Here is a 128,909-nt window from a genome sequence, read left to right as displayed (position 1 = left end):
CCCACCTAGTTCCATAAATTCCCCACCTTATTTCCCTCCTATAGCTGGAGGTAGTTTCAGAGACAACCATACTTCGTTTTGACCAAGGGTTTCTCGAGAAGTCAAGTGTCCTCCCAAAACTTAATTTGACTACCATCTCCCATCACCCATCTAACCCCTTCCCTATGTAAACTTCTATTTTTTACTATATTAACCCAAATCCTAGATCCCATAGAAATGTCATTTCTCCAAATACATTGTATAAAATTCAATTTTCCTAGATACTTTGCTTGCAAGATCTTACACCAATTAGCCTCATCCTTCAACAGTTTCCATCCAACCTTAGTAAGGAGAGCATTGTTCAAGCCAGTGATCTTTTTTATAATTAACCCCCCCTCTATCTTTTTTGGTTTTACCTTTCCACCTAATCAAGTTTTTTTGCATTTCTCTCCAGAATGTTATTCCAAAAGTGATTGCTAACTTCTTTGTCAGTCAAAGGAAGCCCTAGATACGTGTTTGGGAGAACAACAGTATTGCACCCTAGGATATTTAACACCCTCTTATGGATATCAGGCTCAATGTTGAAGAAGAAAACCATACTTTTATCCAAGTTAATTTTCTATCCCACATCAACAAATATATCTCCAATACATGTTTCCAAGATTTAGCTTCCACCACTGAAGGGACCCCACTTAGTAATGTATCATCCACAAACTGTTGTATAACCTCTGTCAAAAGCAAGGTAGCAGGTTTAATGCCTTTGATCTCCCCTTCCTCTAACTTCCTCAAGAAAGCTCTTCCCAACACTTTTGCCACCATGATGAATAGGTAGTGAGAGATAAGGTCCCCCTGTCTTAGAGCTCTCTCCCTGTTGAAGTTTCCCTAGGATGACCCATTCACCAGCACCGAGTGATTAACAATCTCAATCAACGATCTTACTAATTTTTTGACCTCTTGACTAAAACCATTTTTTGCCATGACCTCATACAGAAAAGTCCAATTAATCCTATCATAAGCTTTGGAAACATCTAACTTTAAAGCCATACTTGGATTACCGCTTTTCTCCATAGAGCGCAACACCTCATGTGTTGTTATAGTAACATTAAGAATCTAGTGGCTCGGGAAAAACCCGTTCTAAGTTTTCCCAATAAATTTATGCAATAGCGACTTTAAGAGGTTCACCATAAACTTAGAGATCTTATAAGTGGTATTGCATAGGCTAATATGTTTGAAATCTGAGAGGGACCCCAAGTCCATAATTTTTGGAACTAGAACAATAAGTGTTTTATTCAATCTCTTGAGTAACTTCCAAATTTTGAAGAAATCACACACAACTCTTATCAGGTCAACCTTTATAAGCTCCCACAAGTGTTGAAAGAAGGTCAGGAGGAAGCCATTAGGGCCTAGAGACTTATAGGCTTTCATAGAGAAAACAACTCTTCTAACTTCCTCCTCAGAGACTTGCTATGTAAGCACCTCATTTTCCTCTACCAAGATCACATTGGGCATGGAGTCAATCAACCATTGCCTATCCTCTCTGTTGTAGGCCGTATACTCCTCCTTATAAGAATGTTTAGAATAATTGCTAGCCTAGGTTCCAATCTCCTCAGTTTTTGTTAGTTTGGTATTATTGTCATATGTCACCTCATCAATTGTGTTCATCCTTTTATGGATAGAGGTCAATTTATGGAAAAATGTTGTGTTCTTATCTCCTAAATTTAGCCATAAAACTCTCAATCTTTTCTTCTAGAAGGTCTCTTCTCTGATCATTGTGTCCTTCCATATCCTCTTGCAATTTTCCTCTTCTAGAATCATATCCTCTAAGGAAAAACCCTCCCCCATCACCTTTTGGAGCACCTCCAAATTTCCTTCTACCTCCTTCTTTGTCTTAAAAATATCTCCAAAGTGAGTCTTTTGCCATGGTTGAACATTCCTTCTCACATTATCAAGTTTGGCAGATAGCCTGAACATAGTAGTTCCTTCGACTCTTATAACCCACCACTCCTCCACTCGAGAATGAAAGTCAGGATGAGATTGCCACATAATCTCATATTTGAATGGTCTTGGCCCCCCCTTGTAACACCTCCTTCCAATAAAAAATGATAGGGGCGTAATCCAAGACCATTCTGGGTAAACCTGTGAAATTAGAAGAAGTCAGCCCATCCCAGCCTGTTAGGACAAGGAGTCTATCCAGTTTGACTTGGATAAGGTCAACCCCCTTCCTATTATTCAACCAAGTAAACTTGACACCACACATCTCCATATCCATCAGGTCATTCTTATTTATGAACTCGGCCAAATCCTTCATACTATCAGTACAATCCATCGTTCCTCCAACCTTCTCAAAGGGATACAATGGGGAATTAAAATCTCCCATGTAGAAAGTGTTCTTATAATGGGACATGAAATTAGACAATTCCTCCCATAGCCAATCTCTTCCTTGTTTTGAGTTTGGTGCATAAACATTAATTACATTCCAGATCTTGTCATCTTTCCTATGCTCTGTAATAAGGTAATTTTTAGAACAATGTATGAACTTCCCTTTACCAATACTAGGGTTTCAAAAGGTAGCAACACCCCCTGACGCTCCCTCCACCTCACTATAACAAAAATTGGCCCTTGGCCAAATAAAACCCGCAATAATTTCAAGGTTAGCCATAGTCGTTTTAACTTCTTGAATCAGTAGAATATCTAGCCTTATATTATATAGATGTTGCTTAAGTGCAAACTACTTCTGGAGGTTGTTCAATCCCCTCATATTCCATGATAGAATAATCATTTTCTACCTTTAGTCATAGATTCCTGGGTAGGTTGTCGACCACTAGCCACCTCCCTTTCCATCTGTTTTGTTGTCCTATTTTGTTTCCCTAATTTCCCCACATCTAACTTCAATTCCTTTTCCTCTTATGGTTTCTTTGAGACTTTGGTCTTCCTCCTCTGGGTTTTCCATTTCCCCTCCTCTTCAACTGAGGGTGTAGGAGTGGTGGGTTTAACTATCAGCTAGGTAATAGGGGGAGCATCCTCGCACCAGCTAAGGACACAAGCCACCTCTTTTTCTTTCAAGTCCTTCCCCTTGTCCAACAAAATTTCTTTGTTCTCCAAGCCCCCACACACCTCCTCAAACACCATATTTCTCATAGGGGTTCTAAAGAGATCCTCAATTTATTGTACAAAAGGGAAAGGATCATCGCCATCAATATCAACAATCTCACCTTCCTCCATCATACTTGAAGACCTGCCTGGTTCTAGAATCCTCTCAGAGGCCACGACTAAACAATAATTATGCCTCCCCCATTAGAAGCCACCACCTCCACCTCCTTAAACCCTTCCAGGGGAATCTCTTCTTGAATCCTTCCTCTTTCCCCCTCCTTTTTTCCAACTCCCTTTGAGTCCTTATCCCTCACTTCCTCAACTTCCTTCCCAAAAGGCATATTATTCCTGAAATGTCCAAACATTGAACAACTTTGGCAAAACAACCCCACATTCTCATAAACAATGGGTTGCACCTTCTTCACCCACTTAGAGCTCAGAACAATGGACTTAGGTAAAGTAACACCAATCGCAACGTTCACACTAAACCTTGCAAAAACTAGTCTGGATTTCTCGAGGGTAACCATGTCCATCACAACAAAGCGTCCAAAGGAGTTCCCTATAGACCTAAGGACCCTTTCATCCCAAAACTTAGGGGTTAGATCTGGGAGTCTAACCTAGACAGGAGCCAACCAATTCAATTCTTTTGTTGGGTCCAGAGAAGGGTGCCATTTAGCCACTGTCAGACTATGTCTACCATAGTACCAAGACCCAACCAAAATCATTGTCATGTCTTCCACCAACACTCTAGATGTTAACACACAAGTGGAAAATTAATTCAAAATATTTAGTAAGATATCAAGCAACAAGGCCAACAAGATGAAAGAATTCGATATAAAGGAAGAACTTTTTGTTTGTAACAAGTGTAAGATTGTATTATAATCATATAATGAAGAATTTTTTGTTTGTAACAAGTGTGAAATTGTATCATAATCATATAATGTTTGAATGTACACTTTCTATAATCAGTGTTGATGCAATCTTGATGATAGTACAATTTAGTATGGATGTGTGATTAGTTTTAAAGAAAGCACTAAAAGGAACCAATCAAATATTGAAGATATCAACATTGTCAAAAAGGTTTTTGTATCTAGGCCTCTTGTATTGAGATTATACTATTGTATACATATGTTTGGGCAGTGGGCTCAGCTTGTTATTTGTATTTTAATACCAACTCCTAATAGGGCTAAGGCTTCTAACAAGGCCTAGTCCTCTGGCAAGGACATATACACTATACAAATGTAATAGACTCCTAATAGGGTCAATATCTTTCACAAAATAGTTTTAATTAGTGGATCATTTTGTGGGTACCATCCCCATCGGGGTTTTTCCTTGGCAAGGGTTTTCTTAGTTAACAAATAATGGTGTTATGAGTTGCATTGTGTTATGGTTATGCTTACTTTTCACTTTGATCATATATGCAAGTTTAAAGATTGTTAATAATATCCATAGTTGGACAAACGTTTGTGGAACACTGATTCACCGCCCTCTCGGGTACCATCCCCATCGGGGTTTTTCCTTGGCAAGAGTTTTCTTAGTTAACAAATAATGGTGTTATGAGTTGCATTGTGTTATGGTTATGTTTACTTTTCAGTTTGATCATATATGCAAGTTTAAAGATTGTTAATTAGTGGATCATTTTGTGGGTACCATCCCCATCGGGGTTTTTCCTTGGCAAGGGTTTTCTTAGTTAACAAATAATGGTGTTATGAGTTGCATTGTGTTATGGTTATGTTTACTTTTCAGTTTGATCATATATGCAAGTTTAAAGATTGTTAATAATATCCATAGTTGGACAAATGTTTGTGAAACACTGATTCACCACCCTCTTAGTATTCTCTATTTCTAACAATCACAACTCTTGATTCCTACAACAATCCCAGACACTCTACCAAAATATGCTCTAACTGATTCATCTTCCATCATCTCAGCACTATCAAAATATTCTTCCAATTCCAAAGTATAGATTTCTTTGCAAATGTATCACGTTCAAATAAATTTTGTAACTTAATCTAAATTTCATGTGTAAGACATAAGCCTTTTATCTCATCATATTATGATTTTGGAAGAGCTGACAACAATGCTTCTTTGGCATACATGTTGTACATGAATAGATCTTTATTAGCTTAAGAACATGATTCTAGATTATTTTCTTATATCATTGCCTTACTTTCTCTTGTAACCAACTAGTAATCTGCTCCCATGCATAGCAAGCGAGTCTTCCTCCTATCCTTCCAATTGTCATAGATCACTCTATCAAATTTTGGACTTTCCTTCTTGAATGTAGCCACGGATCTCCTTAAGTTGTTTAACCTTATCTTTTAAGGACTTGATGCTCTAATACCGATTGTTAGAAGCTAAAGTTCACAAATATAATTAGGGGGGAGGTGAATTAGTTATAAACTCTAAAAATCTTAAATCAACTTTACCAAATCTAAAACATTTGACCAAAAGATATAACAACCACAAGATGATAACCATTCAAAGTGACACAAGATATGTTAACTAGGGAAACCCTTGATTAGAGGGAAAACCCTGGTGGGAATGATGCCCACAAGATGATGTACCAATGTAAAAAATTCTCATGAAAGGATGTGACCATGTTAGGATTCAATTTAATACAATTAGTACATATGAATCCCTATTAGGAGACTTTGAATCTTTGTCAGAAGATTCTAACCATGTTAGGAGCTGATAAGAAGTCAACTGAACCCACTGTCCAAATTGCTTCAGAACTATTTTCACAAAACAATTTAGGGTAACATATCCAAGAAATGAACTGACTAAAACGATAATTTATCTTGCTAATGCACTTCCTTTGAACTCCTCAATATATCCTCAACATCACCCTCTACTTTGACCTTACGAAATTCACATCCAAAGCTCACATACAATAATTATCATACATTAAAACACATATGATACCTTACAACCAAGGAACACATCTTTCCTTTATATACCAAGCCCTAAAACAATTAATTGAGTCAGCCTTGAGGCTTCCCTAATGTACAAAAAATAATATAGGACCATCATAAGATATTACAATTAAGTTTCACATACTACAAAACTTATTACATAAATTACATATCATAGTTGGCCTCTAAGGAATAACCCACACGTTATCTTTCACAAGTCTTCACAAAATGAAAACCATATTCTGTCATCTCGAACATAGCATCTTGAACATGTCTTTGGCCAAAATTCAAGCCCGTTGAACAAGCTTTAACTTTACCAAAAAGATACAACATGAACAACAACATACAATTTCATGTACATTGACTTGCAAGTAGTCCTATGAAAAACTTCTGTAACTCACACAAAATATCATAATTCTTTTTGTGAATATAGATATATCATAAATAAATATCCAAAAACATATTGCTAACCTCGTTGAACATAACTAAAATTCCTTTAACTTCGTTGAACAAAATTGTCTCTACAACTCTACATATACCAACTAGAAAGTTGATATGTTGACATCAATGACAAACAAAGTCATAAATGCAACACATAAGCACTGAGTCATCTTCCAAAGCATACTAGCAACCTCCCTAAGACATTCACACCAACAATTTTTGCATTAACTATTTAAATAACATTGTAGGATTCATGATTTTCCTATTCTTTTAGCTCTCCAACATCCTAAAGATGAATTTTAGAGTGTGATCCAAAAGATTGATGTAAAAGAACACACACAATCTTATCTATAATAAGTTGAAAGTAAAACCTTAACCAAATCTTTCATATCAACTATTCAAATCACACTCTCTAACTTATCAAATTTAAAAAGTTCTATTCTTTTAGATCTCTAACACTATAAATATGGATCAAAGAGTGTGATAATGAGCATTGATGCAAAAAAAAAACACACACAATCTTTTCTAGAGAGACATGAATATTGTATTTTAAGTTTTTAAATTGCATATAATCTTACATCATGTCTTTGAATTAAAAAACAACCAAACAAGGGGCCCAACCCTTACAAACAAACTGGTAACAACCAACATTACCACCACACGAAACTACCCACTATTGTTGTCAATCCAAAAACAACATACGAAGTAACATAATAAAAGTCGTATCAGACATCAAACTAATATTGCCTGCAACGATTCTACTAAAACTAAAAAAATTTATCAACAAAGACAAAGGCGCCTTAAACTAAACTAAGTTCCATAACCAACAAAATATAAAACAAATGATACCAAAGAGTGACAGACCCTAATTGGACTGCTTGTTGTCCAACTATCTTACATCATCTTACTGAAGCTAAATAAGTATATCACCATGCCAATTCATTTTATATACGAACAAGAACAACAATGACCTCATACAACTATCGACCATGCCCTTGCACCTATCCACGATGCAAGCACTACTTAATCTAAGTGAGAATTGGTCATTCTCTTTTTCACACATTTACAAACTAAACCCACCATCATAGAAACACTAAATTAAATGACAAGGCATTAACTCTCAATGTTTAAAGCTCACATTATTCCCACTACAATAAATGGGTAGCAAGCGTCCATAAGAAATCCATGTCATACCCATTAAAACAGTTTTAGTGAAAAACAAGCAAAAGCAACAGCGAGGCCCACACAAAAATAACAATAAAGAGCTCTTGCGCGAAACGAATAATCAAGCGAGATATTTCTTCGTCGCCACGCGAAAGCTGCCTTTCCCTCCAAAATTTACGGCCTGTTTTATGTCAAGTACGAAAAGCAATAGGTACTTAGAAATGCGCAAAATGAATAATAATAATAACAACAATTGCGTTAAAATAAATACCCAAAAGAAAAAAAACCAAGCATGGCTTGTGAAGTCATTCCGTGACAAGGGAAAATAGGACGCTCTGGCCGATTAAAAAAACGTAGAAGACAAAGACAATAGAGCCAGGAACAGCTGGTAAAGTGGCCAGGTTTTACGCATGGAGTCGGTACTACTCCTACTAATGCGCAAAAGCCATTTTCTTCAACTCATATTTAATTTAATTTAAACATTATAACTTTACCCTTTACCATTAGCCAACGCAATTGTATGAACTGGTGAATATACTAATGCAACAATAAGATAATAGAATAGAATGGTTGGATCTGGGACCATTTAAAGGAGATATTTTTATTTAAACGACGACATTTTTTGGATTTGACTTAATTTTGCAATTTATATTTTCGTGGAGTAGTTTGGGAAAAAGGCAAACATAAAGTATGTTAAATTAAAAGGAATAGGAATAAATCAAGATTCCGTTTTTTTGTTGTTATTCTTTGTTAGATGTATCTTATTCTTAATTTTAAAAAACAAAATTAATATGCATTTTATTATTATTGAAGTTTATATAATTACAGAATTTTTAAAATTATAATAATATATTTTTTTTTTTCCAAACAGCATTATATCCAGATGAGAAACTCACAATTTATTATTGTATTATAGGTTCTTAAAAATTTGTTAATGTTATTGATTGATTTTAATATTTTATGATAATAATTTTTTTAAAGAGATAATATAAAAATATAATACTATTTAATTTTACATTTGCATTTTCTTTATATTATTATTAAATTTATATATTTTTTAAACATTCATTGTCTAACAATTATTTGGAATAGAATTCTTTTTGGTCAAGTTCATATTTATGATTTATTTGTATTGTTGTTTTTGGCGATAAATTATTAAAATGTATTATATAATTAGTTTTTTATTTATCTATATATTATATATGTTACACATATTAAAAGTATAATCTTTCATTCTTTTTGTCATTATCATTTTATCTATAGGACAATTGCACATATGAATTAAAAATATCTTATTGAAAAGAAAAATCAACTAATAAATCACCAAAATATATAATATAAAAATATCAAATCTAACAAATTGAATATGGATACCAACATAAAAAGGTATCTATTGAAAACATCTTGCTCTCATACATTATTTAATAAATAATTTTTGTAAATTAACCGTGGACACCATTTATTAAAGTCTTGATATTTTTGAAGTCTATAAGAATATACTAAATTCTTCTTCTTGACTAATGAAAGGTTCAAGTCACAATTTCAAAGATTCTAGTATATATATGTGTATGAGAATATGAAAAATCTAACATCTCAAATCTTGATGTAGACATAAAATAATATCTATTTAAAAAATATTTTATTTTTATAAGTTAATTAAGAACTAATTTTCTTTTATATTAAAATAAATTATCCTAAACATCATTTAAAAAAAGTTTTAAATCATAAGAATATATTAAATTGTAATACGTTGTGTGAATATAAAAAAACAATAATAACAAGATAACTACAAAACAAACCCAACAAATATATCAACAATTTACCAATAGTAATAAATTAACTACATAATCATAAACTATACAATTTAAAAAAAAAAAACAACACAAGTCTTATAAAAAAAATTAAATCTAAAAATAAATATCTGATTTCCAATATATTATTATAATTGGTTCATCCTCTTTATAAATCATATAATTTCATCCTAAAATATGGGAAAGCTTAAAGATAATCTAGTTTAATTTAAAAATGGAAGGATCTAAAGAATCTAAAGAAGTTTAGAAATTACATAGAATTCTAATCACTTAATAAACTCCACCTTTTTAATTAAAATATCAAACAAATTCACATTAAGCATAAAAAATAAAATAAATGCAAAATTAACTAGAAATTATAAAACAATATATTTCCCATCTAAAAATATTAATTGAACTATCTAAACAGTCATTTATTTTGTGATATCGCTATCAAGAACAATTAGCACTCAGTGGATCTAGGTGATGCTCACAGGGGTGAAGCACTGGGACTTCCTGAGAGGTCACCCATCCCAGTACATCCCAGCACTACTCCAACCTGAGCGCGCTTAACTACAAAGTTTTCTCCATGGTTAAACCCAAAGCTTGCAACCCCATTTGCAAAACCTTCACCAACTGTTGTGCCTTATGAACCATTCATCAAAAAGCCCCTTAAGCTCATCAATTGATAAGTAGGGGATAATTTCCACAGCAAGTCAAATTGTGATATTGCTATAAGAATTTAACTGTGTGATTCAACATGAATCCATCTCTCATGAGAATAAATGGAACACTTAGCACTCATTGGATCTAGGTGATGCTCACAGGGGTGAAACACCGAGACTTCTCAAGAAGTCACCCATCCGTACTACTGAGTCATTTATTCTTCCATCTAAAAAGTTTAGAAAAAGATGTTACTAATTGTCACGTAGAACTTGAAGGTGTTAAAAAAAAACGCTAGCGATATTCCAAATTAGGAAAAGAAACAACGAAATAAAAAACAATGACAAACGTTAGACACTTGTAAAGAAACCCTAGTAAACTGCCACATACAATTGGACAGTCCCTTGTCGAACTCTCTGTACTGTTCGCCGCAGTTTTGGACGTTGCTTGCTATTACAAAGCTTCCAAAAATGCCGCTATATTTAGCGGGCTTCTTTTTCTAAAACCGCAGACAAGTTTAGCAACGTTTTCTTTTGCAAATCGCTCGTCTTTGCTGTAAAAATGATGTAACGGAAGTTGATAAGACGTCTAAGGTTCGAATCGCGAGGCGCCTCAGCTCTGTCTTTTTTAAATTATTTAAATTTTTATGTTTCAACGTATCCGATGAACACCATGTTTCTAGAGTATGTATAATGATTTGTATCGAAGTCGGAACAGTAGATCTTTGTTTTCCTGTTGAAGATTTTCGTGATTATGTTTGTGTTTGAATAACGTGCTCTTTTCGAATCGCTCTTTTTGGGTATGTTTTTAGGCCCCTTTCTTCAATGGAGGTCAGCGGCTGTACTGTGGAGTAAAGAGTGCGCAGAAATGGCGGCAGGTGAACTGAACTGGACTTTATTGAGCGCTCTGACAGGAAACAGTGGGGGGATTCATTATCAATATCATGATTGTGTTAAAGTGCTTTAACTTGTGCTCGTATGCACATAGCTTTTCTGGTTTGAGCCGAGAACTGTTCTGTCCGGCCGGGCCTTGGTTCGATTCGCGGGAATCGCAGTTGTTTGAAGCAATTTTAGTCACATATTCTAGTGGATTGTGGATCGGGCTCGGCATTAAGCACTGGCCGGAACTGCGGCGTTTAATTTGCATATTTGTCATATTTTATCTCTATTTGGTGTATTATTTTCGCGAGCTGAACATTTAAGCGGAGGTACGTATATAAACGTTTTACTTTGCCATTTTGGTTGTATCTGATTGTGAATATATTAAACTGGTATATCGACCTGAAATTTTGTTGTTCATTAGGATTTCAATCCTTTAAAATAGGTAGTATTTTAGTAGAGGCGTTTTCTTGGCTGCGAGTCCGGAATTTTAAGATTGTAAAGCCTAATATGCGTGGTTTCCTGGTACATTTTAGGTTTTTATGTTGGAGAGACAAATAAAATTTACTACTACAGCTGATGTCAGTCAAGGTGAGCACCTTTCATTCGAAAATTCAGGCCTTGTTGGCTGAATATTGATCATTTAATATTTTTTACTGAAGTATTATCTTGCTTGCCTCGAAGTACTTGATTTCCGAAGTCGTACGAAGCCCAAATAGTGGAACTTTTATATTATAAGTCTTTTCAGGCTCGATTAGATAGTTTAGAATCATTACTTATCATTGCAGAACTTTGGGAGCATTTCGAAGACATTCATTGGCGTCAGAGCTGGTCTTCCATGTAGTTGCAGTTTCCCAAGAGCAGGAGCATTGAAGTGGATGAAATTTCTATGGCCAATTAATGACTTCAAGCAGCAACGGAAAGGAGATTTGAGGGATATGAAGATTATTGTTGCCGATTGAAATTTCTGTGGGTAAAAGAGAACTTTTTTGAGCTGCATAAGTAATGGAGCCAAGATTTCAAGGATTGTAGCAGTTGTTCAACAATGTGTTTACACGCGAAGTTTTGTATTATATCTCTTGAAATTTTCAGTCCTAAGCAGCTAAAGCTTAAATCATTTTCGGCAATTCATCCCTTGCACAATAATTTCCAGGTTTTCATCTACAATGTTAAGGGGATTCGTACTTTCTTCCACCGCTAATGTCGTTTCCCAGCCAACGATTATCATCTTTAATCGTTCAAAATGAGCTGTGCTTCGCTGCTATTGCGACTCTAACATGGTTTTTGGAAAATCGTGCAGAAAATAACTTCGTAAGGTTAAAGATGCCATCATCAGGCAGTATTTTGCTGAACATTAGTTCCAAATTTATCCGCAGAAATCCTCCAAAATGAGCTGCGCATTGCTCTTCTATGGATTCGAACAGGGATAGATCTGAGAAGGAAAAATAACTAATTAGGGTTTCAGTTAACATTTTGGTCTGCTGTACTCAATTGGGGTAGGAAATTTGGTCCATCTTGGCCTATTTTGACTAATATTCAGGGTTATGAAGTAATAACAATATGGAAGGTTATCCATTTAAACGATTGTCACACAATGGCGATTCAAATGGCTTGAGCTGCTTCGCCAACGGCAACGGTAAAAAATCACAATATGCTTTCAAAGGCCGCACAAATTCAAGCAAAACTGGCGGGTCCATCATATTTGAATCTTGGCGGTGGAAAGGCGCGATCTGCATAGTTATAGCATGTTTTCTGGCAGCGGATTTCATGCTTCAGGGCAAAATAACTACGTTGCTGAGACATTATGATACTACAGATTCGGCTAAAAAGCCGGATCCGCCGGTTCTAGAACCAAAAGCACTCACGTTTGTGCCTAATTTGACGGAGATTTTAGATTCTAGGGACAGAGTTAAATTTGTGCCTCATAAACTCCTTGAGAAATTCAGAGAAAAGAATGGAGGGACAAATTCTTCTTCAGACATGGAGCAAAGAAAGCGGATTCCTATCAAAGCACCTCGACTTGCTCTGGTATGTTCTTTAGTTTGGTAATATTCAGCGATTTTAGCTATAATTATAAAAATCATCTGGTAAATGTTTTACCCTTGATACTTTTCTAGTTCTGAAACATAAGCTATAATTAACCAGTGGTCTGAAAAACTAGATCGATCTTCTGTACTGAAAAGATCCATGCTAGATTGAATATGTAGACCGACGGATAAAAATATCATTTTTGTCAAATGTGCATTCAGCATGCTCGATATAGACATTGCCGAATGCTACAGTCGTTTTTGAGCTCTGCCCGGACAGGTACAGTAATGGAGAAAGTGATATTTTGATTTTTTTAATAGGAAGAAGAATCATCAAAAAAGATGACTAACACAGCTGAAAGGACACCTGACAACCCAGTCAAAAATATTTTAACATCAGTGTGCATCAATCTATCGAAAACTTTATGATAAAATCCTTTTGCACAACATTTTTCTCAGAAAATCAATTCGTCATTATTATTAGGTTGCGGAAACATTGCACTGCAGGAAAATTAGCACGGAAATTTACTTAATTTTTGAGGTCTTAATTTAGATTTTGTATAACTACCTGCATGAGTTAACCTTTTTTAATGAGTTAACGTCTCTTACAAACCCTGTTACATAGAACCATTAACTCATATTTTGACGAGTGAGAAGAACCCATCTCTATAACAGATATTTCTTGAAAACGCCGCGTCTCATTTTAACTGTATGAGATTTTTTAGCATCAAGGTTTCGAATCATATTCTCTCATCCAAGGTTTCGAATCATATTCTCTCATCCATCATCAGGATGAACAAGAGAGCATAAGAAAAAGAATATTTGTTACCTGGACCGTCTTAAATATCCAGTCATTCTTTGCAACTGATATTTCATTTCGTTGCTGTCAGGAACACCTCCTATGAGCTGTGTTACTGTTCACATTGACATTTAAGTGTGGTGGAATAAGCGGTTTTCATATGAAGTCTTTAGTTCATCGATTTCTTGTATGGCTATTTGTGTCCAAACAATTGTTGGGTCGGTGTTAAACAATCTTCAGGTCGTCGGATGTATAGATTACTTCTTCAATAGACTACGACAATATAACTACTCGTGTATTGTCCATCCAATATCTGTTAGAGAATCCATCGCTATGAGCCCCGCTGCTTGTTCCACTGCGTAGATTCTGATACAATGTATTGCAATCTCTATATCAAAAGAATATGTAAATGTAAATCTCAATGGTTGATTGCCAAAATCTGAACTGCTTACAATGCCAGCGCATCTTGCTCTGCTTTCTTCTGCTTGTGGCATTTGACTGCCAAACTCCCACTCGTCCAAGCTCTATATAAATAGAGCTCAGTTCCCTTGGAGTATAAGTGTCTCCTGCATTTGGTGAAAGGATTAATCAAATCATTTGCAGATTTGCAAGAATATTGCAGTCTTCATTTTTCTTCTTTATGAAGCTGATTTCTGAATTTGTTTTATCGATTTGTATGCGCAAGTTCCATCGAGGAATTTTTTCCTGTTTTCTCTTAATAAATAGATTTATCCATAATTATTCACTAGAAAGACAATATTGAAAGGGGGTTTACTGTTAATAAAGGCAGGTTACGAGCATATGCTTCTTGAAAGAATTCTAACAATGCAGCCTTGTAAAACAGGTAAAAGAAAGAGTTATAAACTAGTACTTGCAAGGTATATTAATAGAGATGCTCACCATATGTATGTTGGATAGATTCGAAAATCTTGTGAATTTCGTTATAGCTTTATATACTGTTAATATGTTTGATACCGAATCAAATAGTTGGAAATTGTGTCTTTTAAATAGAAGACTCGTATGCATCATTTGATCTATCTTTTTCCAAAGAGTATCTTTAGTAAAGTTTCCCACTGCAGCTCATATAACTGGTAAGGGACGATGTGCATGCACTCAAAGTTAGTCAATGGGCCTTTAGTTTGTTGGTAAACGTCTTTATAGGATTTGTCTATTAAAATGAAGTTTGCATTTTAATTATTTGGTTACCAAATTGATCAGTTTAAGAGATCCAGGAATCACAGTTTTAAATTGGCTTCATATTCCTTTCAATGTCTGATTTTTTCTTATCAATCTTGAATTGAAAGCTAGGAGTTTGGTTATCTTCCTATTTCATACCTATCTATGCAAATCTGTTCTCAATTATACAACTAACAATTTTCTTTGAAAGCTCATATTTATGTTAGAAAGCAATCAATTTCAAGTTCAATTTTACTTAGAAAAAAGGGTACAAGAAAATATTATTTATGTATTCCTTTCTTTATTATAAAAAATAAATAAATTATTTACTGAATATCTTAATCTATTTGGAAATAATTTTATAAATACTTTAATTCAACCGGATAATATGTGCAAGTTGCTTCAGTGTTTAGACCATGTGAGTGCAATAATTTCAGTGGCCGTTTCTCTCGTCTTTCTGTAGCAGCAGTCGACACAAAAAATCTCTGGATTTCGATTTTGTCTAAGCTACCTAACGGGTACCTTGTTCCGGTTCTCTTGCAGATAACTTCTTTTTAATTTTATGCTCAATAATTTTCTTTATATAAGTGCATGTATTTGCAATTCTGCAAAAGTAGCCTTCAGTGTAATTTCACCCATATTGAACAAAGTTTTTAAGAAGAAAATTATATATTTTTTAAAAATAAACATTTATATTATACAATATAATTTTAAAATAATGGTTATTATTCATTTAATATTTTTTATTTCAAGAAAAATGATATTTAGACTCAAATCTTTAAGTTAACTTAATATTTTATTAGATAGCTGATATCTGTCAAATTTCTCCTCATTGCTATTATTGTGCTGATAATGGCCATTCTGCTTGTTATGTTCTTTGTTTCTTTTATGATTGAGAATTATGAAACAACACCTTATGAAAAACTTAATATTTTTTTATATATTATAATTTCATCAATGTACCGATATTATAATGTCACCACTATTATAATTTTACGGAACACGCAATCTCTATTTTAATGCTGTTAAAGACTCACCTTTAATAATAAGGAGAGTTATTGTAAGTTTTGTAAAATAACTCTCCAATGAGCTCTGTTTATATTGAATCAAGCCAGTCTCTTAGACCCGTCTTAACATGGAGTTGGTCTTCATAATCTATGTTACTGTAGTAGTGGTAAGAACCCAGTTTTTTTGTGAGCTTTGAGTTTAATACATATAAATAAAATTCATGGCAGTGAACCAATTTTCCAGTTCAACTTCGCTATGGTAGCCCAAATAGTTCTGCAGCTGCTGTCTAAACGAAGAAGCTTTCCGTTTAAAGCTCTAAATTCTTCTGCACGTTTACAGCTTAGTAGTATCATCTGTGATGTAGCTAGATAAGCTTGGTTGCTAAGGTTCTAAAGGTAAGGAATGTTCAAAAACAAAAGGTGAAGGGTTGGGGCATAGACGATGGGAATCATCGGCTTAAAATCAAAATCTGACACAGTTTTTCTGGACTAGTCTGCAATCGAAAGTGGTTGTAGCAAATTTTTTGACATCCCTCCACTATTCAAGAAATTCGTTAGGAAAATTCCTAAATCGGGGAGTTGCTAGAAACATCCAACTCTCGATCGTCGGTGCCGACTCAAAGTTGCTTCTGCAGAAGTTAGGAATACTTTTGCATGAATCAAAACAGAAAACCAATTTTATTCCGTAATGCATGTTTTTGAAACTGTTAGGAAATCACTGTACAGACAAAATCTGACTTGCGGCTTTTTTCATGAGATCCGGCGCAACCCGTTCAAGATGAAATTTCAAACGTTGTTTCTTGTAATCCTCTTTAGCTTGTGTTACTGTTTGAGTGTTTTCCTCCTGTACTTTGACTTTAGCATCATCACCTGTAATTGAATTTCCCCGTAATTATCTTGTTTTTCTAAAACCTCTTTTGTTTAGAATTTAATTACCTCTGAGCCCTGTGATAGTTTATCTATGAGTCGCGCCTCGGTTTACAAGCAAATTTACGCAGTAACATATGTTCTAGTGATAAAATTTCTTGCCAAATTACGTTGCTTAGCTGTCCGTCTATGCGATTTTTTAACTAGACCGCGTGTCCATATCATGGAATTGTTTTCGTTATATTTTGAGTTGGGTCTTATGTTCTAGTGATAAAATTTCTTGCCAAATTACGTTTTCTATGCGATTTTTTAACTAGACCGCGTGCCCTTCATATCATGGAATTGTTTTCGTTATATTTTGAGTTGGGTTTCATCATGTTTTGAATTTGCCTTTAATGTTAATGGAACAGGTCACTCGGGACCTTTTTAAGACTCCGGACATTCTTTTGCTGCTCACCGTTGCAAAGGCATTGCAGGCATTGGGATATGTTTTGGAGGTATGTTATACAATGTTCTAATTTTTTCTCTCATTAGCGGGAAATTACAAGTGCGGCAATATAGGTTAGCACATCCGTTGAAAAAACAAAGAACAGTATGAAATCAGATTTTATAATTTATGTTGGATTTGATTTGTTTTCTATTTTTATCATTCTATTTTTTCATTAATTTGATCCGATTTTAAAATAGGAGGTATTTTTTAATTTTAAATCACCAGCTACATCACTTATTTTTTCTAGATCAATTTTGTAATATGTATATATGTTAGTAATAGTAGTTTTATTTAAAAATGATTCCCTCTTATTATCTTTAATAAAATGATTAATTAAAAGTTAATCTTTCCTTTACTCGTAGAAATTATATGATTTAAGATTGGGTAAGGATAATTCTTTGAAGTATACATAAAGTTACAACATATTGAAAAATTTAATCATTTCTATAAGGTATTTTTAATGTATTATATAAAATTATATTATATAATATTCAAGTTATTTTGAGAATACATGAGAGCACTCACACAAATAAATAATTTAAAAATATTTTTTATATTTTCTTAGATGCCAAGTGCCCATTAGGGGGACTTGAACTTATTGACACCATTAATGGTACCATATTTCAAACATCTCATTGCTAACCCCAATAATTTAAATATATTGTAAATAAGAAATATTTTTTTAATATTTAATAAATGGCGAGTTCAATGATATTTAAAATATAAAATATAAAATAGTCGTGGGATCCAACTATATTGCCATTATTAGCAAATAAATGCCCAATCATAAATATTAATTAAAAATAAAAAATGATTTGTACTATAGATGCTAAATCATAAAGTTGTAATTATATAATTATAAATTTTTGTTTTACAATCATTTTTTTCTTTAAATGAGAGCAATAAGAAAGATTTCCTATATTCCTCTAAAGTAAAGACTATAATGAATTGCTTTATAGAGAGCAAGATGCCCTAATTGTAATATTGCTATATTGCGCTTAACTATGAAGTTTAAGGTAGGTTAAACCATACCTTAAACTTCATAGTTAAGTGCGCTCAAGCTGGAGTAGGACTGGGATGGGTGACCTCCTGAGAAGTTAAACTCCATTGTTAAGTGTGCTTGAGTTGGAATAGTATTCTAATGGTTGACCTCCTTGGAAGTTAAACTCCATCGTTAAGCATGCTCAAGTTGGAGTAGTATCAGGATGGGTGGCCTCCCAGGAAGTTTGGGTGCTTCACCTCTAAGAGCATTGCCTAGATCTAGTGAGTGTTTAAGTGTTCCATTCTTTCTCATGAGAGATGGGTTCATGTGAAACACTACTCATGAAACACGGGTCAATGAGTTTGACTCAAAAACTACACAGTTACATCTTGATAACAATACCACAATTTGACTTGTGGAAAAATATCTCCTACTTATCAAGATGCCCTTAATTAGAATAAAATTGAAAAAGAAACTAAAGCTTAACCATAGGTCAACTAAGTGAACTTAAACAAAAGATGCATATGCAATTATGTGCAAATATGCATGCTCTATCACTTACCCAATTGTAAAAACTCTAAATTCATAAAAGGTAAAAATGGGTCTTGGCAATTAAAGGACTATCAAGGTACACATGTATAAAAAAACCTCGTAAGGAGAGAAAATGAGAAAACCACATGGGAAAACACCCTTCTCCAAGAGTGAGAGATGCATTGCATGAGAGAAACCTGAAATTTGGAAAGAAGACCTCATAAAGCTTTACATGGACTACTTCCTTCAACCCAAGCATCAACTGCAATTGAAGGTAACACGATGATGTCGAAGTTTAAGTAAAGATGCTAACACTTTCCTGTCTTTTGAGGTGTTCTTTGAGCATTTGACACCCAGTCAATCTTTTCTTACTCAACATGATTTAGATTTTGGTTCCAAGTCCCAAGCTTTGGTTGCACGAACATCTAAAGGGAAATAGAAGGTGAAACAAAAGCATAAGACCCATTCTTCGGGTAGTGATGTTCCTCCGAGCACACTTAGAGGTTAGACGAAAGATCTCCATGCACTCCATCTTCTACTAATTCTAATAAATTCGCTGAGTCTTTCTCCAAGATGAAGAAGAAGTTATGACTTGTAGTTTTTGTGCCAAGGAGGGATATTTAGTCACTATGTTGAAAGAGACTAGAGGCTTTAGAGGCAGTCATGCAAAGTAATCACATTTAAGCCCTTAAGTCTCCTTCCTCGCGCACAAGCAAATATTATACTCTTTCCACACATGACTTTTCTTCAACAACTAGTTAGATACTTGATTTTGGTGTTACTCATTGTATGGCACATTTTTAAGACTTGGTTGCCTTTCTTTTGATTGTGGCACATCAAAGATTACAATTGAAGATTCTACTTAGTTTTTAGTTACTTGTTTATGTCTTATTCAACTTGGGAGTGAATGCCTTCAAGAAGTTCTTGTTAATCTTGACATCTCCATCAACCTTCTATAAGTGTATCACATTTGTCATTCTAGCATTGGTAAGATAATTGAGTTTGCACTTTGCACCTTATGATGTGGTCATCAGAGAGCTCCTTGATCTTTATGTTGTTGTGGCTACAACATTAATCCCGCATCTCGATTGTATTGCTTTGATGGCTTTGAGAGCACAACTCTTGTTGGGTTATCTTTTGTTGCACATGCATATTTGGTGGGTGCACTTTAAGATGAGCACTTTAGCCATGTCAACTATAAGTATTTACTATTTACAGTCGATGAACACTCAATGGTGTTTGTTGAGGTTGTGTTCTTGGTAAGCATCAAACTATTTGTTTCCTTTGGGTAGAGCCGCTAGGGCTAAGAGACCCCTTGAGTTGGTTCATAGTGACCCCACGTGCATTTCAACTTATTGTTTTTAGGGGCCAAATATGTGCATGCATTCGTTGATGACTTCTCTTGGTGGAAATGGGTGTACTTTCTTTAGAAGAGTGATGTCTTTGATTTTTCATAATGTACAAGGCATCTGTAAAGAAACAACTTGATCTTTGTCTTAGGAGGATACACAAATAGTCAGGGGAGTATCTCAATCAAGTATTTTGAGACTTATGCATTGAGCATAGCATCCTACATCATCTTATAGTTGCTTATATCCCTCAACATAATGCGTTGCCAATAAGAAGAACATGACACTTCAGGGTATGGCTAGTTGCATGATTTAGTCTTGGGATATGGATGCTTTTTTCAAGTTGAGGTAATAAATTGTGTTGGTTACATTTAGAAACAAAGGTCTCATAAGACATTTCGATAGATGAGTGTTCTTCATTGATGAAGATTCATAATTGGGATCCCTTCCTCTTCCTAAGGGAAGAAAGTCAGTCAATGCGAGTGGGTGTATCATACCAAGTATGCTGCAACTGGTTCCATTGATAATTATAAGGCTCGTCTTGTTGCTAAGGGGTTTTTCTTGGTTGAGGGCATTGATTATTTCGAGGCTTTTTCCCTTGTTGTCAAGATGAATTTCATTTGCCTTGTACATTCTCTTAAATGTTGAATGGTTGTTGTATTAGATGGATGTAAAGAGTGCCTTCTTTCATGGTGATCACATGAGGAGATCTATATGGGGCAGCCCCAAGGCTTTGTGAAGGACCCTTCACTTGTTTGCAGACTTCATCATTGTAAAAATAGTCTAAAAAAAGCTCTTTGGGCTTGGTGTGGGAAGATAGACAGTTTTCTACTCTCTTTCGCTTTTGCATGATGCATTCCAATCGCATTGTTTACGCTCACCAATAGGAGGAAGATCTTTTAATATTGATTATGTATATGAATGATTTAATTCTTATAGATAACTCTCCTTCCATGGTTTAAAGTTTTCAATGAGCATTGATAGAATTGTTTGATATGAAAGCTCTTAATCTTCTAAATTACTTCCTTGGTTCTTCCAATGTGATATTCGTTTCTTAGCAGAGTATGCATTTTTGTTATGTCCCATTTTTAGTAGGTTCCTACAGTTGGCTTGGTTAGTTCACCATCGCGACCTTCATGTGCTGATAGTGGGATTTGAGGGTCTCAGTTCTGGGGTTATAGGCTTTCTTGCAGCCTATGTTGTGTTTTGGCTCCGTTTGAGGGACTTACTATTTATAATGAGTCAATTGTAGGTTCCGATGAACTCAGTTGAGATAGAGGAGTTGAGTGATGCTCTCAGTTTTTATTTCGGGCTTCTAGTTTGGGTTCCTAGAATCTTGGAGGGAGTTTCTATTTATAGTAAGTGACCCCATCAGGTTCCTTCATCGTCTTTTTCATTAGGATCACTCTAGTGTTGTCAAATTTTCATTCTGATGCTTCTATAGTTGTTTTCGCAAGATGGGTGAATTATTATTATTACTCATCTAAATATGTTGAGGTTACTTGTTGGTGTTTGTATGCTGGTTACCTTAGTATCATAGCTCGTTGGAACCGGGTCAAAAAGTTATAAATTGTGGGCACAAGAAACAATGGCCTTGTGTGTTAGTATATTATGTTATGGTGGAAAAGATCATTTTTGAGAGCTAAAAGCAATTAATAAATTATATTATAATGGCACTTCATTATATTTTAATGTTATGGAGTTTGTTTGGGAAACTTGTGCCATTTGGAGATTATACATATGAGCCCATTTGATGAGAAAAGTATCCAATCATTTGATTATCTTTTTTTGCTTTGTCGCCTTTGTGACATTTTTCTGAAGTTCTGATTTTCTGCGCTCTTGCTGAAGTATAAGGGTTTGGGATCTACAACTAAAGTATTGTGGATTTAATTTTGAGAAGTATTCCGAGATTGCTTGGAAAATTGTGTTGAGGTATACGATTTGTCATTCATCCTACTGTATTAATTGTAGCTAAGGAGATTTGCATTGCTGGAGTATTTGGCTTGGGGGTTTATGATTTTTAGCACCATTTGTATCTTCATTTCGGCATGCATATTCTCAACATTTGGGAAACAATTATTCCTGCAATTGGATGCCTACAACTCTGATAATTAATCCATATAGCTGGGTGACATTGTTACTAGTGTTTGGCATTACATTCTAGGGATGTGAATTGCCCTACATGTGATTTGTTTGAAGGCTGTGATCACATATCAAGTGGCAGCATTTACTCCGCAGATCCTGTATTTATTGTTGAGTGTGAGAATTTCAGCTATGGACTTGGCGTTTCATGTTTTATTGCTGCAATCTACCGACACCAAATACATACATGGGTTCTTTAAATTGTTGCTTCTCGATAAGTGTATGCTTGTAATAATTGCATACAACATAATTAAGAACCGAAAACTTATGCTGGCATTCATGGTAGTTTGAATTTTATATCATTTGTAATTTCTTTACATTCTGAAAATTTCAAAAAGCATATGTACTCAAAACCAAAATAAAGTGCAAAAACATTCAAAAAACAAAATATCTATTCAGCATAGTCTTGGGTGAGCCAATAGGGTTATTACAATTTTACATGCTTAAGAGGTTTGGCATGCTTGATTGCTAGCCTGCCCCTCAAAACTTTTTAGGCGGGTGTTCTATTATTTACGAATTGCTCATCTCCTTTATTTGCTACATTATGCAAATAGTTATTTGGCATTCTTTTATGCTTGACACATACTCATCTTGAACTTTCTTTTATGGTTGGACTAGTCTTTGGTTTCCCGCATGATCCACATGAGGCACTAGAAGGCTACCAACTAGAAAAACCACCTAGGAACGCAAAAACTCAGATTTTGACAAAACACAGGGGTTCTATAGGTACTGGGACATTACAAACACAATGGTGAGGCCTATGAAACTCCAAAACAATCTAAAAAAATACCCACTTCTAGACCGATGCAAGAGGCCAGATCTGGGGACCCTATATTGCTCTGGACAAAAGAAACCCTTAGAAGAGTTATTTTGAATCCATACCTTGATACCATTTTGATTTTTGCAACACAAGCATCTACAAGACTAAACAACATACAAAGAACACCTTTGACAAACGAGACTACAAACAAAGAATCTACTTATAACAATAGCCTCCTTCGCAATCATCAAATGCAAGCTTTAATCAAACCAAGCTAAAATCTTAAAAAATAAATCTCAAATGATCTTTTCAATCATTTATAGGAAGCCATATTTTCTTTACAACAATTCATAATTTATCACCAAGCCATATATAAATGTAAACCCACTACAATATTGCAATTATAAAAATATAAAAATAATATTTTCTAACATGATTTTTTTCTCTTTCAATTCTAATCTTCCTTATGTTACCTAGGGATGCGTTTCCAGACCTAAGCCTTGAGTTTTGAAACCTGTCCCTGTCTCAGGGACTTGGGGACAATCGGAAATGTTTCCAAGTCGTTCCCACCCAAGCAAGAAAATCGGAAAACCCTTCCTCGAAACTTCAGAAACGGTCAACGTGTTCCCAAATGGTGTACTATCCTGGGGAATCTGTAAGTGTTTCCCATCCGTCCCAGAGATTGCTTGAAGTTTCCAATTTTAGAATATAATTTAACTCAAAAAAACATTAATTAATGGTGATTTTCTGCCCATTTGCAGGCCCCGCATTAAAATAATAAAATATGTTAATATAACACATGTTGAAAGCTTTTTTATTTGGAAGCCATTACAAACTTAGCATCCAACTAGCATCCAATAATGACCGAAAATTCAAACTTCAAGTTTTGTTCGACAAACTGGACTTGAAAATGATTGTAACTGAGACTTCTATTTGATATTCATATTGCAGACATAGAAATGATTGTTGCTGGGTTGAGGAATACTCAGATTGCTTTCAGCTTTGATAATGCTATGATTGCAGCAATAATTGGCCAGAAAAAATTGTTGTAGCTGATTATTGCCCAAACAAGATGGTGCTACCCGTCTAGGAAGATTTGGCACAACAAATTCAAACTTTCTCCAAAATCCACAAAAAAGGGCTCTAAAGTCTAAACATATTGTCCATCTATGGTAGATTGATTCTCTCATTTGATGTAATCCTATGTTTCAATTCTTAGACGATGATGCGATTTGATGCTATCTTCTATGCTGATTTGATGAATGAAATTGATAATTTTAAGTTATGTTGGTATGATGAATGTGACAATGCTATGCAATTTTGAAACTCATATATATATATACACGTCCCCTGTCATCACCTATTTCAGCCAAAAAAAATCCATCTCGTGTCCTGGAAACTCAGGTTAACATAGAATCTTCCACTCCCAGTGCTCCACCTCATACTATATTATTGAGCTCTATAATGAATATGTACAATATGTAAATGTAAATTATTGAAAACACTTAAAGAATGAAGGCACACCGATGTTAAATAGGGATCCACTAGATTATTAGTCTTGGGATAGTTTGGGTTTGGGGGTTTGAGTTGTAGGTTTGGTCAAATTGTTTTTGATATTAGGTTCATCTATTCAAAAACATGTATGATTCAAAAATATATACATGTTTGTAGCAGAAATTTAGTTCAAAATGTTGCACATAGTACCATATATTGAATACTAAACAAAACCACTAGAAAAATAAAAGCTTTATAATGTCAATTAGTCAAACTCAAATGTTGTGACATACTCACATGCATAAAAGTAATGTTTGACACACATATAGTGGCACTAGCATTGGCACTATATTGGCATTAATGTTGAAGTTGACCAAGAATCATAATTATCCATCATTGATCAAGTATCATCATATGGGTCTTCAAAAACATCATTATCACCATCCCAATTCGATGATTTAGGTACTACTATATTAGAAGAACCACATATAGTGACACTAGTTCTAGCATTAGAACCAACACTAATATTGAGACTAGCACTAAAACTTGCACTAATGTTAACATTGGCACTGGCACTACATTGGTATTAGTGTTAAAGTTGATAGTTAATCCTAAAATATGTTGACGCAAGAAAGAATGGTGATTGGTTCTAGGAATCACTCTCCAAACACCTTGCTCAAGTTACACACAGAAGCACAATACAAAAATGGAAGAGCAAGAAATTGATTTTATTCCAATGCAGATTTGTTGAGACAATCTTCTTGCAACATGCCAGGTATAAGGCCTACTTGGTCGCAACCATTACAATTGGAGTTACAATGAGCAAGCTTAAAAGATCGAGTTTTTTAGGATTTAAAAAAAAAAAAATTAAAATAAAAAAAAAAAAAAAAAAATATATATATATATATATATATATATAGCACATAGTTCAAGTTCTATATATATCCAAGTTCTATATATATAGCACACAGTTCAACTGGCAGATAAATAATTTCAAATTGTAGGTCTTGCCCCGAAGGGAAAATCAATGACCTTACAACTTAGCAAGAAAGCGATTGCAAGCATAAGGATAGGTAGACATGTGATCCAAGAAGATTTCCCCAAGCCATGGGACATCGCTTAATCATATGAACTTCACCGAAGCTAATATCCACACGTTTATGCCAGCAGAGAACACGCCTCAAGCAAGGATTAAGGATAACTTCCACGCAAAGTATGGCCAAATACTACAAACATAGAACAAGGATCCATGATAGGTCCACATTAAGGAACAAACCTCACAAAAGAAACAAGCACGAATTACGAGGGCTGTCCCATTAACAACATACCGGAATCAAAACATGGGAAATATTTTTGGTTGATGCAAAATTGCCCAAGATGCTCCTACATCAGACACCTGGGGTAAATAAAGACCAATGTCCACATCAGGAAGCCTTGATGGTCTGAGAAGAGTCATAAAGATCCAACTTGGCTTGAGGTATCCATGAAATGTTGTCAATTGGTTTATTCTACCCCTGAACTAGATGCTCTTTGTAGGTTTTTCCTGTGCTGCTCTTGCTCACTCTGGTACCTAAGATTCTCTCAGTTCCTTTTGTCTTCTTCTTAGGATAATCATGATCATCAATTGTTTCTTCTTTAGATTCAAACTACGCATAAATGTCTACAATGTTGAATATAGGTGAAATATCCATATCTTCAGGCAACTCAGCTTCAAAAGCACTTCCATTGCCATATTTCCTCAAGATCTTAGAAGGCCCAAACTTCCTCATCTTTAGCGTACTATATGTACCCATTGTAAATCTATTCTTCTTCGAGTGTACTATTACCTCATCTCCAACCTCAAATGTTTTATGTCTTCAATTCTTATCTGTCTTCTCTTTACATCCCTGATTATTGTTCTCCAAATTACTCTTCACCTCCTCATGCAAAGTCTTCATGAAGTCCACAAATTCCTTTGTGTCAACACTGTTCTTTACTTCAGTGCTCAAGTTCCTTAACACTAACTCAATGGTGCCTTTAGGGTGCATGCTTTTTACTATCTCAAAAGGTATCTTCTTAGTAATTCTGTTTATTGAATTATTACATGCAAACTATGCTTTTGCTAAAATCAAGTCACAATTAGTAAGCTTATCTCCAATCAAGCATCTCAACAAGTTAACCAAACTTTAGTTTGTCCATCTGTCTGTGGATGAAATGTAGAACTAAACGTAAGCTCAATATTCAATTTCTTTAAAAGTGTTTGTTGCTTAATTTTAACTTATGTTAAAATTCAGTTTCGAAAATATCAAATGAAGTAAAGTGTACATGTTTATCATTTTCAGCACATACTACAAATTGTAGAAAACATTTATATTCATGTTGAAGAATAGGAAATGTCCTTATATGACTCATTCCGAATATACAACTTATATTTACAAAAGAAATGAAATGATCAAAGAATGCTGAAAGTAAAATTCTCGCACACAATTGACCGTGAGAGTAGTCCCTAAATTGCTGATATGTATTCCTACTTTGACAGATAAATAACACAAAAGGAAAAAGAGAGGAAAAGGTCATGGGCACCAATCATTGCCTGTAATGACTGTTTGACATGCATCCATCCGCTTCCATTCGTTCGTTGCTTCAAACCGCATCCCATTTGCGCATCCGAACCCTACATTCATAGAAAAAAATTGTTAGATCCAATGGATCTAAGAAATGCAAAGTGTCTCATTTTGCCTCATTCATATTCCTATCACACCATTCATCTTCACAAAATAAAATATATTAGCAAAGAAAGGAAAACAATTACGCCAAAATGTTTTATTACTAACATGTTTGTTTATTGTGCAGCATTCTATTTCTAACAGGTATGCGGATATAACAGTAGGCTCCCACAAGGGTTATTGAGCCTGACGTACCCATTAGAGACAAGACCTATGAAGCTGATCAAAACAAGTAAGAAGAGAACAACAAATGTATCAAAGGGACGTGAAGAGAACAACAAAAGTATCAAAGGGACGTATTAACTTATGAAACCTTTTACTCATGTAAATAAAATTTGCTTCCGCAAGTATAATATCAATTGAATGAAAACATTAAAGGGACATTACTGACAGTTTTAAAACCTTTTGCTTCAATATATGCAAGCAAGTATGAACATTAGAGATTATGTTTTGTGTTCAAATCTGCCAAAGGACAAATATCATGAGAAGCAAGGTGTTTTATAGAGTTTTAGAAAGTACGAGTTCGGAATATAGAGGAAACAAACACTTTGTGCATTTTAAGAAGAAAAGAAGCAAAACATATGCATGTATTTTGTAATGCCCGCTCGGAGATCCTTGGAACAAGGATTCAATACAAGCCAAGATATATATTTTTTCTTACTAGTATGAATGCACATGATAACATCATACAAGGACCACAAAGATCGCAATGAAAGACTTCACCAACAATCCTGACAACCAATGAATCTCCAAACGCCACTACCAAATTGATACACTCAAACCCAGAATGACAACAAAACAAAAAATCTCAGATTTGTCAAAGCATGGAAAATTAAGGAAACCCAATGGGTACTTAAAACACCAAATTGCATCCCTTGAAAACAAGAGGAGATGCCCCCTGTTTTTTGCGTGAGGACAATTGATAGAATTTCGCGTGAGGAAGTGCAACATGCCACGTGAGAAATTGCCTTTCCCGTAAGGAAATGCACCAAACAATGCGAGGAAGTGCTTGGCCTAGTGGCCAAAACACCCATAACTGGTGTGGAGTTTTGCGTGAGGAAGTACCAAGAGCTACATGAGAAAACCCAACGCATCATGCAAACTTTTGCACTCATGCGAGAAAGTACAATTTCGTGCGAGGATCCAAAACAAGCCATAAAACATCAAGGTAAAAAGTTAAGAAATGAAGATTCTTCCACATCAAGGAGTACCAGATCCACAAATCGAGGCATAGACACTCGATCACTATAACTGTAAGACGGAAACTATACCTAACCATCTGAAACATGGCAGTAAAAGAAGGTACTGAAAGTAACATTGCAATGAATTGAAACAACCAAACAAAGTGCACGGTTCCTCCCAACCATAATAGCATCATGAGACCTCAAAGGCCCTAGGCATCCCATGTGCATAACATCCCATGTGCATAACATCCCAAACTGCCAATTAGATAGTCGGAGTTGTCTTATGAGGACGTCACTACTAAAGCGTAATAACATCATAAGAACAGGAAATCTAACATGTTAAACCAAAAGCAATAGATACTCCGACTAAGCAGATAACATCATAACATCATATGCTAAACATCATAATAAGGAAATGTGTCAATACTAACATCATCTAAACATGATATACAAGCATTCCAGTGAAAGCATAAATCACAAGAAAACATACTCTGGAACCCAAAGTACCAAGTGAAAACATCCAGCAACGGTCGCACTGGGATAATAGACCGTCTCTGTATGCTAGTCCCCATCAATGGTGAAGGTAGCTACGCCTCCCAACTACGTGGAACCCATAGGTCCACTCTTGCCGTGCTGATGGAGATGATGATCCAACCACAAACACACATAAAGAAAACATCCATTTTTAACACTCATGCCAAACAGTAATGATGACTGAAACCAAGATCGTGAGACAAGGCAAGTACTATAGGTCCTGGTCAGACACTTTATGGGTAACTATGTAGGGGCTATAGTGGAGAGTAATGTGCTTGGTATTCCAAAGCTAAATCAAATGTGGAAATACTCTCAAGGTACTCCCTCGGAGGCCATCACATGCATGCAGACACTCACTCAAGGTACTCCCTTAAAGGCCAACGCACAATATCCCAGAGTTAAACCGTAGGACAATACTTTTTATTATTTTAGTTTTATTACCCAGTAATTTAATTAATTATCACTTGTTTAGAAACTCCTTCACGCCAACCTCTGGGAAAAAATGGTCACCAAGGTTGCGAGAGAAACCCCTCCATTGCCTACCCTACATACCCATGCTCATCTCACAATGAGTGCCCATAGGCATGCATATTCCCAACCCAACCCTAATGAACATAACTCCAACGAAACACAATTGGGAGATCGAGCCTCGCAAGTCACCTAACAAATATATGCGCGCGTTCTCGTGTGTGGTGCACCACCATTACGAAGGTCATAAAACAGGGCTGGATGAGGACACAAGTAAAATAACACTTAACTGAATACAAGTTCGAGAGTACAGATTCTACACGAATCCTAAAGAACAATAAGAACCATACATCATGAACTCACTCAATCGGCCTCAATCCGGGAGTATGGATTCTACATGAATCCTAATGATGCAACAAAACTAAACATCATGAACTCACTCTACAGGATTCCTAGTGTCCATGAAATAACAACAAAGGTTCAAAAGAAACAATAACACCAAGTATAAAATCACTCAACCAAACACGTCAAGAGTACGGATGCGACACACATCCCAATGCAACATAAAAGTGCAACAATGATCTAACTGGCATCCCAATGGATAATCCAAGTCCACGACCAACATCATGCCAAGAAAACTCGAGAAAACTGAGCGGCACGCAAACTGAGGCGAAAAAACCTCTCAAAGCTCAAAAACTTCAAAATTAAAACCCATTTGGTCTTAGGGCACACAAGTCACCAAAATCCAATAAAATCTGGGCTTGGAGCCCGTATGCAAAAACTGCCAGCATAACGATGCAAAACCCCAAACCCTCATCTCGAAAAACAGGGAAATGCTCATACCTGCCCAATTGGGTAGGGCTAGCATACAGAAACGGAGGGGAACACTAGTTCTCAACCTCCTAACAAACGACTACCAAAAACAGAAGCAGAAACAGAGCTGAAACAATAAAACGGGAGAGCCCTACCTCGTAGCCAAAAGGGGCAAAACGAGAATTTGAATCATAAAATAAAAATCCTGCAAAAGTAGCCAAAAATTGCGACAATCCAAGGTCTCCCCGAACTAGATCCAACGAGACCAATCTCGCGACTATTCCATGCCCGTAGCTCTCACAACGAACAAAACAATAATTCCTCATGAAGAGGATTTTGGGTTTTACTCTCAAACTTTCTAATTCAAAAGTGAGAAGTGAGGAATTAAATTCCTTTTTGGATACTTATTCACTTTTCAAGTGAATAATGAATTAAGGCAAATAGCCAGAAGAACTAGTTAAATCTCGAATCAACTCAAATGAAAATAGGCATTTCCAAGTAAGTGGAATTCATCTATGGCAAAGCTGCCAGAAATTAAAAATCAAATCAATTAAGGCCCAAAAACCCAAATCATAGAAATTTCCTTAACAACTTTCTTGACAATGCGAACCTCTAAATGCACAGACATGTTCACAGGTCTAATCACATAATGCAAAAGAGTTTGGATTTAATAATCACCGAAAGGTTTAATTTAAACATTTAAATAAGATATGTCGACCATACAAGGACAACATTGGTAAAATGAACAGTTGCTCCATATGCCACTGCCAGGGATATAAAATCCTGCACACTAAAATACACGATCAAGTGCAATTGCATATAATAACTTAGTCGAAGCAATAAATGCATTAAATCACCTAATTTAACCATTTATTCAATTATACTAAAATAATCTTTTTATATCACTCACATTCGCATATAGCGTGATGAACCAAGAATGAAGTAATTAACCATAGCCTTAAATCCATCACATAACATATTCAAGGATATGTCCAAATATTGGATAACCATATATCATCATAAAACATACTGTCATCTCAAAATGGCATCATCATGCAAATATGATCAACTGAACAACATAGTAGTCTAACATCTAAGATACTGGAATCAAAGTATAATACCTAACCCGTAGGTCATCTCAAATGTAAAACATAACATGAGTAACAAATATCTCTCGGATAAAAATATAACAAGGTAAATATCCGCAACACATAATTAATGAATCCAACATAGACAATCCATTTCTAATTATTTAAGCATTTAATAATGGTTGTTTAAACAACATGAGAAGGTACTTAAAACACATAAGTTAACACAATCATAAATATGACTAACCACTGCTATAGGAACCTAGTGCAGTGTAGCAGAGTAGTAGTACACAGTGCAACCTCTACACACATCTCAGGGTAATCACGAAACAACATCATGATACCACATCAATCCTGGTAACCACTAGCACAAATCTCAGTGAACAATATATCACATCATAATCTCATAAATCAGCCACAAGCATAATCAAAGCAACTGAAATAGTAACATAAATCAAATCACCTCAAGGGTGTAGACCACTCATGGTCCTAATCACGATTCCTTTCCAAGGAGAGTTTAACAAGGTTGCATCCATCGGGATGACTTACAGAAGTCAAATGTGAGAGGCACTACATATTCTATGAATAAGAGTTCAATAATTAGATTCGGATATGGTTATCAAAACATTTATCATGATCTACTAAATATAAAATCACATATTCCATTTCTTAAGGAGAATATGCATCAGAGTATGGAAAATACTGCGGTATAAGGAAGTGTGTCAAATATGATGTTTGGAAAGTGGTGATATTCTACAAGAAAATCAACATTGTTAAGTTATGCAGACCACAGATTTACAAATTCTCAGTTACATGACCAAGAGTTATCCATTAAACAACTAAATGCATTTGACAATGCAACAATATTGATTCTACAGTTCAAGGTAATGAATCTCCAATAACTGATGCATCTAAGGGCAAAATATTGTGGAGAAAAATATATTAGATTTGGGCAAAGATATCGGGTTGCTGGCAAAGGGGGTGTCTAGATTTGTCTTTTTATAGCTTCAACTTCAAAACTAGAACACCCATCCACAAGTGATTAACATGCTACATAATATGGATACTTCCCAGTTTAAAAAAATGGCCATTTGCAATATCAACAAATCTCATCCAAGGTGCCCAGAATAGCAACATTTTGAGTCATCATGTGCAATAGATAAAGAAGAACCATCTATAAGAGTTGTTAAAACCCTAGCTCCAATCATAAAAAAAATTCACAAAAGTGACTCCATAAACCTTAGTCACGACATCAAACATACTCAGATAGCAAACAACACTTGGCCACAATTAGCAGAGTAAAGGAAAGTTTTTTCATTAACTTCAATTACGGCTTTGCAAGAAATAACAACCTCATTCAAGGGCCTCAAAAAGGGTGACCACCATATTCATTAGCTATTGAAAAGTGCCATTACAGGTGCAAGACAGAAGGGTGTTGAATGAAAATGAGATAAGCTCATTCACTCTATTGAATGAAAAAACCCATAAGTAAATATGAAATAAGCAGCTACAACCGACTTTTAAAGAAGAAGTAGTTTTACCTTCAAAATCCCATCTCGATACTTCCCAAAAATGACAAATAGAGCCATGGAGACAAGCAAGCAAAACTCTAGAAAGTCTGAGTAGGTGAAACCAGAAAACCCCAAAATGGCATAAGGAATGAGCAGAATAGAGGCCAATTTTTACTAGACTTGCCCAAAAGAAACAACAATAACAATGAAGGTAGATGTCAAACAAAAAGATGCCAATTATTTCCAAAATCAGGCTCACAAAAGGCATAGAAAAATTTAACAACTCAAATCTCAAATCATGGTAAAGGGAAACTTAACATGTAGCAGCGAAATAGACTCCAAAAGTGGTGTTTGAATGAGCAACATGGCCACATTTTTGCTCATGACACTCTAGTGAAAGACTCTTGAAAGGTCAAAATGACATGAGGAAATCTTCTTGAAAATCTCCATTATGGTGGCCAAAATACCAAATTTTAGCTACAATAACAACCAAGGAAAATATGCTAACGATCCCCAGTCACGAGCCACCAACAAACTGTAATAATAGTGAAAACTCTAGATTTAGCCAAGAAAATGTAGTAAAAGCCAATTATGAAACCAGTAATGGTGACTGTGGATGGAGTTGAAACCCTATACACTCGTCCTTCTCGAGCTCTCCAAAATGCTCACGCTAAATGAAAAGATGAAATGAACGACTTAGGGTTGAAATGTGATATAAATTTGGCCTCAATTCCTTCACATTTTCTTTTGAAATCCGAAGGTATATTGTGGGATTTATTTCCTTTTTTTGAGTAATTAGCTAAATGCATTGTGAATTTTGGTAAAAGGGGAGTGGTCTTAGGTTTATTTCCTAAGTATGACATGTGTTTGTATTTGATAATACAAAATGGTATTGTTAATGATGTTTTTATAAATCATTTAGTAATCCATTATTTCAATGCATTTTTCTAGTCTTTCTCATTTGTTGAATATCTCTATTCTTTAGTAATTTAAGTGTCAAATATGACACTTGCCTTGGGAGATAAAAGGTGGTTTGAGCTATCATCATGTTTGACTTAGTGTTGCAAATTAGTTGGAGTTGTAAGGAATGATTATAGTAGTCAGTTTAGGTTGGATTTGGCTTTCACTATGTAATTTGGGGGTCTTTATGGCCAGTTGGAGCATTTCATGGGTAGTTAGGAGTGAGTCGTAGGTTCATTTATGACTTAGTGGCCGTTGTGTAGTAGTTAGTCATCTTTTTTGATGATTATGACTCCTATTATGAAGGCTTTTTTTTCATGGATTTGACCCCAAGAGGGTTTGTACTTAATCTCTTGGACTCTTTTCATTGAGAGAGAGTTTTGATTATGCAGAGGAAGAATTTTGTGACATTTTTCTGGTGTCCTTAGTGCATTTTTTGTGTCTTTTGTAACTCATTTATGAAGACTCAATATATGAATTGAATCATTTTGGAGCAAATTTTTTTTGGATTGATTACGAACCTTCTTTTTCTGTAGATTTTGTGTAAATGTTTGATAGATAAGAGAAAAATAGTAAGTTTGTTTGCAGGTTGCAATGCGCGTATCACGTCTTTAGGATTGTTAATGAAATAGTATCTTTTCCTTAGCTTTTTCTTCATAACCTCAATGTGAAATATTTATGCAAGCCTTTATAAAGTAGAAGTGTTTGAGTCATAAAAGGGATGTTACGAAGTGAAGTCATTCATATGTTTTGTATCAGTAAATTTTTGTGTATCACCTATCAGCTGCGTTCAATTTTAAGGTTTAATTTCTACATCCTCTTCCCTTTTCCTATCAAATATAGTTTGTTTCAATATTCAAAAAACTTAGGTGATTATCACAAGGAGCCGACCTATAACCCAGAGTTTCACTCAATTCATTAAGAAAATCCCACTACCTATGAGTGATTCCATGTTACCTGAGATTTCCTATTCATTTCACTGAATTTGGTAGGGTGCAAATTTTAGGCATCAACAGTGTTCTCCAAAAGTAACTAGTAAACTTAGTATCTCTATCTGAAACAAGTCTTTGGTGATCCATGTATTCTCATAATCTCTCCAATGAATAAGTCTGCTTTATGCACTCCACTAGATGTCTTCTTACAGGGTATGAAATGTGCCATTTTTGAAAAATGATCAACTACCACAAAGATAAAATCATTACCCCTCTGAGTTTTATGTAACCCAAGAACAAAATCCATATTGATATCTTCCCAAGGTTTACTAGGAACAGGAAAAGGTGTATACAAACCCACATTCTGACTAGTTCCTTTGCTACTTGACAAATTCTACATCGCTTAAATTTTTTTCTAAACATCCTTATACATCTGTGGCCAATAGTATCTTTTAGAGATCAACTTAATTGTTTGATTAATCCCAAAATGTCCTGCAAGTCCACCACTATGCTTCTCCTTAATGATGTTATTCTGCATAGATCCTCTAGGTGTGTACAATTGAATTCCTTTGAACACTATTTCTTCTTGAATGAAATAGTAATCCACTTGTTCTTCGCATTTGGTATAAGTTTCTTAGAAGCTTTCCAAGGTTCTGCAAAATTAGTATCGGTTTCATACAAGTTCTTCAAGTTATCAAAACTAATAACTTCAATTTTCATTTCAGTCAACAAGCTTCTCCATCTATTGAATGCATCTGCTACCCTATTTGACTATCCACTTCTATGTTTCAATAGAAAAGAGAAATTCTGCATGCACTCAACCCATTTCGTGTGTCTCTTGTTCAAATTGTTCCGACTACCCAAATACTGTAAGGCCTTATCATCAGTATATAACACAAATTCCTTAGGCATCAAGTAATGTCTCCACTTCTTTAAGGCTTGAATAAGTGCATAGAATTCTTGATCGTAGATTGAATATTTCTTCTTGGCATCATTTAATTTCTTATTATAGAAAGCTACAAGCTTTCCTTCTTGACTTAAAACAACTCCCATTGTGTTCCCACTGGCATCGCAGTCCACTTGAAAAACTTTGGAAAAATCCGGTAAAGCAAGCACAGGTTTATGCAACCCTTTCTTTCAATATTTCAAAACTTTGGTCTGCACCATGTGTCCATTTGAATTTCCTTTTTGTCTCCTCATGGTCTTTGTCGTAACATTACATATTGAACTAAAAGCCTTAATAAACTTTCTATAGAAACTTGCCAACCCATGAAAAGATCTAACTTCTCGAATACTCTCAGGTGTAGGCCATTCAAGAATAGCTTTTACCTTTTTAGGATCCATCTTAACTCCAACAAAGATCACAAAACCAAGACACACAATCTCTTTTTTCATAAAAGAACATTTTCATCAAATTGATCAGCAATTGTTCTTCATTAAATATGTTTAGTACTTTTCTTATGTGCATTAGGTGTTATTCTTTAGTCGTATTGAATATCATAATGTCATCAAGATATACAATCACAAATTTGCTTAAGAACTCTTTAAGACCTCATTCATTAATCATATCAAAGTACTAGGTTCATTAGTTAAACCAAAAGGCATAACCAATCACTCGTACAAACCTTCATTAGTTTTAATAGCAGTCTTCCATTCATCTCCCTCTTTGATTTTGATATGATGATATGCAATTTGTAAATCAATCTTTGTAAAATACCTTGTTCCACTCAAGTAGTCTATAATGTCATCCATCCTAAGCAAGGGAAATCTATACTATTATCTTGTTTATATCTCTAGAACTAGTGCACATTCACCATTCTCCTTTCTAAAGCAACTCTTGTACTTGTCTATTCAGCTCTTGATTCTTTGCAGGTGCTAAGCTATGTTGTGCTTTATTATGCAAACTAGGTCTAGGTATATACAATGACTACTACTTCTCACAAGGAATAAACCATCAGGTACATTATTTAAGATGATGTCTTGAAATTTTGTTAACAAGGTTTCAATCTTAGGTGCATGTTTTAATTCATGCTGTTTCTTTGTCTATCAAGGGAATAAAACAAAACAAACATTTTGTTTTTCTATGTCTTTGATAAATTGCTTTCCTCCAACCAAACATACTCTAACTATTGTACAATGATTTTCCTCCGATTTCTCTATCAAAGGGAATTAGACTTGTTTCTTCCCATTAGCCCAAATAGCATACTAACTCAATTTGCTATCATGCAAAGCTTGTCTATCACATTGCCAAGGTCTTCCCAAAATAATTTGACAACATTCTATAGACATGATATCACCTAAGACTTCATCATAATAATTTCCAATTTTAAAATCCACAAGGCATTGCGCACTTACCAGTAATTTATGTTCATCCTTTATTAAGCATTGTGATAAGGTTTAGGATGTTTCAACCTCTGCAATTGTAACTTTGAAACCAATTCCTCATATGCCAAATTATCAGAACTACCTTTGTCAATGATTGCCTTGAAACATTTTTCAGCAATTTTTCATCTGGTCTTGAAAAGCTTTTCCTCAAAACAAGTTCATTTTTCCATTCTTCATTATGTAAGGCTCTTCTAATCATCAAATTTTCTCCACACTTAGGCTCATTTGGTGAATGCATAGTTTCTTCCTGAATTAAAGCATTTTTGTTGTTGTTTCCTATCTTCTTACCAGAAAAGGAACACTCAAAATCTCTATGACCTTCTTCCCCACATTTAAAACAAGTGCCCTTAAACCAAGATCTATCTTCCCTTTTACCATTATTATTATTCTTAGAGAAACCAGTAAAGATACCTCTTCCTCTACCAATGCTATCCTCTTTCCATTTTGCTTTGCCTCTGTCTTGTGTTGCATTGTCAGACCAACTGCCTTCTACACAAGATCTAGCTTTGCTTATTTGAAATCTTCTGCCTCTTCCTCTTTGTGTTTGTTCATTCTTCTTTGCTAACGTTTCCTCAACTCTAAAGGCATACTGGGTATGCTTCTTCCACCCTTTCCATTTTTACAAAATTGATTACATCTTAAATTGAAGTCCTCAACCCATTCAGGTACCTAGCAATCTTTTCAACCTCATCACCAATATGTCTAGATATAATGCCTAACTTGTAGAATTCTTCAGTATAATCTTTCACGGTCATGTCTTTCTACCTTAGTTGATACTTTTTTCTCAACATGTTAACCTGATAATTAGTAGGAAAACAATTCTTTTTCAACTTGCTATCTTAACCCAAGTCTTGATCTTTTCCTTTCCTCTTCTTTGTTGATGAGTTTGCAAATGTTCCCACCAAACAGATGCATGTCCTTTCAATTTTGTGACTGTTATCTTTACCTTCCTATCATTAGGGATACTTTCATAATCAAAGCATTTCTCCATCTCAGAGATCCAATCCAACAAGGCATCAATATCAAGTCTTCCACAATAATTAGAAGGATCAAAAGATGGCCAAGATCTTGCTCTAGTCAAAGCTCTCAAGAGTCTTTCTTCGTTTTGTTATACTTTAGGTTCAAGATTAGGTGCTGCTACTTCTTTATCATAGTTAACACCCTCAAGATGGACTCCTCTTCTGTGGGCTGTTTCAACAACTTCAAGTCTTGCTGCAATTTGTCTCAACATTCCCATAATAGTAGGATTTGTGTTTCCTCTACCTTAGACCATTTTGACAATAGTTCTTGTAATAATTGTAATCCTCTGCAAGTTATAGGTCAGAAACTAAGTCCCACCCTACAACCAATCCAACTAGGGTTCTCCACAATCCCAAGTCTTCACAAAGAAACAAACCTTTGCTTTGATATCATTTTATTAAGGAAGAATGATGAATAGTTCTAGGAATCACTTTCCAAACACCCTGGTCGAGTTACACACGAAAGCACAATACAAATATGAAAGAACAAGCAATTAACTCTATTCCAATCTAGGTTGCTGAGACAATTCTCTTATAACATGCCAGGCGTAAGGCCTACCATGTTGCAACCATTACAATAAGAGTTACAATGAGTGAGCTTAGAAGCTTGAGTTTTTAAGGATCAAATTATCTTTCCCTATACAAACTCTGGTTAACTACTCCACCCAAGACCTTAACATATATATCCATCCATTAGGGCACACAAGTCGGCTAATATATAAATAATTACAAATTATAGGTCCAGCTCCAAAGGGAAAATCAACGACCTTACAACTTAGCAAGAAAGCGTTTGCAAGTATAAGGATAGGTCAACATGTGATCCAAGAAGATGTCCCCAAAGCCACAGGATTTCGCTTAATCATATGAACTTAATTGAAGCCAATATCTGCACGTTACTCGATATGTCGACAAAGAACACACCTCTAGCAAGGATGAAGGATAACTTTGACGCAAAGTACAAGAAAATTCCGCGAACATAGAGCAAGGATCCATAATAGGCCCACATTAAGGAACCAACCTTGCAAAAGAAACAAACACGAACAATAGACTAGAATTGAAACAAAGGATTTTTTTCGTTAATGCAGTTTTGCCCAAGAACCCAAGATGCTCTTACATCACACATAAATTACTTGCAACCAAAACACCCATCATATCTAAAGAGAAAGAAAACATTAAGAGAGAGAGAGAGAGAGAGAGAGAGAGAGAGAGAGAGAGAGAGAGAGAGCTTATTCATATGACTTGAGACAATTTTTTCTATAAATAGCTCAATATAATAACAAAAAAACACATCTAATTTTATCTTAAGTGCAATAAAGTAGTAAAGGACCTATTACCTAATTAACTAGGTGATTATCCTAATCACTCCACCTCCTCACCCCCTAGGCCTCTAAAGATGTACTTGGGAGAAGCTAAAACTCTATTGGTGAAAGCAAAAACAAATGCATGAAGGCATAGATAAGTGCTCAAATAGATGCTTGGATGGGTCTTGACTACAAGGCCTAATGAGGTGCCTTTGTACAGATAAATGCAATCTATCATAACCGAATAAAAGCTACATGAGAAAAACTCCTCTCCCAAAGAGAGAATGAAATAACCGCACTAGTGAAAGAAGGGAAAGAGGATGACTTGACATGATCCTTCAAACACTTATTCTACCACACAAGTATGATATACATGCCCTCAATATGAGAAATAAAATGAGAATACGAATCCTCTAATTAAGTAGTTGTTGGGCTAATGGTGAATGCTCGAAGATAGACTAGGATCCATTGTTTGCAAACAACATTTCTCCTGATAGGAAGAAATAAATTCACTACTGATATGAGAAGCCATTCCTATAAAGTGGAAAAATCAAGAATCCAAGTCCAAATAATGTGTGCTTCTATAAACTCATGATATTTTAATGTTGGAATGGGATGATGCCAATCTTGAAATCTATGAGCGCTTCAATAAACTTATGGTATTTTTATGTTGGAATGAGATGATGCCAATCTTGAAATCTATGAAGATCGATGTAGAGAAAGCTTCATGGACGATGAAGAGGTATTGATAACATTGATGTGGTTGTTAGCAAATAGGAAATGAATGTCCTCGAGGTAATCCTCCAAATCTACGATCTGAGAGTCCACAAGCAATGATGATATGTCTACAAGATGAATCCCAAGCAACCATGTTTAAAAGATGAACATCCTATTGTATAGAATCAATGGGGGCTATGACTCTGGTGATACAAAGCTGATTAGGAATAAGTGACAAAGATAGCATCTAAATTTGAGTAGGAACTAGGAGACAAGGCTCGTATGCATCAAAACTTGCAAACTTGTGATATACTCAAACTCTAAAGTATTGTCATCATCATAAGGTATTCAATTTGCATGCACAAGGGGAATGAGACAATTTGTTGCAAGATCTTTTGGGAATGGAGAGATATGAAGGTCCCAAACATCTCTTGAAGTCCAGTCTAAATTGTGCAGATATAAAAAATGTCCAATATATAACACAAACAGTGTGAAGATTCACACTTAGAGGAAATCAATCCTACAAGATGTTGAACGATAATACACCAAGTTGATTTAGGCCCTCTAGTGTGGTTGGGTCAGACATGAATTGACACAAATAAGACAGAAGATCTAGCCTCTTGAGATGTCTTAGGATGCTATTTTACCAGGTCTCTTGATTATCCTCTTCTAGAATGACAACACTAGGATGACTTAAAAAGCTCATGAATGATCCTCAAAATGAAGTAGTTAGACCTAAATAACTTAGGTGCACATAAAATAGGTTAAATGTAGTCATCTCATATAATTAGATTATTTAGAGATGCCAAAACATTCAAGAATATGTGAAAACATAAAAAATTGAATAAAATGTATTTGGGGCATCAAGATGGAATAATTAGACACCAAAAAGCTTATTGCATCTACAATAGATCAAATGAAGTGCAAATCGATTATTTCCAGGTGCCAAAACTGCCAAGTAATTGATCAATATATGGAAAACACAAAAAAATAATAAAATGCACTTGGGGTAGATTTTGGAAAAAGTGCGCATATGGATCTGTTGTGAGGTTTTCACACCATCGCCCCAAAAACTTTGGGGATCCCCTTTTTTTTGGATTGTCTTCGCAAAATTTCTTGAAGTCCAAAAATTGCCGATCTTAGAAAATTTTACTTCTTGGACGCCTTTGGGTCAAGAGGGAGGAGATAAAATTTATTTTCACCCGGTTTTACGCTTGATTTTCTAGAACGACTAATTTTATCCTTAGGCCGTACAAATTTCAAAGAACAACACTTCGCAGGATAAAATTGTAAATTTTGTACATAGACGATTTTTTTGAAAATTTGGATATAATTGTATAAATTTGGATAATTTTCAAAAAATGAAATTTTGTTAGATTTGAGTTTTTTGGAAAATCTTGAATTTCTTTGGTGAGTTTTTTTTTTCTTTTGTGAAGATGAAATCAAATTGCAAAATCGATTTTAGGCTCTAGAGATGATTTATTTTTATAAAAAAAAAACTAAAATTGCTTAGCAAAATCAATTTGAATTGAACTGCAAAAAATTGGCTTTAATGGATTAAAATTGCCTTGAAAATTTTTCTTTAATGAAATTGGTAATTTAATAATGAAAAATGGCTTTTGGCTAGCCAAAATCCGATTTTAATGACATATTAATTGCTAAATCATCATTAAATGGAAACATTTAGCATCTCCAAGGCATATTTACTTTCTTTTTGCAATTTTGGTCTAATTGGCAATTTAAAAAAGTAAATTTCATCTTGGCAAAGTTAATTTTGGGCTAAGCATTTAATTGGGGGCCATGTCTTGTATTCTAATTAATATTTTTTGCTCCCAGGGTCCTAGACGGCCAGCTAGGGAGGATGAGCAAGTAGGGTATAAGAGGAAACTCTTCCCCTTTATTTCTTCATTCCTTTTTGCTAAGGGCAGATTTTCTCTTTGGGCAATTTTTTTCTAAGGCAGATTGGCATCCTCTTGGGTGATTTTTTTTCAGCTAGGTCAGATTTGCATGGTGTTGGAAATTTTTTAAAGATAATTTGAAGCTACTCCCCCATGTTTGGCGGTTTTTTTAAAGGCAAATCTGCACTTTTTCTTGGTGATTTTCAGTATTCAAAGGCAGCAAGATCCATCATATTCAAACACCTTCATTTTGGCGATTTTCCTAGGGCAAAATTCTCATGCATGGTGGCTTCTCTAGAGCAGATCTGAAACTTCTCTTTGCTAGGCAATTTTTGCAAAGTCTGATTTTTGCCAAGGAGCTACGATATCTGCCCTAATTTGGGCAATTTTATTTGGAGGAGGTCATTGTGATCAAAGGTCTTTTTTTTTGGGCAAATGGTGGACAATTCTGAGAGCACTCAATTCTGATTTTTTTCCGCTAGGCCTCAAGATTTGCAAGGGATTTGAAATTCTTTAAGTCTGATCCTAAATTTTAAAAAGAAGATCCGGCTATTGGTAAAGGTAACTTTAAATCATTTAAAGTTGAAAGGGGTCCTTAAGCTGATTTCCTTCTTTCGTTCTTGCTAGACATTGTCTCTCTTGGTTCTTCTTGCATTCATCATCCACCACTTTACCATCCCATCATAGGTTGACAAGATGGTAGATGTTAATGCAAGCAAGAGTCCTAAGGGAACAAACATTAAGAAAGACAAAGAGGATATGAAGCCTAAAACAACTTTCTTCTCTAAAATGAGGCGAATAACCGATACCAATGTTGGTACAGTAAACATGATACAGGTAAATGACAGACTAAAGGAAGGACAATTCCCTTGGCAAAGAAGATATATAGAAGGCAGTTGTACAACACAGCTCGAGCGTCGACACTTCCATTTCAACCATGAGCGATGTTGGGGTAACACTTGATTTTGAAGACATCAGACAAGAGGAGAACGTCAATGAGGCAGAATTTGGGTCAAGATTGGATGAGTTGGGGAAGGTTGCCATCAAGAGGAAACATTTGGGTACCCTTGCCTCCCTCAATGCCTTTATCGAATATGCAAAATAATATGAGAAGGATCATGAAAAGACACTACAAGTAGCAAGCAGCATGATGAAATCGGCTGAGCTCAAGATAAAGCATGCACCTTGTCCTCCCATGGAAGAAGTCAACAAAAGGCTAGCTAAATTCATTGCCTTAGCTAAAAGGATGAAAGAAAAAGGGAGAGTTATATTAGAAGATCATTTGATGTAAGCCCAAGTGGCAATTTCTCTTTCTTCTAGAATCGGACAAGTGTCTGATTTTGATTGGCTACCATTTTGGTGCTTTCTCATTGGTTGCCACTTTTCCTTTTTTTCATTGGTCCATCGACGAGGTGGCGTCTTCTCATTGGCCGATGGGGTGGCAACCCTAATTAGGATTTCTAGGATTCAATTTGGATCGTTGGTTTTGCCTCTTTATCTCTACTGTCGGTTGTACAATTTTGGCCTCTATATAAGGCCATTTTGCTCTCATTTGTAGGGGTTATGTTGGAGAATTGTTGCCAAAATACTATCAAAATTGTTCTCTATTCATTGTTGTGTCTTGCATTGTGGATATACATGATCATTTTGGTGTATTGCATGGTTCTTCTCATCTCTCAAATTAAAGTAGGATTTCATTTCATGTTGTTCGAGTAGAAGTAGATGGCTAATTGTATGGTGATGTTAGTGAATGTTTGATAGGGATCTACAACTAGGCCACTAGCATCTTAGCCGCTAGTTAGGGAGCCTTGTGTGGTAAACTAGTTCTCCTTTCCTTTGAATCATTGCATCTATGGAGGTGGAGCCACTGGTAAGCTTTCATTAGATTCGATCCCTGTCCATTTGTTAATCTTTCCATTCATAGGAGTAGGAGTAGAATAGCGAGTAGTCGAGTAATCAAATTTCATTCTAAGAAAGTAAGGAAGGTAGAAGTCATTAGAAGCATTATTGCCTCCTCGTTGCGCAATCAACATTATCTGGCACTACATCCTCCACCATCACTGTCACCATTAACAGCCCTGACACTCATACAAAATCATCACCATCTCACTAAAAAAACCCAAGTCATCCTTGAATGAACAACGTAAGGCCACCTACGTGATTACCAGCAAATCACATCGATAATTGAGTTAGTATCCACAGGTGTAAGGAACATTGGGGTTATTCTCATGTCTTCATGAGCATTAACTTTTCAAGAGAGGAATTGTGTGTTTGATACTCCGTATCAAATATTCAATTGCTAATATAATATGTAGTGGTACAAAAATTGACATCAATAGGATCTAAAGAGCTTAAAATCACCTCAAATCAAAGATATTGGCAAAAAGTTGTGAGCTTGATGGTAGAAAATGAAGATTTGACATTGACTAAGATTAACAAGAAATAGCAACAAAATCCAAGAATGATACATAAGCCGTGGGAAATTGCTTGGAACCATCTTTTTGATGATATCTTGTTTGCTCAATTTTGACTTTGTATGCTCAAGTTATGGCTGAAAGAAAAAATAGCTCCCTTCTGGCAAGTTAGGTCTAGGATGGGGTAAGAAGGGGGCCATATTGATGATGCCACATTCATGTCAGCATGAATTTCGTTGGAATATTATTGCATCACACTAAAAAAAGCCCCATTGAAAAATTTAATGGTTGCTACGAAGTAAGATATGTCGAAATATTCTCTTGAGATTCTTTGATTAGTGTAAAGATTGTAGGCGATCGAATTAAATACATGATATATATATATATATATATATATATATATATATATATATATATATATATATATATATATAAAAGCTCCATTGAAAAATTTAATGGTTGCTATAAGTAAGATATGTTGAAATATTCTCTTGAGATTCTTTGATCAATGTAAAGATTGTAGGCGATCGAATTAAATACATGATATATATATATATATATATATATATCGAAAAAGTTTTACATTGGCAAGATTAACCAACTAGTTGAAGAATTGGGTGTTTGGTTAATCTAAGTATTGTGGAAGAAGAGTTGGTTGGAGGAATCAATGCTATCATGAAAGGGGAAAGTGCCCACCATATGGGTGATTGGGTTGTTATTGTTGTACAATAAAATTGCTTATTGAAAAAAGTATCACTTTTGTAGGTTGAAAGGATGTTGAGTGCAAGGTGAAGCAGTCAAGAGATTTATCATTGTGCTAGAGGAGAAAATATATGGCCTTGTAATTTGATTCATTTAAAGAGGTCCAGCTAAAGTAGATAGTAGTTGCATGTTGCTTGGTTTTTGTTTGCCCCTTTTGTGCCCTTTATTAATAGTTTGAATTCTAATATTAAAAAAACCCAAAGTTTTTGGGGAACTTCATCAAAAACTTGCATTGGAAATTTGATTGCAATACTGGTGCAAATATGTAAAGTGACAATAAGGATCATAGGGGATTTGCCTTAGATCTCATGCACCCAATTTTCTCTCCTTTTTTCAAACTTTATCAGTTTGTGTGTTTGTTTAAATGATCTTAAAGTTTTGGCTGATTTGAATTCAACAATAATGCTCCTTTTTCTCTAGGATAAACTGATCTTTCTCTCAAGGTTTGATATTTTAGAAAACAATCAAGGAGTCATAGATTTGGAGCTTTGATTCAACGTTGTAGTTAGTAGTTAATTCCACAACTCCTAGAATTCAATGCAGCCAAAATGCCTATCACAGCTGAAGAGAAAAAACCATGATTGGTATAAAACCTTGAGGGAGAGGCCTCAAAAAGCATGATAGATATGCCTATACCAAAATATTAAATAAGCTTGGATGCATTTGATTGATTACAATGACTATAATGAATGCTTAGAGCAGTATAATAATAAAATCCTAAATAAAAACCTTAGCAAATGATTAAAATAGATCATGGATTCATGACAATTGTGGGAATCAGATTACTTGAGACGACTTATAAATAGCTTAATCTAATAATAGAAATGCTCTCCTAAGTTAAGCTAAGTGTAATAATGTAATTAGGGACCTAATTTGATAGTTAATTAGGTGATTCTCTTAATTACTCCAGCAATTAGCATTAATACTAGTAGTGGTGTTGCTGTGCTCATTCTGATTAGTTGGCTTGTCCTGTATAGTAAGTTAAACAAAGTGGGAATTCGAAGCATCCAAGTCAATCTGCTTATGCTTAAGAGTCCACTTCCTTATAGCCACTTTGTTTGCATGAAAGGAAGTGCGGGTTTATACACACACACACTAAGTCCTTTACTTTTTTAAAGTATAGTCAATTGTGATTTATTGAGTGGATGAAGAAGAAGAAGTGCAAGTTTATACACACATACACTAAGTCTTCTTTCTTGAAGTGTAGTCAATTGTGATTTATTGGGTGGACAGAGGAGGTGCAAGTTTATACACACATACACTATGTCCTCTACTTTTTTGAAGTACAACCAATTTTGATTTATTGAGTGGATTCAATTGTGTAGTTTTCAAGTCAAACTCATTTACCCATATGTTTCCTGAGTAGTCATCTCTCGTGAGAATGAATGGAACAATTAGCACTCATTGCATCTAGTTGATACTTGCAGAGGTAAAGCATTGAGATTTCCTAGGAGGTGACCTTGTTGAATAGGCTGAATAACCGAGATAGAACGGGGGTGGGGGTGGGGGTAAATCAATTATTCATAAATAGTTTCTATAACTTTTATTGAACAATAAGCACATAACCCATTCAAATAATCATAATTGATATAAGCATGAGAGATCTAGAATGATCAACAACATAACACTAGATATAATATGGAAATCCAAATTGGGAAAAACCATGGAGAAGCTAATTCTCATGACGTGAACCCCAATTAAGGTGATTTTCACTAATGGCTCAATGCTAATTTTCTCCCTAGTGTTTGGATCACACCAATCGGGTTAACTTCCCTTATACAAAAGATGTATCACAACATATTTACAGACAGAAAGTGAACTGGTGGAATTACATGAAACAATTCCATTTGAAAGCACAATAATCACTAACAACTTAGATTTGATATAGATCTTTTGCCAACATACACCACACCTTTGCAACATAGTATGTAAGATCTCCAATCTATTCTACAACAACAATCAAGAAAACTCTTGCTTACATACTGCTGCCAAAAATTCATCGATATAGACTTTCATTGTAACAACCCCATCTCTCTGTTTTGCTTACATACGCACATTCACACATGCTTTGTTACACACACACACCGTGGATACACAGGATATCTATATTTATATATACATTCAATAATGTAACAACTCATGTCAGCCAAGCCACAAAACATATCGACCACAATGCAAAGGATATTACAATTATATTTAATACGCTACTTTTGATCCTAAACCTGGGACATACTTAAGAAAACTTTAAGGACCTAAATGTAGGTCAACCTTAAAATACATACTCTTTATAACACATTTACCAAAAGATTATGAAATTGTTGGAACACCTCAACCAAGTCCATGACTTGATCAACAAAATATCTGAACCGACCGATAGATAGAAATCGATGAAACTTGTCCAAAACAAGATGCCAGAACTATTTAATGAATTGCATTAAAGTCCAAATATCAGGAATACATGGAAGAACTTAGTAACCACGACAACCAACAGAAACTATACTATCCCAAATATGCAGATGTACCTGGAAATGTAATCTAACAATAGGCACAAGTACACCCAACATCATACTCCAAAGCTTTGCATACTGAAATTGTAGAGTATGCAAAACCGAAACCTTAATGTCTAACCAACAACCTCGGACAACTAACAGACACTGCCAACAACCAACTACCAAGTAATTGGTATAGAGGTTTTGACATCAATGACAACAATGCTAGCAACATTAATATGTCATTTGGAAAACCTTCAACAAATGTTGTGCCTTTGTGTTGGAATGTGAAGTCATCATATTCATTATCAAGTTGTGGTGGATTTATTAAAAGCGGTTGAGTCATTGCTCATGAGTCAACTTACAAAGCTTGAATGAATTGACTTACTATAAATAGTAAGTTGTTTTGGTGACTTGCCAAAATAGTAATCTCAGCAAGTGTTAACATGTAGTTGTACGAGTCATACTTACTAAATTTAGGAAGTGTTTGTAATTCAATCTTTGCAACTCGAAGTCATGACTGTTAATATGTTTTGAACATTTCTATAACTGTGAAAATTCCTGAGAAATAGAGTTGAGAGGTTGGCTTGTGGTTTTTTATTGGTATATTGTTTCCACGTTTTTCCACCTAAATATTGTGTTATGCATTTTTGTTCTTCTCTACAATTTTCTACACTATTGTATATTTCATTACATTATGGATCATTTATTAGAAAGCTCTTTATGCTCATCAATTGATAAGTAGCAAATATTTTCTATGGCAAGTCAAGTTGAGATATTTTCTTGGGAAGTCTTGGTGCTTTACCTCCGCAAGCATCAACTAGTTGCAATGAGTGAAAAGTGTTCTCTTGAAAGATGGGTCCTTGTAAAACACTACTCATGAAACATGGGTCAATGGGTTTGACTCGAAAACTACACAGTTTGACTCAAATCTGTTTCTTATCTGCACAAATTTTCTTCGCTCCATTCATAAGCTGCACATAAGAAATTTCTGCCTTTCTTCATGGTCTTTTTCTTCCCCATCCCCGTACTAGTCTGTATTCTCTTCTCCTCTCTTTCTCATGCCAACTCCTTACCTTCCTCTTTGCTGCCCTTTCACTTCATTTTCCCAGGCTGTCTGTATTCTCCTCTTTTTCAGTTTCAAGCACCCAATTTTTCTGTTATCTGGGATATGCTGGGTGCTCTCTTTCATACCCACACAACCCCCAACTATGGTAAAATAAATATTTATATTTCAAATCTTTAAATCTCCTCCCATATTTAAAATAAATTTAGAGAGTTAATGGGAATTTGCTCTTTTCTAATATTGAAAATTACATATCTTTTTCTCTCTGGCATAATGTCAAACACAAAAATCACAAATCGTTAACAATAAATTTGCACATATAATTTTTGTTGATATGGAATCTAGATAGCTTGGCTGCTTGGATGCTCTGGCATCAACATCAAATGCATTTAATTTAACCCACCTGATTGTTGTATGTGTGATAGCCTTGCAAACCATGAGTTGATTGAAGTATGCGATGTACCAGGCCAAAACAATAATGTAAATTTAATAGTTAACCTTCTACAGACACTTATTAGTTAAATAACAGTACTATTGGGCCCTATTATTTTATTAGATCTTAGACAACTCAGATTTAAATTGCTTTTTAGGCATCAACAATTTCATTACACATTGATCAACAAAGGTAATATAACACCTACTCTTCTTATTTTACTGAATAGAAATTACACATGCAATTCTTACTCTCTTAGAACAATAATGATTGTATTGCATTCAAATGATTTGGTGACATCAGCAATTCAAACCAACAATAATTACAATTTGGATCAATACAATGTGGTTGGAGTTTGCATCAAATGAAGCTCAGATGTGAACTCTGTATGACATTACCCTTTGAAATTACCAAGCTTTCTGTTCTAGGATTTCTACATTTTAATACAATTGCTCAAAGCAGATTTTTAAAGGAATTTGGTCAAATATAGATGCTGATCCTGGAAAAATGCTCTTTAAAATTCTCCACAAACAAAACAAGCCGGCCAATATGCACACCCACAACTTCAAGCTTCAACAATGATCATGGGTGGGAAAGATTCTACTTTTTAGCAGTTGTGTCAATAACAGACTTGTAGGAACAACACAACTTGTGAAAGGAAGTGAGGAGGGAACTAAAACATAGGTGAAAATATTGGGGGTTGGGGCTCAGCCATATTACAAGATTCAAAGTATAGGATGAGGTGTTGGGGGTTGAGCAATGGGTAGCCTCGTGAGGGAAAGTGCATTGTCTGACAAGAAGAACAAAGAGTGGGGTTGCAAGAAAATGCACATTCAAGAAGGGAAAACACATTGTAGACGGAAAGATGGAAGCATAAGTACAGACTTAATATAATGACTTATATTGATTGGAAATGGGACATGATAAGTCAATACCTAAACTTGAGGTAGCTATGTTGCTCTCTAGTCCATCAACTAATGAATATAAAACACAATGCTTTAAGTTTAAACTATCTCAATCTGCAGATAACCACGTCGAATGACTATCTAAAATGTGCAGTAAAGGACTAAGAGTCTAAGATAGCATCACAAATGTGTTAGATAGAAACTTGCATCACATGCAAATAAACATACGCAACAGAAGAATGAAACTCAGGAGAAACCTCCAAACGGGCAGAAAACTTTTAGAAGAGTGAGCAATGCTCATCATGTCCCTGATTTATACCATAGCATGAGTATGCATTGCCTAATGGGCTTTACAAAAGCTTTTTCTTCACAATATTGAGCTTCATCACATTATTATTCTGAAGGTGAATATGTCCACCATCTTTGCTTGTAGTAGCAGAAGAACTAAGGATGAAACCTCCATGCACAAGTTCTGCCGTGCACTTAGAGTAGTTGAGAAATACTAATGAGACATACCAAGTGGCTTTGAATGCAACTTCTTTTGAATAGGATGATGAAAAGGTGTAAGTTTGTCACACTTGCAGCAACAACACTTTCTCCTTCCTCCAATGTCCTTTCTATCAACTAGACTCTAGTGAGCTTCAGAGCTTTGGCTGTGTCAAACAACCAGCTCTGCATACTTCTACTGCCAATCTGTTGTATTGTTCTGGTTTTCTTTGAACCTCTAGCATTACTTGTAACATTGGTCTCAGACTCTGACTAGGCTTTTCCATGGCCTCAACAATTAGCCAGCTAGGTTAAGAACATGTCTGGTAAGGACCCTTAGCAGATTTTTTTCATCCCCGTGCAATTAACACACACATTGCTGGGATGTTCCCCAAATCTACTAAGCTATGGCTTCAGGAGACATCTTTTGTCCTCCGGCCACAAGCGACCCTGTCAAATACAGCTTTCTTCACATGAATTCAACAGTTTTCCATTCATGCAATTAGCATTACGCATCTACCAACCTTTTTCTTATAGTAAAGGATCCTATGACCTATAAAAGTTAGTTTCTTTTCCAATCTTTCATCTTTTGTTTCTTCACCTCTGCCTATTTCAGATAGTTTCTTCTTCCAATCTTTCATCTCTGCCTATTTCAGATTGCTGCCCAAAAGGTGACAATTGCTGTGTTAGCTCTTGCTGCCAACAATGCTATTGTAGCTAGTAGTAGGGTAAGGTATGGTGTCACCCAAGAGTGAAACAGCCTGGGGCAAGATGAATTGCACTTCCCCCAGAAGAGGAACAAGCACCATGGGAATAGGTAAGGATGGCTTTTGTAGAATGCCAAATACTCTCCAAAATAGTTGTCACCAACAACTGACCAAACAATCATTGAAATTTCCCTCAGGAAGATGGTAACTGCTGCTTTCTCATCCATCATTTGGCAAGATGCAAATTAGTAGTAGAAGTAGACATTCATCTTTCAACGCTACCTAAATCTATCTGCCATTGCCAACTACATACTCCATGCAGTATTCCATTTTTTCAAGTAAGTGTCAACACACTCAATACCTTGCAGCCTCGACCTGTTGTCAAACATTGTTAAATTATGATTATAATTTTTATGAAAACTAAATAAGCAAAGTTAATAGCCATTTCAAATTGCCAAAAGTTCCATTACATCGAGTAAATTGGAATGTCAGAGAAGGTTCCTTACTAGATATTTGAGTTTACAAAGTAGCGATAAATTCGTTTTCTAAAGCAAGTAAAAATGCCATAATTTAGTTGCAACAAATTCAAATCCAGATGAAAGAGTTTTTTCTAAATGAAATATTCATCCATCTTCTTGTGACCTAAATAAACACAATAAATCAAATCTTCTGTAACATGATTTTGGGATCCATACTTGGATCATGTTTCACTACTCATCTTCAAGATGAAAAGTAATGTGTGTTGTGCTATTAACTAGCAAAAATAAGAGCTCTTTATGTCAGGTAAACCTAATTACAAAAAAAATAACTAATAAATATTTTCCAGACCAGTTTCACACTCTCTATTGTGTTTTACTATTTCAGCCACTTTTCTAAGGTTCCTTTATGTAGTGACTTGCATATATTCTTGTAGTCAACATGATGCTAGAGCGTTCCTTATTACCAGAGTGTTCACATTTTAAATTTTTTATCCATCTGTTCTTGCTAGTGTGTTCTTTATTACCAGAGTGTTCACATTTTTATTCATCTGTTCTGATTGTTTAATGCACTGGTTAAGTGTAGTGCTTCATTTAGCTGAATTAGGAGGATATTTGCATTATGCAGTTGTATTCTCTTGAAGATGGGCCTGTTCGTGGTGTTTGGGAGAAGATGGGAACTACCACCAATATACTGCAATGTAATCAACCATTCATGATTGATTGGTTAAAGTGAGTTAAATATTCTTAGGAACTGTTGATGCTTTTATTTTATATTTGGATTCAAATTCAAGGTTGAGAGGTTGAATCATAACTCATGTGTCTGATATTTTGACTGAATTGGCAATAAATTGGATTTGGATGATAATTATTATGCATACAGTATTGAATATAGTATTGCATTTGTAGTTGCAGTTTAAGAAATTTAATTTTGTGCCTAACAATGCATATTTTTCTTGAGAATATATTGCAGCTATGATGGTGTTGTTGTCGACTCTCTTGAAGCAAAATGTGTCATTTCTAGGTGAGACATGTTTTCCTTGTACTTTCCTGAGTTGAGAAAAACCATTTCCTTTTCTGATAGTTTTCATTGAAAATTTTCTTATGCTATCTATTGTTACTTGGTAGACCATTGAACAAAGGAAGTTTAAGTTGTAACATTTACTAAATGATTACATCTATGTGGATGTGATGCTAGGTCAAAACCTTTTAATTATTGAATATAGAGTACAAGATTTCCTATTCCTTTTGTCATAGATGGTTATTGCAATCACAGTTTAAAATCCAGTCATATTTTAAATTGTTATTAGCAAAGGTTATCTACTGATTAAGTTGAGAGTCCTTTAAGGAAGCCAAGAATTGATTCATACAACACCTTTACACCCGAACATACATAGTCAAAAAGTGATTCCTATATCAGCCTTTATACTACCATATATGATGATGTAGGGTTGACACAAGGAAATAAGGTAGGTGTCTGACGTGTGCTCCATTATTAGGGCTGTGTCAAAGGTTATAAGTAATTAAATAGAAAAAATTATTATAATCTTGTTTAGTCTATCTGCTTTTTGTTTAGATGGAAACTGTGTCTAATTTATTTTTAGATAGTAAGTACTACATTGAATTATTAGGGCACAAAGTCTCTCCTATATTTTCCTGTCTTTCTCGAAGTCTATATATAACTTGATGACTTCATGCGTGCTATTTTACACTAGATATTAACTTTAGAAACCTGACTTCATACTTTGATCTTGTTCAATTTTAGTAACAGTAATATCTACTTTTATGTATTAGAAAGTTGTTCTGATGGCGCTGTTGAATGTAAATGACTTTTAGGAAAGAATTACAATTAGATTTACTTTGTTTTACAGCCTCATGCAGGATCCTTTTAAAGTGGTACCAGTGGTATGGATTATTCATGATAATTCATTAGGAATGCGCCTAAGGCTTTATACATCAAATGAACATAGAAAATACATCAGTGACTGGAAGTTTGCATTTGGTCGTGCTGATGTGGTTGTTTTTCCAGATTATGCTATGCCGGTAACCTCCAATGTTCAACTTTGTGCAGTGTGTTTACTATTATACAAATTTAAATACATAAGTTTTGATGATATTTTACCTTGAAGAATGCTTTTTATTGCTTTCAAATGGGACAACTGAGATGAAATATCCTGCTCAATTGACAAATGTTTGTATTGGCAGATGGTATATTCCATGCTCGACTGTGGGAACTTCTTTGTTATTCCTGGTTCACCAAAGGAAACATGGGAGGCAGACCATTTTATGGCAGTACATACAAGAGAAGAAATTCAATCCAAATTAGGCTTCACATCATTCAACTTTATAATTGTAGTTGTTGGAAGTCCATTTTCTTACCCTGGTGTATGGAAGGAGCATGCACTGGTAATGGAGGCGATTGTGCCCTTAATTGCAGAATTTAATGTGGATGAAGGAATGAATGGTTCATTAAGGGTTGTCTTTGTTAATAACAATTTAAACCACACCTATGGTGTGGCTTTGCAGGTGAGGGCTGTATATATATGTAGTAGTGTTCTACAGCAAGTATTTTGCTTTAGTGTTTATAGATTTGAAACCATCAGATATAGATTGATGAGGTCTTTAAATGTTTCCTGTTTATCCATCAATAAATTCTGAAGCCAGAAATCATTACAATAGACTCATAGACTATGAACTATGTGTTTTGATCCTTATTACTTTAAAGTTTAAAAATAACAACTTTGATTGATAATTACATTGGTGATCAACATTACTTGAAGATGACTAAATATCATCTAGAGGGGCTTCGTCTCAGGTAGAAATGGAAGAATGTCAAATTGAGTTACTGAAATTTAGTTTCTTTCGAACCATGATTGAGTATTCTTGACATCTTCCAAATTTAATTTTTCTAAAGCATCTGCTCATAAGAAAGGCGATGTAAATATTCGCAAATTCTTAGTTTCCAAATCTGAGATAAAACCTTCTTTATTTGCTGTTCTGATCTTCTTTAGTTTCAGACCTTGGAAGGAGATGATAATATTAATTGCTTTTCTAAAAATGTAATTATCACAGCAAAAATCGATTTGAGGCAGAGTTGCTTAAAGGAGCAGACTTGTAATTTTCTGTGTGTTCTTTAACTACAATAATACCCTCCATATATAGAGAGATCAAGGGGTATGTCCTTTCAAAGGACATGTCCCTTCCAAAGTCTACTTTGACTCATCCCTTAAAGTTGGCGACTTTTCATGCAATAACAAGTTTAATCCTAAACTAACAAAGATGATTAGTTAGATCTAAACTAGTAATCAAAGATAGGCGGCGATATCCTTAACAGGATAATACAATGACTTCACATCAATATATATATTGCAAGATCAGATCAGACCGATCTGTTATCAGATCAGCATGATTGCAAGTTACAGAATTAACAGGCGAGGTATGCTAGTAACAAAGCTATTTTCCGAAATGTAGCTAAAATTGATAGTGAAGCTCAAGTTATTATGTAAAACCTGTCTTGTTCCCGAGTTGGTTGAAACAAGGATTTATTTCATCCAGGTTCAGTTCTTTTTTTCTAAATAACTTGCATATGTATTTAATTATTAAAGATGATGGAGTTCTGTAGTCTTAAATTGGGAACTTAATGTTTAGTCAGCCTAATAATATGCCGAGGTTGTTTCTGCAAAGATGCCGATGAAATTGATCTAGGATATTGAGAATCGCTTAGAACAAGAGAATAGTAGCAGCGACCTATTAAATATTGTGATGTTAGAACTGTAGGCTTTATAGTTCTGACACATCAACTTCATGTGCATTGTTGCTTACCTTGAATTTGGCATTTAGTACTCATTGGAATCTTCAAGCTAATGGATGGATCTTAAGTTGCTAAGAATTACTTATTTGATTAAAATAAAAATCAGTTCAGAACTCTAATGTTTGAAGAATACCTGGTCTTCTTGATTCACATTTTTTCAAAACCTGTTCAATGCAAGTACTTCATTTTGTACTTAGGCAAGACACATAACTTTGAAATGTAGCTTTATGTGTCAGTATCTGCTTTGATAATAGGGCCCTTGAAGTACTTAGATTAAAAATGAATAACTAGCTTTAAGGTGTTAGTAGTGTGAACGCTGTAAAAAAGTTGAAATAATTGCAGTCTTTGTTGGTAGGATCTTGCAGGATTTTCCTTTGCAAAGCTAATTCTAACTTTTGAGGTTATGCTTTCCTTATGTTGATTGTAGGTAATTGCACAGCAGTTGGGGTTTCCAGCTGGGGTTGTGCAACACATTTGTAGTGATGATGATGTCAACAGCATAATGAGTATTGCAGATTTGGTTGTTTATGGGTCCATTAATGAAGAACAGGCATTTCCATCTATTTTGCTGCGTGCAATGTCCTTCAAAAAGCCAATAATTGCTCCCAACCTCACTATTATTAAAAAATATGTAAGTTCAAAAGGTCTAAGTTTAACCAAATGTAATGTAAATTGAAAATATTAATGACATCTATTTATTGAATATGACATCCGTGTTGTGGTTTTATGACTTCATTTCTATTTCTGCTGAAATATACAGTCCTTTCAATCATTCAATATGTACAGGTTGAAGATGGCAAACATGGTCTTCTCTTCCCACTTGGGAATGTCCACATGATGACCAAAGCATTGACTATGGCAATATCAAGTGGAAAGTTATCTGTTCAAGCCCATAAGATTGCGTTGGAGGGTAGCTTACAGGCCAAGAACCTAATGGCTTCCAGTTCTATTGAAGGCTATTCTGCAGTACTTGAGAATATACTACAGCTCCCATCTGAAACAGCAGTTCCACTCCCTGTTTCTGAAATCCCAGGTACAATAAGAGAAACGTGGCAGTGGCATTTACTTGAGGAAACATTAGAATCAGATGAAAAATATTTGAAGCAAGATTTAAAAAAGACTAGTATAATTTTTGAGGTTGAGGAGTTGTGGACAGAGAGTCCTCCTCAAGAAGATTTCTCTTTAAATGGTAGCAGTGTACAAGAAGAAAATTTCAGTTTGACAGACTGGAAGGAAGAAAAAGAAAAAGAAATGGTAGAAGACAGAGAGAGGAGGGAGGAAGACGAGGTATGGTCAGGAAGAATAAATTAATTTTCAAAGGTGCCATTTTAATCTACATGGTATTTTGTACCATTCTCTATAATTTTATGGGTACGACATAAATTTGTATTTATATTTTACAGTTGGAAGAAAGGAGAGACCGGATGAAAAGAACTTGGGAGGAAGTTTATCGCAGTGCTAAAAGGGCTGAAAGAACAAAAGGTGAGCTGCATGAAAGAGATGATGGTGAACTGGAAAGAACTGGGCAACCATTATGCATTTATGAACCTTATCATGGAGAAGGTGCTTGGCCTTTTCTACATCATCGTACACTTTACAGAGGAATAGGTTTGGTGAGTTTGTAACTTTTGTGCATTCATTAGCTTGTGAAAACAATGATTGTAACTTATGAAAAATGGTAAAGCATCAGTTTTGGACAAGAGGAACATTCTAAGCCTTTGCAACCAAATAAAATCCTATTTGAGAACATAAGAACAGATGCAAACAAAACACCAACGTTCTTAAGCACAGCTCTCTTTTCCTCGACAATCAGTTTATCTAGATTTGATAATTTTTTTTATTTAGAATTAATACGGCTCCAGAAAATTAACAAATCTTTTTAGTTATTTTGATTGTTCAATTCTATTGGAAAAAAGATTGTTATAGTTCCAGTCTGCATTCTTTATAGAAGTGGTCTAATTATAATTTATCTTTTGCACCTTTTCAATTCACGTTCACCATTAGTCATTTATGTGACGAACACACATTCTAGTCTTTTCATTTAGGTAATGAATTTTTTATTGCTTGGCTTGCCTTTACTCTCAACTAGTTCAGATGGGGCACATTGATGACATAAGCTTTTGACCAAATCAATTTTCCTTATGTCATCATCTTTTCAAGTAATTTGATGAGCAATAGACCTGTGTAACAATTTACCTTGTGCTATAATTGATCAATCCCGTGCATTCCTTTGATGCTATTCATGGCACAATTTCTTTGGGGAATTTGTATCGCTAATGTAACTACTTATTCTATACATAATTTTTTTAAGATACACCCATAGTGTTTTATAATTGTTAATGGGGCTCTTTTATTTTGTTCAAATCATCCACGTTTCAACAATCGAGATTATTCTTTTCCTCATCTTAAGAAATATTTTTAGCTCATATTCTTCCAAGATTTTATTTGTAAGTTTGCAGATATTCATATTTAATCTATTGTTTGATTTTCCCATGATCGAACCTTTGGATTCAAGGAAATAATAAACTTTAATCTCATTTAGTATGAAGCTTTTTCAATATGTATTATTTATCAACAAATCTCTTGAATGAAAATGGAAGCCCTACCGATTAGGCACTTTTGTGAAGAGCTGCATGTGATAAAAAGTCATTATTCATGCTTCTTGGAACTTCATATTTATCAAAATCCTAATGGCTTAGGTTGTTAAGAAGCTGTAGCTCAACATTGATTTCTCAAGTAGACATTCATTGGGAACCTTTTGTGGTTGATCTCTTATTTTGATTTGGGAAAACACATTTACGTTATGACTGAGGTGTACAGTTTCACTATATTTGTGTGTTTTTGGAATTTTTTTTGTAATTGTTTCTTTATATAACATGTCATTGTTGCATGGTTTCCGAACTCTTGCACAAGAAGATAGGGTAGTCTCATCTAAGATGGAATTACAACTAAAAGGGTAGTCAATATAGGTAAGTTTCCTTGTACCATCATTTGAAAGCTATTGTATAAACTCGAGCTTATGAACTGGAGGTTTTCTGTATGAGAAATATTTTTATTGTTTAAATTTTTGTCACTTGTTTTAGATCCTAGATTTCTTTACTACCTTGTCATTGCTCTATTGCAACTGGAAACATCTGTGGACCCATTTACATTAGCTGAGTTGATATTCATCACAAAAAATATCATCACAATACAATGGCTTGTTGACAAGACTTACAATGCCTATCATCCTAATCCCTTTCTTATATTGTACATATAGGATTGTTTCAGCCATTACCGAATCAGGTCATGTTACATCCCAAATTTTGACCTAATTTTAAATTTATTCATAGCTGTTAGACTGAACGGATTTTTCTTTCATAATCATGTGAAGTAGGTAGTTATTTATATCCATTGTATTAATTGTTTAATGAAGATCAACTCGTTAGTAGTCCCAGAATTAATACGGCTCGTTAGTTATTTATATCCATTATATCCATTATTTGTCATCTGATGTTTAGTAGTTGCTTGATTTTGGAATTATGGTTAATAATTAAATTCTTTTAATTGTTAATATGAAAATTATTATGGAGCTTGTTATTATCATGGAAATATTGCACAGGGGATTGCAAGAGGAGATGAAGGGGGGAAGCATTGCTAAACGGGACAAACGGAATGGGATACTGGCTTAGTCCAATCATCAGGTTGATAGGTATGACCTTAAATTGCCTTGGTAAGGACCTAGTGACCTGAACTTCAGGATACAATTGAAGGACCCGCATGAGCTATTAAGTAAATGTTGTAAAACGTAAAATAATTTAATTAAAATACAATATGTACCTCAAAGGATTTTGATTAATCTTTCCACCACATAATTGTAATAAATACCTATTTACGTACACAGATATAAGAATAAAGTGGAACCATAATATTATTATTTCCTTTATAATAGTATGATGCCACCTCATAAGTATATTTATGTGCATGTAAATAGATATAAACCATAATTACTTTCGATTTATAACTTCCAAATCTTTTTCCATCTTTTATTCATTTTCTTACTTGAAACTGTTTGAAACACTTGGCTTATTTATTTGGCGTCCAAGAGCCAAGACACTTCTTTTATGTTACGGCTTCTTGGAAGCCAAAGATACATTATCTTTTTATATTTTGAAGTCAAGGGAGACGAAAGACATCATTTTTTCCATCACCTGACTTCCTTGTTAAAACATCCAACTTCTGTGTTCATCACCTTTCTTCCATATTACCGACCACATCTTTTTCATAGCACCCGATATCTCTGCAGTTATCAATTGGTAACCATTGCATTGTTTCTTTCCATGATTTTTTTATTGTACTATTATTTTGCTGAAATTGTGAGCAATCTTCATACTGGGGATTAGCGTTCCAAATTTTTATAGTCAAAAGTGAGGCAGGTTGCTGAGTGTCTAGCAAAACTCCATTCCTTTTCAGATTATTCCAAGTTATGTGGTTAACAAAATCCAAATTTTGCAATATGATTTTCTTATTCAGTTGTTATAGCAAATCTGATTTACGTAGCAGTAAGCTACAACTTTTATCATGATGCAAAATATTTTGCTTAATATTATGGGTTAGACCTTCTCTAAATTAGAGTTGTTTATGGCAAATAAAAGCTAAATAACCATGTTATGAAATCATGATTTATTATGCCATTGGAGATTAGAATTCAAATAATATTTTCTACAACTCTTAAAGAACACATTCTTCAAATCACAGATTGTGATAAGTTGGAACATATACTATTCATGAATCATTTGAGAAATCAACAAACAGAGCCGATTGCTTTGAGATCCAAGCACCTAGGACACATCGGCTGTATAGCCATGGAAAATGTAAAGAGGTGAGATGGAATTTGCATTGACATAGAAATAAAAATAAGATATGATGAAATAAAACTAAAATAATTTTATTTAATAGCTCATGCTCATCCCTATTATTGTTTTCCTATTGTCAAGTCGAGTGGTGGTGATCGGGTCAATGAACCTATTAAAAAACCTTGGCCAAGGTCATTTAAAGGCATGTTTGTCATCTATGATCACTTGATGTTAGTGGAGCCAGTTATTCAGACATGTCCGTCCATAACTGTGTGGACATTCTAAACACCAAAATGCTCAAGTGGCTGGACTAAAAGTATCCCAAGCCTGATCTCGGGGTAGGGAGGACCTTTTTAATTCAATAGATTGTGTGGGGATAAGTATGGTTTGAGGCTGAGAGGTTAAGCTTAAGTCAATGCTTCTCCTCTTACCGAAAGTCGAGGCTTGCACAACCAACTAAAGACTTACCGGATATTACTTGTATGTTCTTTATTTTATGTTTATTTACTTGTTTGTAGGGAAAGATAGTTGATCGTTATTTTAATTATTTCAGTTGATCATTAATGCAGTTATTTTCAGTTAATCGTTATTATAGTTGATCATGGATAGAGTTTTTTTAGTTAATCGTTATTATAGTGGATCATTGGTACAGTTATTTTAGTTAATCATTATTTTAATTATTTCAGTATAGTTAATACAGTTTGATCATTGTTTCAGTTGATCATTGTTATATATTTTTCAGTAGAGCATGGTTATTTCAGTTAATTATTGGTAGTTAAAAGCAGTTAATTTCCCATGAAAAGGAATTCAGTTTGGGAAAACTCTTTATCGATCATTTTTATTTTGTTATGAAAAACCATTTGTTACATATGGTATCAGAGCGCTGGGTTCAACACTGAACCTAGGGAAAACTACCTTCCATGTAAACCTGAAAATTCTTAGAATAATTGTACAGATTGCAAGTACTAAAACACCTCGCAAGAAGGCACGACATCCCATCTTCTTGTACTTTATTAAAAACATGCCAAACTTTGACTACACTTGCTGCTCCATGCCCCAAGATAATGAAACTCTGAATTAGGCTTTGCAACGAATGAAGAAGGTAAGAGTTAGGTGGACTCTTGCTAGTAAAGCAACATATAGGAACAAACTAATCCAAAACTGGAACGCTCGTCAGGGCAACTCTCTTGTGCACTTCCACAGATCTTGGATGGTGCGAGATATGTGCAAATCTGAATCAAAACTAAATGTTGAAAAGCAAAATCTAGATTCTATAATGTAAACATCCTCGGTAGAGGAAATTTTTGTAAATAAGGCTACCATGAATGCAGCAACAAAATTATTAAAGTTAATAAATTGGTTTATTCAGGTGTCATATTCACTTGCAAACTCTTTAAATTTGATGTAGACACACTTTAAAAAAAATATGTATACAATAAATTGACACAATTTTTTTGTAAATTTTCAGGTTAAATCGGTAAAACAAACAAAATGAGCAACGATGAGAACATTGCAGGTCATGACATGGTCAATGAAAACACACAATCATCCACTGATTTTGCAAGAAACGCAACTGAAGTTGGATAATATGAAAAGAACAATGAATGAGATGGCAGCCCAAATGGGGTAGAACCAAGAGGAAATGCAATCCTCACCTCCTCTCAAAACAAAGACAGAAGTCTCTGAACACAACAAGAGAACCTCACAAGCTTCACCCACTCAAATTGAAAAAAAAAAGAAACAAGAAATAGTGAGTGATCTGTTCGTAGATATTAAGAAGATCAAAGCACCCAAGTTTGTTGGTTCTGAATCCGGAGAGGATGCAAAGGCCTGGTTAATTGAAATGGAACAATACTTTGAAATTAGGAACTTTTTAGAAGTCTCAAAAGTTGTTTGGGGAATATACCACTTTATTGGAGAAGCTGCTACATGGAGGGGAAACACCAAAGTTGAGCAAAACATTAAAACTATTGAAATTACCTGGGAAAAATTTGTAACCATTTTTAGGAATCGTTGTTTAACCCAAACCTTTTATGACCAAAAAATGCTGGATTTCCAAAAGTTGAAGCAAGGAGACACGACTGTACACAAGTACTTGGAGAAATTTACCCGATTACCGAAGTATGTACCCCCATATCAACAAGATAGAAATTTGAAAGTGAGGAAATTCATCACAGGTCTGAATAATAGAATAGGAGCAGTTGATGTTCTCACCCCTCGAATCATGGAAGAAGCTTGAGAGAAGGCTGTCCGACAGGAATATAAAATCATGAAAGATGACTCCATTCGAGATAATAAAAGGAAAACAAACTAGAATACATAAAGTATAGATTCTGGGTCTCAGAAGAAATAGTTTAAGGATTATAAATTTAGCAAGCCAGAATCAAAAGGGAATGGAATCAAAGATTTTAAAAGTAATTTTAGTACACGTAAGAATAATAAGAGCAATGAAAAGAAGGGCCACATTCAGGATGTTACAATTGTGGAGGAGATCACTATGCTAATAAATGTCCCGTCAAGCCCAACACCAATCAGCCACACTGACCACCCCTTCCACAACAACATGTTTATTAGCAAAAGATCCACACAACCCTTGACAATAGACAAGCAGAACAACAGATAGGCCTGATCGGAACTCCGGGTAAGATCTACAGGAACCCTGTCTCTATTTCAATTGATACTAGAGCTTTTGAATGTTTTATATCGCCTGAATTATTAAGTAGACTTCCAAAGAGATCTAGTTTTATGGCAAAATTATGGATAGTCGAGTATGCAAACCAATCAAGGGCTAAGGTAGAGTAGTGTCTATTTGAGGCTCGGCTTGATTTTTCAAATTTCTCCACTGAATTGAATTTGTATGTAGCACCTCTTGGGTCTTACGATATTATTATAGGCATTAATTGGCTCAATGAGCATAAGGCCAAGGTGGATTGTCTTGCTAAAACTGTAGATTGTTTGGATGACCAAGGCAAACCTACAAGCATTATTGGCATCAAACATGAATTTAAATCAAGACAGATATCTGCCATGTGCAACTTAAGAAATGTGGAAGAAAAGACTGAGATTTTTGCAGTAAGAGTTGAAGATATGAGAAATTTTATAAACACCACATATGAAGATGACTACATTTTTGAAAATGGGGAAATTAGAGAAAAATTAAAGGAATCTTTTGAAGAAAAACATCCCTACCTAAAGAATTACTACGATGTGATTCTCGAAGAACTCCTTGGTCTACCTCCATCCCGAGTCTTTGATTTTACCATAGATTTGTTACCAGGAGCAGAACCCATTTTTTGGGCACCATATCAAATGACCACCACAAATTTAATGGAGTTGCAAATACAATTACAGGATATGTTAAACAAGAAACTGATTCGACTCAGTGTATCACCATGGGGAGCCCCAATATTGTTTGTTAGAAAGAAGGATGAAACTGTGAGGTTATGCATAGATTACATAATGCTCAATAAGGTTACTATCAAGAATCGGTACCACCCCCTAGAATTGATGATCTCTTTGATCAAATGAAAGGCGCTATAGTATTTTCAAAGATTGATTTGAGGTCAGAATATCAACAACTTAGTATTAAGGACGAAGATATTTACAGAATTGCTTTCAAAACCAGATATTCACAGTGTTACCTTTCGGGTTAACCAATGCTCCAACAACTTTTATGAACTTAATGAATAGCATATTCCAAGATTGCCTAGATAAGTTTGTATTGGTCTTTATAGATGATATTCTAATCTATTCAAAGAATGATGAAGAACATCAAGAACATCTGGAAAAAATCTTACAAAGGTTGAGAGAACATAACTTATGTGGAAAATTGTGTAAGTGCCGTTTCTATCAAAAGGAAATTTACTATTTAGGACACATTATATCAGCTCAGGGAATAGCTGTAGATCCGTCAAAAATCAAAGCAATTAAGGAATGGCTTATACCTAAAATTGTGACATAAGTCAGAAGTTTCATGGCTTATACTTAGTGAAGTTGTTGAAAGAGTCTCAAAACCATAGCTCTAAAGCTCAACTACTGAATGTAATTGGATAGGGGTGCAGGTACGGGAGTAAATTATATCAATATGACATTTTTCTAGGCCGAATATTTTTTGGCTACATCTGTAGCAACATATGAAAAGAAATGGATATATATTTGCAGCCTAAACAAAGATGTAAGTTTAGAGTACGATATACCATGCATATGCCAAAAAAAGCTACCATAAATATTACAAATACAATATAGTAATTTGATATCAATTTTTTATGCTTAAATGTCATGTTAAATATTCATTGTTCAATATTTTAAAATAATGCAAATCACTACTTGGCATCATAAGGGTCTTTATCAAGAACAACACATCATTATTGTTGATAATAAATCATAGTTTGGTGGACTTCTTAGGCAGGAGTACCAAGGGGCCTAAGTTTGTGGATAGTTGGGGAAAGGGGTGGTTGGAAGTGGCACAATTATATACAGTACTTGAGAATTATTTATAAGAAGATAGGTAAGCAATAAGTATAATAATTACTGGGAATGGCATAGCGTGATGGCTAAATTGTGGTCATGTAATTCTTGCCACCAAGGTTCAAACCCCTATCGGGGTAATATTGTTGTGTGCCCATGATAGGGACAAAGCTTTGCGTATATGGCCTCATTGGTTCATAGCTTCGATTGTAAGTGTTTGCATTTTTTTTTCTAAAATGATTGGTGCAAGAATTACAAATTAAACTTTGGCAAATTAAGTAAATTTAAATTTAAACATTAAAAATATGGCCATGATTGCATTGAGCATTAACAATGATTGGTGGACGCTTGGGGGAAAATCCCTTAATAGGCTCAAAAGGTAGAGCCCTTGATTGGGGTTTGGGGGAAGTGGCCTTTGTAGGTTCAAGGAGCTGTGCCCATTGTGAGAGGTTTAGGGAATAGCTCCCAACTGGGTCAAGGGGCAACATTATTTGTGGGTTCCTTGTAAAGATACAAGATAAGGTTGAGAGGTAAAGTCCTCACCAACAAGCGCTAATTAAGGCCTTCAAAACCACAAACCTCTATGGTGAATGCCATTTATACAATTCTATCACTTAATTTTACAACACCAAGTCCTTACTAATGCTAAAAGTAAGGAAAATTTGAAATAAAGCTTAGAATTTAGATGCCTATTTGTAAACTTTTGTGTGTTTAGTGTTTGGGTGGAGACTCAACCATTTAGGGTTAGGGCTTGTGGCACACATTTAAAAAACATTGTTTATGAATATTGGTTTTCTAATTTTCTTGGTAGGGTGTATGCCTAGAAGTCCTTGAAGGGGTACGTTTTTGGGATGTCCTGGAGGTCCCCAAGTTGTGCCCAATCAAGGGAATGTTTTGGAAATGTATTTGATGAAGGGTGCTCCCCTTAATACCACAACATACAAAAGAAACAAAGAAATAACACAAATTGAGAGAACATAATATGGGCTTCTTATTATAACCACAAATGCGAAATTATAAAATTACAATATGCAAACCCACATGGGTGCCTTCCTTACAACAATTTGCAAGATAGAGCTGCGACTATCACCCAGAACTGCCCTAGATAACCTACAAGCCTTCCTTATATAAGCATTTTCATCGCTCGGGAAGGTTGTAGACACTAATCCCTAACCCTTGAGGCCGACTAACCTCATATTATAGTATTTTATTACACTTTATTACATTGGATCGCTCAAGACAAATTATAAACTACATTTTTGCATGGGTCCACTTCTGGAGACCACAATTAACAAACCATTGACCCGATTGGCTATTATAACCCCATTTCAGAATCCTCCGCTAAAGATCTACATTGATTGAGGGCGTGAGCATTCATTTGCCAAGGTTTCACTTCGTTTCGAAGCTAATTAGGCCTTCATCGCCAAATATGAAGTTTGGATAGCCAAAATTCATATCGAAAATCTGCAATAGTTGCAATAATACATATGATATGACAATAAAAATCTTCTGGCAAGCTGATATGTCTAAGATGAACCCCCACATATGAGATTAGAACAATCTGAGCACATAATACCAACTTACTAAAATTAGCAAGTGCTCACAAATAGTAACTCGACACAACAATAGCTCTTATTGGAAACACAAAAATGGAAAACTAGAAGTAGAAATATTTTTGGGTAATGCAAGATTGCCCTTACACCCAGGATGCTCTTGCATCAAACACTAGGGCTGATTTGAGAAGTGACCTTGCCACGTCTCAGGTAGTAAGACGAAAACCAAGACAATCAGCCTCCTCCTATGCTAGCCATGATGAATTCTCCACTAGGCTTCCTTTCCATTTGGCTAGATACTCTTCATAGGTTTTGTTCCTTGTGCTTCCTCAATCTCCTTTGTAGCTGTAGAAGATGTCGGAATTCTCCATTGTGCTTTTTCAACTTCATCTTCATCACCTCCAAATTATTCTAACAAATCTGAAATGTTGAACACTAGTGAAATATTCAGTTCAGCTGACAACTCTACTTCATAGGCATTTCTAGAATCATGCCTTTTCAGTAATTTGTATGCTCCAAATTTCTTCATTTTCAGCTTATTATATGTACCCACTGGAAATCTCTCCTTCCTCAAATGAACCATGACTTCATTTCCAATCTGAAATTTCTTATACCTCATTTTATCATCTGCCTTAGCCTTATACTGTGTATTCATACTTGTAATGTGCTTCCTCACCTCCTCATAGATGTTTTTCAAATGCTCAGTAAAATCTTTGTTTCAGCATTACATATCTCTGCTTTATCCAACTACCTCAGTTCATAAGCATTTCTGGGATTGTTCCCATATACAATCTAGAATGGTGATTTACCAGTACTCCTGTTGATAGAATTATTGTATACAAATTCTGCCCATGGTAAAATCAGATCCTACCCTTTTGGCTTATCACCAACCAAGCATCTCAACAAATTCCCCAAACTCTGGTTTACCAACTCTGTTTGTCCATCACTTTATGGATATGCAATAACTGAACTTCAAATTTGTCATCAATTTCTTTCACAATGTACACCATAAATACCCAACAAACTTGGTATCTTGGTTAGAAAATATGCACTTTGACAACCCATATAGTCTCACCACTTCTCTGAAAAATAACTCCGCCACATGAACAACATCACTAGTCTTCTTGCAAGGAATGAAATGTGCATTTTTTGAAAATCTTTCAACCACTACAAATATTGAATCATACCCTCACTGTATCCTTGGTAAACCAAGAACAAAATTCATGCTGACCTCTTCCAATGGCTTCTCAGGTACAAGTAATGGCTAATATAATCCCAATTTTTGGTTCACTCCTTTCGCCATCTGACATACTTTGCAGCTCTACACAAACTTCTTGACATCTTGCTGCAAATATAGACAATAATAACTCTCAACAACCAAAGCAATGGTTTTATCTCTATCAAAGTGTCCAACCAATCCTCCACTATGCTTCTCCTTGATGAGATTCTCTTTCATAGAACTTTTGGGAATTCACAACTGACTTCCTTTGAACAACATACCATCTTGGATTATGAAATCCAACCACTTTGTCGTGTAAAGTGTAATAGGTTTTGTACAAGCTTTCCAAGCTTAACCAAAATTAGGATCTTCCAGATGCAAATTCTTGAGTTCCGTTAGGCCCCATTTGGTTGCAGGAATTGAGCAAGAATAGGAAAAGCTAAATACCTGCATTCGCCAATTTGACATTTGTTTGCAAAATACAAAATTGGAATTAGAATTCCTCTATCCTAATTTGACCCCAAAATAGGAATAGTGGAATTCCTAAAAAAAGATGGAATAATAATAGCTTATTCTTATTCTAGTTTTTTATAACCCCAATTTGATGGGTTGTCAGGTCCGTGACTTTGTCGTTTACTTGTATTTTGCCACTCTAATGCATTTTTGGACTATTTTCTTTGTTCATCATAAGATATAAACTAGGTCAAGGCTATTTAACGTTTAATATGTGTTTTTTTAACTTTTTTTTAAAATGACAAAAAAGACTAATATTAGATTATTTTTTAGTTTCTTTAATATATTTAAAAATAAAATGATTTTAGTATTGATCTTATACTCATTAAAATAATTTGATTTAATTTAGAATTAAATTTATAATATATAAAATAATGTCCTTTGAATTTTGATGAATTTCAAAGGTTGTGGTATATCTTTCACTTATAGAGTCAATTTAAAAAATAAAATAAAGGCTAATTAAAACAAGAGCTCTAGTTGAGTTGGAGTCCCTGCCTTTAGAAAGAAGATTATTATTAAAAAATTTAACTAGAAAAGATTAAAAATAATAATTTCAAAGTAATTTGAATTTCTAATTGAATAAAGATATAAATCATGTCTTTATAATCTATAATATAATATAATATAATATTTATAATTAAAGAAAATTAAAATATTTATTCAAATATATTAAAATGCTTTATCCAAAATGTTTTGTTATTGTGATCTAATGCAAAAATAATGTATATAACAAGTGGATAGAAAAAATTATTTTGATTTGAAAAATAGAGTTATATTTTTTCTTTTCTTACATTTAGGCTTTTTTTCTTTTGCTTTGTATTCATTTTTTTCTTCCAATAAACTTTTAAGAATATCATTTATTATTATATAGGTAATTTAAATAATTCTTCTAATACTGGCTAGTAAAATAATTTTTTGAAAGAATTTGTTAGCGTGTTTTTAAAATGACGCTTCATATGCCCTTCACACTTTAAATCCACTGTACATTAAATAAACAATACAATAATAATGAAATTTGTCCTTTTCATTAAAATAATTAACACGACCGCACTTAACCTAATCAATTAAAAAAAATTGAGCATTTTTTTCTGTGAGACCTTGAGATGAATGATTAAGTTTTAGGGCCGACACGTTGCCTCGGAGCGGATATGTTTGTTGGTAGACATTTACTACATTGTTATCACCATTTCGTTTTTATAGCTTTTTCGATTCTTAAAAATTTAATTTTTTGCCCAGGAAATTGGTGGACGGCCAATCAGAGTTAGGAAATTAAACATTGTAAATGAATTAAAAAATAATTAAATTCCAAACTTTAGCTTGGAGTATTGAATCACTGCCATCGAAAAATTAATATAATCGCCGGGGGGTCAAATGAGAACTTTAGTTCCCTGCCTTATAAGGCAAGGACTAATAATTTGGCTTTTTAAAAAAATTAATAAAAAATGAGTTTTTATACGTAAAAAATCTTGTTTGTTTAAATATTACCAAACTTAAAAAAAAACTTAATTATTAAAATTTTAAAACAAAATTTATTCCAATTCCTATTTCAATTGTTGCAACGAAACATAGAATATGCATATTTCGACGACTCTTCTTGGTCAACCAAATAGGTCCAAATGATATTCCAGAACTTATTTCAAGAATGCATGAATACCAGAAGAGAGTTTATTCCAGTATAGATGAATGTCGCATTCGGCAATTCTTGTAGCCAAACAATGCCTTAACCCGACCACCTTAATTTGCATCTCTATTAGCAAAAGTCGTCTTCTACTAAGAGCATTTGCAACTCTATTACCCTTCCCACTCTTGTGTTTCAAACAAATGTATAACTTTGCGAAAACTTAACCAATTTCAAATGCCTTTGGTTCAATTTTCCTTGACTATTCAAATATTGCAATGCTTGATGATCAATATACAAAACAAACTCCTTAGGAATAAGATAGTGTCTCCACTTCTTCAAAGCTTGAACTATAGCATAAAATACATTCTTTTGGCATCATTCAATTTTTCACCGAAATAAGTAACAGGTCGACCTTTTTGGCTCAAAACAAATCCTATCGCAGTACCACAAGCATCACTGTCTACTTGAAACACATTATTAAAATCTAGAAGTGCTAAAATAGGTTACTCTATAACTTTATTTTTCAATAGATTAAAACTATTATTTGCTCCTACAATCCACTTAAGTTCTTTCTTATCCCCTGTCATTGTTTCAGTCAAGGGTCCACATATAGTTCTAAAACCTTTGATAAACTTTCTGTAAAAACTAGCCAGTCCATGAAAATATCTTACCTTTGTTGCACTCGTTGGAGGGCCATTCAAGGATAGCCTTCACTTTCTTAGGGTCCATTTCAGACCTTTTGTTGATACTCCCAAGTACACCAACTCCTTCACAAAACTACACTTTTTCAAATTTATCAACATTTTTTCCTCCCTTAGCTTATCAAACACCTTACAAATGTGCATCAGAGGCTCCTACAATGTCTTACTAAAGATCAAAATATCATCTAGGTAAACAATGACAAACTTACCTAGAAACTCATTCAGTGCCTCATTTATGAGCCGCATGAAAGTGCTCAGTGCATTGGTTAGCCCAAAAGGCATGATTAACCACTCGTACAATCCTTCCCTCGTCTTGAAGGGAGTCTTCCACTCATCTTCCTCTCTGATGTGAATCTATTGGTATCCACTCTTCAGATCTATCTTTGTGAAATACACAGCTCCACTTAAACATTCCATAATATCATCCATTTGTGGCAATGAAAATCTGCACTTGATTGTGATCTTGTTGATAACTCGAGAATCTGTACACATCCTCCACTCTCCATTCTTCTTAGGTGCTAATACATGCACTCAGATTCTCGAATCAACCCCTTCTGCAACAACTCATGAACTTGTCTGTTCAACTCTTTGCTTTCAGTAGGTGTCATTCTGTGTGTCGCCTTGTTTGACAAATTGACTCTTGGAATCAAGTCCATCCAGTGACTGAACTTCCTCACCGAAGGTAATCCATCAAGTACATTATTTGACACAATATCTGGAAACTCTTCCAACAAATCTGCAACTTCTGGAGGTACCTTCTCTACTTCTTCTTTACCATCTTTTGAAATTGCAACAAAACACATGCTCACACCTCATACCTTTCAGAAATTGCTTTCCATCAACAAAACAATTCTGGCAGCACTACATACCTTTTCTTCTTTCTCCTTCAATGGCTTCAACTTATGTTATACTCCATCCCTTGTCAGAGTGTAGGTATTTGCATGCCCATCATGTACAACATCCTTGTCAAAATGCCATGGTCTACCCAACAACATATGACATATGTCCATCAATATGATATCACAAAGCACCTCATTTTGGTAGCTTCCAATCTTGAACTTCACTAGGCACTACTCATTGACCATAACCTTGAGGTCATCCTGCACTTAGGGAATGCGGTATGGAAGCGGGTGTTTCCGTATCTTAAGATTTAACTTCGTGACCATCTTTTCTGACAACAGATTGTCAGTGCATCCACCATCAATGATCACATCACACCACTTTTCTTCACATTTCCACTTGGTGTGAAACAAGATTAGGTTCATTCTCACCACTCAGCAAGACTCTACTCTTAACTAGGACTTCTCTTTCAACATCTTCAAAATGTGAGGATTTGACATCTTCATCAACATGCACAACTTTGACCTGGCCTTCAATTCTTTTATCAGTCCTTCCTTGGCGCTAAGGACACTTAAATGTCCTATGCCCTTCTTCTCCATAGTGAAAACAAGTTCTATGAAAACCTCCTCTACTAGATCCTTGCTCTTTCCTCTTTCTATTTGATCTCTATTATTTTGATCATGGAAACGATTGTTTCCCCTCTGATTCTGGTTGCTAATGCTAGCCTCATCGTTCTTCTTTTGATCATCATTTCGGCCTCCATAAGATCCTCCACTAGACCTTCCACCACGACCTCTACCCCTATTTTTGTTATCAAACTTTTTGTTCACATTTTCCTTAGCTCTTAGTGCAAACTGGTACATCTCAATATTGTCATTCAAACTATACTTGGCTCCTCTTGAATGCTTGGCCTCAACCAATTAAGATAATGAACAATTTTCTCCTTATCTGCTTCTGCATGGCCCGTTCTAATGAGAACTCGATAGAACTCTTCCGTATACCCTTGCATTTTCTTTAGTAGATCAAGCTCATAATCCACAGGAATAAATTATCACTTCAATTTATCTATCATCCGATCCCATCTGATGATTTTATCTTTCCCTCTTCTATTTTGCTCTAATTGAATCTCTTGCGTCCAGATCTTTGTGTGACCCTTTGGTTTGGCCTTCGCAAATTTGGCCCTATCTGGATCTTCAATATCCTCATACTCAAAGTGTTTCTAGTTCATTGTCCCAATCGATGAATTCCTTCGGGTTAAGATTTACTGAAAATGTGGGAAGCTCAAATTTAGGTCTTTTTCCAAGCTTGGAAATGGCCCTAAATTTTTTTTGTTCTTCTGGGTTCAATACTTCCTCTTCTCCCTGATCAATTTGTCCTTGTCCTTCTCTTTCATCCTCACTTTCATCTATTATAGTGAGATTCATGCCTCTACGCATTTGTTCTTGTAGTGCTTGGATTTGCCTTTGGAGGGCTCGAACCTCAGGTGTAACAACTCCGACACCAAGATCTTGTTGTAGAGGCATTTTCGCACTTTCGTTGAAACCCTAGTGCAAACTGCTACACAATCCGTGATCTGTCCACACGCTCAGCCCAAACCACGGTCTTAGTGCAAATTGCCTTCTAGTTGGCGATCTATTTACATGCTCAAGAACTCCCCACTTTGATAAGACTTGATGAAGGGTGCTCACAACACACAATAAAAACAGAGAAACAACACACAACAGAAACAAAGAAACAACACAAAATATTAGCTTCTTATTATTGCCGCAAATGCAAAATTATAGAATTACACTATGCAAACCCACATGGGTGCCTTTCTTACAAGAGTCTGCAAGACAAATTTGTGACTATCATCCAAAATTACCCTAGATAACCTACGGGCCTTTCTTATATAGGCATTTTTCATCGCCCGAGAAGGTTATAGACATAAGCCCTAACCCTTGAAGATGACCAATCTCATATTATAGTATTTTATTACACTTTATTACATAGGATTGCTCGAGACAAATTACAAACTACATTTTCGGATGGGTCCACTTTTAGAGACCATAACTAGCAAACCGTTGACTTGATGGGCTATTGTAACCCCATTTCGGAATCCTCAGCTAAAGATTTACTTCGGCTAATTGCGCAAGCATCAATCAGCCAAGGCTTTGCCTCGTTTTAGAGCCATTTAGGCCTTCGTCGCTAGATCTGAGTTTTGGATAGCCAAAATTCATACCAAAATTCTGCAATAACTGCAGTAATACATATGATATGACAATAAAACTCATCTGATGGGCTGATATGTCCAAGATGAAGCCCCCATATGAGATTAGAACAATCCGAGCACATAATACCAACATACATAACAACTCCGCATAGGAATAGCCCTTATTGGAAACAGAAAATTGGAAAACTGAAAAACTGAAAGTAGAAATATTTTTGGGTGATGCAAGATTGCCCTTACACCCATGATGCTCCTACATCAGTATCGTCTTTGAGAGGGATACCATGGAAATGTTTGTTTGTCTTGAGCATTGGTGGGATGGCGGGGGGATGTCCCCTCCATATTATCGCATCTCGAGGACTTCTTCATCTCAAAAGCATGGGGATTTTGGGGAGGGATGCATTCCCATGGAACATTGCATTATATAATGTAGGTAGATTAGAAGATTCAGGAATGCAGCACTCTTTCTTTGGCAAACTATGATTCCCATGCTAACAAAGCCACAAAAACTAGCCTTCAGTATATCATGTGAGCTTGTCTACCTCTGACCACCTGCTCTGTATTCAAACATACGTCTTACCAATTGGATTATGCTTTTTTATTTTGACACACCTCCACCAAGGTAATCGTGGGTTGTTTTTGAAGTGAGTTTGACCATTAGAGCTAGAACTGGCTGACCTTGTAATCCCCGAGGCATCAAGTTTCAAAACAAAGCAAACAGTTTAATAGTTACAAATGCAGATAGCATGAAGACTTTTTCATGCCTTTTCCATTTTGGTTTCAAAATGAGCTATTCAAGCAGTAAGGCTAAATATTTTTGGATTATTTATTTTTGCGCAAAATGCATCAAAGAAGATCAGGCTTTATAACTTGCAAACTACAGTAATTGAGACCACATCACCAATGTGTTTTGTTAAATGAATATTAGTTAAATGAAACAAAATTTAATAAGTGTTTGTTTTGTTTTGTTTTGAATTCTACCTGACCAATTTTGTCTTATTTAAAAGACAGCTGGTCAAACTTTAATGGTAAAACATTGCAGTTGTAATGTACTATGTAACAACTGATAGCATTACAAATTATTTGAAAATAGTAGAGTATGTAACAAATTGAAAATATTCTAAAATGGATGATGACAGATTCCTGCATGGTTGGCATATAGGCAAAAGGATTGAATTTGAAAATGGATAGAAGTGTTTGAGTAGCCAAAACCACGTTTTGTTGTTTGTGATTGTATTAGTTATGAGAATTGGTTTGGAGCAAATTTTTAGGGTTGAAAGTCAAAGAAAATCAGTCAAAATGCATTGAAAACTATGTTTGTATGCTTGGGTATGATTTTTAAGGATTCTGTCTTAAAATTATTGTTCATAGCCTGAACATGCAAGAAAATCAATTCCAATTCCAATTCTGGTACATTTTGTAAGTGGAATTGCTGGGGTTTAATGTCGGTGATAATTTAACTGTAAAGCCTGATAATTACCATTGTTTTAGATCTTCTCTCTGACCACTAGCCAACTCTGTCATCCATTTCAATGCGATTAATGCAAATAAGGCTATTTATGTTCATGTTTGAAAACATGTGGATCTCTCATCTTGAATTAAACAACAAGAGAGTTCAATGGTGGAATTAAACTCCAGTCATTCAAGGACCAGTGATGTGCTTATTCATAAAAAATCTCAGTTATGTGGAATAACACAAAGGAGTTGAATAAATCCACCTTTTATAGTCTTTTCACGCAACTACACACTATCCAACAACAATGGCTACAAGCCCAATCAACTATTGACAAAAAAGGTGACATTTTCTTCTCTTGAATGGTAAGAACAAAATTTAATTCATCAACCCTGCTTGGCTTAGGGAAAAGAGAGTGCATATTGACAACAACAATAGGCACAATAAGTCAAAGGTGACACAAGCTAGAAAAATATTCATGCATCTGCCATGAACAAGAGACATATCAAATTTCTCAATACCCTCTATATTCTAGAGAAGTGATGCTTGCAATATCAATTGTACATTAGAAACTGTGCAACTAGAGAATACGGAAAACTTTTGTCTGCCATGCTTGAAACTGAACAGTTAACAAGAAGTCAATGCTCCAATCAAAATATTCCTCATGTCATTATGAAAGCAAATAAAGGGATGCTGACCTAAATAACATAAGTTGAACTCAAGAATATAGTCTATCCTTCTGGAGAAAGAAATCCTTAAGACCTAATGGGTTTGTTGCTAGTGTGGTTGACGTTGTGCCAAAATATTGACCTGTCCATGCCAGATACAACCATTAACTCATATAATCCAAAGGAGTCGGTTAAATCATGTCATGAATCCTGCAAGGGATGGTGGTGCATTGCCAGCACTCCCCCAGTGTCACTCACTGCAGGCCCACGTCGCTCACGAAGGAGATTTGAACCTATGCCCAAGTTTTGATACCAGTGACATACAAGTGTGGTTGCCATTGCACCAAAAGATTGACCTGTCAATGCCCAATACAACCACTAGACTTATAGAATCCACAAGAGGCACATAAACCACGTCATGAATCCTGCAAGGAACATTGGCACACTGCCAACAGGTTTCACAGCACTTTTCTATCAGATAGAGACCTTCTGGGTTATAATCAAACATGATCTGCTTCAGGTTGTTTAAGAACAGAAGAAACCCATTCAAACATAGCAAACTGTTGTGAACAAAATTGACAATACTTTCTTTGGCAGGATGAAGACAAAAGATTTAAATTCCTCCTTTAAGCTCAGCCTCTCATTTGAGTCCAAAATTATATGGTTGGACATTAAATATCTGGTGCTCTTCAATCAATCCATTTCTACTATTACAGAATGGGATGTATAAAATCCCCCAAACACTATATATGGCAGGTTATAATGCAGGAAACTATCAGCTGCACAACACTAGCTACAAGACGTGTCCATTTGAAGCCTACCTTAAAGCATCTTGCGTGGAAAAATGGAAATGACAAAATAGCAAAACTTTTGGAGGATTGTTGGGATGCTTTTTCACCTCTTCACAATCAGCAATGTGTCTGCATATATGTTTTTAATCTCAAGGGAAAACTACAATTGCTGATTATTTGCCTTCATTCAACTTTCAAGATTAAAAAGTGGGATACACTTCTCCGTCTCAATGCTCATGTGCACAAAATCAATTAAAACAAGAATTAAGATGATGGTTTTGTGCTGGGTGAGCTGGAAGAAGGTGAGTGACTGGCTGGAAGAGAAGATTGGCGTGGTGACTTGCTTCCAGTAAGTACAGATCAACATCCACCTCCAGTATCTTTATGGAGGTCTACTTTCATTATCTGAAGCTTTTTTACTTCCTTTTCGCTGTTTCTAAAAATATGGAGGGGCCATACACTAACACAAAAAAATAACAATAAACTCCTCACCAGCCTCTCCAATCAATAGGAATGGAAGTGGAACAAATCTTTGGTCATCATCTCCCTGAGCTAAGGTAAAAAATAATCTTTGTATAGCTTTCCACAATAAGTGCCTCCTTGTAGACAATCCCTAACAATGAGGCATATGCTTCTTCTAGGCCCCCAAATTGTAAGCAAAGTCACAAAACCCCAATCCATCTATTCCTAGAGCATATGTCAGTTAAAACAATGCAAAACAAACAATCAATGCAAGCAGTGTCTAGCAGATTTGCCAAAAATTGCGAGTGCTTAAAACTGATTGCCAGTTTTGGTCTTCATCATGTGGCAGATATAGGAGGACGGAAATTATCGATTGTTTTATGGAAACAAATGACAAGATAAGATCTTGTTAATTGACAGCCAATACCTGTCTTAAGATGACTTTTTTTGGATCCAAAAACGAATCTCAGCTACCAGTAAATAAAGATCAATTTCCAAATTGTGCAATATTGGCACATTCAGTTCCTTTATAAAAACATTTGGCTAACAATATTTGAAATAGCTAAATGGATCACTCCACAAGGAGTAAACTTTTCTTACAGTGATACTTCAAGGAGAAACCTAGTGCAATAAAGCGTTTGGAAATAGCTTGCAATCACACAGGTTCAATGATCTTTGCTTTCTCTCCAGGCATTAGCATTCAAGCCAACAGTGTGGCTGAGTTCTCAATTGGCTTAGGGAATTCTATATTTACCCTTTAACACTGACATGATAATATGTTTTGGGAAGGTGATTCTCAACTAAATGTCTAAAAATATTATCAATATTTCAACTTGAATATTCTATATGAATCTGGCATGGATTGGCCCTCATGTAGATTCCAGTCTTTTAAGTGTTTTGACAAATAAGATACTCTATGGTTCTTCAAATCTAGCACAATGTGCATATATGAGACAAAGTTGTTGATGCTTTAGCTAAGCACGATTTTGGGAAGTGCAACCCAAATTTGGCACCAAGAAAAGCAACAGTGTCGATGACTCAATGAATTCATGGCAGTGGAAAGTAGAAAATAAAAATGAACAACAATAGAAAGAATAAACTTTAAAGCTTAATAAATCAATGGTAAAAGCCTTTTTATTCATTGACTTCACTCTAACTTGGCTCACTAATACTTTATTACCCCCACAATCTATCATTTAAACCCTACGGTCTCTACCTATGTCTAATCTATTATATGACCCCAGACCGCCCTTACTCCCCAAACCCCTCCCCAATGTTTATAATGCCCTTGATTCTATGTGCATACTTGCAGCTACCTATAGCCAAACACAAACCTGCAATTCTCATCCACCCAGCTTGCCATCTTCATCTAACAATTGCTTTTCTATTGTCACCATTTTTATCGACATGTGATTGACACGCACCACAAATGTACCATTAACATTTGTCATCTCTTCGCATGGGTTTTTCTTAGAAGCAAAATACAATCCTTTTCTCTTTTGCAAATCATTCTAGATACAATTTCTTTTTATCTAGCATAAAACACAATACTTATCAACTCACTTCTTATTTCAATGTAGCTAGTGTAATACTATCTCATGGCAGCAATACATAAAACACAACTATTTTCATTAGTAGTAGATTACAGAGAAGCAATTTCAAATATTCTTGACTGCACATCAGAGATGATAACCCATTTGAAACATGACCAACCAAAGAACTTTCATAAAATTTCTTTAATTTGTCCACACTTCCAATGCAACAGGAGACCTTAACAAAAGTATTATACTGTGACTGTGTTACCAATCCGGATGCAGATCTGGGGAGCGGTGTATGGATGAATGAATTTTTTTGGGCAATGTGGATGCATATATATATATATATATATATATATGAAAAGAAATGAAAGAAACATACAAAATTAAAACATTTGATAGAATGATACTTAGTAACTTCATCAATACAGATTCAAATATTCAATAAGATTATAAACTATATCATATATGTCTATGTTCATGATTCCAATGCAAATCAACAAATCATCACAATTATGAAATTAAAATATAGTTCATGATTCAAAGTTCATCAATCGGACCCCGAATGATATGGATTCGCAAAAAATCCTCATCATCTCCAACTCTTCCAATTGCTACAAGTTGAAGATCATTTGAACCGAGAATGGTTTCACTTGTGCTAGATGCACCATGTGTTGTGATGTTATCAGCATCATCATCCAAGTTTACGAACTCAGATTCTACATCCCAAAGCTTGGCTGCCCCTTCCCTATAGAGATCCTCCTGATGTGACAAAAGACTCAAGTTGGTATGAATGTAAACCAAGTCTTCAACTTTTTTAGAGCCCAACCGGTTATGCTTCATTGAGTGGATAAAAGAGTATGTAACCCAATTATGTTCAACATCAGAGGATCTTGCAACCTGGACAATGTTTGAAAGATCAGGTAATGGCATCAAATTTAGTTGATTTGGACTCTTAAGACATGCCATCTACTGAATATGAACAGCTATGTATTATTGCATACTTCTATGTTTACTGTTTAGTAGTTTAGTTATAGTATTTACATTTTAATATTATTATGGACAGCTGGTTATAGAGTTGGACTTCCATGTCATTGTTTACTGTTGAATAATTTAATAATAATAAAATGTCCATTGTTTACATTTCAATATTTTGTCATTTTATGCATGAAACTTGGAGCCTTTGGGCATTTTTGCTATATGTATACCATATTTTTACAATAAAAGTATTTGAATTTTGTGAATTTGTTATGTATTGAGCTTCTAAAATGTCTATAGTGAATAGTTTATCAATGTTATGATATGCATATTTGAATTCTCCCTCTCTATATAAAAACTCAACTATTTTTTTAATAGCTGTTCCCTTACGTCCTGTCCTCTAAATTTTGGCTCTGCGCCATACTGTACCGGAAACGATGTCCCATCCCAGAAACTCCATGGCAAATAGCTCTAATGTAAATAACAGTTTCCGTGGCACATAACTTCAATGTAAATAACAGTTTTCGCTCTCTTTAAAAGCTGCCTAAGTGCACTCCAAAACCCTTGAGCTGCTACAATCTTGTGTATTATTGCATGCGAACTTTTTTATGGAATTCAAGGGCATGGTATTAGCACAGTTCTGCTTCCTAGTTATATTTAACTTGTTTTTAATTTTGCTTTTTAATAAATGGTTTCATTATTAAAACAGTTGATACCTATAGATGACTTATTCTGGTCACTTGGGACATTGATATGAATACCTACAGTTTTTCTAAATTTGTCTAATGGTCGTTGAGTTTCCAATTGCTCCTATTTATAGGTTGGTTTATATATTTCCCTTGTATCGAGCTTCTTAATCATAACTCAAATCATTTGTATCATTTTCATTTATTAGATTTGTCACAAGAGTCTGAAAATCTTGGAGGAAATTGTCTTTCTTTTCTCTTGAATTTCTTCTATTCTTATTTATCAAATGCCTTCCCTTATATTGGATATGTTCAGTTTGTAATTTGTCCCGAGGCATACAATATTAAAATATTGAATTTGGAACCCATGTTCGGAAGAGCAGATGTATTGGAAAACATAAAGGAAATTGTCTTCTTCTCTCTTTAAGTTCTATTCTTACTTATTAAATGCCTTGCCTTATATTGGATATGTTCAGTTTCTAATTTGTTCTGAGGCATGCAGTATTAAAATATTGAATTTGGCACCCACGTTCGGAAGAGCAGAAATATTGAAAAACATGAATTTCACAACCTGAAAATGAGCACGAATCTCATTACCTGTTACATTTTTACATGATTACTTGGACAAACTTTAAGTTGCATGCTAGAATGAATATTGTTAAAACTATATGAGGTGAAATCGATGAAACTCTTATGCAGAAGCTTCTCGTAAGCAACCAATGAATCCCTTTGACAGAATCCATGCAGTTATGATACCAAAATAAAAAGTCCGATCTTCATTAAATTTATTTACTCTGGACCTAATAGAGTGTCTGCATCTTACTTTTATGCAGAGCACAAAAGGTCGACGGCCAGGAGCTGATGACGTTGATGCACCAGCTCGACTTGTTCTTCTCAATGATCCATACTATCGAGATGCTCTCTGTGAATATGGTGCCCTTTTTGCCATTGCTAATAGAGTTGACCGGATTCACAAGAACTCTTGGATTGGCTTTCAGTCTTGGAGGGCAGTCGGACAAAAGGTATGAAGCACAAATTTCACATCAACGTGTATTTATCTTCTGAACTTCATTTTATTCTTGCTTTTTAAAGTGATTTTTTAAAGCTTTGATCAAGGTGTATTTATCTTCTGAACCTCATTTTATTCTTGCTTTTTAAAGTGATTTTTTAAAGTATTGACCACTGTGATAAGGGGACGGGAATGGGGACTGCAGGGGTCACGTTTCTGGGCCTTTTTCTAAGAAGTTCATAATAAAAGACGGAAGGAGAGAGTATATTAATTTTTAATATATAAAACTATTTACACTGATTTGGGGGCGGGGATGGGACTGCAGGGGTCACGTGTCTGGGCCGTGGGCCGTTTTTCAAGAGGCTGTTTTCTAAGATGTTAAAAATGCAGGATGGAAGGGGAGAGCATAGTTGGAAAACTGTAACAACATATGAAGCCCTCCAAAAGTTCAATTGGAAAATACATTCTCATGCCGAATGTTGTTGGGAAAGCACAATAGTAAATAGTTGGTGTCAAATTAGAATTAAAAATATTATTGTAGTCACATTTTCCCATGGTTAGGGGGGCCCTGTCTCCTCCGTAAAAGTCTGTCTTGGAAAATCCCATTCTCATGTGGAATGTTGATGGGGAAGCATAATAGTAAATCGTTGGTGTCAAATTAGAATTAAAAACATCATTGTAATCACATCTTCCCATGGTTACAGGGAGATCTATCTCCCTCGTAAAGTTGTGTCTCGGAGTCTTGGAGACTTTTTGCATCTCCGGAGACTTCAAAAAAAGTTGGAGATTTCATGACGAAGTCCCTTGAAATCTCCCCGTCTCCTAATCCAAAAAGTGAAGTCTCCTCAAAGTCTCTTGATAAAATATAAATGTAAAATATAATAATTAATAATTTTATATATTTTAGCCCTCATTTTAATGTTTTTAATGCAAAAATTAAGACCACTGACAATTTAAATGATTAAATCATTTAAAATATTTTATTTAATAAATTAATAACTTTAAAAACATTAGAAACACTTTAAAAAAATTATTTTTATTCGACAATTTAAATGATTAAATCGGATGATCACAACCTTGTCGAGTAGATGATAGTACCATTGACATACAAATACTAGATATATTTCTGTTTTTTGTTTATTGTACAAAGTGTTCATTTTTGTTTGCATAGTGGCAATTCAGCATCAAACTATATATTTTTTAATTTAAAATTTGAATATGTAATGATAATCTCAACGATTATCAATTGATATGATAGTGATCATATGCAATATTCAAAAAACAAATTTCTATGAGATACAATATTGTGGTCATGTGAGTTTTGAAATCTTTGACTCTATGAGTCTATTTTAATTTTTAATGTGACATTGCTATTATTATTTACTTTAGTCTTTTAGTCTTACAGTATTACTATTTTCAAATTTTGTATTTACTTTCAGTATTAGACTTTTTAAACTATTAAAAAAATAAAAGTAAAAAAATTGCCGTTTCCAAGTACCCCCATCTCCTATTTGAAAAATTGCTGTATCGGTACGAGTACCAGTACCAGATTCGGAGACCTCGAAGTCTCCTCGTCTCCCGATGACCTTGCGTCTTCCTCTTCCTAAGTCTACTAGTATAGTGCAATTCTTATTTTACATAATATATAGAGGCCTTTAGTCTTTTGTTTTTAACCAAAAAAAATTTAAAAAAGAAAAGTTTTTATGAAAAAATCGGCCATTTTTTGCAAAAACTCGATGATTGGTAGAAACTTGAAAATCGGCGATTTTGCCAGCTATGAGGGAGTATATTAATTTTTACTATAAACATGTGAATGTTTTTAAAATATATTAAGATATAATAGATAGAGAGGGAAAGAAAGAGAGATATGTTGATGACTGATTATTAAGAGGATAGTATGCAAAATAAATGATAATAGTAACAACATAAATTAGTATAACAACATTATAACAATAATCTCAAATATTAAAATCAAGAATCAAGTTTTGTTGAATTCAACCATAAGGGATGAGGTTGAGATCGTGCCTTGGGTGATTTTGATGGCATGGATGCCCCTCAGTCCTTGACTCTAAGCCAAAGAGGTTTCAAGCATGGTGGCCTTCGCTGGTTGGTAGCTTGCAAGTTTCGTGCCTTGCATGTTTGAACCCTCCATTAAAAAAATATATACAAATTAAAAAGTCTCAAACATCGAAATGAAACGATTCATTTCCTTTGGCGCAAATGAATTATTCAATGAATGTTTTAGTGGCCTTGACTTTTTATACATATATATTCATAGATCAAAACCATGGTTGATCAAAATAAAATATATAAATCATAATGTCTGGAAGGTATCAAAAGTCTTAGACATCAAAATGTTATTAAAGACAACTTATGAAATTAAACCTAGTTTAGCTGGCCCTAGCTCGGTTGGCTAAATCTTCTCTATTGCAGGGGGTTGGTCATGGGTTCTAGTCTCTCCCGTCCTCGTGGTATTGGTGGGTGTGTCGCACCAACGCTACCGGTCACGTTAAAAAGTTTACCAGGCGCACTGCAGTTTATAGGGGGGCCGTGTTGCACCGATTTTTGCAGTCTTAAAAAAAAAAAAAAAAAACCTAGTTTAGCTATCAAATATCCAAAGGTTCAGAATCTGATTCATGCTAAGATACCCATGCACTCGAGAAAACCTATTTAGAGGGCATGGGGACTTTTTTGAACACTTCGTCACTTAAGTGTTTAAAATCATGTGTTTAATTGATTGATCAACATTGAACCAAGAATTATGTTTTGATTTTGTAATTCAAATTGCATTGGAATCTTGAACTTGCATATTATAGATGCAAGATTTTTAACTTTACAATTTTTAGAAAATATTTTTCTACAATTTGATTGGGTGAACTCATTATAATTTTTTTAATATTAGTACGTTGATTTAGATTTTTATGTTTTAATATTATATTTTCTTATAATATAATTTTTGTCGTTAAAAAATACTTAACAAATAATACTATTTATGTTATATAATTGTTTAAGAAATATTATTTTATATTATTATTATGAAAATATTACTATTTTCATATTATAATTTATTTTTAATATATCAATAATTATATTTATTAATAACTTTTTAAAACATACTAAAATAAATTTATTAAATTAAAATTAGATTTATATAAAAACTAAAGGCAAGTACTAAGCCACTATGTGGCACTTGTTTCACATTGAACTATCAATGATAAAGTATCATGGTATGGAATAGTTTATTTTTGTATATTTCTTCTATTTCTTTACATGCATATATATAATTTAAAAATTCACAGCCTTAAGTTATATATATATGTTATTATTATTTGAATGATTTTGTATTCTAGATTTTTAATAATTAAATATTTAAAAGCTATAAACTAAATTTATTATCATAATATATTTTAATTTAATATAATTATTTTAAAATATGTTTATTATATTTTAATCGGTTAAACATATATTTATTTTGGTTAATATTAAAAATTAAAAATTAAATATTAGATATAGAACTTTAATATATTTTAATAATTACAATTCATTTAATTTTTTCACATCATTGTTCAATGTTTAATCAATGGATTTATGTTGGTCAATTTGAACCTTGTGGCCACATTATCCATTTTATAAAAGAATTGAAAAAAAGGGTTTTCATTAAGAAAATTTCTGGAATAGCTTTTTAATTTCTGGGATGGATTGGGAGTCGGGACCTTTGGGGCGTAATTAGGCATTTAGGGGATGGATTGGCATCCTCATCCGAAATATTTCGGACATCCCTCAGTTCTGCTGTTTTTTCTCAAAATCATGGAGGGGTCAAAATGCATCTGTAAAATCAATTTGTTGATTTTTTTAATAAATTAAAATACATAAAATTGTTATAAATAAATTTTTAATTAATTAATAAAAGTACATTTTAGCCCCCGCATAAATAGTACCACGATTTCCTTTATCCTACTGCCTCGGAACATTTAGGGGACCAGACAAGTCCCCGTTTACGCGTAACATATGATTTTTATATTATTTAGTAAGTATCGTTTCGACATTTACTCTTCTGATTTACCCTCCATTTTATATTGTGACCAAAATCAATATACTTTTTGCTACTCTCGTATTCTACCATTTTAAGAATCAAATAATTCATGATGTCTGTATCTTTCTGATGAGAGAGAAGAGACGCCAGATTCATGTAGCACACACGTTGACCACTGACATTTGTACTTTCCTCTTTGTAGGTGTCCCTTTCTGTATCTGCAGAAAAGGAATTGACAGACGCTATCGAAACAGGCAAGCATGGGGATGCTGTTTACTTCTGGGCAAGGATGGATCAAGATGCTAGGGCTGCCAGTGGAAGGGCAGCTTTGCCATGGCAGGAAGATTTTTGGCAATTTTGCGATGCCATAAATGCTGGAAACTGCAGGTATGATATGTGTTTCCAATATAATGAATCCTCAAACAGTTATCATTGGTCTAGTACATTGCAATGAACATTGTTTTACTTTGGCAGGATTTAGTTTCGTAAACAATCCGTCGAGATCTGACTTTTTCATTAGCAATTTAAATATTTTAAAATTTTATCTGTTCATTTTAACAAAGCCTATGCATTGAACTGCCTATAATGTTTTGAATTTGTTAATTTACATGAATTTGACATTTCCAAGTTAAAATGTCTGAAGGATTGTGTTCTCAGACACGTTAAAAAGAATGTATAGTATCCCCAAAACTGGCATAACAGTTCCGCCCATGCCATCTGATGGGGGCTCTTGGTCCGTCTTACACAGTTGGGCAATGCCTACAAGATCATTTTTGGAGCTAGTAATGTTTGCAAGGTGAGCCATAAGCTCGAAGTTCTCATAAAATTATAGTGTCTGAAGCTGATTGGATGGTTTAACGACTTCTGTATTTTAATTGCAGAATGTTTGTGGATACGTTGGATACACAACATTATAACGAGCATCATGATAATGGGATATGCTGCTTGAGCCTTTCAAAGGTAAATTTAATTCTTCCTTCTGTTCTTTTTATGTTGCTGTGAAGAATCTTATTATTACTGATTTCATTGTTGTGCCCATGGAAGGCACAGATTGATAGCACTGTTTTAGTTACTATTATAGATAGCAAGACACGCTGTCATACTTTGGGCACAATTTGATTTGAATTTGTGCTAAACTGAGTTATTTTTGAGCTATTTTCCTACCAAGTAGAATTCCAAATAGACAAATTCTTTTTCTTACCAGGATCCTCACTGTTACTGTCGAATTCTGGAGCTGCTTATGAATGTATGGGCATACCATAGTGCAAGAAGAATGATCTATGTGAATCCAGAAACAGGCCAAATGCATGAGCAGCACAAGTTGAAGAGTAGGAGAGGTCGGATGTGGGTTAAATGGTTTAATTTTAATCTTCTGAAAAGCATGGATGAAGATTTCGCAGAAGAAGCTGATTCTGAGCACCCAACACGTCGGTGGCTGTGGCCTTCGACTGGAGAAGTCTATTGGCAGGGGATATATGAGAGGGAAAGACACCGCCGTAACCGATTGAAATTGGAAAAGAAGAAGAAGAGCAAGGATAAATTAGTACGCATGCGCAGTAGATATCGACAAAAATCGCTTGGGAAGTTTGTGAAGCCTCCTCCAGAAGAATTTTCCGTAAGTAACGAAACATATATCAAACTACCACCAGAAGAATATTCTAACAGAACCAAATTATATGCGAAACTACCAGTAGACCAATTCTCCAACAATACTGAAACGTAAGATCCACTTTCTCAAGCAGACAACCATGTGATCTGAAATGTATGTTAGTTACCCTGCACATTCCTTTGTCAGGTCCAACTGCTTCTAGACTGCACATTTCAGAACAGAAGGATAACAAGCGTTGGGAATTCTTGTAGCATTGCCCATGGAATCTACACATTTTTGTACCATTAGATCAAGTGTCAAGGAAAATTGATGTTTATTTGCCTGTCTGTTCTATATATTTGTAGGCTCATATTTGATTTGGGGAGCAAAATGCCTCCATTGCAATTGCAATTTTAAATTGTATTTAAAATTCAAATTCAGTCATTAATGGCTGTAGTTCAGACTCTGATTTTTAGGATTCTTTCACGTTCAAGACTATAGTTGGATCTCCTCGTTTTAGGATTCTTCTTTGTACAATACAGACAAGAAACATGACCTACAATTTTTGAGCATTCTTTCTTGGTCAAGGATCGTGTTTCAGCAACTTGTTTGAAAGCCCAAATTGAATTAGTTATGAAATTCTCTAAAATTTTGGTTCAAGCAAATGAGTTGATCCATTTGTATAATTCTTTGCGGTGATGTCAAATTTGGAACGAAATCTGCAGTTAAGTTGTTGCACCCCAGACAAATCCTGGTGCTCAGATCAGTTGAATGGAAAATGAACAATAAGTTTCTGAATTCTCTCTTGTTAGCTGCAGATTTTCTCATTTACAATTGAAGGCTCATTTCAACAGGATTAACGAGTGCAAATTATGTTTGAACATGCAAGATGTATTGTTTGAGTTCCGTGGGATTCTCTGTTCTCTGGAGTAAGATTCCTTACCACCCATTTCTATTCAACTGTTCCTTTATAGCAGCCCGAATGTAAAATTCTAACCTGTTGAATAGAATAAGAAACCTCTTCAACAGTGATTGAATTGTAGTTTTGAGGATTGTGACATATATTTGACATGTTTACCTTTTTAATTCTTGATGTAATATCAAGTATTAACCAGAATCTAATGAGGGAAATTTTAAATACAAAACTAAACCATATTGACACAAAAAGCTATTTTTGCCACGGCCTTCGCTAGGAATGTCATTTCCTTAAAAGGTTTAAGTTCTTGTACATACTTTATATCAATGGTTAAATTACTCTATTTTAGAGGCAAGTGTTATATTTAATGTTTATTTTCTGATCCTTCTAATATCAGATAACTGCTTATGTTCTGCTTATGTTAGCATAGATAGAACTTATTACAAAGATCTGTAGAATTCTACAAGCTGAAAACCGCTCTGGTTGGAAGGGTTTTTGGGGCACCTGTTCTTAGCAGCTCGAAAACATTATTCAAGTACCCAATGTTACTTGTCAATCAAATGTATGGTTAAACTAGAGTCTTTTTGTATTAAAAATATTAACATGTAGACTATATCATGGATGCTATTTTTTTCCTTGTAGTGTACCTTTATCAAGGATATAAATGTTGGGTATGTGAAGTCCAAAGTAACGTGAGTGATGGCGAGTCACACGAGTCACGCGAGTCAGCGAGCCACAATGACCTAGCTTAGTCATAATGACCCATGACTCGCGAGTGACGAGTCAGGTGGCGTGACTCACGAGTCACATGGTGACTCACCTGACTCGGGCAGCTTGACCTGGTCGCGGCAGGTAAAAAATCGGGTGCTTAAAGTAATATTTTTTGCATACTTTTTTAATATTTTTTTTTGTTCTTCCTCACTCTTATAACCCTAAAAGGGCTTCCATAAACTCTATTATGAGAAGAAGAAAGAGAGAGAAGTAGAAGAGAAATAGAGTTTCCTTGTTTTGCAACCAGCTGAAAGGAAGAGGAGAAAAACTTGCATTTGTGACATTGGAGCTTGCATTTAGATCATTAAGGAGTTTAAAGGAGCTCTTCTCAACACTTCCCAAAGCATTTGAAAGAGGTAAGAGTTGATTTTTGAGATTTTGATGATTTTTTTCTCAATGCTTTATGGGTTTTTTGGATGAATTTTTTTTGTTTGTTTATGAGTTTATTTAATTATTTTAGATCTTTATAAAATACAATGTTTAAATGGTAATATTTGGTCTAAAATGTCTTATTGCAACAACCTTTACATTTTTCCTTACTCTTAATGACTCCTGGAGGTAAAAAAAACCCAAGCTCTCTAAAGGCAATAAAAAAGATGAGTGTTGGAAGTTCACCATAGACTTTTTGGGTAGAATTAGAATTCAAACAAAATGCCTATTTTGCAAAACCATTAATAGTGGGGGGATAAATAGATTGAAATACCATATTGTTGGCATACGTGGTTGTGATACTGAACCTTGTACACTTGCAACTATTGAGGCTCAATGTTTTTGTTATGTAGCCTTGGAAAAATATGAACAAGAAAAGGAATTAAAAAAAAAAACAATTAGAAGAGTTAGCTTAAATTGGTTCTAATTCCCTTCCACGCTCATCTGGAAATGTTCGTGAGTCAGTAGGTTGTGTTGGAGAAGGTTCTTCCCTTCCCCCCTATCGGCCTAGTGCTTCTGCTAGTTGTACTTCTTCTACATCTATTCCTTGCATTGTTTTTGGTGCTATTGCAACAGCTGTTGTCTCTTTTAGTAGTATTGGGGCTACTGGCTTCACCTTTCGTCCTAAAGTTAGAAAATTTAGGTTGGATAATTTTTTTGTACCGTGTTCCACTCCTGGTGCACAACGCTCACTTGAGAGCTTGGGCTGGAATAGGGAGGTACATGAAGCTGGAATAAGAGCAATTTGCAAGTTTTGGTTTTTTTGCAGCATTCCATTTATAACAGCTAGGTACTTCAACTTTATTTATATTTGATTGTTTTACATTTTTGATTTTAAGTTTTAAAATTTAAATTCAATTTTATACTTTTAACTTGATGTTGAAAATTTGAAATATGCTAATTAAGATGTTTTTATAAATGTAACAGGACTCCTTATTGGTAGGGGATGATTGATGCAGTTTTCATCTGTGGTGCGGGGTTCAAAGCCCTCACTGAAGATGAGTTGAGTGGCCCCCTCTTACTAGATATGGTTGAGGAGATGAAACTTGAGTTGGAGGACCATAAAAAGATTTGGAGCCAAAAGGGGTGTACCATTATGATGGATGGTTGAACAGATAGAAGAAATAGGACCCTCCTAAATTTTCTTGTTTCTAGGGGAAGTAATCCATCATCCTCTACTTCTTGAAGTCTAAAATTTAATGTATTATTGAATAACGAAAAATTTCTTTTATTGACTATTGATTCTTGAATGATAATTATTTTGTTTAATTTTCACTTTCAAGATCCACCATGCTTTTGAGGTCTATAGATGCTTCCTCACATGTGAAAAATGCAAAATTCTTACGTGAGACTATTGAGGAGGTCATAAGGGAGGTGGGGGAAGACAATGATGTCCAAGTGGTGATTAATAATGCAACTATTTAAGTTGCTGCAAGTAAAATTTTAACTTCTAACTTTCTAAGTTCTACTTCTAAAAAAATTGTTTTAGTTTTTCATTAAATTTTGAAAATTAAAAGTTTTTTAATACATAAATTTTTTTCATTGTTTACTAACTAATTTAAAATTGCTGTAGGAAAATTTTTGATGGAGACACCCAAAAATCTTTTGGACTCCATGTGCGGCCCATTGCATCGACCTCATGTTAGAGGATATTGGCAAGCTTGTATGGGTGAAATCATGTGTTACCAAGACCAAAAATCTTTGTAAGTTCATCTATAATCATGCCTTGGTCCTCAACACTATGAGGCAATACACGAAGGGAAAAGAGTTAGCTCGTCCTGGTATCACAAGATTTGCTTCTAATTTTATCACACTAAAATTCTTGCCGACTACAAGGTTACATTTGAGGTGCATGTTTGTTGGTCTAGAATGGAGTTCCCCCTCCTTTGCCACCAGCCCTACAGGGATAGATGCAACAAAATGCATTTATGATGATGAAGGTTTTTGGGAGCCATGTTCGAAGATTGTGGAGGTAATTTAAATTTTAAATTTTAAAAGCTCGAGTCTTAAAATTTTATAAATTAATTTATCTCATACATATTTTTGTTTTATTTTCATTGTGCAACTTTGCAAAGTTTCATCATTCACTAAATTGATTTGTAGATCACCGAGCCCCTTGTAGCCCTCCTACGAGTTACTGATGGCGAGAAGCCCTCTATGGGCTACATTTATGAGGGTATGGATACAGTCAAAGAGGCTATTAAGGCCAAATATGTAGGAGTTGAGGAAAACTATGGCCCTATTTGGGACATAATTGATAGGAGATGGCAAAATCAGCTTCATAAGCCCATCCACGCAACAACTTATTACCTCAATCTGGCATACCGTTTCTGTGACGATTTCAAAGCAGATGAGGAGGTTCTTAGTGGCCTATACACAATGATATCAAAGATGTCCCTAATCCTACCGATATATTGCTTGAGATGGATGCCTATAATAATGCATCAAGGCCCATTTTTTCAAGTCAAATTTGCAAAGGTTGTACAAAATTGCAGCCAGTTAAAAATTGCAACTTAAGCCTTATACACTCTAGTTTCTAAATTTCTAGCTTTAAACTTTAAAGTTCAAATTTTGAAATGAGACTAATATTTTTTTGTTTTTCTTTTTTCAAAATTTAGATAGATGGTGGCAAATGTTTGGACCTTCAACCAAAAACATTCAGCAAATCACCATTCGTATTTTGAGCCAGCTAAGTAGTGCTTCTGGATGTGAGCGCAACTGGAGCATGTTCGAGTACATCCACTCAAAGAGGCATAACAGGTTGTCTGTGCAAAAAATGAATAGGCTAGTCTTTGTGCATTACACCTTGCACATTAGGATCAGGGAGATTTTGGATAGTGATACCTCTCCGATTATTCTAGAGGAGGTTGATTCGGAGTTTGAGTGGATCTCTAAGGCTACTGATCCTGTCTTTGATGATGAGGACCTACAGTGGCTTGACCAGGCAGATAAAGAGGGCCAGAGTGAGGCTGTGGCTATGGCAATAGAGGACCAGAGAGCTCCAATTGTTCCTAGTGGCATGTCACAAGCATTGGCAGAGCCAAAGACTGCAGTTGATCCTAGAGGCACCTCACAGGTTGATGCTATGGCTACTCAGACATCCAGGACCTATCTTAGATGCCTTACTAAGATGCATTTTATAGATTATACTGAGCCTAAGGTTGAGGCTGAGGTTAGGGATGAGGATGAGGATGACAATGAGGACTCCCACTAGGAGCCATAGCTATAGTCTTGTTTTAACTTTTTGTTTAACTTAATATATGATTAGAATTTAGAACATTTGATGATGACTATTGATTCATTGAATTTTTGTTGTGTTGGATTTATCATTTCATAATACATATACATTTTGATGGGTTGCATGGATTTATCATTTTATATATGATTCTATGTTTTACTTTTATAATATTTCCTTCAACTACAGTTTAAACTTTAATTACCAGTAATATAGTATTTAGCAATTTATCTTTGTAGTATTGTACTTATGTAATCGATATATGTTTAACTTTTAACTTTAAGTATGTACAGTTGATCCTAGAGGCACCTCACAGGCTGATGCTATGGCTACTCAGACATCCAGGACCTACCTTAGACGCCTTACCAAGAGGCATTTTATAGATTATACTGAGCCTGAGGTTGAGGCTGAGGTTGGGGATGAGGATGAGGATGAGGATGAGGATGATGATGATGATGAGGACTCCGACTAGGAGCCATAACTATAGTCTTGTTTTAACTTTTTGTTTAACTTAATATATGATTAGAATTTGGAACATTTGATGATGACTATTGATTCATTGAATCTTTGATGTGTTGGATTTATCATTTCATAATACATATACATTTTGATGAGTTGCATGGATTTATCATTTTATATATGATTCTATGTTTTACTTTTATAATATTTCCTTCAGCTACTATTTAAACTTTAAAGTTTGAACTTTAATTACTAGTAATATAGTATTTAGCAATTTACCTTTGTAGCATTGTACTTATGTAATTGATGTATGTTTGACTTTTAACTTTAAGTATGTGCGTTATGATCAAATTATCTTCTATTTAATGATGTTATTGTGTCTTTACGCTTTATTCAATAATGGGTGCATGGAATGTTCATTAAATCCTAAAAAAATCTCAAAATTTTGAGATTTTTTCACTTTGTCGAGTCATTTCTGAGTCTGAGTAGGGTCACGAGTCAAGTTACCCTTGTTGAGTCTGAGCCAAGTCTGAGTCACGTTACTTTGGTGAAGTACAATGGTCATGACCATTCGCATTCTCCACTCTCCTTACTTTGTGATTGTATATGGCTCTATAAATGGTTGTGTAAATGTCATGAATTGTATTGTATTGAGCAAAAGGTTAATAAGAGATTTCCTTGCTTCAAGAGTAGATGTAGGCAATATTTTGCCGAACTACTATAATTTGTTGTGTTATGTATTTGTTCTATTTTTATATGGTTGTCTTAATATGATTGTTAAGTTTATTTGCTCTATTAAAACTTACAATTGGTATTAGAGCTTGGTTGAAAGCAAGGAGCAGATATGGATTATGGTGAGGTTCTTAGTTTGACTTCAACAAAAGTTATAGCAAATGATTGGGTGCTCGACATAGAAGCATCATTCCATACTACCCTGCATAGGGAGTTTATCAAAACCTTTTGAAAGTGGCAATTTTGGTAAGGTATTTCTTGCTCATGATAAATTTCTAAATATTGTAGGAAAGGGAGATGTTTTGTTAAAATTAGGCAATGGAAATAGTTGGCTTCTACAAGATGTTAAGTATGTCCCTCAACTTGAAAATAATTCTATTTGACTTGGGCAATTATTCTCTCAAGGGTTTTATGCCAGGTTGGAATTCAATAAATGGAAGATGACAAAAGGGTCCTTATTAATTGCAAGAGGAAGTAAAATAGACACTTCTTATCTGGTAAAGACTCTCAATGAAGTGGGAGCTATTCATCATAGTGGTGGGAAGCGATGGCACAAGTTTATTAGGCATCCAAAACAACAAGATGTAAAAAATGAGTAGCTGAAATGTAAGGTAAGAAATTGGGAAGTCAACATCAATTTCAATTATGTATATAAGAAATTGAAAGAAGAAATAGTGCTTGATGATGAAAGAATTGTAATTGATGAAATTATGCCCATGGATATAGATGAAATCCCTACTAAATTTTTTGTCACTCGAAATGATGTAATGGAAATAAATCAAGGTAGTACTTTAGAGAACAATATAGAATTGTGTCTTACATCTAATTGGCAAAAAGTTGGAGCTTCTGTTAAAATATACAAGGAAGCAATTTGTCTGAGTGCAAAAGAGGTTGAGACAACCAGAGAGAGTATTGCTTGGCCCTTTCAACCTCTTTGCATTTGTGAGGATGTTAAGAGTCACTGGAATTGGCCCATTGAGAAGGGCATGGTTGAGGAAATAATGACTCCAATACAAAAGTTTGATCCTTTATATACAACATAAGGAAAGTATGAAGCAACAATTCATGAGAGGGCTGCAACAACAGTTGAAATGACGACATAAATGAGGCATAGAGTAGGGCAAGTTGCATCAGAGAGTGTTGTTGATGAGGCTCAAGAACAAGTTGCTATAAGAGTTTTTGTAACTAGAGATCAAGCATAGGTGATTTCTATGGGAATAGGAGAGAGGCCACGAAGAAATGAGGTTTCATCATTTCCTAATGATTCCATATGTGAGAATAATGTGCAAAATCTTGTACAAGTAGAAGCTCCAAAAGCTGAATAGTCTACTAAAAGGAATAACTCAATTTGGAATACAAAGAGCATAACTTCAGTTTTAAAGATTGATGCACAAGAGGTTAAAATCCCAAAGGTGGTCTATTTGACAGACCTTGTGATAGAGTGTGAATCTAAGATAACCAGAGAGAATGGTAATGGTAAAAATTTGGACCATTTGGTTTTTCCCATGAAAGGTGTACACTGTTTGAAAGTTATCTTTCACAAAGGCCTAACAGAAGACAACATCAATTTTGAGTTGCTTCAAGGCCCAAAAGTTTTCTTTGAGAAGAGCATCAATGATGCTTGTGATGATATCGATTTGATTGCAATGAGAGCCTTGTACAATGCTCCGAAATTTGCATAAACCAAATTTGATAATTATATGGAGAGGGATTACTTAATGAGGATGGTGTGTAGTACCATGTTTTCACCTAAGGTCAATATTCCACTTACCGTGAGTGATCTGTAGGAAATATGTCATCATATTTTTTTATGAAATTTGTCAACATGGATCCTAGTGATTATTAGTGCCAATTGTCCTACAAAATGCAAAACAATTTTTATTGGATAATTTTTTACATAAACCTTTTACCGTGGTGTCTTGGGGAACAATGGATTTAAGGAAGTCACAGGATGCGGTAAAAGAACAAGATAAGTTGCTTCTATTGGTGGACATGCCAGTAATTGACAAAAATGATATCAAGATTTATGCAAAGGAGAATTCATCGATGCTAAGTAGGGAGATCACTAATGAATGTGACTTGCATTCAAATAACATTGGAAGCATTCCTCAAACTAGATTTATGGGTGAATTTGCATCTATTAAAGTTGTAATGGAAGATATTATGGTGTTAGATTGTATTTAGTGTGACATAATTTAGAGAAGGCTGTTTCGAAGTGTTCTTGAACAAATGGCACAATTAAAGCCTTCTCAAGGCTTGGTTATATTGTAATACTAAAGATATAAAAGCAAGGACGTTATTGCTCATGGTTGTATCAGTTGGACTTTAAGTGAGATTGTTGGGTATGTGAAACCCAACAGTCATGACCATTTGGCTTCTCCATTCTCCTTACTTTGTGATTGTATATGACTCTATAAATGGCTGTGTATATGCCATGAATTGTATAGTATTGAGTAAAATGTTAATAAGAGTTTTCCTTGCTTGAAGAGTGGATGTAGGCAATATTTTGCCGAACCTCTATAATTTGTTGTGTTATATTTTTATATGGTTGTCTTAATATGATTGTTAAGTTTATTTGCTCAATTAAAACTTACAATAAATGCAAGGATAAGAAGTGGAGCATTGTTAAAGGAAAAATTAAAAAAAGGAGGAAAAAGGGCTATTTCACAATGAAGCATGCATGGCTACAAACAACTGTAGACTTGATTGTCATGTTCATTACATCTAATTACAAACATTAATTCACGTCACATATTCCTTAAGCCCCCTACTTTCGAAAAATTTGAAGAGTATAATTGCTTGTAGTATAGATTTATCAAGGTCATAAATGAAGGGTTAACAAGTGGAGTAGTGATAAAATCAATAGTGCAGTTTCACAGTGAAGCAACCGTGGCTGTAAACAACTACAAACCTAATGATCATGGTCATTATATTTACATTACAGAGATTAACTTACATCAAATATTCCATAAGCCCCCTACTTTAGAAAATCAAAAGGGCATAATTGCTTCAATGTTTATTTTGTCAAGCATTGAACTTTCAATGACCCCCCTTTTATGTTGCCTCTCAAGTATAGAATTCCCTACATTCTTGATTCCAAAGTTTGAAGTGTATTCTTTAGTAAGTGTTTCATTTGATGGTTCGTCAAGTCATTTGTGGTTCTCTTGTTCCTCTCTTTAAGCATCCCATCTGTCGTCTTCTCTATCCTCAAATCTTGAAATGCTTTGTTGGGTTTTCAAACTCCAACCCTTCATTTACCATTTGACTTGTCCCTATCTATCCTCCAAAGTGCAACTCCTCATTCAGAGTTGGGAGTTTCTCTCTCCCCTTTACCACTTCTGACATTCGTCAAGCAATATCTCCAATCCTTAATCCCTAATAGTTTTCTTCCTCTTTAGATTCTTCTTTTGAACTTTCCCTTTCCTTAATGCTTTTTCCCTTCATTTGCTTCCATCATCCCCTAGTGCAGATGCCATCCATCACAAGGCAATCTAGTCCAAGCATTGAAATGGATCTGTTATGCCTCATGCTTGATAAGGGAGAAACCAAAAGATTGAAAGCTTCATGAGTTTTGGAACCTCTATTGACCCTTAACAAGGTTCTTGATACCATCCAAAACCAACAAGCTTGAGGAAAAGTGGGCAAGAAGGAAGAAAAGTTATGTCTTTAGCAACTTTAAGAGGTTTTGAATTTGTTGTTGGCCTCAAGGTTCTTAAAACCTTGTTGAGCACCAACAAACTAGTTCATACATTGACAAATTTTGCTGATATGCATTGGAGATGTAGATTTTTGGCTAAGGATCAATCTTCAAGAAGTTAGAGCAAATAGAAGAAGTGTTGTGCTTCTTCAAGTTGGTTCTAGAACTTGTGTTGGGCATCGACAAGGTTCTTAGAAAGTTGTTAGGTACGAAGAAGGTTCCCAAAAGTTGCCATGTCATCGGCATTGGTACCAAACCATGAGAAAACCAAAGGAAGAGGGAAATGAAAATGAAGATTAGATTGCTAAAGGTTTCAAGAGGCACTAGAACCTCCTCTAGCTACTAACAGTGTTCTCAAATAATTTTTTGCACATGACAAGGTTTTCATAACTACATTGTATTGATGCCAATCATTAATAGATGATAAGGTCTTGCCAGGTAATGTGGCTTCTTTGAAATATGACCATGTAATGCCATTAGTGCTTGCAACTATTGAATCTTGATATGCTCTAGAAAAGTATTTGTTTGTGTTTTGTCATAATTCAAGGAGGAAAAGATGACACTACTTATTCAATGTAATAAACATCCTCTTTTCCAAAGCATCATTTGTGGCTCGCTTTTGTATTGTATTTCTTGCACAATTCTCCTCCCTTGTAACCTCAAATTGATGAGTCAACAATGTCTAGATTACTCTAAGAATGCTCTTTAATGCTTCCAGATCACACTAATCAAAATTTCATGAGGTACTTGTCACCTAGACATTGGCAGGTTTCGTGACTAAGGTATCCTATGACTTTTTGACATCTTGTATGCCTTTAGGGCCCGTTTGGTTCATGGAAGATGATGAGAATTGACTTTTTTGTAATTTGGATTTGAATTTTTTTGCGTTTGTTGCAAAATTGGCAAAAATCAATTAGAATACTAGACTTCTAATTTTGTCTCAAAATCGGGTTATTAGACTTCCCACTAGCAACTAGGAATTGAAAATCAAAACCTGGTTATGCTTTTTGAGGAGTGTAAAAACAATAGATTGGACTATTTTTGGAGTCTTCCTGCAACTCCAAACTTATGCATAAAAATGTATCTTCCCACTCATCCTCTGAGTGAAACAAACTGTTCAAGTAAAATCCCAAAAATAGGAATGAAGATTGGCAAAACTTTGATTTGGCTAAATCGAGATTTGTAGAAATCTTGATTTCTATAATTCCATGAACCAAACAAACTCTTAGAAACATTCTGTTATGCCTCATGTTTGCAAATTTCAGTTTGGACCAAAGACTTGCAAACTTCTCAATTTTCTATAATATATGATTCGATTTATGCCTTGAATGAAAATTGCACTAATCTCTTCTCACCTTTTTATTATTGTGCAACTCTTTTTGTCTCCATGTTTGTATGAATTTTTCTATGCTTTCTATACATGTCTATTTGCAAGGACTATTGTGGATCTCTTCTTCGCTCTTAAAACTTGTTGAATTCATTACCTTAACATTTGTCTTCAAGAAACTTCCCAATGGCTCCCATCTTTGCTCCTCCGCCCTCTGCGTTTGAGCACGCTCTAGCCAAATTTCAAAATCCTTTTGTTATTGCTGTTGTGCGAGCCCCTGAGCATGTTGCAAATTCATTAGTTGCAGTGTTGGTTTCTGGGAGGGTAGGGTTTGTCTGCCCGAATTTCTTGCCACCACTCATTCTCCTCCTTCCGCCCCTCTTCCTTCGGTTGCTCATCCCGGTGTTGCAGGGTCTCTTGGGCTGGCCTCTCCTATGTCTTCTGGGGGTAGGACTGCCTCTTTTGCTGACGTGGCTGCCTTTGAAGTTGGTTTGCATGGTGCTGCCCCTTATGCCAGTCTTTTTTCTGGGCCTTCTCATCCCCATGAAGTTTCCCCTGTAAGTGTCTCAAACCCTGTAAGGGTTTTTTTAGACCAAGAAACAGTTGATGATATTTTCAATACAATAGAAGAGTTCTCTTCTCTCGCTGCTATTTTTTCATTTTCGAGATTTTTGGCCCTCTCTTGCTAATCTCCATGCTTGGATCTCCAAGCATTGGGAACGAATTTTAGACCATGGTGTCCAGATCTTTCCGAATGCTAAAGGATTCTTCATAGTAAAGTTTGCAAGTGCTAAAGATAGGAAGACTATTATATGCAATAACAGTTTTTCATGGTAGGATAGATATCCACTTATGGCCAAATTGTGGCATATGGATTTTGATCCGCTTACAGATTCCTTTAAAAGGGTTTCTATCTGGGTTCGGCTTCTGAATCTCTCAATGCATCTTTGGCTAGATTTTGTTTTGGAAACTATTGGGGATGCTATCGGTGATTTTTTATATGTGGACTTAGACACTTCTAATGTTCTCCATTCAATGTGTGCACGAATTCTTGTAGAGATGGATGTCTCAAAGGGCCTTCTAGAGAAGATTTGTTTGGCCTCCTTGCGGGGCTCCTGAATCCAAATGTTGGATTACGAAGGTATCCCTTTTCGCTGTAGAAAATGTCATATGACAGGTCACATTTGTGCTCGTTGTGTTGCTGTGAAGACCAAATCAAGGCGACCACCTTCCTGGTGGTTAGGGCCCTCTTTTGAGCACTATACAGTGCTTAAGTCCATGGATGTGTCCCTAGAACTTGTGGATGACTCTCTCCCTGCGGACAACTCTCCCCCTACTGACGATTATTTGGTGCTAGTGGTTGCTGAGGAAGTCCGAACTTTTGGTCTAGACCCTATTCCCTCTCCTACCCCTGCCCCTGTATCAGATGCTCTTCCTAGTCCTATTGGGGGCCAGTCGTCTATGGGCTCTCTTAGGGAGAATGTTGTTGCTTCTACTTCCCCTGCTTTGCACTGTTTAGTTTCTTCTGGGCATTGGATTGCTGAGGTAGCAAAGGTGGAGGATGGTTGGACTGCGGTTAAAAAAAAGAAATCTAAGCCCTCTGCTCCTCCTTTAGAAATGAATCTCTGGTCATGCAAGGGAGGCTCTAAATCAAAGGGCAAATCGTGAGCTACCTTGTAGTGACTGGTTTTTTGGAGGTTGATCTTTTTGTTTGGATTTTTGCCTCTTAGCTAGATTTTTTGTTTTGGCTGGTGATAGGCTTTTCTATCACCGTGGTTACCCCTTTTTTGGGGGGTGACCGGTTCCTCTTTTGTCTACTGTTCTTTTGCATTTTTGCTTATTGAAAATCTTAAGCTTTGTACAGGGTTTCAGACACCCTTCAAAACTTTTTTTTTCTTAATCAAAAACATTTGTCTTCAAGAATTTTGAAATGACATGTGTGAATGCTTTTGGCTGCTTTGGTCAATAAATTGTGCCTCTGTGAACAAAAGGAGAAACTCATTTAAATCTAGGTCCATCACCACCCTTTTGTTTTCATGCATTCCATCTATCCCAGTTTGTTGGCAAATTAGTAAAATATGATTAGATATTAGGAATAATTTATGTTAGGCTAGTTCAATGTCTAATATCCCTAGCACCTTCGGGTTGTGCCCAAATTTGAAGGTTTTGAGCTTAGGGTTACAAAGTATAAACCTCAACATATTTTATGTTGTAATCACAATGTGTTTCCACTTTTTGACAAACAAACATATCACTATGACATAAGGCTGACTTGTGTTCAACTTTTGATGCTCTATTACAAATGTGCAATGCCGACTTTAAAGGCTTGCCTTTGTGTATCATACTTTATGGCATAAGTAATATTTCAAAGTGTCATGTAAGCTTTGGTCACTCGTAGTGACTTATTATTGCAAAATGTTATACTTAAACCTTTATTATCATTGTAGTGGAACATAATACCTCTTTAAATGTGATACATATAATTAGATTCCATGCACCACTGAAGGAAACAATGTTAGAGTAATAAGATATTGCCTTATTAATTAAATCATTTTGATTTAATTATTAAGTCACTTATTATTTCTAGATTACTTAAGCAAAACTTTAGCATATAATTAATTTTTATCATGCAACCTACATTTTACTTGTTAGGGTTTTGATCTCCTTTATAAGGATGATTTCTCTTTATCATTAATTTATTCACTTTTGATAATAACAATCTCTCTTTTTGCCCATCAAGAATGTCTCATGTATGGAGCTAGGAATTCTAGCCTCCATAGTTTTTTGCTTATCTCTTCTTTGACAGGTGTTTCCATGCAAGTGATTCTTGGGAGCTGTGGGGTTGAGATTTCATCACTTTCAACATGGTATCAGAGGTCCAAATCTTCATGCCCCTGTTCTGTTTATGAGAAGTTTGGCTTGGCTTTCAGATCTGTGCTTTTTCTTTCAGAGGGTTTCATTTTTCAAAGTTATTTTGTATTGAATATGGGGGGGTCAGTGATTTTCGAGGCACTTTGAGCCCAAATGGACTTTGTCATTGAAATGAGAGCGCCCAAAAACTCCTATTTTCATAAGGAATATGTACAGTTTTGATACAGTTAGAATTTGAGGCTAACAAATTATGCTCCTAGATTATGGACGTTTCTTGAGGCGATGATTTTTTGACACATTTCTCAAGGCAACGACTAATTTTTTGACACCATTTTCAAGGTGGCAATTTTCTAATTTTTTGGTTTGAAAATTGAGATTGTTAGCACATTTCTTAAGGCGACAATTTTTTGAATTTTGGTATGCAAATCAAGAATTTTTGACTAAAAAATAAGATTTTTTAGCACCAAATCAAGATTTTTTATATTAGAAATCAATAATTTTGCACGCAAATCGAGTTTTTTCTGAGGTGGCAATTTTGTGATATTTGGTTCAAAATTTGAGATTCTTTTGGGTGTGCAAATCAAGCTTGTTTTGGTACATAATTGACATGCTTGCTGAGGAAATTTCTTGTACTGATGGATAAACCTTTTGATACATTTTGACATGAATCTCGAGGCACTAAAAAAATATTTTTCCCTTCCAACACTTTTTTGACCTACATGTATTTTTTTGGCCATAACTTGCTCATCCAGACTTTGTTTTTCACAAATGAGATATTGTTAGAAAGATGGTTCCGAGCCCATTCTAGTGGTGTAGGTTATTTTTAGTTTTGGTGCTCTTTTGATGGTTGTTTTCGTTGTCAAAGTCAAGATATCTATTTTGCATTCTAGGAGATATATTTTGAGACATTCTACTTTCTAGATTTTGTTGCAGGCACATCCCATTCAATTTTTTATTTTTTTGCATTTTGATGGATATTTTGGTTGATTTAGGTCTGAAGATTGATTTTGTTGCTTTAGATGATTTTTCATGGGTTATATTATCTCTTGTATTGGCCTTATGTCTCTTTTGATCTTTGTTGACATCCTTTTATAGCATTTTTGCAAACGCACTAATATAAAGTGCCACTCTATTGGATTTTGGGATCTTGCACATCTTTGTGTTTTGTTGTACTCACACTACATTATAAAGTGCCTTGGGGGGTTTCATGTTGGTTATATTCGTCATCTTCCTTTGTCAAGTGAGTGTTCCTTCCATGACATTAGCCTTATGATGTGTTGATAACATGTGCCATTATAGGTGTTTGTACTTTTTTGCACTCTCGATGTTCCAGGTTCTTCTTTTTGCAAGAGATATTGCATTCAGTTTCAATGTTCATGTCTTACCTCTCAGCATTATAGGGGGTTATGTTGGTTCTATTGTTTTCTTGGTTCAATGGAGTGAACTATGTATCCAATAGTTGATTCTATGTACTGGGCGTTTGCAGTGGTTGGATACTTATGCATTTCGGTGAGATGGATCATTTACCATATAGATATTATTTCATTCCTATTTTTGGAGGCCATGAAGATACTTTCCATCTTCGATTGATCAGCTCTTCAGACTCAATCTTCTCTACCTGGTCATGTTCTATATAGTAGAGGTTATTCAGATTAACAATTTGACAATGTTTGCATCTTCATGCTTCAGTGGTGTTCTTCATGATCATCCTTTTATTCCTATCTTCTGGAACATTTTATTTTCATCTCTTTTTGGAGTAGGGTTTTTCCCATGTGGTTTTTTCTATTTCTTCTCTATACAGAGATTTGGTTGTGCTTGGGTACCTCATCAGGCCTTGTTACCGGGACCCAAATTTTATTTTAGTACTAGTTTCTAGGTTTTTAGCTACTCCCTAAGTTTATATTAGGGGGAGGGAAGGGGGGAGGGGTCTTAGTGTAATAAGATATTGCCTTATTAATTAAATCACTTTGATTAAACGATTTAAATATTAAGTCATTTATTATCTCTAGTTTACTTAAGATAATTTTTAGGCATATAATAATTAATTATTTTAATTATTATCATGCAACCTAGGCTTTACCTATTAGGGTTTTGATCTCCTTTATAAGGACAATCTCTCTTCGTAATTAATTAATTCTTTTTTGATAATAACGATCTTTTTTTTTTCCATCAAGAATGTTTCATCTATGGATCTGGAAATTTCAGCCTCCATATATTTTTGCTTCTCTCTTCCGTGACAGGTGTTTGCATGCAGGTGATTCTTGGGAGCTATGGGGTTAGGATTTCATGTTAGAGTAATAAGATATTGCCTCATTAATTAAATAATTTTGATTTAATTATTAAGTCACTTATTATCTATAGTTTACTTAAGCTAAACTTTAAGCATATAATAATTACTTATTTTATTAATTATTATCATGCAACTTAGGTTTTACCTGTTAGAGTTTTGATCTCCTTCATAAGGATGATTTCTCTTTGTAATTAATTCATTCACTTTTAATAATAACAATCTCTCTTTTTGCCCATCAAGAATGTCTCATCTATGGATCTGGAAATTCTAGCCTTTTGCTTCTCTCTTTCGTGACCGGTGTTTGCTTGCAAGTGATTCTTGGGAGTTGTGGGGTTGAGATTTCATCAACTTCAACAAACAATAGTGACAATGTAGAATACACTTGTCTCATAATCTCTTTATCAATGCGAATATGATTACTACACACTTCAAGAGTTTGAGATAATGCCAAAATGCCAAAGAGGTCAAAAGAAATCCCTCATTGGTATTAATATTGAATTTAAAATGAGTTTAACAACAATTTGTTCTGCTAAACTAACTTGTGCCAACAAATGAAATATACATATGATATTATACCTATAGTAAGTGACTTTTGGTAATCACTCCAATACACCTATGATGTATTGGATTCCAATAAAAATACTAGTACTTTTGAAAGTCTTAAAGATAATTAATATCGAACACAAAGTTGCTCCAAATGTCATAGCATATAAATATACATCTCTATAACATCCAAACTGAATATCACTACCATAATTGCTTTAATACACCATTGTAAACAATGAAAACATAAACATCATCATCTCATAACCTACCATCAAAATACAAAATACCATCATCCCTTAACTTCTCATTGAAAGATATGACAATCTCAAAACTACAAGAGTAGCATCACAATTAATCAAAAAAATATTGCATCAATGGCACAATTTTTTTTATTAGCACGATAGAATCATCACAATAATCTTGATCAAAAGAAAACCACAAACACTATCGCAAATGGAATGCTTCCTAAATACCATGACATATGATCCCAACACCCTAAATACCAATGAATCCAAATTCTCCCCTTTTTGACAACAATTCTAAATGAGAGAAACCATAACAAGAATGATCACAATTATCACTACAAAGGAGACCTGAAACCTCCACTATTTAAAATCAAGACTAGTTGAACCAACAAGACTACAAAGACAAACATATGATACATGTGTGTACTAGAGATACCAATGCATTTTTCAAGTAGTCCTATAATTCTAACGTTGCTAAGAAGGGTAAATATAATCACAAAATGTTAAATCATTATACCCTAAACCCAAAAAAAGTAATCAAAATACCAAAATAATATCACTATATACCAATAATTAACTTGCTACATCAAAAAATTAATGCTAATTGCAAATGATTATTATTACCCATTAATGTGTGGGAAAGCTAATTTATGATAATATATCCTCATACCAACCTATGAATCATGAAATCAAAAAATTAATGCTAATTACAAATGATCACTATTACCCATTAATGTGTGGGAAAGCTAATTTATGGTAATATATCCTCATACCAACCTATGAATCATGAACATATTACTGCATAGTTGTCAAATATATCAAGTACCATGACTATCATAAAAACGATCATTAAACCATGGACACCAATAGTCTTGCACTATCAAACTAATGAACAACATATATGTAGATCATCTTGAATGAATCAACTGTACCAAGAACACTTTAAACACCACATCTGAATAGATAAACAATACCACAACCAAGGTCATAGAACAAGATCGCCGAGAAATCATAAACTCTCTATCAATTTTTACCATGAAACTGTCGACAAGCAAATCGGGTTGCTATACATTAATATTAGCATCACCAAAGCAACATCTTAGAGAAAAAAATCATACCAAGAGCTTCACACAAAAAATGTACACATAAATCAATATTAACTCTCATTGAACACCATGCACATTTAATTATCTTAGTATTTTTTACAAAAAGAGAGTCAAATATGGATATATCAATATGAATAGATCATCAATGAGCACAAAATATATCATCATAAAATCATAGAAGTGAATATCCATAAGCAAAGAAGCCCAAACAATTGACATGTCACAAATTTCAACTTTTATCAAACTCTGAAGCCATGATCTAATTGCATAATCACCATGATATCATGAAAATTGCCATAAATTCATAATCACAACTGCTAAATATGAATCATATCATTCTAATCAACATCATCACAAAATTTTGTAAATAAACTCCCCACCAAACAAAAAGAATATTCAAATATGATAAACATCACATAAATGGATTATCATCAAAGTATATTACAAAAATCAATCACCAACTAAAGAAAATCAAAGCAACTAAAAAAAGTTAAAGAAAGTAAAGATTGTTCTAAATGTTGTGATGTGGAGCCTAATAAGACTTAGAGGATTATTCAGCGGGTTTCCTTCCTAATTATTTCTATAGGGGTCTGGGGGTAGCGCCACCAAGACAAGGTCAAGGGGTAGCGCCCCATGTGTGCTCCTTATTGCAGTACAAAGTGGGGTCAAGGGGTAAGAAGGGGTTTTGGGGGGTAGCGCCCCTGAAGTAAAAAATGCCCTTATATTGTAAAAGTCGTCGACTACTATTTTGCCTATTGGACAACTAATTCTAGCCCTAATTTTGTAAGTGGAAAAAGCTTGTATATAAAGGCTTATGGTTAGGAATTTCATGATGTAATGGTGATATTGTAGCTTCTTGCAGTGATATTAAGCTATAAGGGATTGCAGATTGTAATCACTAGATAATAATAATATTGGACTTGTTGTTGGTGGACATAGCCCATGGATTGGGTGAACCACATCAAATTTTGGTGTCTTGTGTTCTCTTTTATGTGATCTACTTTTTTCTGGTATTGGTTATATTTGTACGTAATTGTTATTTCTATTTGAGGTTAATACTAACACTAAAGACTTCAGTTTGATGAAATACCTCCCTTAATTGAATGCTTGGAGTAATAATATGCCACTATTAAAGCTACACATACTATTATCATGTGTTAACGAAAATTCATAGTCAAAGAAGATTGAATCTTGTTCAAATATGTTCTTTTCAACTCATAACTTATTAGTTGATATAAACATAACTTATAAGAAGAGGACTGCAAATGACATAGTATTTATATTAGTTAAGAAAGCAATATCTTATCAATAAAACTTTGATAAGGTATGAACTTCTTATAAATAAAATACTATGAGACATTGATACCTAATGTATACCAAGATATATGAATAACCAATCAACAAGACTATGAGCTAGATGTTTAAGAAACACAAAGCAAATCTACTTCTTCCATCAATGTAGAATGATATTCAATAATTCCACATCTTTAAAAAACCACTAACACATAATGACACAATCTTTGATGAACATTTGTTAGACTTGTGACAAACATGTCATTTTTGCAACAAAATGTCACCCATCTTTTCATCACTCAAATTTTGTCAGACACTTTAATGAAAACTTTGTCATCACACCATGAATGAAACATTTGTCTAAACTTTGAGAACACTTTCATCGAAACTTGTGCGTTACAATAGGACAACATGGTAACATTATGTTAAACTTTTTTGGACTAATTGTTGACATGCATTATACCAATCATTGAAATTTTGATGCACCTTTGTAACAATCTACGATGAGAATGATATACTTACAAAATTCTTCATCAAAATACAACATTCTCATTAGTGGTTGTTAAGGATGTGAGTCACAATTTTGATGAATGCTAGTAACAACATATGATTATAATACTGAACTTGTGATGAAATTCTTCATTGTAGTACAAATTTCTCGTCATAGTCTCCTTGGGGGTTCATTAAAATTTTGATGTCCTAATTTATGTAGATTTTAGGGCCCCAAGAACCACAAAGAATTGTTGCAAGTATTTTTGAAATATTTTACACTTCTGTAGCTCATCAAGGTAGGGGTCTGAAGGAATTTAATACAATCACCAACACATTAATGCACAAATGAGAATGAATGTTTGAAGTTCTAAGATTATGAGAAGAGGTATGAGTGGAATCTAATAAGGATATTGTTAAATGTGTCAGTTGTTGGAAATATGGCTAGGTAAGACAAGTTATGGTTGTCATTTGTGGCAACATATATTTCAGAATGTAAGGACAATATATACTATTGAAGGTTCTATAGTTAGAGATAGAAAATTGTCTAAGAATTAGATAGTTTTACAAGCAACGCAGAGATTGTTTTTGGTATAGCGGAGGCTATATAGATAATTGACACATGTGAAGTTAAGAGAAGGTATATCAGAGTGTCATTATGACATACCTAAGTGCATTGGTCAGTACAAACAATACATATAGAGTTACAGGCTAAACACCAATAAAGACAATATGCACAAGAAAACATAGTACATCAGGAAAGTAGGTATAACATGTCAAGGAATTATTTCAGTCACAGACTAATTACTTATGTTTGTAGGGATGACATCCTAGATGTTTACCCTAATTTAGTGTAACGTGTATTTGCATTAATCTGGCTCTTCAAGAGTTTTGTGAAAATAAATGGTATAAATTAAGAGTTACTTTATGTGAAGTAATGTAAAGTGTGCGATATGCGATATATCTAAGAATGAAAAATTTATGATATATATGAAAACTATCTATATAACATGCAAATTTATATGAGAGATCTTTGATGCAAAGTCTGATGTTAGATCAGGATATGTGAAGTACGACAATTAGTGATAAAGAGATTTTTGTATCTATCTTTTTTGTTTAAAGGCACTATTTTGTATAATTGTATGTTAAGGAAGTGGGCTCTTCTTGCATACAATTGTAATTGTAATACCAACCCCTAATAGTGTTGAAGCAACTCTTAACAATGTTGAGGCTTTTAACAAGGCCTAGTCCTCTAATAAGGACTAAGACACTATATGTAATTCATAGACTCCTAACCAAGTCAGTATCATTAGCATGATTCTATTGTTTAGTGGATCATCTTGTGGGTACCATCCCCTTTTCCCTTGGTCAAGGTCTTCCTATTTAAAAAATAATGGTGTTATGAGTTCTCTTTGCGTATGGTTTTACTTACTGTTAAACATTGTTGGTTTACTTTCATATGCATGTTGCAAAGTAATTAACAATATCCAATTATGTGCAGAAATTTGTAGAATACTGATTCACCTCTCTCTTAGTATTATCTATTTCTAACACTTGGTATCAGAGCCTAGTTATTGAGAAGAGGCTTAACAGCTTGAGTAAGATCCCTATGGATATAGAATAGTTAAATAAAAATCTTGAAGAAGCCCTTGAGCAAATTGATCTTCTTATAGAAGAGAGAGACAACATGAAAGATAGGTATGAAGATGCAAAATATTACATTGGTAAATTGAAAGACAAGATTGATTATCTGAAATCTAGAAAAGAATCAAAATAACATATGAGTGACAATGATGAAGTAGGAACCCTCAAGAAAGAAAACAAGATCTTGAAACATGAGTTGAAAATTATTGAACTTAAGTCTTATGAAGGATGACAGTAAGATTGAACCAGATCTAAATTCTGAGAATGTAAACCTATATCCCATTTGACTCAAGTAACATCTAAATTAGATTCTATTATAACAAAGCATGTAGAATTGAAAAAGTACAATTCCATTGTGAAAGGAGAATTAATGATGCTAAGTGATGGTTAGAAAAACTTTATTCGAATGGTGAAAAAATTGTTGAATAAATTTTTTACTAGAGATCTTATGATAAGATAGGTCTTGGATATCCTATTGGAGAAAAATAAATCAAGAAATTTGAATTTAGGAAAGAACCAGATCTAGTTGCTGAAAACCCTAAGCCTAAAGAAATTGATCAAAATAGGATTGAACCAAGCAAATCTAAATAAGTATCTAAAGAAGTTGAGAAAATTGATTTATCTGAGAAATGTGATCTAAACCAAAGAAAACATAACAAGTTGAATCACCTAAGGAGGCTAGATATGAATTCAAAGGTAGATGTTTTATATGCAATGAAGTTGCTCATATGAAGAGAGATTGCACGGGTAAGTCTTTTAAACCTATCACTAATTTCTATTGTTATAATTGTCTTGGTTATGGACATAAATAAATAGATTGTAAAAAACCTAAGTTTGATAGTAATAATGCAAATAGTATAATGTTTAGGGATACTAACCCTATAGGTAATGAAAGAAGGATATAACAAAGTAGACCTAATGATGGAGAAAGACCTAATGGAGGAAAGAACCATATTGTATGTTACAAATGTAACAACCTTGGACACATTGCACCATGAGCTTGGTGATACACCATTACAGAAGACAATCAGAAGAGAAGATTGTGGAAGACATCAATAGAATGATGAGAGAATTCCAATTTTCCATGACAAAGAGGTATAGAATACCACCCTCACTGGTAGAAAAGTACAAGGAGGACATATGTTTCATGGAGGCAGTTGTACCAAGAGTTAAGTTCATAGACTCCGTGGGATATGAATTAAGTGAAGAAATCATTGAAGGGTATGAAAAAATCATACTTGAATCTGAGGAAGACAAGGATACTCCTAGATGGGGTACTTGTGTTGAAAAGATCAAAGAAGTAGAGAGAAAGCTCTACAACAAAGAGATCAAGAATAATGTTGAGAAGAAAATAGAATCAATTCTCAAGAAATTAGAAATGACGAGACAAGAATTCAATGAGATTAAGGGTATAGCCTTGGAGATGAAGGCTAGTGGATAATATGAGGTATTGGCAGTTACTTCTATTTCCATAACAACACCTTCAAAGGGAGTGACAGTAGCAGGATCTATTTCGTAGATACATATTGCTCCTTATGTTGCAGTTGCTCAAGTACAACCTACCGTTGTACAACCAATGAGGAAAACTGATGAAGAGGATGTACAGATTGTTGAAGAAAAATCATCTACTCCTCTAGCTAAGAGAATGTCAGAGAGACCGACCAAGGTGAAACAAGAAGTTGAGTCACCTAGTAAGAAAAGGACCAAGTAGCTATCTAGTGGCCTTGAGAAAAGGACAAAGACATTGCAAATGGTTGAATCAAATGAATTAGATTAATCTAATGAAGAAGATAGACCCATTGAACAAGTAGTTGGAGAAGCGAGGAAAACCACAGGAAAGAAGCCCTGGAAGCCAAAGATAGAGAAATAGAAAATGCAAATCATAAATGATAATAATTTCATTCAATTGAATAAGTTTTATAGCATGTACAATAATATGGATATAATCTAGTTAGAAAATGCGGTAGTAAGAAATATGATTCTTAAGAATATGAGGTTTGAAGATGTTCAAAGACACATTCTAGAGGATTTGTATAATAGATTGATTAATCAAAGAAGAAGAGTCATTGGAGAAGATAAGAAAATAAGAGAAAACATGGTAAAGAAACTTTACAAAGCTAATAATGAGGAAGACTTGCAATATATATTGAAGGGGGTGGAGCCCTTACTACGAAATAAAAGAAGACACAATCTTTTAATGGAAGGAAATTATGAAGAAGTAAACAGAGAGATAGAAGAAGCCATAGTCAAATATATGACTTCTATGCCAAAGAAAGAGAGTGCAAAGTTAGGGGGAGTAATCCTTGTATCTGTTGAACAAAGTAACCCACCATCAGCAATAGTGGAAGCCAAGGACACATAGATAACATATCTATCTTCACAGATCTCGATTGGAGCAAGTACGATGCAAATTGGTATTGCAAGTGTATCTGTGAACATCACAGATGATCCTTTCAAGGATATGGGCCAAATATTGTTGGCAATATCATTGACTACTCTAGTTTTGATGAGGAAGAAGAGAAGATGAAAATTGAGGCCAAAGAGAAGAAGAGGAAAGATGATGAAAAGAAAGAAGAAGAAAGAAAGAAGAGATAGAAAGAAGAAGATGAAAAGAGACAGAACAAAGAAGAGAAGAAGAAGGAAGAAGAAAATGAGAAGAGGAAGGACAAAGAGATCAAAAAGAAAGAAGATGAGAAGAAAAAAAAGGATAAGGAACAAAGGAAGAAGGACGTAGAAAAGGATGAGAAGCCTAGTGCACCCAACACATCTCTCACTCTTGCTGCTATTACAGGTTCAGGTGATGATGATCAATTAGACTTGATATCATCCCTCAACAAGATAATCAACAAGAATAAAAAGGTAATGAGTTTGCAAAAAAATCTCATGGAGGTTACTAATAAGTTGGAGGGAGTTATGATAGTGAAATCACATGATACTAACCCTAAGGATAGAGAAAAAGCTGTGACTCAAGCGTTTGATGCCAAATTCACAAGTTTATCAAAAATTGCAGTAACACAAGCTCAAACAAAGCATGATGCACAAGCTAAAACAAAGCATGATGCATAAATGTTTAACACTATTTGTCAAAACATAAGGAATAACTTATTGACTCTTGATGCCTGTATCAAGTCATTAAGGAAATGCGAGCTTGAAGGAAAAGCTCTATATGCAAAGTGTGCAATGACTTTTAGCTACACAAAAGACATTGACAATGAGATTAAGACCAAATGCATAGAAATGGAAGCATTGGCAAGTCAAATTAGTCAACCTGGTGCGTAGATCAAAGCAATTGAAGCACATGTTAGTAAGGCTTATGATGAGATAAGCTTACTGGAAGATAGAAAAGAAAGGATAACTAAAAGGTGTTGGAATACTTTAGAATAACTGAGAGTGGGGGGTGGGAGAGGTGGGGGGTGGATTAGTTATCCGAGGTCCAAATGTACAAATAAAACTTTTCAGTACCTCAACTTATACTTATGCATGCATTGATCATTCAATATCTTAAAAATATGCATATCATTGTCCTAGGTCAAAATAACTTTGCAAAAATGTAAATATGAAATACCACAAAATCAATCACACATTTTCACACAAGGATTTTATGTAGAAATCCAATTTGGAAAAAACCACCAGCAACATGCTACTAATTTTCACTCTTCTAAAGTGAGCCTTGTGAGGAGCAAACCATGTTAAAGGTTATAATGCATACTGTTAAATGTGACCTAGTTAAAGGATTTCAATCACCCTATTAGGAGTGAGCCTTGTTAGAGGACTTTATACCATTCCATTAGAATGTCACCCTATTGAAATATTTACTAATGATTGTTAGGTCAACTTTAGTCCAAAGAATTTATCCAAAGTAATACAATTGTTCGAGAGTAACACCAATCCTTGATCTGATAAAAACAACAACTCACTTGCAGATTAAAGATCTCACATTCATTCCTCCATTCTAATTGACATTCATCCTCTTCATCTCTGACATCTTGTTCACCCTTCAAGCATTCATCACCTTAAGCCTTCTTTCTTTGTATGCCAATTGCAAACTCTTTCATTCGGCCACTATATGAAGCAACACCCTAGACTTCTTGTCTTTCTCAGGTTCTTGCACATGATACTAGTTGCTTTTAGCCTGCTATCTCCTTATATATAGAATGCAAGTCTTTTTCCATTTAACCACAATCATCCATTCTAGTGTTAGGTTAGATTCATTGAATCTACCCATCTTTCCATTTTGTTCCCTTCTAGAAACTTTCTCTTCAATCCTCTTTGAATTTGCCTCAAAATGGTTTATCTTGAATTTTGTGCCACCATCTCATCATATTTATCCTCCACACACTTCATGTAATTCAAGAAATTAACTTTTTTGGCTCAGATTTGTTAAATCTTTGATCTAACACATTTTATTGTCACTCAACAATAACACTTGGTTTTATTAGCAAACATTTTCTTCTGATGCTTGACCAACACTGGGTTGCTCAACATCCACTAAAGTCTTTACTAGTGCTCAACACTGACACTTTATTCACTCGATGACAACTAGATTTCTCTTGCTCAACACATATTAAACTTACTACTCATCTTCAACTATTTTTTTGCTTGGCTTGCAGTAATTTTCTGCTTAGCCTACACTAACTTTACTCGGCTTGCGCTGTTTTCTTGATCAGGCTTGATATACACATTTATTTTCTTAGCCTTAAGTAGATAAACAATATACTATATCATCAAAGTCTTGTTTGGCCTTAGTGCTTCTTTTATACACCATATAACTCAACCTTTCTGTAGTTTTTCTTGTTATCCTTTCTTTTCAAATCCTCTTCATCAATGAAACAAATGATAGCATTCAGACCAAAGTATGAAATTGTCTCACCAACAAGTAGTAGGTTTGATAGTGGTGGCAAAATAATGATTGTTCCATGATAGGTTCATCAATCTTCTCCATTTTAACACTCTCCTTTCAACAAAAGGTTCTCACTTATGAGAGAACACTTATCAGTGAGATTGAGCATATTGGAGCATTAGTTGGAGGAATGCTTGTTAGTTAAAACATCTTTTGATAGTTTTGTGTACTCAAATTTGAATGAAGTAGAGATAGCATCTTATGTTTTGTGCACTTTGCTCAACATTTCAGAAGGAATCAAGGACTCATGTGAAAAGAATATGAAGAGTCTTGCAGTCAGTTTTAGGGACTGTATGTCTCATTTATGAACCTAAGAAGAGGTAATGGAACATATTTTTGACATGTAAATATATTTTTGACACCTTTGTCATTGATGTCAAAGGGGGAGAAGAATATGGTAAGAAAAGTGTATACAAATTATTGTAAAAGGAGAAATAAGGAATATGGTATGTAATGATCCATCAAGACATGAATAAAATTTTGAATTTTTGAAGGCTAATTTTGAGAATTTCATTTTTATGCTTATTATTGTTTTGTATAACATTTTGGGACTTAGCCAATTTTCCCATATGTTTCCATCAATGCAAAAGGGGGAGATTGTTGGAAGTATGGCTAGGTAAGATGAGCTATGGTTGTCATTTACGACAACATATATTTTAGGATGTAAGGACAATATATATTGTTGAAGGTTCTACAGTCAGAGATAGAAAATTATCTAAGTATTAGACAATTTTACTAGTAGCGCAGATATTGTTTTTGGAATAGTGAAGGCTATAGAGGATAATTGGCACATTCAAAGTTAAGGGAAGGTATATCAGAGTGTCATGATGACTCAAAGTGCACATGTCAGTATGGACAGTTATAGGCTAAACACTAGTAAAGACAGTTAGCACAACATAACATGGTACAATAGGAAAAGAGGGATAATGTGTTAATAAATTATTTTGGTCATGAAATAATTACTTATGTTGGTAGGGATGTCATACTAGATGTTTATCCGAAGTCAGTGTAATGTGCATATGCATTAAGACGACTCTACAAGAGTTTTGTGAAAAAGGTCCAAGGGGTTTAACTAACTTGGTTGAAGAAATGAGTTCTCATTATGGACACCCTAGTTCAAATCCCAAGAGGGACATCTTTGTGGAATTCTAAGTTGTGACTCTTGGTCTTCTATTGGTTGTATTCATCTCATTTGTAAAAATTGGATTCTAAGTTATGAGTCTTGATCTTCCAATTGTTGTTTCTAGTGTGATTACTTGAAAGGAGCTTGAATAAGTTGTAATTGTTGCTCTTAAAGAGCACCCGATATGTAAATGGCCTTAATATAAGAAGATTTTTGTGAAAATAAATGGTTACATAAAGAGTTTCTTAATGCAAAGTAATGTGAAGTGTGTGATATGCGATATATCTAAGAATGTGAAGTTTATGATATATATGCGAACTATCCATATGATATACAAATTTATTTGAGAGATCCGTGATGTGAATCTGATGTTAGATCAGGATATGCAAAGTACAATAGCCAATGATAAAGAGGTTTTTTTAATCTATCTCTTTTGTATAAAGGCATTATTTTGTATAATTTCATGTTAGGGTAGTGGACTATTCTTGCATACAATTGTAATTGTAATACCAACTCCTAATAGGGTTGAAGCAACTCCTAACAGGGTTGAGGTTTTTAATAGGGCCTAGTCCTCTAACAAGGATCGAGACACTATATGTAATTCATAGACTTCTAATAGGGTCAATATCCTTAACACGATTCTTTTGTTTAGTGGATTATCTTGTGGGTACCATCCCCACTAGGGTTTTCCCTTGGCTAGGGTTTTACCTTGTTAACAAATAATGGTGTTATGAGTTCTCTTTGTGTATGGTTTTATTTACTATTCAAAATTGCTAGTTTACTTTCATATGCATGTTGTAAAGTAATTAATAATATCCAATTGTGGGCAAAAGTTTGTAGAAACTAATTCACTCCCCTCTTAGTATTATCTATTTCTAGGATCGTTGACCTAGGTTATTGAATTGTCATCCTTGCACAAATACTAATTCTTGTAGTCTATCCCACCCCAACTTACGGAAGAAGATCATTGCTAAAATTTGGGAGATCCAAAAAAACTTCTTTAGTAAGTTGACAGTAATACATATGGGCCTTTTTTCTGACAACAATTTCCAATGGAGAAGACATTTTCTGATGAATTTATATATATTTTTAAAAATAGTTAGCGTGTTAGTTTGAATTTTGACACCTATTTAATTAGGGCATTATAATTTTGATGCATGTTGAGACTACATAAAAAAACCATTTCTCATATTTCACAATCATAGGATTCAATGAACGATTGTAAGAAAATTCTTGTGACCATTGGATTCATGAGTCAAGTAATAGGGTAGGTTCATACAAAGGATCAAAGGAAAGGGAATTGGAGAAAATATAGGAAGATGATGCTTCATTTAGGTTCCCTCTTGTTTATTTTTCTTCTTCCCCTCTCATTCATGTTGGGAGTTTTATTTGTAGATTGTTGATAGAATCTTATCCGTGAGGGCTTATCTTGCTACTAGTAAATGGAGCATTTTGTAATTCAAACCCTACAGTTGAAATTCCCATTTTTTCATTAATAAATTAGAGAGGATAAATTATTTTTTTCTAGAATTTGAGCCTTTTCAAAAAAAAAAATTCAAAATGAAGGATCACTTCTTTGACTTGACAATAGGTATGGTTGTGCCTTCCAGTAGGGAGAGAAGTGTTTGTAGAATCATTGAATCCTATTCAAACTAAAATTAGATCAAAACTTGGACAAAACTTTAGAGCCCTAACTTGATTCTTACCCTTACCCATAGGTATACCAAGTGGGTTTGCTAAAAGCGACCTTGATTCAACCCTACTTGCTCATTTGACCCCTTAAAAACCTACCTAAGGTTTACATATGGGTAGGAAGCGATTTGACCCAACCTAAGACTTTCTAACTAAGTGGGTCACATGGGGATTCCAAAAGGGGAGTATGGTCAAGGTAGGCTTCACATGTTTCTAAGTGGACATGTCATTACCATATATACACCTCACATGTTTCAAGTGACACCAAAAATACACATCACAACACACATGGCATGACCACCTAGAAATAACAGATTTACAAATAATAAATAATAATTACACATGAAAGCAACACATTTACAAATAAAACACTATTATGAATGAGGTTTTGTCTCTTTAATAGACATAACCTTGGCTGATTTTCTCACAACTATTTGGTTTTAGTTCTCAAAATGTTAGTTCCATGGACTTTCTTGCACAATATCAATTCAAATATCAACAGTCTAAGAAATTGCATACAAATAAAACAAGGTGCAAAATTTAAAACATAATTCAAATAATCATTCAACCAAATTAATTAAAAAAATTAATTTGTGAAATACATCATAAATAATTTAAATTAAAACCCATGTTCACATCTCATTAATGTAGTTTACCATTTTTTAGAATCCTTCTTGAAAGAACATGTTAACATTTTATAATACCATTTTGAAACAATGAAATCATTAAAGAACTTGGGTTACATCGTGAGATGTATAAATCACTGAGCATCTTACATTTATATCTTCAAAATAAGCTCAGGCAAAAGTCACAGAAATAAAGTCTTAGGAGATACCTAAGATGTTAATATCTTTTACAATTCAGAGTATCTGTCCACTGATTAAAAAAATAATAGATATAACCTTTAATTAGATTAGTTAATAGAAAAAAGATATACAACCAACTTAAACAATACTTTCCAACATCTTGAAACATGCAATATAAAAGGCTAATCCATCTATCTTGTTGTAGCATGATCATGAAGAACATTGTTACCATCATTCACTCTATCTTCAATACTAAGATCTTTAATAAACTGGGAATTATTTTTTATTTCCCTTTGCTTAAGAATATCCTTGTGAGTAGCAAAATATTGACATGAGACAATATCATTCTTGTGAATCTGGACCTGTCCCTCTTGCATCAACATCATCCTTGGATATTTCCAAAGTAGCAACTGTTAGGAATAAGGTGTCTCAACCTTGTATAATTCCTATTCTTATTATTATTTGTTTTGTATAATGTATTTTTGCAAATAATATGTAAATGTGAGGGTACATGTCTAGTTGGCATGTTGATCACTTACATGTGTCAGCATCTTGAAGTGTGTAAAGGAGATCATGGTTGAAATGGTTATGACAGATTCCTATGACGCGTAAGAGCTATTTAAGGAATGAGCTATGAAAAGTGTAAGAGCATCTTATGACATGAGGCCTATTTGGGCACCCAAGAATGAGTGGTTGGTGTGTGTAAGAGAATATGCCAAAAATAAGTTGGTATTATAGATTCCCTTACACTTCTCTTGTGACCGCTATTTTTGGTGGATTCTATGACAAGCTGTCATTGTCTATTCAAGGGATGGACGCCCTTTTCTTGGTATTGGATGTACATGTGGCATTGTGCATGTTTCTTGGTGGTTGAGCCATGAAAAATGCCCAACTCCATTATGGGCATTTTTGTTGAGTCTTAAGATGTTCATAAAATGGGTATTGCATGTTGTAATGCAATAGTGTGATAGATGAAAGTTTGCAGGTACTGAGGTGCTGCTGGAGCCTTCTATTGTTGCTATTGAACTTGCATTGCAAGTGTATTGTAATCTTGTGTTGAAGATAATACATTGTGCAGGTTTTGGACGGGTGGGGTTGTTTTACCGAAAGGTTTTTCCCCACCAGCAAATCTTTGTGTTATGTGTTCTTTCTCTATCTATTTTCTGTATGTATGGTTGGCTACAATATTGTTGTTTACATGATATTGAATCTGTAAGTGTAGAAGATTTTTAAAAGGATTTGCACCATACTTTCCTTATGAGATTAGTGTAGGAAGCTGTTTCTGCACTTGAGTTTCCTTACAAGTGGTATCAAAGCTTGATCAACTTTTGATCCTAGTTGTTGGGTAGGGTTTTTTGAGCTAATCTCAAGTTGAGTGGGAGTCTTGTGCAGAGCATCTTGAATCTTATTTGCAGATTGAGATGGCGAGTTCATCATATGGAAGAATGGAGGTGGAGAAATTTAATGGCACTAATTTTGAGTTGTGGAAACTCAAGATGGAAGACATGTTGGAAGATCGTGACCTATGGGAAGCGACTACAAGCGCTACAAGAACAACAACTATAACTCAAGCAGATTGGGATATCAAAGATCGTAAAGCTAAGGGTCTCATAAGACTCTGTTTAACCGATACAATCCTTCTGAATGTTCTAGATGAGAAAACCACATATAGTTTGTGGGAGAGACTTGGGGCCGTGTATCAGGCCAAATCTCTAGTGAACAAGTTGTTCCTGAGGAAGAAGTTGTATTCTCTGCGAATGGAGGAAGGTGGATCCTTAATGGATCATTTAAATGCATTTAATCTGCTGGTTGCATAGTTGACATCTACTGGTGTCAAGTTAGAGGAGGAGGATCGTTGCTACACACTTTTGTGTTCTTTACCAGATTCATGGGACCATCTTGTGATGGCTCTTAGAAGCACATTAGTCACCTTCAAAATGGATGATGTGGTGTCTTCGCTACTATCAGAGGAGATGTGGAGAAAGGCTTTCGTTTCGGAAAAAGAAGCCCTTGCTGTTCGTGGGAGATCCATGGAAAGAGGAAAAAAAAATGACAATAAGTCTGACAATAAGGGTAGATCCAAATCTCGTGGGAAGTCAAAGACTTCCAATAAGTCCAAGGTAAAATGTTGGAACTATGAAAAGATTGGGCACTTTCATAAAGACTATAAAGAGCCTAAGAAGAAGAAGAAAGCCTCAGATTCTGGTTCTGAAAAATCTCAAGAAGATGGCAATGCATTCATCGTAGCTTTGGTAGCCCATGCATCTGATGATGTGTGGTTGGTTGACTCAGGTGCATCTTTTCACATGACCTCTTATCAAAACTGGTTCTCAAGTTATGAAGAGTTCGATGGTGGAAAGGTGTACTTGGGTGATGATTCTCACCTAAAGATAGTTGGATGCGGAAGGGTCACTATCAAATTTCGTGATGGACGAGTAAAGGGAATCAATGGAGTTATGCACATTCCAGGCTTGGCATGAAACCTATTATCTGTAAGTATGCTAAACAATGTAGGTAAGACACCCATGGAGGTGTGGTCTGGTAAGAAGCCTTCAATTAGACATCTTCGTGTTTTTGGTTGTGAAGCTTATGCATATGTTCCAAAGGAGAAAAGATCTAAGTTGGAAAACAAAGCTGTTAAATGTATTTTCATCGGGTACAGTGCTGGTGTGAAAGGATACAAGCTTTGGGATCCTGTGACTAGTAAGGTGTTGTATAGTAGAAATGTTATTTTTAGAGAGCTAACATCTTCTCCTATTGTGCTACAACCAGATGAAAAAGAAAAGAAAAAAGATGTTGTTCAGTTGCCTCCTACCCTTGAGAAGACTGAACAGAGAGACCATGTTGGGTCTAATGATGAGGAGAGCTCTAGCAGCTTTGATAGTTCAGAAGAAGAGGAAGAACAACCTCAACCTCAGCCCTTGAGGAGATCCACGAGAGAAAGAAAGCAACCAGAAAGGTTTGGTTATTCTATGTTAGATTCCAGTTGTGCTTTTGCTTTGATTACTAACACTAATGAGCCTAGATCTGTGAAAGAGGCTTTGGGCATGGAAGATGTAGGTTCCTGGATTGAGGCTATGGATGATGAGATGACTTCATTAGAGAAAAAAAAAACTTGGGGCCTTGTGCCTTTGCCTAAAGGGAGAAAACCTGTTGGCTGTAAATGGGTGTTCAAGAAGAAATTCTATGCAGATGGTAGTGTTGAAAGGTACAAAGCTAGATTGGTTGCAAAGGGGTATTCACAGGTAGAGGGAATAGATTATGGTGAAATATTCTCTCCTGTTGTAAAGTTGACATCCTTTAGATTTCTGTTATCTCTTGCTGCATCATATGATTTAGAGATAGAACAGATGGATGTGAAGACAACTTTCCTTCATGGTGATTTGGGGGAAGAGATTTATATGTCACAGCCTGAGCACTACATTGTTAAAGGTAAAGAATCCTTTGTTTGCAGATTGAAGAAATCTCTATATGGTTTGAAGCAATCTCTTAGGATGTGGTACCTTAAGATTGATGCCTTTGTGTTGTCAATTGGATTTGTAAGATCGAAATCAGATCATTGTGTTTATTTCAGAGTTGAAAATGATCGCCTTCTTATTGTTGCATTATATGTTGATGATATGTTGCTGTTTGGGAAGGGTAAGGGTATGATTTCTGATTTTAAATCTCAGTTGTCAGCACAGTTTGAGATGAAAGATCTTGGGGCAGCTAGGTACATCTTGGGTATGTAAATCAGTAGAGACAGGTCTAACAGAAAACTTTGGTTGAGTCAGAGTAAGTATGTGAAGTCTGTGTTGGACAGGTTCAACATGGCAGATTGTAGACCACTATGTGTTCCTATTTCTGTGGGAACAAAGTTAGCTGTAGATGATTGTCCAAAATCTCCTAGTGAGGTGGAGGACATGAGTAGAGTACCTTATGCTAGTGCAGTTGGCAGTTTTATGTATGCTATGGTCTGTACTAGACCAGACATTACCCAAGCAGTGGGAGTCCTAAGTCAGTTTATGGCTAATCCTGGATAGATACATTGGGATGCAGTTAAGCGAGTGTTCAGATATTTGAGGGGTACATCAGATTACTCCATATGTTATCATGGTAACTCTTTTGGATCTCTGCATTCAGTTTGTATTCATGGGTTTGTGGATTTAGATTGGGCAGGTGATATTGATCGCAGGAGATCCACCAGTGGTTATGTGTTCACTATGTTTGGTGGTGCCATCAGTTGGATGAGTAAGCGACAACTTGTGGTTGCTTTGTCCACTACAGAAGCTGAGTACATGGCTGCTACTCATGCTTGTAAGGAAGCTATTTGGCTTAAGAGATTGTGTTCTGATGTTGGTGTTGATGCATAATAGATTACTATTTGGTGTGACAGTCAGAGTGCTATTTTCCTTGCGAAGAATCCAACTTTCCATGCCAGAACGAAGCACATTGATGTGTAGTTTGACTTTGTGAGAGATATGGTGGAAGATGGAAAGGTAAATTTGGAGAAGGTAGATACTGTGAAGAATGTTGCAGATGCATTAACAAAACCAGTGGGCACTGAGAAGTTCAGATGGTGTTTGGAGTCTATGGGCCTTTCAGCCTATAGCAGTTAGTTCCTGTTATGTTCCTGATTGCTCTTACAAGGTGTTTGACAAGTGGGAGAATGTTAGGAATAAGGTGTCTCAACCTTGTATAATTCTCATTCTTATTATTATTTGTTTTGTAAAATGTATTTTTGCAAATAATATGTAAATGTGAGTGTACATGTCTAGTTGGCATGTTGATCACTTACATGTGTCAGCATCTTGAAGTGTGTAAAGGAGATCATGGCTGAAATGGTTATGACGGATTCCTATGACGCATAAGAGCTATTTAAGGAATGAGCTATGACAGGTGTAAGAGAATCTTATGACATGAGGCCTATTTGGGCGCCCAAGAATGAGTGGTTGGTGTGTGTAGGAGAATATGCCAAAAATAGGTTGGTATGACAGATTCCCTTACACTTCTCTTGTGACCGCTATTTTTGGTGGATTCTATGACAAGCTGTCATTGTCTATTCAAAGGATGGATGCCCTTTTCTTGGTATTGGATGTACATGTGGCATTGTGCATGTTTCTTGGTGGTTGAGCCATGAAAAATGCCCAACTCCAGTATAGGCATTTTTGTTGAGTCTTAAGATGTTCATAAAATGGGTATTGGATGTTGTAATGCAATAGTGTGATAGATGAAAGTTTGCAAGTACTGAGGTGCTGCTGGAGTCTTCTATTGTTGCTATTGAACTTGCATTGCAAGTGTATTGTAATCTTGTGTTGAAGATAATACATTGTGCAGGTTCTGGAGGGGTGGGGTTGTTTTACCGAAAATTTTTTCCCCACCGGCAAATCTTTGTGTTATGTGTTCTTTCTCTATCTATTTTTTGTATGTATGGTTGGCTACAATATTGTTGTTTACATGATATTGAATTTGTAAGTGTAGAAGATTTTTAAAAGGATTTGCACCATACTTTCCTTATGAGATTAGTGTAGGAAGCTGTTTCCGCACCTGAGTTTCCTTATAGCAACAACCTGTGACATGATTTGAAAATATATGAGTTTACATCCAAACTCAGTAAGTTGTCTCCTTCTCTTCTAAAAAATCTCTTCATTTCTCTCCTTCCAAAGAATTTAAAGAATTTCAAAAGTTAAAACATATAAAAAGGTATTAATTTCAAAATCAAAAGATTCAAAAAAACCTATAAGGATTTGACTCCAAGAGAGACCTCGCCTACTATTCCAAAACTATGGGTGACCCAAAAAAAAGACCAAAAACCATAGGCAAAGGTACATTGAAAAAAAAGGTGGTCATAAGGCTCACAAATAGAGCAGACACCACACATAATAGGATTACCAAGACCATTAGGCAGAGTATTACCCACAACAAGTTTCTTCAGAAGTAATAACCATCTAAAATAAGATTTCTTAGGCTTATAGTGAGAGTTCCAAAAAAGAGTAAATAAAAATGGCATCTATTAACCAAGAACCCTAGCCCCCAACCATGGTTAATCTTATCAAGAATAAAACAATCATCCTTAATCATTTTATAGACATGTTTAGTAGAAAGACAACTGAAGTGATTACCATCTTTCCATTCGATCTTTTGAACAAATTGTTTAGTGTCCATAATATTCCCAGGGAGGAAATTACCTACAACTTTAACAATGATGGAGTAGTCTTCTTTTGAGAATTAGGAATGTAAAATTTTCCAACAATCTCATTCCAAAGTCCTAACCCATTGTCAACCAATATATCACCAAAAAAAAAGATGCCATTAGCTTCAACTTCCCACCAAATAGATCTATCTCTAACTGAATATGTATGGGGGCCACCAACTACACTCCTAAATGGGATAAGATTTCTAACTTGGAGCTAGGCCTTCCAAATAGATTGAAAAACTTTGGACTTAAACACAGATAGTTCAAAATTCCCAAAAACCTTATTACATAACAAAACATTGGTCTTGTCTTTACCCTTTTTTATACTAGATCTTGAGATGTTATTTATGACTAAAAAATTCCATTGTTCTTCCCCACTCTGAGCTTGAATGATCCACTTAGAAGCCAGTGCCATACCTTGGGCTTTTAAATCTTTAATCCTCAACCCCCCTTCTCTTTGGATAAACAACACTAGTCCCACTTTACACAATGCCTTTTCTTATTCCCTAGTTCATTGGACCACATAAAGTCCCTCATGATCCTTTCTAAACTACTATTTTGATAGTAAAAAAATAACCATGCTGAAGAAAAGTATATGTGGTGGGTAGATTAAACTTTCTGAAGCACTTGAACTCTACTTGCTAAAGAGAGAAGATGGGTTTTTCATTTCAAATATTTCTTCTCAATTTTTGCATAGAATCACATCCATCTATCCTTAATAGATGGTTCAATAGAGAATGGGATTCCAAGATACCTAACAATATTATTAGGTCCCAACCATTGCCATCCTTTACTCACCTCTCATCCTGGAGGGGACAAGGATCACCCAATAATGGATGATTTATGAGGAGCCACTTTAGCCTTTGAGATGAAACAATAGAATTGCAACATGTGATACATATTATAAAAATTATCTTCATCCAAGAAATTGAACATGACAGTATCATCTAAAAATTGAGCATTAAGAAAAATCTTCTAATTGGGCAGAGTAATACCCTTGACAATGGGTCTTAATTGGGGAACTACAAGAATATAAAATAATGCATCAACAAAAATCAAAGAAGGAGAAATTGGACATCCCTATCTCATATATCTTTGGAGGACTATCCTTTCAGTCAACTCACCATTAACATCTATAATTGTAGAAGAGTCTTTAAGTAATATGTCAATCCACTTACAAAAACCAGTAGAACCCAAAAGCTTGCAACATATCCAAAAGCTTGCAACATACCCATAACAAAAGGCCACTCTATTCTATCATAGGCTTTTTCAAAGTCTAACAGGACCATCAATGCATTATCATCATCATACTTAGCCCAATATATTTCTTCCCAACTAGTAATGAGGTTTTCAAGAATAAACCTCCCTTTAATGAAACCAGTTTGAGTAGGTAAGATAAAATCATTAAGAAGACCTCCTATACACTTGGCCAAAATCTTAGCTACAATTTAATATGATAGATTTAGTAATGTTGTGGGTCTCCAATTCTTTACCTCTGTCTTATCCCCTTCTTTTGGTAAAAGTTTAATAACCCCTTCATTGATGTCAACACCAAGCGATCAATTGAGTTGTCATTTTACATGATGCTTAAGGACAGGAATCCTTTCGAACTCCTCTCGTAAAAAGCTAATCTAGGATCAACTCCAAGGTTTTGGGCAATATTGTGACCTACTCGAATCTACTCAATTAAAGATAAATGTGTATGTTCACAAGGATGCCTTTTCTAGTTCGACCAATTTCAAATAAGATGTATGATCTGCTATTTTGAAAAGTAACCACAAAAGAGATATATTTTTGGTATTTTCTGTTTTATGATGAATGTAATTTATCAATGCAACTATATGAGTTCCTATTTTAACCAAGTGTTAGGAAAGAAAATAAAAAAGATAAGATAATGAGGGATTACAGAAAATAACTTGAAAGGAAAATTTCTAACAGACATAAACCACGATAACAACACGTTTGCGAGTTAAATCGTCAAAAAGATCAGGTAGGAAACCAATAAAAATAGGAGCAATGCTTCCTCAATTCTACTGATGCAATCGTTGATGGGAATTAATAATAACCAAAAAAAAGTTTCACTTCTCATCAAATCGCAAGGCCATGGAAAGTGCACTCATGCGAGATAAGAAGCTATGCAGGAACAATAGGTGATCTTTTCTCCAACTCGGTATGTCAGCAGAATTCATTAACATGAGGCAAACACCAGAACTAAAAGATCACACAATCATAACAACACAATAAAGCCATTGGATCCATTACTATTCATGAACACACATTCACAAAAATAATACACTCTGACAAGAATAACTACACTAAGAATAAGAGCACCAATAATATATATATTATTACATCAAAATAGTGGCATAGAGTACATATTACATCCATGTATTTATAAGAAATCATCCCTTCTTTTTGTGTTGAGAGTGAGATCTCCTAGAATGCAAACACATTCTAAAAAGTAATTAAAAAAATATAACTATATACAAACTAACTCTCTAAATGGTGCTAAGTAGGTCTCCACCCTCGTTTATATCAATTAATGGGTGCATGAGCCTTTACATGAGTTAAAAAATAAAAGAAGGAAATAAGAAGAAGGAAGTTGCAAGTGGATCTAAAAGTCAGTGGAAGCTCTAAAAATGGATTCTTGGGCTTCTCTGAATGTTTCTGGGAGTTGAACTACCGTTAAAATGCACTTTCGATGTATATAATGCTCTTAAAGTAGCAACTGGCAATTAACTGTCGGCACACTATTGCTTCTTCAAAATTGTCAGTGCATCTCTAAGAATAATGCACCTACACACATTTATGAATGACGCACTTGCACACCTATGCACTTGTGTACTTATGAAGTTGCGCACTTGCACACCTTAATGATAGGTTCAAAAAATGCAAAATTTTCACAAGTGTCAAAATTGAGTTTCTAGGATTTGGGTTATCTTCCCCTTTATACCAAAATGATGTCTAGATGTTTTCTCTTGAATTTTCTCTATTATCTCCATCACTTGGATAACCTATGGTAAATCAAAAGCTCCATATTTATCCTTTACAACCTGCTGATAGTTACTGACTCTTATTTAGGTTGCCGCAAAATCCTCAAGTTTAGTGTCCAACTCCAACAATACCTCTTCGGTCTTGAATGCTTGCTTGATATCTTCATCTGGAAAAGAATTTTCGAAGATTCCTTAGAATTGTAGGACTAGTAATTTCACTGTATTGAGCTTAGTCTTCGACTCATCTTCAAAAATCTCAAGGCAAGCAGTGTTATAGTACCTTTTTGCTTCAAAAATTTTCTCTTTAGTTTGATCTCTTATTCTCTAGATATCCTCATGTAGGCCCTTCATGACTTTATTACCCACAGATATCTGCTCAATCCAATCATTGAGCTTATCAAGCTTCTTCGCTATATATACTTCCATGAGCATACGATACCTTGGACCTTTATTGATGTCAAAGCCTGCAAGTCTTTTGCCTAGGTATGTACCTCATCTATCAACCCAAAATCCTAGTTCACCATGGACACCAGCTTATCCAAACTAGACTGAATATGTCGTAATAGGTTCAAGTTCCCCTATATTATTTGAACACCTTTCTCCTCAAAATTTCCATGCCATTGCTGACATGCATCCAAAAATGGGTCAAACTATATTGTTATCTTTTATTTCCTCTCTAATGGTACAACAAGAGTGATCTCTAGATGAGCTAGGTCTATTGGGCCCACAACTCCATGCAAATAGCCTCTTAAAAGCTTGTTTTGTTTCTGCAGAATTAGCAATTCAGACTCATCTTGGTCCATATGTCTGAACACCTCTTTCATGCTTGTAGTGATCATCACTTTTCTGGTATCTACCATGGGCCTTCCCAACATGACCTTCTTGATCTAGTAATCCACATGAGTTAGTTCCTCAATGTTTGTGTGCGGACAAGGAATAGCTATATGTGCAAGCAAGTCCTCATCTTGGTTCTTCATAATGAAGGCCAGTACTAGTGTATCATCCGTAGGTGGCTCAAGTTTCTTGATGGATTTAATTATCTCTCTCATTCCATCATCAATAATTAAATCCAACTACTTCTTTTGGTGAAACATAACCTCCCTCTTTAGTCATGTCAGTGTAGTGCCCATTGGAGACATGTACTTGATTGATGAGGTGGTTTCTTCTGCAAGCTCCTTCCCCTTATCAGTCCTCCCTGGAGTCTTCTCCCTTTGATAAAGATCAATAGTTGGAGTCTCTATATCTTCTTGGGATAAGGTCCTACCCTCTGTATCATGAGGATTTTGTTGAGGCTCTTCAAGTATTTGCCCCTCCTTCGATACTTCATCAGCTTGTAGTTTTTGGCGCTCTGCTTCCTTTGTTGTTCATTCTTCTATTTCTATAGTGTAAGGAAGTGGTGTTTTTGAGCCTTTGTCTAAGAATGATAGATCTTGAGATGGTGGTGGTGGTATTCCCAGAGGTCCTTGAGGTAGAGGCAACATTTGACTCCTGTCCTCTCCCAAGGATTCACTCCTAGGGGTATCTCTTATCTTTTCTCCTAACATCTCAGTAGCTACTAGTATGAAGTCAAAATCAAATAGATTAAAGAAATATATTTCTTGCCTCTCCATATCATCAATCCATTGTTGTTGTTCATCCTATGATGTTGAAACATGAATAGGACCCTTTTGAGAAGATGGAGGGGTTAAGGATGAGCTTCTTCTCCTTTCTTCTTCTATTGCCTATGCTTAGTGAGTCCTCTGACTCAAGGGGAGATATTCAATTTGTTCACCCTCTTCTTCTTCAACTTCAATTTATGGGATTGTTTTTGGGACCGATGGGGGTGGAGTGTTCTTCTTCTTCAGTCTTGTACTTTATGTCCCCACCACAATTGATTCAATCCTTTCTCTTTTGGGAACAATGGGGGAGGCTTCTTCCTCTAGTGCAACTACTGGAGGTACCCTCTATTCTTCTAGCTTCCCTTCTTCTACTTGTTCAACCTAAACCTATTCTTCTTGTGGGGGTACTTGTGGTTCTTGGGTGGGCTCTTGTTTAGGTTTTTGAGCTTTAGGATAAGCTTGTGGCCCTTGTTCCTTGGTAGCCACTCTCTCTTTTTTGTTCTTTCCCTTATCCGCCTTTAAGTACTTAACCTCCCTCTCATGTTGATGTACCATTCTAGCCTTACTAGGAATTGAGTAGGGAAGGTTGGTACTATAAATTTTATACCTTTAACCTTCACTAAGTGTGATGTGGCTTGAAGAGGAACAATCTAAGGATCTGGATCAAGTTTGAAATATTTCTTGATCTAGTCCTTCGTTAATTGAACTATGTGCCTTGCTCTATGATTAATGTCTGCATTTTCATTTCTTCCTGTCTCTACATTCATAATAGGATTGTTGTAAATCTTGTCCCTATTGTATAA

General features: G+C 34.9%; 2 protein-coding genes across 4 annotated transcripts; both read left to right on the top strand.

The window, feature by feature from the left end:
- Window positions 1-10,531: 10,531 nt before the first annotated feature.
- Window positions 10,532-87,434, top strand: LOC149539444 (glycosyl transferase family 1 protein). Of its 2 annotated transcripts, none has more exons than XM_089800693.1 (17): window positions 10,532-10,635; window positions 10,854-11,249; window positions 11,457-11,511; window positions 11,709-12,948; window positions 17,207-17,293; window positions 52,426-52,529; window positions 52,771-52,821; window positions 53,669-53,840; window positions 54,003-54,323; window positions 56,036-56,239; window positions 56,395-56,895; window positions 57,012-57,221; window positions 80,973-81,161; window positions 85,384-85,568; window positions 85,825-85,977; window positions 86,063-86,141; window positions 86,386-87,434. In XM_089800693.1, the coding sequence occupies exons 4-17, from the start codon at window positions 12,481-12,483 to the stop codon at window positions 86,902-86,904; spliced, it is 3,243 nt and encodes a 1,080-aa protein (XP_089656819.1). In that variant the 5' UTR covers window positions 10,532-10,635; window positions 10,854-11,249; window positions 11,457-11,511; window positions 11,709-12,480; the 3' UTR covers window positions 86,905-87,434. The 2 variants fall into 2 exon arrangements, with proteins under 2 accessions (XP_089656819.1, XP_089656818.1); XM_089800692.1 differs by having other exon boundaries at window positions 10,611-10,725.
- A 2,734-nt stretch (window positions 87,435-90,168) lies between these two features.
- LOC149539443 (uncharacterized) lies at window positions 90,169-92,251 on the top strand. Of its 2 annotated transcripts, XM_089800695.1 has the most exons (4): window positions 90,169-90,320; window positions 90,459-90,857; window positions 90,989-91,363; window positions 91,504-92,251. In XM_089800695.1, the coding sequence occupies exons 3-4, from the start codon at window positions 91,309-91,311 to the stop codon at window positions 92,097-92,099; spliced, it is 651 nt and encodes a 216-aa protein (XP_089656821.1). In that variant the 5' UTR covers window positions 90,169-90,320; window positions 90,459-90,857; window positions 90,989-91,308; the 3' UTR covers window positions 92,100-92,251. The 2 variants fall into 2 exon arrangements, with proteins under 2 accessions (XP_089656821.1, XP_089656820.1); XM_089800694.1 differs by lacking the exon at window positions 90,169-90,320 and having other exon boundaries at window positions 90,429-90,857.
- The last annotated feature ends 36,658 nt before the right edge of the window (window positions 92,252-128,909 follow it).

This window comes from Cupressus sempervirens, chromosome 9, assembly GCF_028749045.1.
Source record: "Cupressus sempervirens isolate cs-2001-9-10 chromosome 9, ASM2874904v1, whole genome shotgun sequence".
Classification (NCBI taxonomy): Eukaryota; Viridiplantae; Streptophyta; class Pinopsida; order Cupressales; family Cupressaceae; genus Cupressus; species Cupressus sempervirens.
Note: the sequence above shows the minus strand (reverse complement) of the source record. Positions and strands in the feature narration are given on the sequence as shown.

Bases quoted from the DNA above. Each gene is read 5' to 3' on its own strand.
- LOC149539444 (XM_089800693.1), top strand. From the start codon at position 12,481: ATGGAAGGTTATCCATTTAAACGATTGTCACACAATGGCGATTCAAAT. The intron at 54,324-56,035 runs GTGAGGGCTGTA...TGTTGATTGTAG, and splicing joins CCTATGGTGTGGCTTTGCAG to GTAATTGCACAGCAGTTGGG. The intron at 57,222-80,972 runs GTGAGTTTGTAA...ACTTTTATGCAG, and splicing joins TTTACAGAGGAATAGGTTTG to AGCACAAAAGGTCGACGGCC.
- LOC149539443 (XM_089800694.1), top strand. From the start codon at position 90,525: ATGTTAGAGGATATTGGCAAGCTTGTATGGGTGAAATCATGTGTTACC. The intron at 90,858-90,988 runs GTAATTTAAATT...ATTGATTTGTAG, and splicing joins CATGTTCGAAGATTGTGGAG to ATCACCGAGCCCCTTGTAGC. The intron at 91,364-91,503 runs GTTGTACAAAAT...TTCAAAATTTAG, and splicing joins TTCAAGTCAAATTTGCAAAG to ATAGATGGTGGCAAATGTTT.